Source organism: Erpetoichthys calabaricus, chromosome 5 (genome assembly GCF_900747795.2).
Source record: "Erpetoichthys calabaricus chromosome 5, fErpCal1.3, whole genome shotgun sequence".
Lineage (NCBI taxonomy): Eukaryota > Metazoa > Chordata > Cladistia > Polypteriformes > Polypteridae > Erpetoichthys > Erpetoichthys calabaricus.
In genome coordinates, this window is record NC_041398.2 from 250,496,364 (window position 1) to 250,598,666 (window position 102,303).

General features: G+C 42.5%; 3 protein-coding genes and 1 long non-coding RNA gene across 5 annotated transcripts; 2 read left to right on the top strand and 2 right to left on the bottom strand.

The window, feature by feature from the left end:
• Positions 1 to 17,807: 17,807 nt before the first annotated feature.
• LOC127527927 (protein piccolo-like) lies at positions 17,808 to 26,666 on the bottom strand. The gene is made up of 4 exons (XM_051928195.1): positions 26,548 to 26,666; positions 22,296 to 22,340; positions 19,631 to 19,675; positions 17,808 to 18,074 (listed from the first exon to the last, which is right to left on the bottom strand). The coding sequence occupies exons 1-4, from the start codon at positions 26,599 to 26,601 to the stop codon at positions 17,907 to 17,909; spliced, it is 312 nt and encodes a 103-aa protein (XP_051784155.1). The 5' UTR covers positions 26,602 to 26,666; the 3' UTR covers positions 17,808 to 17,906.
• A 4,481-nt stretch (positions 26,667 to 31,147) lies between these two features.
• On the top strand, positions 31,148 to 53,512 carry LOC114652398 (uncharacterized). The gene is made up of 3 exons (XR_003716343.2): positions 31,148 to 31,217; positions 31,416 to 31,556; positions 52,908 to 53,512. It is a non-coding gene; the product is annotated as an uncharacterized LOC114652398 (long non-coding RNA).
• On the bottom strand, positions 43,793 to 58,147 carry LOC114652397 (YLP motif-containing protein 1-like). Its single transcript, XM_028802778.2, has 5 exons — positions 58,041 to 58,147; positions 57,814 to 57,882; positions 50,047 to 50,091; positions 47,176 to 47,220; positions 43,793 to 44,048 (listed from the first exon to the last, which is right to left on the bottom strand). Exons 2-5 carry the CDS (start codon positions 57,865 to 57,867, stop codon positions 43,878 to 43,880), a joined length of 315 nt encoding a protein of 104 aa, XP_028658611.2. The 5' UTR covers positions 57,868 to 57,882; positions 58,041 to 58,147; the 3' UTR covers positions 43,793 to 43,877.
• A 14,483-nt stretch (positions 58,148 to 72,630) lies between these two features.
• Positions 72,631 to 96,830, top strand: LOC114652399 (muscle M-line assembly protein unc-89-like). 2 transcript variants are annotated; one of them, XM_028802779.2, is made up of 9 exons: positions 72,631 to 72,718; positions 74,139 to 74,206; positions 79,801 to 79,905; positions 81,088 to 81,234; positions 81,318 to 81,452; positions 82,899 to 83,003; positions 84,756 to 84,860; positions 88,022 to 88,138; positions 96,687 to 96,830. In XM_028802779.2, exons 2-9 carry the CDS (start codon positions 74,153 to 74,155, stop codon positions 96,717 to 96,719), a joined length of 801 nt encoding a protein of 266 aa, XP_028658612.2. In that variant the 5' UTR covers positions 72,631 to 72,718; positions 74,139 to 74,152; the 3' UTR covers positions 96,720 to 96,830. The 2 variants fall into 2 exon arrangements, with proteins under 2 accessions (XP_028658612.2, XP_028658614.2); XM_028802781.2 differs by lacking the exon at positions 84,756 to 84,860.
• Positions 96,831 to 102,303: the final 5,473 nt, after the last annotated feature.

The following is a 102,303-nucleotide window of genomic DNA, read 5'->3' on the forward strand; positions in this document are numbered from 1 at the left end:
CTGACATCCAAACGTCATGCAAAAACATAACATCCCCTCTGGGATTAATAAAGTAAATCAAATCAAACCCAAACATTCTGTCAGTAATAAATGGCACGGTGCCATACAACTCCATGCCAGTAGATGGCAGCATGCTGGTTCCATAGTTGCCTGTTTGGGTGTTTTCACTCCCTAATTAGGATATTTTTAGATCTGTTATGCATTAAAATAATGGCTTGGGCACGACTCTCCATTTTGGGCTAATTTTCTTGAAATTGTGCTTGATTTTGTAAAGGCGTATTTGCATTTTCCACACTTCTTTAGCCTATGAATGCGGCTTTTTCTCATGCCATCCTAGGGCAGTGAAGTGCCAAAGAAATCCCTTCATTTTAAGTTTAAAGCCTGTCCGTTTATTTCAGCCTATGGTCTTGCAGTCACAACTACTGCTAACTAAATAACGATAAAATTGGAAAATACAGTGAGAGTCAACTAAGTGGGCTGATAAAACACTTCATCAAAAAAAATGAAGCACAGATGGGCTTCCAAAACAGGATGCAGAGGTGGGATAACTGCAGGGCACAACACACCTCTGCGGTGGCTCACCTTGTGTTAACTCACGCTGTGTCGAAAGGTGGAAAAAACTGAATGATAACAATAGAAAAACAATTAAAAGTATTAAATGTTATGGAAAGACTTTAAAACAATTGATCGCTTCTGTTCTTTCAGACAATATGAAGGTTAAAGCCTGTGGCATACAGTAGCTGGTAAGTCATTCTTTCATATTTGACAGAAATATCCATATTACTAACCGAGAATGGTAAACCGGAAGGCACAGACGCAGGTACACGGCGATGGACCCAGGAGACATAGTGCACAGGCGCCTACAGCCTGCGTCTCATAAACCGCAAGCGACGTGTGATCCACCGCAAACGAAGGAGTTACAGCTCAAAAACGAAAGAGCTCAACTAACGTAAATAAGACATGAAGCAACAACGCGCCCATAACTAACGACTAGCAACACAGCCACACAGAAAAGAGGATTCTGCACTGCACCCCAGAGTCAAACGTAAGACACTACGGGGTCCGCAAAGGTCCACAAAAATAGTACGGAAGGCGCGAGAAACTACGAAAGGCGCAGGCGCCTACAACGCGCTTCTGAACTAAACGTCCACACTACACAGCATGGTCCGGGTAATAAGAATAAACAAACTCTCCGTATTAAACGTTCGGCATCCTCACACGTCCAAACCATATAGCATATGTGAATCACATTACAGTGATGCATTATTAAAAGTTCACTGATGACACTGCTATGGTGGGCTGCATCAGGAGTGGGCTGGAGGAGGAGTATAGGGACCTAATCAAGGACTTTGTTAAATGGTGCGACGCAAACCACCTACAACTAAACACCAGCAAAACCAAGGAGCTGGTGGTGGATTTTAGGAGGACCAGACCCATCATGGACCCCGTGATCATCAAAGGTGACTGTGTGCAGAGGGTGCAGACCTATAAATACCTGGGAGTGCAGCTGGATGATAAATTAGACTGGACTGCCAATACTGATGTGCTGTGCAAGAAAGGAGAGAGCCGGTTATACTACCTTAGAAGGCTGGCGTCCTTCAACATCTGCAATAAGATGCTGCAGATGTTCTATCAGACGGTTGTGGCAAGCGCCCTCTTCTACGCGGTGGTGTGCTAGGGAGGCAGCATTAAGAGGAAAGACGCCTCACGTCTGGACAAACTGGTGAGGAAGGCAGGCTCTATTGTAGGCACGGAGCTGGACAGTTTGACATCTGTGGCAGAGCGACGGGCGCTGAGCAGACTCCTGTCAATCATGGAGAATCCACTGAACAGGATCATCTCCAGACAGAGGAGCAGCTTCAGCGACAGACTGCTGTCACCGTCCTGCTCCACTGACAGACTGAGGAGATCGTTCCTCCACCACACTATGTAACTCTTCAATTCCACCCTTAGGGGTAAACGTTAACATTTAACATTATACATAGTTATTGCCTGTTTTTCACCTGCATTATTATCATTCTTTAATTTAATATTATTTATTGTATCAGTATGCTGCTGCTGGAGAATGTGAATTTCCCATTGGGATTAATAAAGTATCTATCTATTAACGGTACAACCACAGAAAACGCTCCGTATTAACAGTAAGTGCTATTATCCATATTACTAACGGTAGACTACGGATAACTAATGGAGTCACGGTCACGGCTCCAAAACGATCCAGCTTAACTAACCCTACAACGCGCATCTGAAACTGCGGAAGCAAAGCAGGCACGGGTTCAAAACGAAAGACCACAACTTATGGACATACAGAAGCGAGCCCGCCTGAATACAATTAATGAACGTAGGCACCTACAACGCGCCTCTCAAACAGCGGAGTCAATAGATAAACGGCAAAGAAAGGAACGATAAACAGCCGCTAAACAATTCCGCCAATTAGCTGACAACGCATTCTGTAATGAGTCCACTATTAGTCAACATTCATTAGGATTAATGAATATACGTCCTTTGTTCATCATCTACACCTTTACATTCCAATATATCTCATATATTCATCAATGTATTTCAGGTTACCCAACACCGGGGGTAGGCGAGCGAAGTGAGCAGGGGGCAGAGCCCCCTTGTTTTCAATAAACCATTGTCCTTTTTTAAAGTTCTGAGATATAAACGGCTCAAACAAATGAAAGGACCACTTTGTAATGACAGTCTAGAATCAAGTTAATGAGAACCTGCAGCCCCCCAGAATCAGAGTCCGACACCCCCTACAGTACTTAATAGTTTGTGAAAGGCACTATATGTTAAATACACTGCTCAAAAATGACAGGAACCCTTGGTGATGAGAGTGCAGCATCAAGTCAATGACACCTCCGGGCTTTGGATCTGCTCAGTTCAGTAGCAGAGGGGCTTGTTCATCACTTTCAGCTGTTCGGGGCAGCTGAGGGGCAACAATGAGACGACCCCCAAAACAGGAATGAATGAGTTAACAGGTAGAGGGAGGCCACTGACATTTTTCCCTCCTCATCTGTTGTGTCACTCGTTTTGCCTTTGGCTACGGTCAGTGTCACTACTGCTGTCATGAGGCCATACCTGGACCCTACAGAGCTGGCACAGGTAGTCCAACTTTTCCATCAGCACATGGCATTGCCAGAAGGTTTGCTGTGTCTCCCAGCACAGTCTCAAGGGCATGGAGGAGATTCTAGGAGACAGACGGGCAGTGACTCTAGGAGAGTCCCTCGTAGAAGGTCCTTAACCCATTAGTTGTATCCACCGGTATCTGCTCCTTTGGGCAACGAGGAACAGGATGAGCAGTGGCAGAGCCTACAAAATGAACTCCAGCAGGCAGGCAGGCAGGCAGGCCACTGGTGTGAATGGCTCTGACCAAACAATCAGAAACAGACTTCATGAGGGTGGCCTGAGGGCCTCACAATGTCCTCTAGTGGGCACCGTGGGGCTGGATTGGCATTTGCCATAGAATACCAGAATTGGCAGGTCCAACACTGGCAGGCACCCTGTGCTTTTCACAGACAAGAGGAAGTTCACCCTGAGCACATGTGACAGACGTCTGGAGAAGCCATGGAGAACGTTATGCTGCCTGTAACATCATTCAGCATGACCGGTTTGGTGGTGGGTCAGTGATGTTCAGTCTGGTGAGGCATATCCATGGGGATGTACAGTTTACTCTTAACAGTGTACAAAAAATATAAAACAACAAAGAAGGAAATTGAACAGGAGTGATTTACAATTACCTATTACGCTGTTGCTGCTGCAGCCATGAGACACTTCTTAAACATGCCAGTTCCCTACTTCATAGCCTTGTCCCCTCCCACACTCCTGCCTCACCCTTATATGCCACACCTCCCTCCCCTTCTAGTCTTCGCCTGAACCGTCTAGAAAGCCCCGCCTCCTCTCCCCGTGTCTCGCGTTCAGGGTACCACCCCTTTTCCTCTTTCCGCCCTCCCCGCTAGACTCGGCCTCTCCTCCGCTGTCAGGATGCAACAGCACCTCTCTGATGAAGAACATTAAGTTAAACATTTAATCCTCGCTGAAGAAAAAAAATCAGGTAGTGTAAGCAGGAGTTCATGTCAGGAAGTTTTAATAAAGTTTATTGATGGATTATTTAAGCATTTTAATTAAAGCGTCTTGATCTGTGACTCATAGATTGTGCACCTGAGCAGGTAGTGTAGAAGGAAAATTTTTTATATTAGCATAAAAATAGCAAATTAACATAAAGAGCCATAAAAAGTAATTAAAAGCTTCTAAAACATTAGATTAAGCATAAATTAGAATGTTAAGAAAATAAGATAGGTCAAGTAAATAGTTAACTAAAAAAATCAGTCATTTTGCATTATTTTTTAAGCTTACAGCAGAATTGCCAGTGCGGGAAAGAACAGATAAAGAAAAGAAGATTGAGAGCACCTGTGTCCAAGGATAGGAAGCTAAAAGAACGATACCACAGAGAAAGATGGCTCTGGAAGGCACAGAAAGAAACCAGCTGGATTGATGAATCAGCAGAAAGGCAACAAAAGGCTTTTGCTGTAAGTAAGGTCACTCTGATGCAATGTATGAAAAGAAATATTAGTAAAGTCAGGCATTAGCAATAAATATAGTAAAATATATTAGAAATTAACTTTAGCATAGAGATTAAGGCAAACCAAGCATGCCAAGCAGATGATTAAATAAAGGCACATGCCATAGTTCAATTTTAATTAAAGCTTAAGCTTCAGGCCACCATTATAAAAAAGGTTTGAAAGGCAAAGAAAAGGAAATGACGAGAGGAAAACCCATATATGGAATTAAGGCCTTGGCCCGTTAAAGAAAATAAGAAAAAACAAACTAGAAGTGAACAATAGACAAGTAGAAATACCGGGGGGTTAAGTGAGGAGATAATAAGGGTTCCCATGGGAACTCAAGGTATCGGACGGACAGAAGTAGAGGGGAGTCAGAGAAGATGAGCAAATGAGCTAATTTGAGTGAGGTCGGTGAAGATAGGAAATGACATAAGAAAAGCCCAAAGATGGTAAGAGGAAGCCATCTGCCCAGCCTTAGACCAATCAAAATAAGCAGAACAGAAACCAAGAGAAACACAATGGACAGTAAAGCCAGGTGCAAAATGAGCTAATTGAGCAAGGACAAAGTGATAAGACATGATATATAAGTTTTGGATTTTGAACTGTTTCGGCGCTCAGCTCAGTTTGACCGTATTGGGTTGAGTCCTTGTTATTATTTTGGTTATTTTATTGCAATAAATCTGTAACTCTGTTTGCCTATCCTGAGACTCCTAATAGTATTTATTTCAGGTAAAAAGCCTTCTGGTGACGATTTTTTGGCCACGACATTAGCTGCTTGTCTCTGCCTCGGATCGTTTGGAATTCCTTGAGCCTGTGATAGAAACACAGGAAAAATGAGAAATATAAAGCAACGTTGGGCAGATGGTAGAGAATATGTCAATAGGAGGGAAGCAGAGAAAAAGTATAACTTAATAAAAAGAGTGAATGCGTAAATCACATTGCAGATTGAAAGATAATCCCATTTGGAGTAGAAAAGAATTTATGGAATACTGTCTCGTGTCGATACGAATCTGATGGCTTCAGAGGACAAGAGGCTGCCACCGGCCCGTCCCTATGATAAGTGAATGGATAAAATGAAGATGTGAAAAAAAAATGAGCTGACAGTCTAAGAAGGGGGCAACCAGCCCCCCCAACCCCCCAAAGTTCCAGTACAGGACTGGATGAAGAAGAGGGGTTGAGGAAGAGAAAGGCTCCTGAAGCAAGCCGTGTCATTAAAGGTATTCTTACCACCCTGAACTGGCTTCATGAATCTGACTTTGACAGATAACCAAAATGGAAATGGACCACTGGCTCCAGACGCGCCCCCCAGAAGTGATAAAACGTAGCTATTTAGAAAACAGACGAGGTGTCGCCAGTGCCGTCTCTTCTGCATCGATGAGAGTCTCTGTTGACAATCCCCCCCTGGACACGATGCATGAATTTATCATCAAGTTTATCATTATATTGATGGGCTACACCCATGCAAAGGCTTTTCTTATGACTGTAAATTGTAAATTTGCTGACATCACTTTCTTTTGGAATTCTGTCCTAAATGCTTATACTGTTTCTCAGGTAAGATATTTCAAGAAAAGAAGACTTGAAGGTGACAGCGCAGTACTTACCGGAAAACAGAGGCTCAGGCCGAGGAGGCAGGTGAGCACAACAAGGACCTTCATGGTGCCTGAAATGAGGAGCACAAAACATCTGATCACACGTCAGCACACACACACCTCTGAGGACAGAAAGGGACTCCAATCTCTTTCATTTTCCTTGATGTAAAACATCTGTGCCTTTTGTAGCATTTTATAAGAGAAGCCCAACTCACTGCCGGTGTAACCGATGGTCCTTACCTGAGTCCCAGTAAATCAGCAGGTGCTCAGCTCTGTCAACTCAGCCTTAGGTGACTTCATTTAAGGGAGAGAGCAGCCAATCAGATGGCTGGGAGGCTGCAATAAAGTCACCTGTTAAAATGTTCACATTTCCTGGGATTATCGTTTTAACCACAATCGATTTCATCAGCCCGCTTCCCACTTGAGTGTTTAGCCAATCATTCGATTCAGACATGTTTAGATGGTGTGGGAATCGGCCCTCGACACAGACGGACACGAGGACACGCAAAGTCCAAAGCACACCCGTTTATTTTGCCTTCATCCTTCACAAGGCACACAAATCACCAACAAAAATGCTTTATTTTCTTTCTTTCTTTCTTTCTTTCTTTCTTTCTTTCTTTCTTTCTTTCTTTCTTTCTTTCTTTCTTTCTTTCTTTCTTTCTTTCTTTCTTTCTTTCTTTCTATCTTTTCTCCTGCCGCCTCCACTCTTCTCCCGCAAGCTTTGTCCTCTTCCACCTGACTCTGTTCCTCGAATGGAGTGATCTTCATTCTTCTGATGATCTTCTTGCAGCATTTCCAGGTGTGGTGGAAGTGCTGCCGTCCAGGACTCTGGGATGGTCCAGGCACCCCCTTGGTGGTGGTGGTGGTGGTGGCCACGGACCCCAACAGGGTTGAGCTTCCAAGCTCCAAATCCGCGGCCATGATGTAATTTTTTGCAACTCAATCCTGATAAAACAGTAATCTTATTAGTTGGTACCAAATCTGTCCTCTCTACCCTTTGTGGGCTAAAAATTGACATTTGGGTGTCATCTTTGATCATCTTCTTACTTTTCAATCACACATTAGCTCAATAGTACAGATCTTCACAACATTGCTCATCTGCATTCTGTCCTCAGTGTGAAGGATACTGAGACCCTCCTTCACGCTTTCATCATCACTACCCATCTGGAGTATTGCAATGCTTTGTTTTATGGCCTCCTGACTAAATATATCAATAGATTACAATATGTTTAGAATTTTGCTGCTCGTTTACTTACACACACTAAAACATCTGCTCACATCACTCCTGTCCTCTGTGATTTACATTGGCTACCAGTTTCTTCAAGAATCCAATATCAAATAATCCTTCTCACCTTTAAAGGCCTTCCTGGGTTAGCCCCTCATTATCTGTCGAAGCTGCTGCTTCCTTACACTCCTGCCCGTGCGTTACGATCAACGGATGCTAAGTTACTCACTGGACCTAAATACAGATTAGTAACTATAGGGGACAGAGCTTTCAGAGTGATAGCCCCTAAAATTAGGAATTCTCTCCCTCTCAGCCTTCACGAGGATAAATCGATTATTAATTTCAAACTCCTGTTGAAAACACATCTTGTCAATGAGTATTATTCATTTTCGTGTATGTAATTTCTATCCATCCATCCATTATCCAACCTGCTATATCCTAACTACAGGGTCAAGGGGGTCTGCTGGAGCCAATCCCAGCCAATACAGGGTGCAAGGCAGGAAACAAACCACAGGCAGGGTGCCAGCCCACCGCTGTGCCCACACACACACACACACCAAGCACACACTAGGGACAATGTAGAATCACCAGTGCATCTAACCTGCATGTCTTTGGACTGTGGGGGGAAACGCATGCAGACACGGGGAGAACATAGATAGATAGATAGATAGATAGATAGATAGATAGATAGATAGATAGATAGATAGATAGATAGATAGATAGATAGATAGATAGATAGATAGATAGATAGATAGATAGATAGATAGATAGATAGATAGATAGATATGTGAAAGGCACTATATGATAGATAGATAGATAGATAGATAGATAGATAGATAGATAGATAGATAGATAGATAGATAGATAGATAGATAGATAGATAGATAGATAGATAGATAGATAGATATATGTGAAAGGCACTATATGATAGATAGATAGATAGATAGATAGATAGATAGATAGATAGATAGATAGATAGATAGATAGATAGATAGATAGATAGATAGATAGATATGTGATAGGCACTATATAATAGATAGATAGATAGATAGATAGATAGATAGATAGATAGATAGATAGATAGATAGATAGATAGATAGATAGATAGATAGATAGATAGATATATGAAAGGCACTATATAATAGATAGATAGATAGATAGATAGATAGATAGATAGATAGATAGATAGATAGATAGATAGATAGATAGATAGATAGATAGATAGATAGATAGATAGATAGATAGTCAGTGGAGCAGGACAGTGACAGCAGTCTGTCGCTGAAGCTGCTCCTCTGTCTGGAGATAATCCTGTTCAGTGGATGCAGTGGATTCTCCATGATTGACAGGAGTCTGCTCAGCACCCGTCGCTCTGCCACAGATGTCAAACTGTCCAGCTCCATGCCAAGAATAGAGCTTGCCTTCCTCACCAGTTTGTCCAGGCGTGAGGCGTCCTTCTTCTTAATGCTGCCTCCCCAGCACACCACCGCGTAGGAGAGGGCGCTCACCACAACCGTCTGATAGAACATCTGCCGCATCTTATTGCAGATGTTGAAGGACGCCAGCCTTCTAATGAAGTATAGTCAGCTCTGTCCTCTCTTACACAGATCATCAGTATTGGCAGTCCAGTCCAGTTTATCGTCCAGCTGCACTCCCAGGTATTTATAGGTCTGCACCATCCGCACACAGTCACCTCTGATGATCACAGGGTCCATGAGGGGTCTGGGCCTCCTAAAATCCACCACCAGCTCCTTGGTTTTGCTGGTGTTCAGTTGTAGGTGGTTTGAGTTGCACCATTTAGCAAAGTCCTTGATTAGGTCCCTATTCTCCTCCTCCTCCCCACTCCTGATGCAGCCCATGATGTCGTCAGCGAACTTTTGCACGTGGCAGGACTCCGAGTTGTATTGGAAGTCTGATGTATGATGGCTGAACAGGACCGGAGAAAGTCCAGTCCCCTGTGGTGCTCCTGTGTTGCTGACCACAATGTCAGACCTGCAGTTCCCAAGACGCACATACTGAGGTCTGTCTTTAAGATAGTCCACGATCCATGCCACCAGGTATGAATCAACTCCCATCTCTGTCAGCTTGTCCCTAAGGAGCAGAAGTTGGATGGTGTTGAAGGCGCTAGAGAAGTCTAGAAACATAATTCTTACAGCGCCACTGCCTCTGTCCAGTGGGAGAGGGATCGGTGTAGCATGTAGATGATGGCATCCTCCGCTCCCACCTTCACCTGATATGCAACTGCCGAGGGTCGAGGGCGTGTTGAACCTGTGGCCTTAGGTGGTGAAGCAGCAGCCTCTCCATGATCTTCATCACATGTGATGTCAGAGCGACAGGCCGGAAGTCATTCAGCTCACCAGGATGTGATACCTTTGGGACTGGGGTGATGTAAGATGTTTTCCAAAGCCTCGGGACTCTCCCCTGTTCCAGGCTCAGGTTGAAGATGCGCTGTAGAGGACCTGCAAACATGCAAACTCCATGCAGAGAAGCGAACCCTGGTCTCCTAACTGCAAGGCAGCAGTGCTACCCACTGTGCCACCATGCAGCCTATGTAATTTCTACTGTCTTATTAATGTGTGTATTGAATTGTAAAGCATCCTTGAGTGTATGAAAGGCGCTACATAAATAAAACATATTATTATTATTAATCCAGGGGGTCTACCCTCTTACACCCCAGGGAAGATATTGCCCCTCTCCCGGTGTCCCAGTGGGGCAAGGTCCCCGGCCGTCTGCCACAATGGATAGCTGTGAAAGGCACTATATGTTAGAGGTGTAAACCCCTTTGTATTCCATCTGAAACCCAGAAGTCCCCCAGTCACCCATCAGAGAAGCATTGGTCACTGAGCTGGAGATGGGTGCCTCGAAGCCACACTGACTCGCTTGTGATGCCCATCCAGAGTGATTCTTACCACTGGAAATAAACCTCAGGTGCCCTCTGCGTGCAACTCACATGAAGAATTAAGAAAGTGAAAAATGGGGAGCTGCCAAAAAGCGGTGGCTTTGGAGAGATGACACAAGGTGAAGCAAGTTGGATCAAAGATGGAGAGGAGTTAGGAAATCAAGTGGGAGAGGAGAGGAGACCACCCCAACATGATGGGTGTGAATGGAAGATTAGCCAACATTTAATGAAGTGCCAGGCTCACCAGCTTATTATGAACAAGAAGAGAGGAGGCGAGATGAGGTGTGGACTGGTAAGCAGCGGAATTAAGCAACAGGGTGACTGAAAACAAAAACTTGAGCAAGAACTGAGGGAACACGTCAAGAAACAAACCGCCTGAGATCGGCTTAGCGTGGAAATGGCGATAGGACACGGCAGCAAGAGGACTGGTGGCTGTCTGTCATATAGTGCCTTTCACATCCATCTGTCTACACACTGAGCAAATTGTTAGCAACACCTGCTTATGCATACTGTGACCTAATCAGCCAATCAAGGGGCAGCAGCACAAAATCCTGCAGGTCAGGAGCTTCACTTCATGCTCACAAATGTCATCTCAGCTGTGGCAGGATTGCTGGTTCAAGTGTTTCTGGAACTTCCGATCTCCTGGGATTTTCACACGCGAGTTTATCAAGCGTTTATTCAGAAAAAAACAAAAAACACGTACCGCTAAACCCTGGGCCGCTGCACGACCAGAATACCACTAGAGAAAAGCAGTTTTGGTGTAACGTGACCAACACTCGGCCTTATTTTTGACCCCCTCACCACATGCCCCAGATCTCCATAAGACAATAAGCATTAAAGCGATGAAAGGAACAAAAAAAAAGAGATATTTACATATTGACAGAAAAAAACAGTTTAAGTAATTCTATCAAACAAACAAGTACAGAACAAAAATCAAAAAGCAACCTTCCACGGATTAGGGGGGCGAGACGTTTTCACCTGAGATAACCCCGTGTCCCAAATTGGTTCACTGTCCTTACAGTTCCCGAGGAAGGTGGAACGTTGGAAGCCTCACGGAGTGCGCCGGCAGCTGAGCAGATAACCAAAAATGTTGTGTCGTACCTGTCCTAAAAGGTCCATCGTCTTCAGATAGACGCGTCTCCCTTGTATCACCGAGTGAAATAAAACCTTCTTCCAGCAGGGGGAGTCTTGGTGCTGACTCATTGCTTCTCCTCTCTCTCTCTCTCCCCCCTTCTTTTCCGAGTCTTCAGCCCCAGCTGTCCTGTCCGCATTGTGTCCTCCCCTTAAAGACGTATTTCCCCATTTTTGGCGAACACTCGGTAATGAACACCCTAAGGAGATGCAAACTGACAACGGGACAATAGCACATGTGGCACCCGCTGCAAACATCCAGTGAGCGGCACTTCAGATGACATGAGAATGGCAGAGTAGAAGAAGGTATGGAATGGTACGGTTTGAGCTGAGATGACCACCAATCTGTACCACCGTGATGATCAGAATGCACAACATGAACCTCGAGGTTGATGGGCTACAACAGCAGGATACCACGTCGGGTTCCACTCCTGTCAGCCAAGAACAGATAGTGGAGGCGGCAGTGGGCACAGGATCACCAAAACTGGACATTTCAGTGCTGGAGATGTAAGGCTGGTCTGATGAATCTCAGCTTCTGCTGGTGTACACAGATGGTACACCACAAACAGTATGAATCCATGCACCCAACTGGCCTAGTGTCACTAGTCTATACTGGTGGTGGTATAATGGTGTGTGGAATGTCTTCTTGGCACACTTTGGGCCTGTTCATACCAATTAATAATTTCCTGAATTCCACAGGCCCAGCCTCCCTGAATATTGCTACTGACCACATGAAGGTCACCATTGACCCATCTTCTAATGGCTACTTCCAGCATGATACTTCTCCATGTGACGAAGAAAACTGGTCTCCTGAACATAGCAAGGAGTTCAGTGATGTTCAGTGGTCTTTCCAGTCACCTGATCGGAATCCAACAGAACACCTTTGGGAATGTGGTAGAAGAAGACATGTGCAGCTAACAAGTCAACACGGACCTGACTCTCAAAGGAATGTTTCTGACATTTTGTGGAACCCATCCCATGAAGAGTTAAGTCTGTTTGGAGAGGACAAGGTGCCCCTGCCAGTATTAGCAGAGTGGTCCTAAGAGCGGGCTCAGATGTACTGTATATACTGTACACTGTACCTGTCTGTTACATGAGCCCTTCCACATCTGTCTATCTAAACTGCTCAAAAACATGAAAGGCACACTTTGAAAACCCATCAGATCTCAATGGGGAAAAACTCCTGCTGGCTGTCTCTACTGCTATGGACTGATATGGTGATGTGTGAGGAACGAAAGGATGGAAATGAAGAGGATCAACTGACAGAGGAACACCCCGAAAATCAAAGGGAAAAAATGAGGTGACAGGCAGGCAGGCAAGTCTATTTTGCCAAAATTTCATTGCACCAACTCTAAATCGTACTCAGTAGTTTGTATGCCGCCCCCCCCAACCCATGCCTGACAACGTCCTGATGATACGACGGATGGTGTCCTGGGGGATCTCCTCCCAGATCTGGACCAGGGCATCACTGAGCTCCTGGACAGGCTGAGGCGTCGGATGGACCGAAACATAATGTCCCACCTAGAGGAGTTCTATTGGATTGAGGTCAGGCGAGTGAGTGTAGGGGGGGGCAGTCAATAGTATCAATTACTTCATCCTCTCACCACATGAGGCTGGGCATTGTGGTGCACCAGGACGAACCAGTGTAGGCTCTGACAATGGGTCCAAGGATTTCATCCCGATACCGAATGGCAGTCAAGGTGCTGTTGTCTAGCCTATGGAGGTCTGTGCGTCCCTCCATGGATATGCCTCCCCAGACCACCAAAGCGGTCATGCTGAACAATGTCAGAGGCAGCATAACGTTCTCCATGGCTTCTCCAGACCTTTTCACGTCTGTCACATGAGCTCAGGGTAAACCTGCTCACATCTGTGAAAAGCACAGGGCGCCAATTCTGGTATTCTATGGCAAATGCTAATCCAGCTCCACGGTGTCCACTAGAGGACATTGTCGGGCCCTCAGGCCACCCTCATGAAGTCTGTTTCTGATTGTTTGGTCAGAGACATTCACACCAGTGGCCTGCCTGCCTGCTGGAGGTCATTTTGTAGGCTCTGCCAGTGCTCATCCTGGTCCTTCTTGCCCAAAGGAGCAGACACCGGTGGGTCCTGCTGATGGGTTAAGGACCTTCTACGAGGGGCCCTGTCCAGCTCTCCTAGAGTCACTGCCCGTCTATCTCCTGGAATCTCCTCCATGCCCCTGAGACACAGCAAACATTCTGGCAATGCCACGTATTGATGGAGAAGTTGGACTACCTGTGCCACCTCTGTAGGGTCCAGGTATGGCTTCATGACACCAGTAGTGACACTGACCGTAGCGAAATGCAAAACGAGTGACACAGCAGATGAGGAGGGAAAAATGTCAGTGGCCCCCCTCCACCTGTTAACTCATTCAGTCCTGTTTTGAGGGTCTTCTCATTGTCGTCCCTCTAGTGCACCAAAGCAGCTGAAAGTGATGAACAAGCCCCTCTGCTACTGAACTGAGCAGATCAACAGCCCACAAGTGTCATTGACTTGATGTTAGACTCTCATCACAAAGGGTTCCTGTCATTTTTTGAGCAGTGTATTTAACATATAGTGCCTTTCACAAACTATTAAGTACTGTAGGGGTGTGTCAGACTTCTGGGGGGCTACAGGTTCTCATTTCAGCCCCTTTCTTCACTAACGCCGCTGTTTGAACTGACTTCTCTCGGTTTCGTTTGAGTTGACTTTCTTTTTAAGGCTCAGGACTCTTTTTTTGTTTTTCTTTCTTTCTTCATGAAACAGAAGCCCAATGGCGATGTGACACAAAGCACGCCGACCAATGGCCTCAAATTCCAGCCACTTTTTGACATGAATTATTTGGCTGATGCCTTCATTCTGGGGGACTTACAACATTTATGGTACAGCTGGTGACATTTCTTTTTTTTTGTTTTTTCCAATTCAAGCTCAGGCAGGTCAGGTGACTTGCTCAGGGTCACACTGTGGTGTCAGTAGTGGGATTTGACCCCACAGCCTCAGGGTTTGAAGTCCAAAGCCTTAGCCACTATGCCACGCTGCCTGCCTGTTTTATAAATTCAATGCCAATTCTTGGTGTTAGTGAAACACATTTTTAATTTCATAAACTACTGGTGTTTTTATTTTGGCCACACAGACATTTATATTTTTTTTTGTAGGGTACCACAGAGCAGATTTTGGAGGAGCAGTCAAAAGTGCTGAGCTGAACCGAGTCGTGCTGCTGTGGCAGAACCTGAAATGAGCAGTTGGTGCTCACAGACCTGCCAGGGTGTCTGGATAAAATACAAAAGTCTAAAATCACATCAGAGAAGGGGCTTATGTGGGGTTACTGCTGAGAAAGGAAACTATGGGGGCCATGACTTTTATAACACGGGTGTCAGGGGTCCTGATTTAAAATGGGTCTTTGTGCTCACTCAGTTCTTGTTCTCTGTTGGTGCATTTTGTCAAAATGTCTGATGCAGTCATTGTGTAAAATGGGGGAAAACAAAAAATTTTAAGATGGGGGCAAATATATTTCCAAAGCACTTCAGATAGATGGTTATGAAAGGCACTATATAATAGACAGACAGAGAACTAAGGAGTCCATCCACCGTTCCTGTGTTTTCAAATCATTACAATGCAGTTTGGGACTGATTTTAAAATCCTCACATTGGCATATAAAGTCCTTAATGGCTTAGCTGTCATGTCAAAGTGTACACGAGGACCACGAGGGTCATTCAGGCCTGCTAGCTCAGCTCATGGCCATTAGCTGCCAACTGGATTAACTGGAATTGAAAACTGATCGATGGAGAGAAGTGGAAACTCGTTAGACCGGAGTTGAGTCTCTCAGATTTGCTTGGAATGTTTTAATTACATCATTGACTCTTACTGGGGGTATAAGAAATAATCAGTCATCGAATACAAGGTTAGGCTGTCAGGCTGGCATTCATATGCTGCCCTTTCTTTACAATTCTGCCACCAAACACATTTAAAATATGACGGAGTGAGTGACACTCTGACCGCCACACATACCAGTGGCCAAAAGTGATTAATATTGAAATCCATCTGAAAAAAATGAGATGAGCAATGGGAACAAGAAAATGATAGATAGATAGATAGATAGATAGATAGATAGATAGATAGATAGATAGATAGATAGATAGATAGATAGATAGGCACTATATAACATAGATAGGTGAAAGGCACTATATTATAGATAGATAGATAGATAGATAGATAGATAGATAGATAGATAGATAGATAGATAATGCAAAAGGCACTATATAATAGATAGATAGGTGAAAGGCACTATATTATAGATAGATAGATAGATAGATAGATAGATAGATAGATAGATAGATAGATAGATAGATAGATAGATAGATAGATAGATAGATAGATAGATAGATAGATAGGCATTATATAACATAGATAGGTGAAAGGCACTATATGATAGATAGATAGATAGATAGATAGATAGATAGATAGATAGATAGATAGATAGATAGATAGATAGATAGATAGATAGATAGATAGATAGGCATTATATAACATAGATAGGTGAAAGGCACTATATGATAGATAGATAGATAGATAGATAGATAGATAGATAGATAGATAGATAGATAGATAGATAGATAGATAGATAGATAGATAGATAGATAGATAGATAGATCGTTTTTGATATTCCCAAATTCTCGCACACTACATCTCTGCTGCGGAACCTGCACTGGCTCCCTGTGGCTGCCCGCATCAGGTTCAAAACCCTAACACTTGCCTTTAAGGCCAAAACTGGAGCTGCACCACCTTACATATCAGCACTGGTCAAGCAGCGTGTCACTTCTCGCTGTCTCAGAACATCAAGCACTGCACGTCTCGAACCACCCTTACTTAAAAGAAGAGGACGACATGCATCAAGACTCTTTGCAGTGTTGGCTCCTCAGTGGTGGAACGAACTTCCTCTTGCTGTACGAACAGCGGAGACCCTCACTGTCTTCAAACGTCGTCTGAAGACACACTTCTTTCAACAGCACTTGGACTAAAGTCCCCATACTTTTTTTTCTACCCTTTTTTTCAAAAAAAAAAAAAAAAAAATTTTGTACTAACTTACTACTATTTTCTTCTAGCAGGGTTTTGTATACAACTTGGTCAGCGGTAACTTGTTTAATGACAGTAGATTTAATCCTAGCCTTAAAGACTGAAGAACAGTCGTAGACTACTAAGCACTGTTGTAAGTCGCTCTGGATAAGAGCGTCTGCTAAATGATGTAAATGTAAATGTAAATGTAGATAGATAGATAGATAATGTGAAAGGCACTATATTATAAATAGATAATGTGAAAGGCACTATATAATAGATGGATAGTGATAGATATGTAAATGGCACTATATAGTAAATTAAAAAGACAACATGGAAATGATAGGGAGAGGAGATGATTTTTCTTTCAGCTGGCACTTCTTCCTTGCCTCTCTTCCATAAAGACCCCTTCTTGCAGATTGTTTTGGTGTGAATGTCCTCGCCCATCACAGTCACTGGCTGGAGTGACCATTGGTGTCACATGGGCCTCTCTGAGAAGTGCCATTTTTGGAGGTTGGCCATGCTTGGCAGTGTGGCTGTAGTTTCTTGTTTTGTTCTGTTTCTGAGCCACTGGGTGCAGACCACCAACAACTCAGGGCAGTGGGTCAGGTGAGTGATGGCGCTAAGCAGAGGGAGCCTGAGAATGACAAAGGGGACAGAGAAGATCTTTCAAATCTCACCCTTTGCATTTTACCTTTTTAGAAAGTTGTCTGCAGGTTTTCAGTTGGCTTCTTTTTTGATTTGCCGTGATGGACCCTGATGTGTAGATCAGCCTGACCTTCTTACTCAGATATATTGTAGAGTTTAGAGTTTGAGACAATAAAATGTGAATAAAGCTTTGGGGACGGTGGGAGTGAATACTCTTTTCAAGACCCTGTAGTTAGTGGTCACTGGTGAGGCCTGCTGTGCTTATATAGTGCCTCTCCACTCCAGTCTCTGCAGTTGTGCTCAGGTCAGTTGCGGTGCCTCACGTGGGCCGAGGACGTCCTCGTCACACTGCTAGCCAATCAGAAATGAGTGAGATAAGAGCACCTGATGGGAGTTTGTGTTTTATTTTCAAGCACGTTGAGACTGCAGTTGACGTCCGTGGATGTGGAATTCTTACAGAGGAAGCAAGGACTCCCTCAGAGGTTGGTGTCTACTGCTGTTGAGTGTGTTCAGTACTCCCACTTTCTCCTGCAGATGTCATGCGTCCCCAAAGACACTGATCATGATAATCAATAACTGAACATAAAGTAATGGACAAAAGTGTCACTGAACAACAATGGAGGAGTCACCTCAGACCGGCCAGGTGTCTTTCCCAAGGACTTGGTGTGGCTCACTTGACTGGGCACACAGACACATGGACACACATCAACATGGCAATGTCATTTTATTGCGTGCAAAAAGAAACAAATCTACAAATCTATAAAAAGCATAAAGGCACAAAGAGCCTGCTAGTGTGGGAGAAACATCTATGCAGGCAGGAGCAGAGCCAGCAATTCCAGCAGGGACAGACTTGGAGAAACTGGTGCTGATGGCATGTAGGCAGGAGGAAGGTAAGGAGGAGCCATAGGAGGAGCCATTGGAGGAGCCATAGGAGGATACGGGTTTGGATAGAACATCGGCGGCATCCTGTATCTCTGCAAGACAAAAAGAAGAAGATCAGTGCCAGGGTCAGCTCAGACTCAGGATACAAAAGACGACATCAGAAGAGCTCCAGCCGTCTGGTCATAGAGAACATAAGAGCACACTTGAGAGGACCGGCCATCATGGCCATCACGGCGTATCAGCCTGACTTGAACAAAACATCTTATGAAGTAACCTGACCAAGGAAATAAAAGAGGAACCATCAACAGCTTCAGCTGGATGAGCAGCCTCAACATCAGGTAGCTGAGATGCGGGAGGACGTTTGTTGACAAGCCATTGGACGTCAGTATCCACTCTCTTTAAAGACCTCCTGGACATCTGAGGCCCCCCTGATTTCTCTGTCAGAAACGGACACCATGCCCACTACAGAGAATGGAACTGATGAAGAGACATCAGCCGTCAGTCTGCACTTTCCTTAATGGCAGCGATAAGGACCACCTGGATGCTCCAAGTCCTTTCGTCACTTTAGCTACAAGACGTGGACACGGTGCTACCTACAGAGCCTTTGCAGGTTGCCCTCTGCTTTCCATAATGGCATTGGTAAGGACCTCCTGGACTTGTGAGACCCCTGGACTGCTCTGAAAGTCAGAAACAGACTCAGTGCCCCCTTCAAAGAATTTAACTGATGAAGAGCCACTGGAGGTTGCCCTCTGCTCTCCTAAATCAGCAGTGATCAAAACCTCGTTGATCTGACTGGTCAATGTGGTCTTAGGTCCCCCTATGGAAAAAGAAGCTGAGGAAGAGACATCAAGCACTGCTCCTCACTCTTTCTTTTGAACGGTAGTGATGAAGACTCCTGGACACCTGAGGCCCCCCCTTCATTGCTCTGACTGTCAGAAGTGGGCACAGAGCCCTCTACAGAGAATGGGCATATGGGATGTTGCTTGCCACTCCACAGTACTCGTGTTATTTTAATATCAAAAGTCAAGTGGAGATGGATGGACATGCGTTAGGCTTGCAGAGTGGGTGAGATGAGGGGACTGGGTGGGCTCCATATGCATGTACTTCTTGGTTCATGGATGATATGTTTCAAGGCCTGTGGGGTAAAGCCCTGAGCCCCCCTCATAAATGCACAGCATCCAAGAGGAATGTTCAGCCAATTAGCCCACCTTCCCTGAGGTTGTCAGAAGTGCCGGTGCTCCATAATCTCAGTAATGGCCTCCCAACCCAACAAGAACTGCTGGTGTTCTATTAGTGCGTCTTGCTTTATGGAATTGCACCGCAAGTCGAGAGTTGTGTCCGTCTGTGACACCAGAGCCCAGCTGTTAAATTCTAACCATGCCAATGCCCGACCTTAACGTCCATCCTAAAGGTGTCTCCCAAAAAACTGCACTGACCACATGGCACTTTGTCACAGACTTCTGCACACCAGGAAATGTCAGAGCGCAACTGAGGTAACCAATCGTCATCTCAATGAGAGCGCACTGGAGACATCGATGAGCACTGGCCCACTCCAAGGTCAGGAGGAGACTCTTCAAGTGTGAGGATCAAGGGCCGTACATGCAGGTGCTGCCTTACTGTGTGTCCCCTTTGTCATGTTAAGACTTACCTCTCCACTTGAAGAGCGCGCTTCTCTATGGAGCTTCTTTAGCACCTGCACAAAGGAGAACAGAAAGTGAGAATGGATAATTGTGTGTGTGTGTACATTATATATATATATACTGTATTAGACATATAAAAATGGAAGATCTGTGTGTGTGTATGGAGCAGTCAGCCACAATCACTAGACAGAGCCTTAATGCACTTTTACATTTTCTCAACACTTGTATGCACCTCACTACGAAAGACCTGAATTCCTGCTGCATGCATTGACATCGTGCCAGGGACCTGCGGTCATTCATCATGAAAAATAAAAAAAATAATAATGATAACATAAAATTAATGTGTCCACTGGTCTATGCAGTAAATTTGTTTTCTGTATAATTCCAATAATTTTGATAGTCAAAAATCACCGAATTGGCGCATTTCCTGTTCAAATACAGCAGAGAAACGCGAGGTGCGGCAGCGACGAGACAACCGAACCTCGGACTGCGCTCTCCTTCCCACACTGACGGGGTTGATGCGCGTGCCTGTCGCTGTCTCTCTTTGTGTCGCCAATAGAAGGTTTGCAGATACCTTTATTATACACCCTGACTTTCCACAGTCTGGCTAATATCGTTAACGAATGTGTGTGACATATTTAGTCTCGCTGATTGGACATAAAACCGCAGTGAAAAGGCACAAGGCGAGGCAGACAGTACCGTGGCGTCCTGAAGGGGGCGCATGTGAGCCCAACAGGCGCTCGTTGCTGTTGTTCTTCTGCACAGAGGCGCCGATCAGTTACCGACATCAGAAAGTCAAGCGCACTGCAGCGGGCCGTTTATTTTAATTTTTTTGTTCCGACTGACTGCCAAAATGGAAGATTAAGACTTTTAAAAACTAAAGGAAAATATGGAGGACTTTTACAAGAAAGTGACGAAGATTATCGTGGAGGAGGATAAGCGCGTGGACTTCATTTACAAATAAACGTTAGGACCATAAATGGGTTTCAATTTTATAAAGAAAAAGGGATCATCCATCCATCCATCCATTTTCCAACCCGCTGAATCCGAACACAGGGTCACGGGGGTCTGCTGGAGCCAATCCCAGCCAACACAGGGCACAAGGCAGGAAACAATCCTGGGCAGGGTGCCAACCCACCGCAGGACACACACAAACACACCCACACACCAAGCACACACTAGGGCCAATTTAGAATCGCCAATCCACCTAACCTGCATGTCTTTGGACTGTGGGAGGAAACCGGAGCGCCCGGAGGAAACCCACGCAGACACGGGGAGAACATGCAAACTCCACGCAGGGAGGACCCGGGAATCGAACCCAGGTCCCCAGATCTCCCAACTGCGAGGCAGCAGCGCTACCCACTGCGCCACCGTGCCGCCCAAAAAGGGATCAAACTAAGAAAAAAAAATCCAATATTTAAAAACTAAATTTTGACCTTAAATATTCTTTTGTTTTACGTGTTATCCTTTTTGTTGAACAGTCTGTATTAAAATGGATTAAAGCATCAGAATTATAAGCCTTTAAAAACAACTACATACTGTATTTCAATTAACGTCAAAATTGAAAAACTTTTTTTTTGTACACCTTTCTATACTTTCATTTGTATTAAATGAGTGTGAATTGTAGAATCGCAACGGCAAACTGAGAACACGTGGAGGGTGAGGACTGAGCAAAGGCTCTCTCTCTCTCTCTCTCTCTCTCTCTCTCTCTCTCTCTCTCTCCCTCTCCGCTCTCTCTCTCTCTCTCTCTCTCTCTCTCCCTCTCCGCTCTCTCTCTCTCTCTCTCTCTCTCTCTCTCTCTCCCTCTCCGCTCTCTCTCTCTCTCTCTCTCTCTCTCTCTCTCCCTCTCCGCTCTCTCTCTCTCTCTCTCTCTCTCTCTCTCCCTCTCCGCTCTCTCTCTCTCTCTCTCTCTCTCTCTCTCCTCTCTCCCCGCTGTCTCTCTCACCGTTCTTTCTTAGTCAGATATGCGCCTTACCTGTCTGTGTGTGTAAAGAATGAGATATGAAAAATACATAACCAGTAATCAATGTGCCAATTGATTAGTGAATAAGCTCTCTCGGGTTCATATTGTAAAACTGACTCTGAAGAAGTCACCAGCCATGAACCTCACCGCACGTCACTCCCCTCTAGACACAATAAGCCCTCATTTGCAGGCCCGGCCTTAGGCATAGGCGAAGTAGGCGACCGCCTAGGGCCCTGGCGTCCGGGGGGCCCCGGATCGACGGCGGCCAGGCCCCCGGCCCGCCCCTCCCCTCGCATGTTTAAATCACGTGGGCCAGCAGGGTGATGACCTCGTAACATTACAAGAAAAAGTCTCCTTGGTCTAATTTTCACGCATTTCGCAGAGCTTCCAGGGGGGCTCCGCCCCCCTCAGGGGGCCCCTGGACACCCCTTTCGCCTAGGGCCCCATAATACCTAAGACCGGGCCTGCTCATTTGATTGGACCAAATTATGTCCATCCATTATCCAACCCGCTATATCCTAACTACAGGGTCACGGGGGTCTGCTGGAGCCAAACCCAGCCAACACAGGGTGCAAGGCAGGAAACAAACCCCGGGCAAGGCGCCAGCCCACCGCAGGTCCTGGAAATTCATTTCCGGTTTTATTTTCTAATTCTTTATCATTAAAAGCAGTTGTCAAACCTGCATAAATGAGGAAGAAATGGTGACTTACTTCTACACTTGAAGGTCTCGCTTCTCTATGCAACTTCTCTTGCACCTATAAAAAGGAGAACAAAGAATGATATAAAAGGACAAGTCTGTCTGTTTGGTTATATACTATTTGTTATGGGATTTGTAAATGTAGTGCTAATGATGGTGATGCACCATCTGTTGGAATGATAAAGGCAATGCATGTTATTCTTTCATGCTTTACAGAATACATTCCAGTAGATGGTGCACAGCAAACACTAATACTGTGGTTTATGTTAACTACTTGGATTTCAACCCATCTTATGCAGGCAGCACATACTAGTCCACCTTAACAAAATGCCTGCGTATCTGTGTGGCCATCTGGTTACTATATCTCTCTCATTCCAACAGACGGCACATCACAAACCTTAACACTGCTTTTATGAATCCCATACCAAAAGGCATATCATATTGACATATGCATTGCATTTGCCATTCTAACAGATGGCACATCACAAACATTTATAAAAATGCATTTTATGGCTACAAATGTTTGTTATGTGCCATCTGTTGGAATGACACAAAACATTTTACTTCATGCATTTCAAAATGCATTCCAACAGATGGTGCACTGCAAATAATAAAGCTGAGGTCTACCTAGATTATTTGGATTTTAGCCCATCTTAAATGGCTAGTCCACCCAAGTGGCTGTGTAATACTACACCTGTGTGTCAGTCTGGTTGCTGTTGCCTCTGCCATAGTCAACATTTGTTGTAATATAATGCATTGCATTTGTCATTCCAACAGATGGCACATCTCAAACCTTAGCACTGCTTTTAAAATCCCATACCAAAAGAGATAATGTTGACATATGCATTGCATTTGCCTTTCCAACAGATGGCACATCACAATTATGGCTAAAATGTTTGTGCCATCTGTTGCTATGACAATTGTAATGCATTTTATTAATTGCATTACAAAATACTGTACATTCCAGTAAATGACGCACTGCAAACGTAAAGTCTACATCGATTCCTTGGATTTTAACCCATTTTAGATAAGTAGCACAGTTCATTCACCTTAATAAAAGAACAAATGTCTGTGTATTTTTGCATCTGTGTGTCAGTCTGGTTGTTTTACTGTATATCTGCCTTTCCAACAGATGGCACATCACAAACATTTGTGGTAATAAAACTACTTGCATTTATCATTCCAACAGATGGTGCATTGCAAACACTAACACTGTATCTATCTATTGTGCACACACATATAACTTCACAGAAACTTGAGAATACATCACTTAGCAGATTTTGCTGTTAGCTCCATTTGTGAAAATCCCACTGTGTGCTGGACAAGTTCTGGATTAGTTACTTAGCAGAGAAATCATTTCTTGTGTTTTGTGATCGGTTTTGTTCTTCCTTATTTCTTGTTTGCTTACTAAACCTCTTTTTCGTTGTGAAAGGTGCTTTATAAAAATTGAGATGAGCTACCTTAAACATCTCCATTTCACAAACCAGTAAGAAAATGTTCACATGGTGTAGGAAACTGTTTTAAAAGTTGTGTTTTCCGATTTTCTGGCTGTTTCTTTAAAGTGTTTAGCCTTGGGCATAGTACACCACTGCTAGTCGGGGTGGTGGGAGGGGATGTCAGACTTGATGACTGCGTTTGCCAGAGGACGTCAGATTACACGACTAAGAATCGCAGTTCATTTCCGTATCACTTTTTCTTTATTTATTAGATGTTCTCCTAACAGTAAGCCCGTAATAATAAAACGTAACTGTAGCGGGGTACGTAAAAAACGTTTCCAATGGAACTTTGCAAAATCATGCAGTTGAAAACGGAGCCCAAATAGAACCGTGGAGCCGAAAAGCCTTAAAAAACCACAGAGCGAGAACAGAAGGCCTTGCTTGATCTGCTGCATGCTGCTTCTTGCTGGTGGTGGAGGCTCTGCAGCTAATTGTACTTCAAACTTTTTAAACGTAACACTTTTCATAGAAGTACCCGATCGAGGTTTAATTCACTGTTGTGGTCTCTAGCTCAAATTATTAGCTACACCGGACCTGACGGATAGCAGGTCATTGTAGTGCTTTGACGACAAATTAGAGCGTCGCGGAAATACAGAATCATTATAATGCGCAAATGAGCAACGGAAATACCGAGCACGCGTTTGTCCAATCTGTGCACGAAGAGTTACCGAACCGCAGCTAGGGAGTTTGTTTCCGGATTTATTGACTTATACAAACGTTTAGCTGCTTATGCTCTTGACTGTCACACTCGCTAACGTCATGTCACGATTTCAAAGAAAAGCAGAAGTGCGCTGCCGCGAGTGAGGAGCACGCAGGCGCAGTAGTCGCACACATAGCTGCTCTTCAGAAGCGGCGCGCGCATCTTCGGAGTAAAAGACAAAAAATGACAAAAGTAAAGATTAAAGCGGCCTCTTTCGATGTACATTTGAAACTGTAAACTAATCCGTTTTCGTTGTTTAAGATAGACATGTATGAAAATTCTTTAATGTGTTTCAAAGAGTTGTTTTGAAATCTTAGAACTTTGTACAGTGCGCCGTATTCAAGCCATGTCATCTAAAATGGAACTTGACCATATCTGACCGACTCGTTTCCATGAAGAGCAAATGTGCCAAATTGAAACAGAAATCGGTCCACTTGAAGCCGAGCTGTTTCATGTGGGCAATCGGATAGACAGGCAGACAGACAGACTGACTGAGTGACTGAGACTGGGGAGCGCGTGGCGGTAAAGCTCGGTAGTCCATCTGCGGTCGGTTTGTGGAAAGCTGTTAAGAAGGCTACAAGTGCGCGAGTTTAGATGTTTGGTTCAGAACTATGAAAATATCACAAATAAAACGACGTTAGATGCACCGCGACGGACAATGGACATGTCTTGATTATATTCAATCCTGTTTGACTGTACACTCGTAAACATAACGGCTTCTTATAACTGCGCCTTGTGGTTGCTCATATAAGTTTGTAAAAGTTGAGTAAAGACACTGGAGCTGTGCGGTTCCCTTGCTTTATTCTTTTCTTTTCTTTTTCTTGTGCACCCACTGTACTTTTTCTTCTCTTTTCTTTTCTTTCCAGACCCAACTAATCCATTGACCGTGTTCAAGGAAAAAGCAATCAGTTAAGAGATCACAAACAACTGAACTGAATTACAGGCAACAACAAAATAATTCGTATCTATAATTTAAATGTATTAAATCAAGCTAGTATCTATATAATCTAAATATATATCACTTGCACCCGTATAAAGCCATTGCTTGACAATGAAGTATGTCGTTCTGTGGCATTTTTTTAAAATATAAAATCGGCTCTTTTGGCTTTGATTTGTGGATAAAACAGAAATCTTTAATCCTAAGTAGGCGATGATACAACAGATCAAGAAAACGTGAACTTCACCTGAGTCATTATATGAAGTGAGAGTCATTTTAAAACCAGGAGCCCATTGATATTTCACAAGTCTCTAATGGAGCCTGATGTGGACCACAGTAGACTTGTGGATGGATCTTTTGGGAACCAACAATGGATCTCCTATGGCATCACAGTGAAGAGCCACTCTGAACCTTTACCATTGGAGGAAGCAATCTCATTGATCTCTTTTATTGTTTTAAATTCAATGTTTTCATACATCTATCTATCTATCTATCTATCTATCTATCTATCTATCTATCTATCTATCTATCTATCTATCTATCTATCTATCTATCTATCTATCTATCTATCTCTTATATAGAGCCTTTCACTTATCTATCTATCTATCTATCTATCTATCTATCTATCTATCTATCTATCTATCTATCTATCTATCTATCTATCTATCTATCTATCTCTTATATAGAGCCTTTCACTTATCTATCTATCTATCTATCTATCTATCTATCTATCTATCTATCTATCTATCTATCTATCTATCTATCTATCTATCTATCTATCTATCTATCTATCTATCTATCTATCTATCTATCTATCTATCTATTATATAGAGCCTTTCACTTATCTATCTATCTATCTATCTATCTATCTATCTATCTATCTATCTATCTATCTATCTATCTATCTATCTATCTATCTATCTATCTATCTATCTATCTATCTATCTATTTTTTTTTGAGTAGTAGTGGTAATTCAAACAGATTGTTAAAAAGCACAATGTGTGTAATGTAAAGCGTTTCTTTCTCTTTGCATTTCCCTAATTATTTAATACTTTAACTCATCATCACTTCTTCTCTTTGACTTTCTAAAAGACAAATAACCAAAGCACAAGACGGCATCTCAGGCACCTACCGGCAGGCAGAGGCTCACACCCAGGAGGCACATCATCACCACCACGGACTTCATTGTCGGCTGCAGTTTCTGTAAGACAATGACAGGCACAGGCAGTTACTCCCTGCAGGCAGCGAGGGGCGCTCTCTCAAAGACTTGCGCACACACAGCAGTTCCTTTTGTTATTTCTGTGCATAAAAATAACATCAGAAGGCCGCGCGACGTCTTCACAGGAGGTGACCTGACATACCTGCGTATACCCGAGAAGATGAGACACAAAGAAGCGGAAGTGTCACCGACCCCTCGACTCAATGAATCTGCCCATCCAAAGGAGCCCATTTAAAGACCGTCGAGTACGCGACCAGCCAATCATCTCGAGGGCTTCTTTCTTTATGAATCATATTGTTTTTTTTCTCATCGCTGAGGTTTCTGCCACCTTCAAAGGCGCCTTAATCCCCGTTGATGAGGTGCGCTCTCTGTCGGGGATTAAAAGTCGGACTTCGGGCAGATGCTGCCTTGTGGGTGATTTCCAGGAGAGGAGCTTTGCACAATCGATGTCAATACGAAGTTTTATGAAATTTGTATTTGCCTGTTGAAACATCGTTATGGTTAAAACCTATTGGCAAACCGGGGCTTTAGCTTGTGGTTGTTTATTAAATGAAGATCAGCACCTAATATGGAAACCTCTTATGTTTCCCAGATGGTAACCACACCGTTTTGCAATGTTGGATTTTGCACAAGTTGGCTTAGCGTTCAGCTCGGCAGTCTCACTGATACCCCATCCTGGTTTCAAATCCCTCATCCGAATGTCTGTCCGCGTGTCTCCGGTTATCCCCCTCATTATCGTCACCTTCACTGACGACTGCAAAGTGACACTAAACGGGCATGATCGAGACTGGGATCAGTGACACACTGGCGTCCTGTCCAGGTTTGGTTCTTGACGGGTGACCGTTGTTGCCTGGACAGGGACCAGCCTACCGGGTCGAGTCTGTTATTATTTATTATACGCTGGCAAGATAAGCAGTTAGAAGACATCTGCTGTCTAAAAGTTTGAGCACTGGGCATCGCGTTTGAATGACAGGCATGTGTTATTACACAAAGAGTGACAGTTAAACATTTGTGTAAAATCAATGACGAGCTGCTCGGTGTGTGTGTGTGTGTTATCTCACTGAAGCCTTCGCAGCGCGTCGTCCCTGTTTCTGTTCTCCGTGTCCATTCATTGTCTGGTTTGGTTAAAAAAAATGAACTTCCACTTGTCCATTGTGGATGTTTAGGGCTCTGGACATTTGGAGGCATTTGAGTAGTTACCCTGAATATTAGTGACGGTTTTTGGCTTTTTCTGAGCTTAAATTAAATACCTGCACGTTATTTGTAAAATCCATCCATCCATCCATCCATTTTCCAACCCGCTGAATCCGAACACAGGGTCACGGGGGTCTGCTGGAGCCAATCCCAGCCAACACAGGGCACAAGGCAGGGAACCAATCCCGGGCAGGGTGCCAACCCACCGCAGGACACACACAAACACACCCACACACACACTAGGGCCAATTGAGAATCGCCAATCCACCTGACCTGCATGTCTTTGGACTGTGGGAGGAAACCGGAGCGCCCGGAGGAAACCCACGCAGACACGGGGAGAACATGCAAACTCCACGCAGGGAGGACCCGGGAAGTGAACCCGGGTCCCCAGATCTCCCAACTGCGAGGCAGCAGCGCTACCCACTGCGCCACCGTGCCACCACTTATTTGTAAAATGCTTTATAATAATAATAATAATAATAATAATAATAATAATAATAATAATAATAATAATAATAATAATAATAATAATAATGATGATGATGATGGTAGCGCTGCTGCCTCGCAGTTGGGAGATCTGGGGACCTGGGTTCGCTTCCCGGGTCCTCCCTGCGTGGAGTTTGAATGTTCTCCCCGTGTCTGCGTGGGTTTCCTCCGGGTGCTCCGGTTTCCTCCCACAGTCCAAAGACATGCAGGTTATGAGCATTAGCGATCCTAAATTGTCCCTAGTGTGTGTGTGCCATGTGGTGGGCTGGCACCCTGCCCAGGGTTTGTTTTCTGCCTTGTGCCCTATGTTGGCTGGGATTGGCTCTAGCAGACCCCCGTGACCTTGTAGTTAGAATATAGCGCAGGGGTTCTCAAAGTCGGTCCTGGGGGCCCACGGTGGCTTCAGGTTTTTGTTCCAACCAGATTCAAATTCAGTGACAACACCAGACAAAACTGATCTCACTTAATTAGCTGTTTTTTTCTCGTCTCTTATTCTACATTAAGAAAGCACCACAGCATGATTCTTACATTAATAAGACATTTAGGAATATTTCAATTTTTGCTATAGATTTAAATGCTTCACTCCCTTTTGTTGATTTCATTATATTTTGCCCCTTCTCTGTGCAGTTTTCTTCCTTCATTGTATCTTAATAATGACAACCAGCAGAGCAGCAGACAGCCAGGTAAACAACAATGAATAATCAAAGGCTGCAACTACTTCAGCTTTAGACCCACTAAGTAGAAAATAATGAATTAATTAAACAATTAGAACACTTGGCAAAAACAGAATGAAAATCAAGATGAAAATATTGTTAAAAAGAAAACAAAATACATTATTCCAATATAACTGCTTGGTACATTTTAATATACCAAACTTAGTTTTCTAATTTCTACATTTTTCCCAAAACACAGAATCTGACAAATAACAGTTCACTTAATTAGCCCAGGAGTCCAATTAAAAATAGAAGCTGGTTGGAACAAAAACCTGCAGCCACACTGGGCCCTCAGGACCAACACTGAGAACCTCTGATATAGCGGGTTGGATAATGGGTGGATGGATGGATGGATGGATGGATGTAATAATAATAATTTCATCATCATCATCATGGGTTTTATTTACATAGTGTGTCTGTGAGGTGCAGTATTTGTTCTCTCTATGCAGTTTTTAGTCGGCCAACCTCACTGATTTGCGAGATGAAGGTCTAGGAGACATTTTTCTTTTTCTCATGGCATTCATTGAAGGTCTCAGACCATCGTGCACTTTTATGTCAGCACAGTCTCACTTCATTATAGGAGCCGAATGTGGGCACGAGGGTGGGAAGTGCATCCCCACGGGCGGGCTCTGTCAATCACTGTGGAGTTCGCGTGTTTTCTCCGTTTCCAAGTGAGCTTTCATTTCTTCTTCCCTCTCACATTTAAAGATTTTTACGGCGTAAATGGTCACGAAATGGTGGTGTGTGTAAAGATACGGTGAGTCCTGTCCGGTGTGTTTCTGCCTTATATGTGCTCCTACTAATCAGCGCCTGTTCTCCTCCAGGCAGCAGCCGCAAGTGGGCACCATCTACTCTAAAGCCGGGTCACTGCTGGCACCTGGCAGCCCCCTTTGGCACACTTTTGATGAATCCGCCAGATTTGCTTCCGGTAGAGCATATGTGGGCCAATATTGGGCCACTGCCATTGTTCTGCATTTTCATGCCTGATCTAATATTGGGCAATATTGACTCATGGTGAGTTATCTTATAAATAAATGCAATATTTATATTGGACAGGTGCTATTTTTTACGTCCGTTTATAGTTTCATGAGTTTTGCATATGAATTTCATTCCACTTTTCATTTTAAAATCGAAGCTGGTGTACTTAAGAGCCGGGTGTTCTCTTGAACCACGCAACCTATCGGAATGTGCTTCTGCGCACGCGCACTATACATTTATTCTAAAACAAGTCAATGAATACGTTTCTTAAAGAAATAAATTAAATTAAATGAAAACAGACCCTACTAAAATTATTATTTGTTGTTTAAGCCACTAGGAGCAAACGTTTCCCCATTTTAATTGCTGTTTTTTTTTGTTCAGCATTGTAAGCCGTGCGTGATTGGTATGTGGAACCTTAGAAAAAAACATTTTGGCTGATGGTAATACCATACAAATGTTATGTTCATTTAGACGTTTTCACTTTTAAACGTGTAAATATTTGCATGTGTAGCTTATTTCGACAAGGCAGTACAAATCGACAAATATCTAATTGACCACAGACATTTTATTTATCTATTTATTTTTTTGTGAGAAGTTTCGTTTCTTTGAAACATGTCAGAGAAAAAAGTTTCAGGCATGTTATATCGTGAACTTTACTTACTTTCTCCAAATCACACGCATAAGCACTTTACCTTATAAACGGCCAGTAGAATTTTCTCGAACTGTGTACTACTGGGGTGTTGTACCGTGTTAGCCATTACGTAGTGAGAAGTCAAGCAAAATGAGTGTTAAATTGTCAGAGGATTAAATGAAGAGACTCAGTGCCCAAAAGTTAAAGTTTAATCCAACAACTGGAAGCGAAAACAGGAAAACAATACAGTGGTCCTCCGAACTTTCTAGATTCCTTAACACTCTTTTTATATCCCTCTTCACTATCTCCACCTAGTGGCCAAAGTACAGAACATACCAATGAGCCCTTTAATTGACCAACTAGAGAGATTACAATATGCCGGCTTTCGCGGCAACTCAGGCCCCTTCTTCAGGCAACTACGTTATCTCGTTTCTTTGATTGACATTGTGGTCAGCCACTGAGAGACCAGCGAACGGTCTTCTGACATTCACGTTAGCCAATGAGCGACAACCTTGACTGAGGAGCCTTCGGCCCGCTCAAAAGGAGACTGAAGTTTGGAGTTGGCAGAAGGCGAGTCCGCGGTAAGTTACACTTTGTTTATTTAGCATATTGTGTGTTGGTTATTATCGCTCATGTTAAAATGTTTAAATTATGAACAGCGTAAAAAGTTAATTGCATGGCATGCAAGGGACTGGAACGTGCGTTAACTGCTACATGTTATATAAGCCAGTTTAAATTATTCAGCAAGCTTTTTTTTTGTACTTATAAAATATTTTCAGGCTTCAGATGGTAGAACTTGATGATGACGGTCATGTGGACTTCTGGCATTTAATCCATCAACGTAGGGGCATCACGGTGCTTTGATCGGGTGGTGGTGGCGCAGATCGGAAAACAGAAAAAGAACTGCAGAGAAAGTAGGGGTGAGTATGCATTATGGAGCCATGAATAAGACCTTCATCCACTACAAGATCTCACATCCCTGCCACAGCTTGAAAGTGAGCTAGCAGGTGGTATAGATACAAACAAAAAAAAAATCGGGAGTGCTCTCCTCGTGACTTTCTCGTATACTCAGATCATCCCAAGGAATTGGGAGAAACCTCATCATGCTGCTGGACAACATGGTCCTGTTGGCTCCACTGGGCTGTGAACTCCTCACATCCTGCGACGGCCAGAGACCAAGCAGCAAGGATCAGGATCAGCACCTCCAAAATGGAGGCCATGGCCTGCAGGAGTAGAGGGCTCTTTTCTCGAACTTCTCGTATACTCAGGTCTGGGGATGGATATTTGAGGAGTAAACCACAAGACAAGGATTAGTTTTTTTATATTACGTACATTAAAGAACCATCAACAACAAATCAAGTCAAATTAACAATTTATTAAACAATTATTATAAAAGTCAAGTTGAATAAATCTGACAGTGCAGATGGATGAATAAAAGGTAAAGTATCACTTCTGGTTAGTGGAAATTGCCGAAGAGTTAATAGAAATCGACGTTTTGTACCTAACACCTGTATACACAATTTGGTTGACATGAGTGAAAGCTGACTCAGGTTATCGTGTTTACACACAGACATAATTCCAAAAATGGTATTTTCATATTTTCGGGGAGATCTAAAACATTGGATGTTGAGATTTTGATGAATTTGATTGTAATTCTTTCCCTGTACTTTGTATACGAGAAAGTAAAGATGTAAGCCACAAAAGATCTGGAACAAACCTTAATGGCCTGACAAGACCAAGATTACCTTCAACCAAAAGTGATGCGGTGGAAAACGGGATGTGCTTCCGATCTGAAACATACAAAGTCAGCGGCCAATCCCTGTGGAGGACGCAAGTCATGATGGCAGCTGCTGAACGAACTCAGAAGTCTACAGGAACAGCCTGTCTGCCAATTTACAGAGAGGAACATCCCAAGGAATTGGGAGAAACCTCGTCATGCCTGAAAAGATATCAATAATCAGAAAACAGATTTTACTGAGTGATCCTGAAAATCATGGGGGCTTAGGAAGAACAGGACTCTTAGGCTTGGATGAGTGTGCAGAGCCCACCTCGCTGTATTGAGGGAGACAAAGAAAAACAAGCATGGAGTGTGAAAGTTAGGGGCAGTGAGACTTGAAGAGCCAATGAATAAGAATGGTAAGAGCAGGTCATAGGAGTGTGGCAGGCCAGAAAACGACAGAGACAGCATCTAAGATTAAGAACAATATCTACATGATTTGTGCACAGTACTGTATGTACAGGTGCTGGTCATAAAATTAGAATATCATGACAAAGTTGATTTATTTCAGTAATTCCATTCAAAAAGTGAAACTTGTATATTAGATTCATTCATTACACACAGACTGATGTATTTCAAATGTTTATTTCTTTTAATGTTGATGATTATAACTGACAACTAATGAAAGTCCCAAATTCAGTATCTCGGAAAATTAGAATATTGTGAAAAGATTCAATATTGAAGACACCTGGTGCCACACTCTAATCAGCTAATTAACTCAAAAGCCTTTAAATGGTCTCTTAGTCTCGTTCTGTAGGCTACACAATCATGGGGAACACTGCTGACTTGACAGTTGTTCAAAAGACGACCATTGACACCTCGCACAAGAAGGGCAACACACAAAAGGTCATTGCTAAAGAGGCTGGCTGTTCACAGAGCTCTGTGTCCAAGCACATTAATAGAGAGGCGAAGGGAAGGACAAGATGTGGTAGAAAAAAGTGGACAAGCAATAGGGATAACCGCACCCTGGAGAGGATTGGGAAACAAAAATGTGGGGGAGATTCACAAAGAGTGGACTGCAGCTGGAGTCAGTGCTTCAAGAACCACCGCGCACAGACGTATGCAAGACATGGGTGTCAGCTGTCGCATTCCTTGTGTCAAACCACTCTTGAACAAGAGACAGCGTCAGAAGCGTCTCGCCTTTGGACTGTTGCCGAGTGGTCCAAAGTTAAGTTCTCTGATGAGAGTATATTTTGCATTTCCTTTGGAAATCAAGGTCCCAGAGTCTGGAGGAAGAGAGGAGAGGCACAGAATCCACATTGCGTGAGGTCCAGTGTAAAGTTTCCACAGTCAGTGATGGTTTGGGGTGCCATGTCATCTGCTGTGTTGGTCCATTGTGTTTTCTGAGGTCCAAGGTCAACGCAGCCGTCTACCAGGAAGTTTTAGAGCACTTCATGCTTCCTGCTGCTGACGAACTTTATGGAGATGCAGATTTCATTTTCCAACAGGACCTGGCACCTGCACACAGTGCCAAAGCTACCAGTACCTGGTTTAAGGACCATGGTATCCCTGTTCTTGATTGGCCAGCAAACTCGCCTGACCTTAACCCCATAGAAAATCTATGGGGTATTGTGAAGAGGAAGATGCAATACGCCAGACCCAACAATTCAGAAGAGCTGAAGGCCACTATCAGAGCAACATGGGCTCTCATAACACCTGAGCAGTGCCACAGACTGATCGACTCCATGCCACGCCGCATTGCTGCAGTAATCCAGGCCAAAGGAGCCCCAACTAAATATTGAGTGCTGTACATGATCATACTTTTCATGTTCATACCTTTCAGTTGGCCAACATTTCTACAAATCCTTTTTTTGCATTGGTCTTAATTGATATTCTAATTTTCCAAGATACTGAATTTGGGACTTTCATTAGTTGTCAGTTATAATCCTCAATATTAAAAGAAATAAACATTTGAAATACATCAGTCTGTGTGTAATGAATGAATCTGATATACAAGTTTCACTTTTTGAATGGAATTACTGAAATAAATCAACTTTGTCATGATATTCTAATTTTATGACCAGCACCTGTATATATTTGTGGTGCTGCAGTATAAGGGTTATTTAGGTGTTTGGGGGTGAATGTGTAAGGGATTGTATTTTTTTGTTTATTTTATGTAATGTGATGATAGATATTGACTATAGTTTTTGTGGGCTATAAATGCATCGGCATTAAGGGGCTGTTCTGTGTAGAATAAAGGGTATACGGGAAATTTATTGGGGTGTGATATTGGCCTGTTCTTTTACCATCTGCCGTCACCTAGGACAGATTAGCGGTAGCAATCGTCTCATGTTAGCGCTCGGGACGAATTGTTACAACTTTGTTGACAAATGATGTTTTTAAAGCAGAAGTGATTGGTCAGCAACAATATGATGACCTTGTCAGTCTCTCAATCAGCGCCATTTTATTTTCAAAAACCGGGAGTGCTCTCCCCTCGACTTTCTTGTATACTCAGATATGGGGATGGATATTTGAGGAGTAAACCACAAAACAATGATTATATCTTTATATTATGTACACTAAAGAACCATCAATAACAAATCAAATCAAAGTAATAGTACTATATATTGAAGTTATTATAAAAGTAAAGTTGAATAAATCAGACTCTGCAGCTGCATGAATTAAAACAAAAAAATCGAGCATGTGTTCAGGTAAAGCACCACTTCCAGTTGATGGCTTTGGCCCAAAAGTTAATAGAGATCTCCAATTTTGATGTATCAACCACATGCCACAACCATCTGTCTAGTTGCGTTTTTGAGATATCATGTCTACACACACACACACACACACACAGATAATTCCAAAACACAGTATTTTTGGACTCGGGAGGTCTATAACGTCAAGATTCATCAAAATGTCAAAGTTGATTTTTTTCATGATTACTATACTTTGTATGCGAGAAACTAAAAACGATTTCTCCTGTGCGAAGTGGCAGGTGGATTACTATCAATAAAAAGCAGCCACCTGAGAAATAAAGTGAAAATTTACACACTCGTGATTTTTCTGTCCGTATGGTGAAGTTTTTGTTGACCAGCACATTCCAATTTCAGCCGTTTAATTTACATACAATACAATACAATTTATTCGTTGTATAGCCCAAAATCACACAAGAAGTGCCGCATTGGGCTTTAACAGGCCCTGCCTCTTGACAGCCCCCCAGCCTTGACTCTCTAAGAAGTGTGGAATAATAAAAAATTTAAAATCAATATATTAAATAATAGTTGAACAAAGAGTCTTGGACTGAGGACCTTTTGACCTATTTTTGTACTTAGATAAACAAATCTAAAATGCCTTGATGATTACTATCTGTGTGCATTTGGGTGGATAGAAAATATATTATTATGCAAACAAGCTGATGCTAAGAAAATGTATATGTATATATATTTGCAAGTATAAGAGTTCTTTGTGTTAACCATATGAATGCATTAAGATTGTTAAAAGAGGGAAACCATTAACTGTATAATCATTTTAACAATATAAGTATATTGCTAGTTTGTATTAATAGGCTATGGATTAATTGATTATTAATATCCATCCATCCATTTTCCAACCCGCTGAATCCTAACTACAGGGTCACGGGGGTCTGCTGGAGCCAATCCCAGCCAACACAGGGCACAAGGCAGGAACCAATCCCGGGCAGGGTGCCAACCCACCGCAGGACACACACAAACACACACACACACCAAGCACACACTAGGGCCAATTTAGAATCACCAATCCACCTAACCTGCATGTCTTTGGACTGTGGGAGGAAACCCACGCAGACTTACTTAAACTAATGAACTAAAGATTAATTGTTTATTAATAAGACATATAAAAATTAAGTGCGTACGCAAAGCTGAAAGAACAAACTTTCAACATTTCTGTCAAACTGCAGACTTTTAGTCTGTACTCAGGAAACCTGCTAATCTTTTTATTTGTGATTTTGTTTAATCAGCAGCAACAGGATATTTCGACTTCTGCTTAAGTTGGTTTGAACAAACTATGTTGTAACCCTTGGGCGTCTTACTGAACCCCCCCCCCCCAAATATATTTATTTTAGTAAATATTATTTTATTTTGGGGCGGCATAGTGGGTAGCGCTGCTGTCTCACAGTTTGGAGACCTGGGTTCCCTTCCCGGGTCCTCCCTGTGTCCTCCTGGTGCTCCCACAGTCCAAAGGCATGCAGGTCAGGTGCATTGGCCATTCTAAATTGTCCCAAGTGTGTGCTTGGTGTGTGTGTGTGGTGCTTGCGCCACCACCATCTACCCAAAGCTCCATGATGTTCCAACAATGATGGATGGATTAAAAGCCAGAAGTCTGTATGACCATCAGCATAAAGTGACTCCGTGAGAACCCGAACTACAAAGAGGACTATTTCATTTATGTTAGGTAGAATGCCCAGAGGGGACTGGGTGGTCTCGTGGCCTGGAACCCCTGCGGATTTTATTTTTTTCTCCAGCCTTCTGGAGTTTTTTTTTGTTTTTTCTGTCCACCCTGGCCATCGGACCTTACTCCTTTTCTATGTTAACTAATGTTATCTTATTTTAATTTTGTATTTTGTCTTTTATTTTTCTTTTCTTCATTATGTAAAGCACTTTGAGCTACTTTTTGTATGAAAATGTGCTATAGAAATAAATGTTGTTGTTGTTGTTGTGTGCCCTGCAGTGGGCTGGCGCCCTGCCCGGGGTTTGTTTCCTGCCTTGCGCCCTGTGTTGGCTGGGATTGGCTCCAGCAGACCCCCGTGACCCTGTAGTTAGGATATAGCAGGTTGGATGATTTTATTTCAGTTAGTCTTTCCAGCTACTTTAATAGTTTAGTTTAGTTTAAGTTTTTCATTTCAGTCTTGTTAATTATTGTATTTCATTTTACGAAAATGTTTTTTTAATAATAGTTTCAGTTTTGATTTTAGTTTTCATTAACTATAATAGCCTTGCTAAGAAGACAAGGAAAAACCTTATAGAGGAAAAAAAATGAAAGAAGTCTCAGCAAAGGCAATTGAGAGTGAGACCTCCTTTCCAGGTTAGGTTGGGCATGCAGTGGGTGTCAAAAAAAGAGGGTCAGTAAAACACAATACACAGAACAGAACACAAGTCATTCTCAATTCAGTCTAATAGTACAATAGAAATATTACAAGTACAGAGCGGAATGCAAGAGTAGATGATATCCCATAATAGGGTGACGATATAATAGCCTAAAGGAAGCACTTCAGGTCCAGCAAAACAGCAGACATTGCATATCCCTTCAGTGCCCCCTGGCACCACTTATGGAAGCCAACAGGGCTCTTCCATGGGACTACAGTTCCCAACATGCCCTGTAGTTTATCTCATAGCCCAGGGGCACTGCCACCTAGTGTTCAAACCCAAATTGGCTGTCTTCCCCTGTCCTTCCATTATACTGGCCTCTCGGCTGGGTATGCATCTTTGTACACTCCTTGCCGTGATGCCAGTCCCTGGGTGCCATCTCTTACATAGTGAAATGCTTAGTTGCTCAACTTCAGTGGCCGTGCCTATAAGAAGAATATAAGGATATTAACGATAATATGTAACTTTGCAAATATCAAAATCATTCTTGTCCTTCTTCTTTCAGCTTCTCCTGATAGGAATGGAATTTAAATGTGGGATATGCAATAAATAATAATAAGAAAAAAACCTTAATAATTTAGTGTAAGAGGGTGAGCAGTAGGGCCTGATGAAGGTGTAGACACTTTCCTCTTTCAGGATGTGAATGGACGGTCATCCGAAGCTCCTCGTCAGTCTCTCTGAACTGACCACAACAGAGGCCATTGTTGGCATGGCTGGTATCGTTGCTAATTCTCTTTGCCCTGGTCTGACGTGGCTTGCTGTAGATGTCCTCAGAAGTGTGGGGTGCTCACCCGACCACACCGCTCTCTGCAGAGTCTTGAGCTCCTTCTCCATGCTGCTCTCACACCAGGCAGTAATACTTCCAATGGTGGATGTGTAGAAGTTCAGAAGTCATTGGTTAGGACGGGTGGTTAGCACCTCTGCCTCCCCTGTCTGGGTTCACCCTGTGAAGTGGGCACAATCTTTTTAATTTGGGTCAGTTGGTGTCCAGTACTTTAGTTTGCCTCCCACATCCCAGAAATGCGCCTGTGACATTAACAGATGTAACACATTCAGGAAAAACAATTTAGAGAGAGAAGTGCTGCTTCGATTAGAAAGGCTGACATTAAACGAGTCGCCCTGCAGGACCAGATAACATTCAACATGGAGAGCTGAAGGAGGTTAGTGAGTACGTGGAGAAAGCCTGGATGAGTAGTTTTCAAAAGTCACAGCACACCTGGGAAACTCCTGACTGGAAATGAGCAAATATTGTCACGATAAACCCAAAGGGTGACAGGGCCGATGAAATGATTACAGATCAGAAGGCATAACGTGCAATAGGGTGATATTAATGAAAAAAGAAGACCAAGAATCACAGAGCAAGAACGGCCAAGGTTGGTGAGGTCCCTCACTTGGTGTCAATCGAGGGGACATCCTACACAGCCTCCAGTTAGTCCAAAATGTGGCTGCAAGAATTATTACAAGAACAAGAAAATACGAACACATAACTCCAGTTCTTAAATCCTTACACTCGCTCCCAGTTAAGTTTAGGGCAGATTTCAAAATCCTCCTTTTAACATCTAAAGCCTTAAATGGCCCAGGTCCGGCTTACTTGTCTGAACTTATCATGACTTACAAACCTGAGCGCACATTAAGATCTCAAGATGGTGGTCTACTTAGGATTCCAAGAATTAATAAAATAATGGTGGCAGGTTGAGCTTTTAGTTACAGGGCCCCCCTAAACTGTGGAGTAGTCTGCGTGCTACTATAATAATAAATCTTTGCATTTATATAGCGCTTTTCTCACTACTCCCCTCCTCGAACCACCACCTTATCGTGGTGGAAGGGTTTGCGTATCCCAATGATCCTAGGAGCTCTGTTGTCCGTAGCTTTATGCCCCTGGTAGGGCCACCCAAGGCAAACTGGTCCTAGGTGAGGGATGAGACAAAGTGCGGTTCAACAAAACCTCCATGATGAATACAAAATTTGGACAGCGTTTTCCCTCGCCCGGATGCGGGTCACCGGGGCCCCCCTCTGGAGCCAGGCCTGGAGGTGGGGCTCGATGGCGAGCGCCTGGTGGCCGGGCCTGCACCCATGGGGCTCGGCCGGGCACAGCCCGAAGAGGCAACGTGGGTCCCCCTTCCCATGGGCTTACCACCTATGGGAGGGGCCAAGGAGGTCGGGTGCAGTGTGAGTTGGGTGGTGGCCGAAGGCGGGGACCTTGGCGGTCCGATCCTCGGCTACAGAAGCTGGCTCTTGGGATGTGGAATGTCACCTCTCTGAAGGGGAAGGAGCCTGAGCTTGTGCGTGAGGTTGAGAGGTTCCGGCTAGATATAGTCGGGCTCACCTCGACGCACAGCTTGGACTCTGCAACCAATCTCCTTGAGAGGGGATGGACTCTCTACCACTCTGGATTTGCCCCCGGTGAGAGGCGCCAAGCGGGTGTGGGTATACTTATTGCCCCCCGACTTGGAGCCTGTACATTGGGGTTTACCCCGGTGGACGAGAGGGTAGCCTCCCTCCGCCTTCGGGTGGGGGTACGGGTCCTAAGTGTTGTTTGTGCGTATGCACCGAACAGCAGTTCGGAGTACCCACCCTTTTCGGAGTCCCTGGAGGGGGTGCTAGAGGGCACACCTTCTGGGGACTCCCTCGTTCTGCTGGGAGACTTCAATGCTCACGTGGGCAATGACAGTGAGACCTGGAAAGGCGTGATTGGGAGGAATGGCCCCCCCGATCTGAACCCGAGTGGTGTTTTGTTACTGGACTTCTGTGCTCGTCACGGATTGTCCATAACGAACACCATGTTCAAGCATAGGGGTGTTCATATGTGCACTTGGCACCAGGACACCCTAGGCCTCAGTTCGATGATCGACTTTGTGGTCGTGTCATCAGACTTGCGGCCACATGTCTTGGACACTCGGGTGAAGAGAGGGGCGGAGCTGTCAACTGATCACCACCTGGTGGTGAGTTGGCTTTGATGGTGGGGGAGGATGCCGGTCAGGCCTGGTAGGCCCAAACGTGTTGTGAGGGTCTGCTGGGAACGTCTGGCAGAGCCCCCTGTCAGAAGTAGCTTCAACTCCCACCTCCGGCAGAACTTTAACCATGTCCCGAGGGAGGTGGGGGACATTGAGTCCGAATGGGCCATGTTCCGTGCCTCTATTGTTGAGGCGGCTGACCGGAGCTGTGGCCGTAAGGTGGTCGGTGCCTGTCATGGCGGCAATCCCCGAACCCGCTGGTGTGAAGGATGCTGTCAAGCTGAAGAAGGAGTCCTACCGGTCCCTTTTGTCCTGTGGGACTCGAGGCAGCTGATAGGTACCGGCAGGCCAAGTGGAATGCGGCTTTGGTGGTTGCTGAGGCAAAAACTCGGGCGTGGGAGGAGTTTGGGGAGGCCATGAAGAACGACTTTCGGACGGCTTCGAGGAGATTCTGGTCCACCATCCGGCGTCTCAGGAAGGGGAAGCAGTGCAGTGTCAACACTGTATATGGTGGGGATGGTGCGCTGCTGACCTCGACTCGGGACGTTGTGGGTCGGTGGGGGGAATACTTCGAAGACCTCCTCAATCCCACTAACATGCCTTCCAATGAGGAAGCAGAGCCTGGGGACTCAGAGGTGGGCTCCCCCATCTCTGGGACTGAGGTCACCGAGGTGGTCAAAAAACTCCTTGGTGGCAGGGCCCCGGGGGTGGATGAGATATGCCCGGAGTTCCTCAAGGCTCTGGGTGTTGTAGGACTGTCTTGGTTGACATGTCTCTACAACATCGCATGGACATCAGGGACAGTGACTCTGGATTGGCAGATTGGGGTGGTGGTCCCCCTCTTTAAGAAGGGGGACCGGAGGGTGTGTTCCAACTACAGAGGGATCACACTCCTCAGCCTCCCTGGAAAAGTCTATTCAGGGGTCCTGGAGAGGAGGGTCCGTCGGATAGTCAAGCCTCGGATTCAGGAGGAACAGTGTGGTTTTCGTCCTGGTCGTGGAACAGTGGACCAGCTCTACACCCTTAGCAGAGTCCTGGAGGGTGCATGGGAGCCCAACCAGTCTACAAGTGTTTTGTGGACTTGGAAAAGGCGTTCGACTGTGTCCCTCGGTGGAATCCTGTGGGGGGTACTCCGAGAGTATGGGGTACTGGACCCCCTGATAAGGGCTGTTCGGTCCCTGTACAACCGGTGTCAGAGCTTGGTCCGCATTGCCGGCAGTAAGTCGAACCCGTTTCCAGTGAGAGTTGGACTCCGCCAGGGCTGCCCTTTGTCACCGATTCTGTTCATAACTTTTATGGACAGAATTTCTAGACGTAGCCAGGGTGTTGAGAGGGTCCGGCTTGGTGGACTCAGGATTGGGTCACTGCTTTTTGCAGATGATGTTGTCCTGTTTGCTTCATCAGGCCGTGATCTTCAGCTCTCTCTGGATCGGTTCGCAGCTGAGTGTGAAGTGGCTGGGATGGGAATCAGCACCTCCAAATCCGAGACCATGGTCCTCAGCCGGAAAAGGATGGAGTGCCCTCTCAGGGTTGGTAGCGAGATCCTGCCTCAACTGGAGGAGTTCAAGTATCTTGGGGTCTTGTTCACAAGTGAGGGAAGAATGGAGCGTGAGATCGACAGGCGGATCGGTGCGGCATCCGCAATAATGCGGGCGCTGCATCGGTCTGTCGTGGTGATAAAGGAGCTGAGCCACAAGGCAAAGCTCTCAATTTACCAGTCGATCTATGTTCCTACCCTCACCAATGGTCATGAGCTATGGGTAGTGACCGAAAGAACGAGATCGCGAATACAAGCGGCTGAAATGAGTTTCCTCCGCAGGGTGTCTGGGCTCTCCCTTAAAGATAGGGTGAGAAGCTCAGAGTAGAGCCGCTGCTCCTCCGCATCGAGAGGAGTCAGATGAGGTGGCTCGGGCATCTGATCAGGATGCCTCCTGGATGCCTCCCTGGTGAGGTGTTCCGGGCACGTCCAACCGGGAGGAGGCAGCGGGGAAGACCCAGGACATGCTGGAGGAACTATGTCTCCCGGCTGGCCTGGGAACGCCTCAGGATTCTCCCGGAAGAGCTAGAAGAAGTGGCCGGGGAGAGGGAAGTCTGGGCATCTCTGCTCAAGCTGCTGCCCCCGCAACCCGACCTCGGATAAGCGGAAGAGGATGGATGGATGGATGGATTTTCTCACTACTCAAAGCACTCATCAATTGCAGGTTAAGGGCCTTGCTCAAGGGCCCAACAGAGCAGAGTCCATATTGACATTTACGGGATTCGAACCGGCAACCTTTCCGAGTGCCAGTGCAGATCCCTAACCTCAGAGCCACCACTCCGCCCTTTACTATAAGAGATGCCCCTTCGGTCTCGGCTTTTAAATCCTGGCTGAAGACTCACAACTTCAGTTTAGCACACCCCGACTAGAGCTGCTGATAACTGTACAGACTACATCTCTGTTGTTAGTTATTAGCACTAAAACATCGGTAACATGAGAGTTAGGTGATGGTTAGTAACAAATTCTATTCTTTTTCTCTTCTCGGTACTCAAATGTGGCACTTGGTGCCCACCTGCCAAGTTGTTTTGCCTGCCTAAGGTAAAGTAATCCCTGATGGAGGATCACAGAAATCGTGGGGTAGAGGGGTCCTGAAATCGGATTGGCTGGCCCAGCACTGTTCAGCTGTGGAATGGCCAATAGGGGGAGGCAGCTTGATGGATGAGGTCTCCAGGACTCTAAACAAATCCAAATCATATTATGGGATATCATCTACTGTTGACTGCGGTGGGTTGGCACCCTGCCCGGGATTGGTTCCTGCCTTGTGCCCTGTGTTGGCTGGGATTGGCTCCAGCAGACCCCCGTGACCCTGTGTTCGGATTCAGCGGGTTGGAAAATGGATGGATGGATGGATGGATTTGTTCTGTTCTGTGTATTGTATTGTATTGTATTGACCCCCTTTTTCTTTTTGACACCCACTGCACGCCCAACCTAACTGGAAAGGGGTTTCTCTTTGAACTGCATTTTCCGAGGTTTCTTCCATTTTTTCCCATCAAGGTTTTCTTTGTCTTCTTAGAGAGTCGAGGCTGGGGGGCTGTCAAGAGGCAGGGCCCGTTAAAGCCCATTGCGGCACTTCTTGTGTGATTTTTGGGCTACACGAAAAATAAATTGTATTGTATTGTATCATGTTCTAGGGGCTAACGCCACGGTTTTGGGGGGAAGCCACTGTTAGCCATTCAGGAAAGGGTAAAGGTAAGGGCAGGTAGGGTGAGGCTGGAGTTGTGGAGATGTTATTTGGGCCCATGTCATATGTGAGACACTCACAAAGACACTCGTAATGTACTTCGTGTGGCTCATTTCATTAGGCAGCAACACACAGACACACATAGCAATGCAGCAATGTCACTTTATTTGAATCTACAAGTCTTCCAAAGCATCAAGATACAAAAGGCTAACTGGTGCAGGAGAAACGTCTACTGTAGGAGCAGAGCCAGCCGTTCCAGAAGGGAGAGGTTTGGAGAAACTGGTGCCGATGGTAGGACACCAGGAGGAACGACAGGAGGAAACACAGGAGGAATCATGTTAGGAACACCAGGAGGAACAGCAGGAGGATAGTATGGATAGTTCATTGGCCTCCTGTATTTCTGCAAGGCAAAAACAGAGAGATTACTGCAGGGTTCTCTTCAAAATGAGAACATGAAAGACAACATCAGGAGAGCTCATAGAAAACATAAGAGCAAGCTTGATAGGACCAGGCCGCTAAGCCCCTCATGGAGAATCAGTTCTTTAATGGTCTGATGTTTGAAGAGAAAAACAAACACATGGGGACCAACCTAAGGAAATAACATTCTGTCAGTCTGTCCTGCTACATGGACGTCTTCTACTTTGGCACAAATGGAGTTCTGACTTGCAGTGTGTGGTGCAATAATGAGACTGTTAAATGCTCAACCCCTGCCCACATCAGCTCAGCAAATTGATGACACTGGCACAAACTCCAGCAGCACGACAGCACCGGCGTGTTTTCGAAACCCACTGAAATGTGACAGAATTGTGATTGCTAGCGCCGCCTCTCGATAAGTCGGACATTTTGACAGAATACAGTCGAAATGGGCAAAATCAGGATGTGGCGGTTCAGGGTGTGGTGTGTGCAGAATTGGCTCAAACACAGGAATCCCGGAAGGTGATGGTGTGAAGAACCTCATCAGAATTGGCTGACGTTAAGAGTGGTGGCCAGCAGGGGGCAGTGTGGGGGCTTGCTGTTCTTTTCAATATATATAAATAATCTGGAGAGCAATATAAAGGACATGCTGGTCCAGTCTGCAGATGATACCAAGATAGGAGGATTGGCAGATAATCGAGAATCCTTTGAATCATCACAGAGGGACTTGGACAGCAGACAGGCGCGGGCAGATAAAATTTAATGTCAGTGGATGTAAAGTATGACACGTAGGAAGTCAAAAATGGGAGATTTGAATGCACAATGGGAGGGCTGAAAATTGAGAATCCACCTTGTGCTGGAATTCTATGAGGAAGCAACAAAAGGATACAAGGAGAGTGGATCAGATGAGCTTATTTATCTAAGCTTTCAGAAAAACATTTGATAAGGTGCCATGTGAGAGGGTGGGCATCAAACTAAAAGAAGTGTGGTGTTTAGGTGGGTGCAGAATTGGCTCAGACACAGGAAGCAGAGGGTGATGGCGTGAGGAACCTCATCAGGACTGGCTGATGTTAAGAGTGGTGACCAGCAGGGGGCAGTGCTGGGGCTGCTGCTATTTTTAATATCTATAAATGATTTAGATAGGAATATAAGGAGCAAGCTGGTAAAGTTTGCAGATGATACCAAGATAGGAGGATTAGCAGATAATTTGGAATCCATTATATCATCACAGAAGGACTTGGACAGCAGACAGGCTTGAGCAGATTTGTGTCAGATGAAATTAAATGTCAGTAAATGTAAAGAATTACACATAGGAAGTAAAAATGTGAGGTTTGAATACACAATGGGCGGTCGGAAAATTGAGAGTCCACCTTATGAGAAGGATCTAGGAGTTGTAGTGGACTCTAAGATATCGACTTCAAGACAGTGTTCAGAAGCCATGAAGAAGGCTCACAGAATGTCAGGTTATATAGCGCCTTGAGGTGTGGAGTACAAGTCCACAGGAGGTTCTGCTCAGCTTTATAACACACTGGTGAGGCCTCATCTGGAGTTCTGGGTGGAGTTTTGGTCTCCAGGCTACAAAAAGGACATAGCAGCACAAGAAAATGTCCAGAGAAGAGCAACTAGGCTGATTGAGGGCTACAGGGAATGAGTTATGAGGAAAGATTAAAGGAGCTGAGCCTTTAAAGGAGATGAAGAGGAGACCTGACTGAAGTATTTAAAATGATGAAGAGAACTAGTTCATTGGATTGAGACGCTGACTTTAAAATGAGTTCATCAAGAACACGGGGACAGAGCTAGAAACTTGTTAAGAGTGAACTTCACACAAACATTAGGAAGTTTTTCTACAGACAGTAGACACTTGGAATGAGCGACCAGTAGTGTGGTGGACCCTCAAAACTCGACTCGATGTTATTTTGGAAGAATTCAGTGGAAAGGACCAGCGGGCTTTGTTGGTCTGAGTGGTCTGCTCTCGTCTTGATTGTTCTAATGTTCCACATCAATGAGCACAGGCCCACTTCAGGTACTGCTGTAGACTATTCAAGTGTTTTGATCAATGGCTGTAAATTCTGTGGCTCGATTACTTTCCGTATTTCTATTTTCTTGTATACGAAGTACAAGGAAAGTATTGGAATCGTTCAAAAATTCGATGTTGAGATTTTGATGAATCTCGATGTTTTAGACCTCCCTGAGTCTGAAAATACCATTTTTGGAATTCTGTCTGTCTGTGTGTGTAAACACGATAACTTGACTGCACTTTCACTTTGGTACAAAACTTTGGGGTTGTTTCCGCTAACTGATTTATTCAACTTCCATCCATCCATCATCCAACCTGCTATATCCTAACTACAGTGTCATGGGGGTCTGCTGGAGCCAATCCCAGCCAACACCGGGCGCAAGGCAGGAAACAAACCCCAGGCAGGGTGCCAGCCCACCACAGGTCACACGCACACAAACACTAGGGACAATTTAGAATCGCCAATCCATCTAACCTGCATGTCTCTGGACACGGGGAGAACATGCAAACTCCACGCAGGGAGGACCCGGGAAGCGAACCCCAGGTCTTCTAACTGTGAGGCAGCAGCACTACACACTGTGCCACCATGCCGCCTGATTTATTCAACTTGACTTTTATAATAATTGTTTAATAAATTATGAATTTGATTTGATTTGTTGTTGATGGTTCTTTAATGTACATAATATAAAGATATCATCCTTGTCTTGTGGTTTAGAATACAATACAATACAGTTTATTTTTGTATAGCCCAAAATCACACAAGAAGTGGGTCTTTAACAGGCCCTTCCTCTTGACTTCCCCCCAGCCTTGACTCTCTAAGAAGACAAGAAAATAATTCCCAAAAAACCTAGTAGGGAAAAATGGAAGAAACCTCGGGAAAGGCAGTTCAAAGAGAAACCCCTTTCCAGGTAGGTTTACTCCTCAAATATCCATCCCCATATCTGAGTATACGAGAAGGTCGAGGGGAGAGCACTCCTGTTTTTTTTTATCTTTAGGAGCCTCCATAAAGGTCACGTGAAAAGACAGTTTCCCCTCCGGGATTAATACCGCATACCAGATCCCAAAAAATAAATGAGGAGGAAATGTTAAGACTTACTTCTCTACTAGAAGATCGCGCTTCTCTGTTCAACTTCTGTTCCACCTGCAATAAGGAGACCAAAGAATTACAACACATATATGATGACATCCAACACCCAGCCAGCCTGCATTGTGGAGTTGGGGAGGGTGCTGAAACCTCTACTGGGAAAGTGTTGTGGTGTGAAATTTTGCATACAAGTTGATAAATATTTTGTATGTCTTTGTTTGTAGTTGGGGGACCTGGGTTCGCTTCCCGGGTCCTCCCTGCGTGGAGTTTGCATGTTCTCCCCGTGTCTGCGTGGGTTTCCTCCGGGCGCTCCGGTTTCCTCCCACAGTCCAAAGACACTTTCTAGGTGGATTGGCGATTCTAAATTGTCCTTGGTGTGTGTTTGTGTGTGTCCTGCAGTGGGTTGGCGCCCTGCCCAGGATTGGTTCCTGCCTTGTGCCCTGTGTTGGCTGGGATTGGCTCCAGCAGACCCCTGTGATCCTGTAGTTAGGATATAGCGGGTTGGATAATGGATGGATGGATAGATACACATGAGGTTAGAGATTATCTATCTATCTATCTATCTATCTATCTATCTATCTATCTATCTATCTATCTATCTATCTATCTATCTATCTATCTATCTATCTATCTATCTATCTATCTATCTATCTATCTATCACGGGACTTGCTTCCAGAGATTGTAAGTATGACGTGACTCGTCTGTCTCGCGGGATGTCTGTCTGTGTTTCTCTGTCTCTCATCTCGTTGCCATATTGTTTTTCTATAATAGAGAGCTAATTAATACACGACGAACCTGAGTATACAGAACTTCACTGAATAATCACATGAGGAGGTCATTTGTGTGCCAGACAAGGCCTCTCTTGGTCGTTTGGTCATGAACTGATCTTCATTTGTTTTGTTTTCGACCTCGTAATTCCTTATTTCTTGTTTGTTTAGTCAGTCACTTTTTTGTCAACGGCACTAAATAAGAGTTGAAATGATTTTTCTTGAGCGTCTCCTTACCTCAAACAATTCAGAACATCCTCAGTTTCCTTGTCATTTCACCAAAGAGTTGAGCCTTTGGCTCATCACACGACGTGCAGTCAAGATGGCGGTCAGGGATGTCATACTTGACGACTGCCTTTGCTGACCTCCTCGCTAGACTAAGAGTCACTGGACATTTGTGTATCGCATGTTTTCTTTTGTCCAGCACCTCCTGACTCACCGGTACGAGAACATCACCACATATGATTTGACTCAATCATGATGTTTTGTTATGCAAGACATTTCTGAATTCTCTCCCCTCTAGACCTGAAAATCCTTCATTTTTAGGACATTTTTGTACCGTATGTTGTGCAGGAAATCACACCCTTATAATAAAGAGCAACCCACTCGGTGTCTTCAGCATAAATGATGATAAGGACTTGAGGTTATGCCGGCCACATCAATAGACCCCCTAATGGAATGCGAGGGGTCAAAGTTACTCCTTTCTTCACAAAATGGAGGCATGCGGAGTGACGTTTTAATTTGGGTCGCTTTGTGTCCAGCACTCTAGTTTTCCTCCCACATCCCAGAAATGCTCCTGTGACATCCACAGATTTAACACATTCAGGAAAAAACGATCGAGAGAGAGAAGTGCTGCTTCGATTAAAAAGGCTGACATTAAACGAGTCGCCCTGCAGGACCAGATAACGCTCAACATGGGGAGCTGCAGGAGGTTAGTGAGTACGTGGAGAAAGCCTGGATGTGTCCTTTTCAAAAATCACAGCACACCTGGGAAACGCCAGACTGGAAAGGAGCATATGTTGTCACATTGTCCCCATAGGGTGACAGGGTTGGTCAAGGGATAACAGACAAGTAAGCTTAACATGCAGTAAAGGGAAATTAATGGTGGGAATGGTCAAGGAGAAGATGAAGAAACGCAGAGCAAGATCTGTGTAGGTTGGTGAGACCCCTCACTCGGTGTCACTCGAGGGCCAGTGGACCAGGGACATCTCTCTATAGTTTGGGGAGGGTGGAGATGACACCATTAGCCATTTAGGAAAAGGTGAAATAAGACCACACGATGGCAGGTAGCATTTCACTTTAATGGCACATTGAGGCTGAAGTTCTGGAGAGGTTACCACGGCGACGGACTCACCAACACACCCAGACACACATCAATGCACCAACGTCACTTCACTGAAGAAATCAAAGGGGGTCTGTAATTATAGGCACGTGGACTGTCGTCTTATTGTCGTCTTTTTGAGGTTGGTCATATCTGTGATATTTCATTCTTTACCGGTGGTCCTAGCCCTTTAAGACCCTCTACCAGTGGGGTACATCATGACAGATTTCAAAGGTAAGCATGTCGGGTATCGTTTTAGATTATTTCAAGGCCATTGATTACAAATATGAGGTTATTTTTGATTTGTGATACTTCACTAGCCCTCCACGGACTTCAACCAGAGGGTGACCAGTGACAAACTTCTGTTACAATCGAGAATATTTAGACTTTAAACACTGAAAGTGAAGCATACATATTTCAAATATCTGACGCAGTTCTCCTCGTTTTATTACCTCGTTCTCCCTCGAGAAATAAATCTTTACATTTCTTATGAACACCACGAATTAGGGTGGATTACGCTAATTCAGACTTTTCAGAGAGTTACAAAAATGCCTCTTTATTGTACAGACAAGAGAAAAATGTGGCTAACCCTAATTTGTATGGTCAGGCTGACCCATGCATGGTCTCGAGCAGGTAACAAATTTTCAACGGATACACAGCCTTCCTCTATGGAGACCACTCTAGGGTTTTGATCAGGGGCCGCAAATTCACTTGCTGTTTTATTTTCAATGCTTTACCTGTAGAAAGGGTTATCAAACCTACATAATTGAGGAAGGAGAAAGATTAAGACTTACCTCACTACTAGAAGTTCCTCCTTCTCCATGCCACCTCTCTTGCACCTAAAATAAGAAGAACAAAAAATGAAGTCCACCTTAATGAAAAGACAAGTGTCTGTGTATCTGTGTGCCTGTCCGGTTGCTATGTGTCTGTTATATGTCATTCAGTATGGGATTTGTAAAAGTAGTGGTAATGTTTGTGATGCACCATCTGTTGGAATTAAAATCGCAATGCATTTTACTACTACATCCATCCATCCATCCATCCATTTTCCAACCCGCTGAATCCGAACACAGGATCATGGGGGTCTGGTGGAGCCAATCCCAGCCAACACAGGGCGCAAGGCAGGAACCAATCCTGGGCAGGGTGCCAACCCACCACAGTTTACTACTACATGCATTACAAAATACATTTCAATAGATGGTGCACTGCAAACTTTGATTTCAACCCGTCTTAAATAGTCAATATGTCTGTGTGTGTGTGTGTGTGTGTGTGTGTATAAAATCAGACACATTGGCATAGGATGTGCTTTGCAGGAAAGGGTTTGGGTAAAAATATGGGGAAGACTTTGAATGTAACACCTGCTTTAACCTGATTTTTGTTTACCAAAGACTGAAGGATGACTTATCCAAGGGTCTCCGACATCACTGCTGCTCATCATCCCACCTCAAGGGACCATGTGAATTCAGATAAACTGATGGACAAGACATTTGAGACAGAAAAACAGCTGAGGCTGCCGAGGAGGATGATCGCCCCTCAATAGGACACCCTGGCCAGTCCTCCCTCTTGTCCCTTATTGAGCCTACAGTCACCCTTCTGTGGAGTGACGATTCCTTAAAATACACAAGTCATCGATGTAAATGGCTGTCACCTCAGACTCCAGGCCACAGGGTCCATGTTTTATTGTAGGAATTGACCTTTTGTATAGAGAAGCTGAACACCAGGGTGACATGCTCAAGGTCCCTTGCCCATGCCACCATGAGGTTTGTTGACTGGCACAATAACCTCTAGTGGGTAAGCATGTGGGTTTGGATGAAACCCTGGAGCCAGGGATTAATGAGGAGGTCTGAAGATTCTGTACATACTGCCCGGAGTGTCAACTACAGCAAATATCTTGGACTCACTCGACACCTTGAGTTCCCTTGCTTGTCATCAATGTTCTAATCAAACACATAGGCATAGACATTATTGGACCCCTTGGACTATCCATTGAGGGAATAAATATATCCTGGTAATTGTGGATTACTTCTTACACTGGAGCCATTCCATCTCATCTGGCTAATGCAAGTTAGTTTGGGGTCCCAAAAGTAAGCCTTACAGATCAGGGCACCCATTTCATGTCAAAGACGTTTAAAAAACTCATTAAACATATCCAAACATCTGCTTGTCACCAGCAGATTGATGGTCTGGTTGAAAGGTTCAGTCAGACGCTTAAACAGATGTTAAAGAAAATGGTCAGAGTAGTCGGACGGGATTGGGGTCGGCTTCTTCCGCACGTTCTTTTGGTCTATGGAGAGGTGCCCCAGGTCTTCACAGGCTTTTCCCGATTTGTTAATATATATATATATATATATATATATATATATATATAAAATAGCAGAAATATTAAGAATATATAGCACAATTGTGAGTCCAGAGCCATCTAGAAGCTGCACAGATGACCCCCATGAAGCCCTATAATCGCAGATCCACTCTTATGAATTCTAGTCAGGGGACCACGTCATGATTTTGGTTCCCTCCTTTCAATCAAAATTCTTATCACACTGGCAGGGTCCCTGTGAGGTCAAAGAGCAGAAAGGATTTGTGGATTATTGGGTGAAGCTGTCACTTTCATGTAAATCTTCTCAAGCCCTTGATAGACCGACTGAAAACATGTCCCACCGAGCCTAATACCCTTGCCCTCTTTGTCGAGTCTCTAAAGTATGGGGACATCTTAACACCTGACCAATGAGCTCAGTTTCAGTGAATACTTGAGCTTGAGATTGATGATATTGATACCAAGCCAGAGTGGGCCATCGTGATTTTGCAGACCCAGCAGTGATTGCGCCCCTATTAGTTACCCGAAGCTAAACATAAAGGGGCCAAGCAGTTAGTCCAGGCAATGCTAGAACAAGGCATTATTGAAGAGAATAACAGCCCCTGGTGAAGCCCTATCATCCTGGTACCCAAGTTTGATGGAACTGAAATGATGTCCACCAGTTAAACCTGGTTTCTAGGTTTTTGATGCTTTCCCCATGCCCAGTGTCAAGAATTTGTTTGAGAAGCTTAGGAAATACACGTTTCCTCACAACTTCAGACATGACCACGTGGTATTGGCAGACTCCTCTAACCCCGGAAGTCAAAGAAAAAATTACGCTTACATCTTTTAGTGGCCAATAGCAACGTTGTGTCCTTCCATTTGGTCAGCACAGGGCATCAGCGACTTTTCAGCATCTGGTGGACTGACTGTTACAGCCTAACCAGACGTGTAGTGCTGCCTACCTGGACGATGTCATTGTCTTTTTCAGCACATGGGAGGGACATCTACAGCAGGCCTTGGTCGTGTTCCACACTTTCTAAAAAAGTGGGACTTAATCTTAAAAAATGTTTCTGATCAACAGAACATCGTTTTTGGACTGTTTGGTGAGGCAGGGCCAAGTCAGACCTCAGTGGTCAAAATGGAAAGTTATATAGAGTAGCCTCAACCTAAAATGAAGCATTTTGGGATTAGCCAGCTACTACCATCCATTTGTGACTACTGATTCTGAAAAAGCTGCCCTATTAATGGACATAACAAAGACGTTTGCCTCACTACTGAGGTCTGCAATCCTACTGCAGAAGTTGCATCCACTGACCATAAGCAGGCCCTCATGACCTTCCCTCTCCCTTTATTCTCCAGATGGACACCTCAGAAGTGAGCCTAGGAGCCATGGTGGGTCAGAACATCAATGATGGTGAACATCCCATTCAATATCTGAGCTGAGAACGGGAAACAGGGTGTGCTGCGGTGGAACGGAAAACCGTGGTGATTAAATGGGCAGTCATGAATCTTCACTCTTCAGGAGTTCAACCTCATTATGGATTATACACCTCACCAATGGATGGCTACTCACAAAGAGAGTAATCCCGGGGTCTCCTTTTCGCCAACATGGATGTCTTATCCATGGCCTCTTGGCCAGGTCCCCTCCACCATCTATCTGTGAGCTTAGGCGGGAGACCCCATGTTGAACACTGGAGACTTTTATGTTTGCTTTAGAGAGGAGGAAGTCTTACCTGAGGGACTGAGGCGTCACTTCCATTGATCTCACCACTGCCTGCATATAAGACACCTGACCCAAAAGGAAGTTTGTGTGACCTCGAGGTCAAGGAGAACAGACGTCTGCTGAGAGCCACCCTGAGAGCCACATACGTCACAATAGTGAAACCTGACAGCTGTGTTTTTTGCTAAATTCTTTCTCTTTTTGTTTTGAACATTAAACAGGTCATTATGGGGCACCAACTCTTTTTCTTTGTTTCAGAGTCATATTTAGTATTGATAGATAGATGGAAAGATAGATAGGTGAAGTGAAAGGTGCTATATGATAGATAGATAGATATATAGATAGATAGATAGATAGATGCTATATGATAGATAGATGTGAAAGGCACTATATGATAGATAGATAGATAGATAGAAGTGAAAGATGCTATATGATAGATAGATAGGTAAATGTGAAAGACACTATATGATAGATAGATAGAAGTGAAAGATGCTATATGATAGATAGATAGATAGAAGTGAAAGATGCTATATGATAGATAGATAGATAGGTAAATGTGAAAGACACTATATGATAGATAGATAGATAGATAGATGTGAAAGATGCTATATGATAGATAGATGTGAAAGGCACTATATGATAGATAGATAGATAGATAGATAGATAGATAGATAGATAGATAGATAGATAGATAGATAGATAGATAGATAGATAGATGTGAAAGGCACTATATGATAGATAGATAGAAGTGAAAGGCACTATATGATAGATAGATAGATAGATAGATAGGTAAATGTGAAAGACAATATATGATAGATAGATAGATAGAAGTGAAAGATGCTATATGATAGATAGATAGAAGTGAAAGATGCTATATGATAGATAGGTAAATGTGAAAGACACTATATGATAGATAGATAGAAGTGAAAGATGCTATATGATAGATAGATAGATAGATAGATAGGTAAATGTGAAAGACACTATATGATAGATAGATAGATAGATAGAAGTGAAAGGTGCTATATGAGAGATAGATAGATAGATAGAAGTGAAAGGCGCTATATGATAGATAGATAGATGTGAAAGATGCTATATGATAGATAGATAGGTAATTGTGAAAGGCACTATATGATAGATAGAAGTGAAAGATGCTCTATGATAGATAGATAGATAGATAGATGGATAGATAGAAGTGAAAGGTGCTATATGATAGATAGATAGATAGAAGTGAAAGGTGCTATATGGTAGATATGAAAGGCACTATATGATAGATAGATAGATTGATAGATAGATGTGAAAGGCACTATATGATAGATAGATAGAAGTGAAAGGCGCTATATGACAGATAGATAGATAGATAGATAGATAGAAGTGAAAGATGCTATATGATAGATAGATAGAAGTGAAAGGTGCTATATGGTAGATAGATATGAAAGGCACTATATGATAGATAGATAGATAGATAGAAGTGAAAGGCACTATAAGATAGATAGATAGAAGTGAAAGATGCTATATGATAGATAGATAGATAGATAGGTAAATGTGAAAGGCACTATATGATAGATAGAAGTGAAAGATGCTCTATGATAGATAGATAGATAGATAGATAGATAGAAGTGAAAGGTGCTATATGATAGATAGATAGATAGAAGTGAAAGGTGCTATATGATAGATAGATAGATAGAAGTGAAAGGCGCTATATGATAGATAGATAGATAGAAGTGAAAGGCACTATATGATTGATAGATAGATAGAAGTGAAAGGCACTATATGATTGAAAGATAGATAGAAGTGAAAGATGCTATATGATAGATAGATAGATAGAAGTGAAAGATGCTATATGATAGATAGATAGATAGATAGATAGATAGATAGATAGATAGATAGGTAAATGTGAAAGGCACTATATGATAGATAGAAGTGAAAGATGCTCTATGATAGATAGATAGATAGATAGATAGATAGATAGATAGATGGATAGATAGAAGTGAAAGGTGCTATATGATAGATAGATAGATAGAAGTGAAAGGTGCTATATGGTAGATATGAAAGGCACTATATGATAGATAGATAGATTGATAGATAGATGTGAAAGGCACTATATGATAGATAGATAGAAGTGAAAGGCGCTATATGACAGATAGATAGATAGATAGAAGTGAAAGATGCTATATGATAGATAGATAGAAGTGAAAGGTGCTATATGGTAGATAGATAGATAGATAGATAGAAGTGAAAGGCACTATAAGATAGATAGATAGAAGTGAAAGATGCTATATGATAGATAGATAGATAGATAGATAGGTAAATGTGAAAGGCACTATATGATAGATAGAAGTGAAAGATGCTCTATGATAGATAGATAGATAGATAGATAGATAGATAGATAGATAGATAGAAGTGAAAGGTGCTATATGATAGATAGATAGAAGTGAAAGGTGCTATATGATAGATAGATAGATAGAAGTGAAAGGCGCTATATGATAGATAGATAGATAGATAGATAGATAGATAGAAGTGAAAGGCACTATATGATTGATAGATAGATAGAAGTGAAAGATGCTATATGATAGATAGATAGATAGAAGTGAAAGATGCTATATGATAGATAGATAGATAGATAGGTAAATGTGAAAGGCACTATATGATAGATAGATAGAAGTGAAAGGTGCTATATGATAGATAGATAGATAGATGTGAAAGGCGCTATATGATAGATAGATAGATAGATAGATAGATAGATAGATGTGAAAGATGCTATATGATAGATAGATAGAAGTGAAAGATGCTATATGATAGATAGATAGGTAAATGTGAAAGGCACTATATGATAGATAGAAGTGAAAGATGCTCTATGATAGATAGATAGATAGAAGTGAAAGGCGCTATATGACAGATAGATAGATAGATAGATAGAAGTGAAAGGTGCTATATGATAGATAGATAGATATATAGAAGTGAAAGGTGCTATATGGTAGATAGATAGATATGAAAGGCACTATATGATAGATAGATAGATGTGAAAGGCACTTTATGATAGATAGATAGATAGAAGTGAAAGGCACTATATGATTGATAGATAGATAGATAGAAGTGAAAGATGCTATATGATAGATAGATAGATAATAATTAATTAATAATAATTTTTTGCATTTATATAGCGCTTTTCTCACTACTCAAAGCGCTCAGCAATTGCAGGTTAAGGGCCTTGCTTAAGGGCCCAACAGAGCAGAGTCCCTAATGGCATTGACGGGATTCGAACCGGCAACCTTCCGATTGCCAGTGCAGATCTCTAGCCTCAGAGCCACCACTCCAAGTGAAAGGCGCTATATGACAGATAGATAGATAGATAGAAGTGAAAGATGCTATATGATAGATAGAAGTGAAAGGTGCTATATGGTAGATAGATAGATATGAAAGGCACTATATGATAGATAGATAGATAGATAGATAGATAGAAGTGAAAGATGCTATATTATAGATAGATAGATAGATAGGTAAATGTGAAAGGCACTATATGATAGATAGAAGTGAAAGATGCTATATGATAGATAGATAGAAGTGAAAGGTGCTATATGGTAGATAGATATGAAAGGCACTATATGATAGATAGATAGATAGATAGATAGATAGATAGATAGATAGATAGATAGAAGTGAAAGGCACTATATGATAGATAGATAGATAGATAGAAGTGAAAGGCACTATATGATAGATAGATAGGTAAATGTGAAAGGCACTATATGATAGATAGAAGTGAAAGATGCTCTATGATAGATAGATAGATAGAAGTGAAAGGTGCTATATGATAGATAGATAGATAGATAGAAGTGAAAGGTGCTATATGATAGAAGTGAAAAGTGCTATATGATAGATAGATAGAATTGAAAGGCGCTATATGATAGATAGAAGTGAAAGGTGCTATATGATAGATAGATAGATAGATAGAAGTGAAAGGTGCTATATGACATAGATAGATAGATAGAAGTGAAAGGCGCTATATGACAGATAGATAGATAGAAGTGAAAGGCGCTATATGACAGATAGATAGAAGTGAAAGATGCCATATGATAGAAGTGAGAGGTGCTATATGATAGATAGATAGAAGTGAAAGGCGCTATATGACAGATAGATAGATAGAAGTGAAAGATGCTATATGATAGAAGTGAAAAGTGTTATATGATAGATAGATAGATAGAAGTGAAAGGCGCTATATGATAAAAAACGGAGCACTCAGAGGAAACCCACACAGACACGGGGTGAACATGCAAACTCCACGCAAGGATGACCTGGGAAGCGACTCCAGGTCTCCTAACTGTGAGGCAGCTGCGCCACCATGCTGCCCTTTATATTATTATTATTATTATTATTGCTATTCCAAACAGATTGATAAAAAGCACAGGGGTATCAAACATAAGCACTTAAAGCGTTTCTTTCTCTTTGCATTTCCTTCATTATTTCATAACTTAACTCATCATCACTTCTTCTCTTTGACTTTCTAAAAGACGAGTAACCAAAGCCCAAGATGGCCACTCAGACACATACCGGCAGGCAGAGGCTCACTCCCAGGATGCACATCAGCACCACCACGGACTTCATTGTCAGCTGCAGTTTCTGTAAGACAATGACAGGCACATGCAGTTACTCCCTCCAGACCACGAGGGGCGCTCTTGCAGGCTCTGCACACACACAGCAGTTCCTTCCCTAACATTCATCCGTTCTTTCTGACACGGCGACTGCACAAAGTCACAACGGGATGAGTGCTTACATACCTGCGTAAACCCAGAAGATGAGACACCGAAAAGCTGAAGTGTCACTGACCCCTCGACTCTGTGAAGCTTCCCATCCAAAGGAGTCCATTTAAAGTCAAGACAGAAAGCGGCGAGCCAATCATCTCGTGTTTTCCTTTCAATTATGAAACATCTTGTTTATCGCATTGCTGCCACCTTCAATGGCACCTTTAATCCCTGGTGATTATGGTGAGATGTGCACGCCATTGAAGATTAAATGGCAAACTTTGTGCAGATGGCACTGTGTGGGTGAATTCCAGGAGAAGAGCTTTGCACAATCAATAACAATTCAAACTTTTATGAAATTTGCATTTACCTGTTGAAACATCTTCATGGTAAAAACTTATTGGCAAACCAGACTTTAGCTTGTAGCTGTTTATTAAAAAACTGAAGATCAGCGCCCATTTAGAAATCGATTTCACCTCCCAGATCGTAACCACACCGTTTAGCAATGATGGATTTTGTGCATGTTGGCTCATTTCTTTCTGTGTCAGTCACACAAACTCACCATCCTGGTTTCAAAGACCTCCAGTTGTTTGTCTGTGAGGTCTTTGCACATTTCCCTCATGTCTCCATATGTGCTCCCAGCATTGCACCATGCCAGGCCCTCACTTCTTCATCTCCCACTTCCACTCCTCGGCCTTATGCAGGAGCCCCCTATGAGTATCAGATCACCCCAAATACCCCAGGAAATATTAGGCTGGAATGACCCTATTAAGCCCCCCTGAGCATCGGCCCTACACTCCTCTCCTCCTGACTGCCTGCCGTCTCCGTAATCTTTTCTCCTTTTACCCCACCCAGCCACAGGGGATGCACAAGCCAGTGTGTTTCTTCTCGCCAGTCCCAAGCCCAGATAAATGGGGAGGGTTACATCAGGAAGTGCATCCGGTGTAAAATTTTGCCAAATCAATATGCGGACAACAATACAAATTTCCATACCGGATCAGTCGAGCCTCGGGTCAACAACGACCCCCACCAGTACTGTTAGCCAACAGGGTGCTGGCGGAAATTGGGCTATTGTTGGCCGAAGAAGAGGGAGGAGACGTGTCTGGAGACAGGAGGAGAGGAGGAAGATAAAGAGAGTGGAACTGAGGGTAGGAACTTTGAATGTTGGCAGTATGACTGGTAAGGGGAGAGAGTTAGCAGATATGATGGAGAGAAGGAAGGTTGATAAATTGTGTGTGAAGAGACTAAATGGAAGGGGAGTAAGGCCAGGTGGATCAGAGGTGGGTTCAAATTGTTCTATCATGGGGTGGATAGGAGGAGAAATGGAGCAGGGGTTATTCTGAAGGAACAGCATGTCAAGAGTGTTCTGGAGGTGAAAAGAGTGTCAGACAGAGTGATGATGATGAAGCTGGAAATTGGAGGTGTGATGATGAAGGTTGTTAGTGCATATGCACCGCAAGTTGGGTGTGTGATGGACGAGAAAGAAGATTTTTGGAGTGAGTTGGATGAAGTGATGAACAGTGTACCCAAGGGACAGAAAGTGGTGATTGGAGTGGATTTCAATGGACATGTTGGTGAAGGGAACAGAGGAGATGAGGAGGTGATGGGTAGGTATGGTGTCAAGGAGAGGAATGAAGAAGGTCAGAGGATAGTGGATTTTGCCAAAAGGATGGACATGGCTGTGGTGAATGTGTATTTTAAGAAGAGGGAGGAACACTGGGTGACGTACAAGAGTGGAGGAAGATGTACACAGGTAGATGACATCCTATGCAGAAGAGTCGATCTGAAGGAGATTGAAGACTGCAAAGTGGTGGCAGGAGAAAGTGTAGTTAAGCAGCATAGGATGGTGGTCTGTAGGATGACGTTGGAGATCAAGAAGAGGAGCAGAGTGAGGGCAGAGCCAAGGATCAAATGGTGGAAGTTGAAAAAGCAAGACTGCAAGGTTGAGTTTAGGGAGGAGGTGAGACAGGCACTGGGTGGCAGTGAAGAATTACCAGACAGTTGGGAAACTACAGCAGATGTAGTAAGGGGGACAGCAAGAAGGGTGCTTGGCATGACATCTGGACAGAGGAAGGAGGAAAAGAAAACCTGGTGGTGGAATGAGGAAGTACAGGAGAGTATACAGAGGAAGAGGGTGGCAAAGAAGAAGTGGGACAGTCAGAGAGATGCAGAAAGTAGACAAGAGTACAAGGAGATAAGGCACAAGGTGAAGAGAGAGGTGGCGAAGGCTAAAGAAAAGGCGTATGATGAGTTGTATGAGAGGTTGGTCACTAAGGAGGGAGAAAAGGACCAGTGGGCTACAGAGAGGGACCAAGGTGGGAAAGACATGCAGCAGGTTAGGGTGATGAAGGATAAAGATGGAAACGTACTCACAAGTGAGGAGAGTGTGTTGGAGAAGATGGAAAGAGTACTTTGAGAGGCTGATGAATGAAGAGAATGAGAGAGAGAATAGGTTGGATGATGTGGAGATAGTGAATCAGGATGTGCAACGGATTAGCAAGGAGGAAGTAAGGACAGCGAGGAAGAGGATGAAAAATGGAAAAGCCGTTGGTCCAGATGATATACCTGTGGAAGCATGGAGGTGTTTAGGAGAGATGGCAGTGGAGTTTTTAACCAGATTGTTTAATGGAATCGTGGAAAGTGAGAGGATGATGAGGAGTGGAGAAGAAGTGTACTGGTGGGCCAATATTTAAGAATAAGGGGGATGTGCAGAACTGCAGTAACTACAGGGGGAAAAAATTGATGAGCCACATGAAGGTATAGCAAAGAGTAGTGGAAGATCAGTTAAGAAGTGAGGTGATGATTAGTGAGCAGCAGGATGGTATCATGTCAAGAAAAAGCACCACAGATGTAATGTTTGCTCTGAGGATGTTGATGGAGAAGTTTAGAGAGAAGGCCAGAAGGAGTTGCATTGCGTCTTTGTGGACCTGCAGAAAGAACATGACAGGGTGACTGAGAGGATATGTGGTATTGTATGAGGAAGTCAGGAGTGGCAGAGAAGTACGAAAGAGATGTACAGGATATGGACGAGGGAAGTGTGACTGTAGTGAGGTCTGCGGTAGGAGTGACGGAGGTGGGATTACATCAGGGATCGGCTCTGAGCCCTTTCTTATTTGTAATGGTGATGGACAGGCTGACAGACGAGATTAGACAGGAGTCACCGTGGACTGTGATGTTTGCTGATGACATTGTGATCTGCAGGTTGAGGAGACCCTGGAGAGGTGGAGATATGAGAGGAGAGGAATGAAGGTCAGTAGGACCACCAAGACAGAATACGTGTGTGTGAATGAGAGGGAGGTCAGTGGAATGGTGAGGATGAGGGAGTAGAGTTGGAGAAGGTGGAGGAGTTTAAATACTTGGGATCAACAGTACAGAGTAATGGGGATTGTGGAAGAGAAGTGAAGAGGAGAGTGCAGGCAGGGTGGAGTGGGTGGAGAAGAGTGTCAGGAGTGATGTGTGACAGACGGGTATCCGCAAGAGTGAAAGGGAAGGTCAACAGCATGGTAGTGAGACCAGCTGTGTTATATGTGCTGGAGACGGTGGCACAGGAGACAGAGCTGGAGGTGGCAGAGCTAAAGATGTTAAGAGTGGGATTGGGTGTGACGATTGGGTGATTGGGTGGGTCAGCTCAGGTGGGATGGTTGAGAGACAAAGTCAGAGAGGTGAGATTGCGTTGGTTTGAACATGTGCAGAGGAGAGATGCTGGGTATATTGGGAGAAGGTGCTAAGGATAGAACTGCTAGGCAAGAGGAGAAGAGGAAGGTCTAAGAGAAGGTCTATGGATGTGGTGAGAAAGGACATGCAGGTGATGGGTGTGACAGAGCAGGATGACGAGGACAGGAAGATATGGAATTAGATGATCCGCTGTGGCGACCCCTAACGGGAGGAGCCGAAAGAAGAAGAAGATCCTCCCATTCTCTTTCTCTCCTTTCCTTTTCTTTGTTGTTCTTCTCGCTCTGTCATCAATCCCCTTTCCTCTGCCATGTAGGCTGCTTTGTACGTCCTGATTGAGAGCAGATGTGACCCTCTGCCCACTCTGAGGTGTGAATGAGGAACCTGACTAATCCGCTCAAATTTACATGCCAAGTGCCGCAATCAACCCCTGAGTGGTCCAATCCTTCTATGATCAGGATGTCCTGGCCAGTTAAGGGCCCCAGTGGCCCGTCACAATATATATATACTGTATATAAAGAAGATCTATCTCTCTAATCCTGGCAACTACACTATCTATCTATCTATCTATCTATCTATCTATTGAGGAATAATAAAAAAATTTGAATCAATATATTAAATAATAGTTGAACAAAGAATCTTGGACTGAGGACATTTTGACCTATTTTTGTACTTAGATATACAAATCTAAAATGCCTTGATGATTACTATCTGTGTGCATTTGGGTGGATGGAAAATATATTATTATGCAAACCAGCTGATGCTAAGAAAATGTATATGTATATATATTTGCAAGTATAAGAGTTCTTTGTGTTAACCATATGAATGCATTAAGATTGTTAAAAGAGGGAAACCATTAACTGTATAATCATTTTAACAATATAAGTATATTACTAGTTTGTATTAATAGGCTATGGATTAATTGATTATTAATATGACTTACTTAAATTAATGAACTAAAGATTAATTGTTTATTATTAACAATTACATATAAAAATTAAGTGTGTATGCAAAGCTGAAAGAACAAACTTTCAACATTTTTATCAAACTGCTGACTTATAGTCTGTACTCAGGAAAACTGCTAATCTTTTTTATTTTCGAAACGTCTGTAATTTTTGTTTAATCAACAGTAATAGGTTCTTTCACTTCTTCTTCAATCGTTTTGAACAAATGTGTTGTAATATTACTAAATTCCCCCAAAGAATTGTGTAACCTTGTCTTATGACAGACTGCCTCTGTAAGATGTAAATCTTTGTTATAATATAAAGCTCACCCCCCCAAGATGGGGCTATTGCTGGTAACTGTCAGTGACACAAAGCTGACAGGGGCTACAGTGGTCTCTCTGCTCACCAAGAATTAAGAAATTGCTTTCTTACTTTATATCTGCTGTCTGCCTGCTGTTTGCCTTGAACCTTCATCCACACTATCTATCTATTGTTAATATAGTATCTATCTATCTATCTATCTATCTATCTATCTATCTATCTATCTATCTATCTATCTATCTATCTATCTATCTATCTATCTATCTATCTATCTATCTATCTATCTATCTATCTATCTATTATATAGTGCCTTTCACATCTATCTATCTATCTATCTATCTATCTATCTATCTATCTATCTATCTATCTATCTATCTATCTATCTATCTATCTATTATATAGTGCCTTTCATATCTATCTATCTATATAGAAGAGTTGGGGCACCTGTAGGAAGACGGGGCTCCCGTTGATAAGGACTTCTGGCAGGAGGTTCCAGGCAGTAAAACACCAGAAGTCATGTCATAGATGTTGAAGCTGTCAGTCCTCCTGTCTGCAGAAGTAGAAAAAGATAAGGTGTAAGACAACAGCGCCCTCTTGTGTTCTGGTGGGAAACAACTTTGCCCCAATGATCACACATGTGACTATACAGTACCTGCCAAATAATACAAAGAGTATGTGACATGTATTTCACCCTAATTGTGGCTCATCAGGTGTATGCACCTTTGCTATCTATCTATCTATCTATCTATCTATCTATCTATCTATCTATCTATCTATCTATCTATCTATCTATCTGTGTTTCCATTTACAGTGTATACCCCCCTGCCCCAGAGACACACAAGAACCTCTGGCTTGTACAATGAAGAGCTGCTGCTGCTGCTGCTGCTGCTGTCAATGGCAGGCCTGTACCTGCAGGTGGCGCTAAGATGGCGAGAGCAGCCCTGATTGTACCTCAGATTCACTTTGACAGGCCTCAGCACCTGAATAACTGGCAGCCTGTTGTCTCTTCAGAAGCACCAGGCCAGCAGATCCCAAGTTGCCTGGTTGAAGACGCCAGTGATCAGAATGGAGTAAATCATCAGCAGCTAAAATGACAAATTAAGGAAACGTTACGGGACTTGACCATCGGGGCACTGAAGGAATGGCTGCTGAAAGTGGGGCTTTGCAGTCCTTTGTGAATAATCAATTAAACGTCAGGCACTCCAAGCAGAACGCTTCAGCTGTATTTCAAAACCAATTCAGTGATGTCTTAATAAAAACTCTCACCTTTAAACAAACAAGCTAACATGAGCCGTCCCGAGCCTGACAAGACTTTTGACTGCTGCTGTAGTTGCTTCTGCCTGTACTTTATTTCAAAACGGCAGCAAAACTTTTCTGTGAACGAGGAAACCCGTGCCAGTGTGCAATTAGAGCCGAATTAGTGATTTGCCTGAAGGCTTAGGAGATTAAATTGAGGATTACTTCTGTGGAATCAGTGGAATGAAAATGGAAAAAAACAAAAAACAACAAAAAAAAATCTACAAAGTTCATAGCTTGGCCTTTTTAGAGCTGGATTAAGACGTGAGAGGCCCTGGGCAGACTTTGGTGCCCCCATATATTTCTAATTCAAAATAGAGAAAAGCCAAGCAAAATGACACCTTTTATTGGCTAACTAGAAAGATTACAATATGCAAGCTTTCGAGGCAACTCAGGCCCCTTCTTCAGGCAAGATGTAATTCTAATTCAAAATATAAACAATAATAAACTGGATAATAAAACTGTATTTCTCAAAATGAAACAAAACTTACAGTAAGATGGGAAATAAGGTTTATTTTGTAGTGTTGCACCATAGGGTCCACGGTAGAGCTGGCAATGGAAAACTTCTGTGCTGCCCCCATGCCATCCCGTGATGCCCTAAGCACAGGGGCGGACTGGTGAGCCGCGGACTCTGGTCTGGTCACGGGCCGGCCGTTTCATGAAATAAATTTAATGTACTGGTTACTGTTTGATATCAAAATTAATTTTGTAAACTACTAAACATTGTCTGTCCGATACTGCGATTTCTAAACGTAATGATTAAGTCATCAAGTTGTTTTAGTTGTCAGCACACAACGTTGCAGAGAAACATTTGGTGAAAACTGCCTTTTGCCGATTTCTGTCTTGATTCCGCTACATTTCGGTGAGCATATACACTACAGTACTTCCATTTATTTTGTCTCATATCTAGTATTTAAATTATTTGTTACTAATAAGTACAGTATTTAGATTATGTATTATGCATTTTATTGTTCTTTGGTCGTCGGCGTGAGCCATAATTAGTGTTTTTCAGCAGCGATTATTAGTATGATGAAATAAAGTTATAAAGCACCGGATAGGAATTTTTCATGTTAGGACGAAACATTTAGTTTATCATCGTTAAGTTGATGGAACATTTCAATCGTGTGAGGTTTTCATTCTAACCTCGGTTATCATGTATTTCATTGTAAATGAGCAGCTACTAGAGTACAGGCATTAGACATGTATAACGTGTAAGCCGTGTTACTACATTTTTATTTTTCATTAAATTTTATTTCTAAGCATGTCGTCAAATTGTAAGTTGTGTCTAAACAGCAGGGTGCAGATGAAGTTTGCCAACAGTTTAGCAAGTAGCGAGCCGCGTACTCATCACAATGAATAAGGGGCCGAGTGGGTCGACCTCGTCACCTCACTTGGATTAAGTTCCCCTTGGCCGGTCTTGAGACTCAGTCCGCTCCTGCCTACGCACCTGCTCATTTGGCAGCTGTGCTGCTGACGGCATTTTAAGAGAAAGTTCGGCTGTTTTATGTGTTAAAGGAGCTTCACTCGAATACCGAGGCTCTGCCGGACATGAAAAGGTTTATGGCGGCGTCCTGTCCTGACGTGTAGTCGTTTTCAGAAAGAAAGAAAGAAAGAAAGAAAGAAAGAAAGAAAGAAAGAAAGAAAGAAAGAAAGAAAGAAAGAAAGGGGTCTATTTGGTGATACAAGTCGAAATGTCGGCTGTAATCTCGTAGATTATTTCATCATTAAAGTGGAACGTCGTAAACTCCATCTTAAAATCGAGGATTCATTTCTCCAGTTTCCCAGTCCCCATCATAACTGAAGTATCCCGCTCCGCTCTGCGCCTCACATTCGAAGTGTCCGCCGGCCCAGTCGCTCATCGCTACGGGCTTCTTAAACGGCCGGCAGAGGAGCCGCGGGCAGCGATGGCCACACAGAAGGCATTAATTAAACTCATCATTTAGAATGTTAAGATTTATACTTGAAATCATTTTCATGATGAAATGCATTAAATCAAGAATATCAGATTTTACGGATAAATTAACTTTATTTAGCAGTGGGGTGTTGTACCGCATTGGACATTATGGATGTAATGAGAAGTCAAGCAAAAAGACTCCAAACAGATCACAATGTGCCAGCTTGCCAGGCCCCTTCTTAAATAATGTATACTGTTAATAATTAGACACGTGGGGGGCACTGGCGCTGCTGCCTCGCAGTAAGGGGGTCACCTCCCGGGTGTCTCCTGCCTGGACTTTATATCTTTTCCAGATGGGTTTTCTTCCAAAGACCTGCAGGTTAGAGGATTTGGTGACCCGCTACTCGTGCACAAGTGTGTGTGTGTGTTTGTATTCACCCCGTCCAGTGATTGTTCCTGTCTTGTGCCCGATGCTTGCTGGGACGGGTGTGACTCTGGATAGATGGATGAAATAATTGCAAGTGTATAACCAAGAGTTTTTCAATGTTATTTAAAAGTTTTGAAGAATCGGTGTTCTATCATTTATAGCTAGTCATACTTTCACGAAGTAACAGATATCAATTTTAAGATGGAGTTCACGACTTTAGTGACAAATTAAATGAAAGTTGAAATTTCGACTTTAATCACAAATTGACCCTTTTATATTCACTTTGTCCCCTTTTCTCTGTCCCAATTGCTCGGCTGTGACGACTTCCGCTGTTCAATAAACCTTTCAACGTTTTTCTCTTCCATCACGTGAGCCTCTCGGCCAGGTGACCGCCCACCTCCCGCACCTGTCAATCAAGCGTCTTGTCCGGCCGAACTTTAACCAGTGGGCCCTACAAAGCGCTCTGAACCTCCAGGAGTTTAGAATTTCTTGGATCTGGGTTCTTTATTTCTCTGTATATTTGTCAATCAAGCTAAACAAACAAACAAACAAACCGGGCTGTCGACTGTGCAGCTCTTACCGGATTACAGTACTGCTATTTCACATGATGGTGCGCTTCAAAGAAAACAGGGGGGCGCGCGCGTGCATTTTGTCAGATGTCATTTTCTGGACCTGCTTGACAAAAAAGATGCAGCAGTGATGGAGCTTCGGAGCAGTGGAGGCGGCGCCGGGCTGCGGTCGTGCGGGACGTGATGGAGACGACGTGGGCGCGCTGGTCTGACTGGACGTTTGTGCGCCCCCCTCATTCGAACGTACTTTAAAAACGTGCAGGATACATGAAATTATTATAATGTGCAATGAGAAGTGCAGACCCGTCGGCGGACACGTCTTACACAAACTACTATTAGTAGCAGTAGTAGTAATAATATTATGCACTGCACTGGCAATCGGAAGGTTGCTGGTTCGAATCCCGTAAATGCCAAATAGGGACTCTGCTCTGTTGGGCCCTTAACCTGCAATTGCTGAGTGCTTTGAGTAGTGAGAAAAGCGCTATAGAAATACAAAGAATTATTATTAATACTACTAATAATAATATATTATTACCAGTACTACTACTATTTCTACTACTACTACTAATAATAATAATAAGTAGTAATAATAATAATAATAATAATATATTATTATTAATATATTACTACTACAACTACTACTACTATTATTAATAATAATAAGTAGTAATAATAATATTTTATTGTTAATATATTACTAATACTACTACTAATAATAATAAGTAGAAGTAGCAATAATAATAATAATTAGTAGTAGTACTAGTAATAATATTATCATTAATAATAATACTCTTATTACTATCACTACTACCAATAATAATAATAAGTAGCAATAATAATAATATATTAGTAGTAAGTAGTATTATGATGATGATGATGATGATGATGATTATTCTTCTTCTTGTTATTATGATTGTCTTTCCTTCAAGTCCTCTTCCATTCACTCCTGAGGCCAAGTCCATCCCTTGAGCTCAGGGTTACTGCCAGGCGGCTCTGGTGGTTCCCTTGATGGATGAAGTCCTCCTCCTTCACTACTACATCAGGTGTGTTAGTCTTGAGTTCTTTATCACTTTGTGTTGATGTATCCCATAATAAAGTCGCCTCATCGTTTTTAGTCACCACTGACGGCTCATGTTTGTAACGTGTGCCTTTGACTTGGACCTCACGGTGTTTGCGTGTTGCCCAATGGAGGTCGGCTGCTGTTTGTATTCCGTGTTGAGACTGGAGGGTCTGTGGTGCTCCTCCTACACGTCAGGTTGGTGCCGTCTTTGGAGATCTTATTCCACTTGGTCCTGAGCAGCAGTGATGTGCCTTTCTGTTTCTGACTTCAGGCCTGCAGTTTGTAGCCACTGGTTTGTGTGGGCCTGGTCCGCGTCTTTGTCATTTATTCATCTCCAATTCTGTCCATGTAAAGGTTCTTCTTCCCATTTGCTCTTTAGTTGTGGAGCAAAAGTAATACAAAAGAGAGAAAGAGAGAAAGAGAGAGAGAGAGAATGAGAGAGAGCGGAGAGAGACCCCCTGAAAGATCTCATTTGGGTTATTAATGTTAAGGGTCCCTCATTGTGGTCGAGTTGCCGGGTTGTCTTCCACTTTGTCATATTGGCTCTCATGATCGGTTGTTATCCCGCTGTGAGGGTCCGAGTCCGAGGCTTTCTTAACCCGAGCTGCTCTGCAGTTCTTTATGCCCACACTGATCTCCTCCATTATTCCTTCGTTTACCAGCCATAGCTCCCTATCCTGTGGCCTTCTTGTCCCACTGGTAGCACATTATTGCCCAGCTGATGCCCAGCGATGCTAACGGCAAACGTTTTTTGGTTCCCAGATGCACCGTCCACATCATGGTTCCTTTTATTTAAATTCATGACAAGTTCCATAAATGAAAATCAATTCTTAGTGGGTCCATATATCAGGCTATGTTCAGGTTTTCTTGATCTGTTCGTATCCTGCTGGTCGCCCCGGCAGACGTTAAACATTTCTGTTTGGTCCCCATTTTAGGACCTTTTTTTTTGTAAAGCCATTTCCTTTGCTGAGACCCCCTCCCCAGAATAATGCGGCCCCTGGCCCAACAAGGGTGGAACCACATGACCCCCGTAAAGTGTTTTTAAGAGTTTAAGGCCACTTTTTGGATTATCTCGTCTCGTTGCCCAATGGTGTCAAAATGCCGAGGGCAGGGCGACTGGTATTACGCCACACACGCCTTTCAACATTCCGGTTGTGCAACTGGAGGCGATGGAGAAATGCTGGAGGGGCAGAACATCAGTCTTCTCAGCCTCTGACCTGAGCCTCACGCAACGGGCAGAGTGAGGCACCCAGAGGGGCACAGAGTCTTCAACGGCTTAGCAGGAAACATAATGGGGTGGCACGTCGGTCTGCTATCTCTGGGCTCACATCCTGGCCTGGGCAGTACCTGTGGGAAGTTAATCCTAATTCTTTATATTTGTATTGCACTTTCCTCACTGCTCAAAGGGCTCTCCACACAGGGAGGACCCGGGATGTGAACCCACAATCTCCTTAATGCCAGGCAACACCGCTACCACTGCGCCAACTGCACTGGGGGCACAATCCTCTCCAAGCTGCTTTAGTTTTTGTATACTACTCTAATTTTCCTCCCACATCACAAAGATGTCTTTCTTTCTTTCTTTCTTTCTTTCTTTCTTTCTTTCTTTCTTTCTTTCTTTCTTTCTTTCTGTAAGAACCATTTGCTAGTTATTAACGTTCTATTAAATGCTTGCCTAAATACTAGTTCATAGCCTATGGGAGGTTCTTATAACCCCCACAAGTTGAATCGAGTTGGTAATATTTAACTACTTTTTGCCCCTTGGACTATAGAATGGTCTCAGCTGGTGACCTGCCTCGCCATATTGAAGGCATGTGGGCACACGGTGTTAAACTGTGCCTTACGTGTTCAATAGTAGGAAAGGTAACACGTGCAGCGCCGTATGTTAGAGCGCACTGAAGATGAAGATAAAGCATCTCTTCATATAGAGATGACTGAAGTTTAACAAGAAAACCTAAGTTTAGAGAAGAGACATTTTGTTCACATTTTATTTTTGCCTTTTATTCTATGTGTGTAACAACCTTTTTCTTTATTCTTGTGTGGACGGTTTGCTTTGAATTTTCACTAAATCTTTTAAAACAAACTTTTGGACTGAGACATTTCTTTCGGCACGCATTTTACCCGTGCTTGATCCTGCCTTATGCATCTGCAGCTACACTTTCTTTCTTTCTTTCTTTCTTTCTTTCTTTCTTTCTTTCTTTCTTTCTTTCTTTCTTTCTTTCTTTCTTTCTTTCTTTCTTTCTTTCCAATACAATACAATTTATTTATTTATTATTTATTTATGTATTTTTATGTAGCCCAAAATCACACATGTGGTGGGTGCACCAGCGCGCTATTAGCATACACACCCATCCTCCTCCTCCTCCTCCTCCTCTATTAATTAAATTGTCTTTTCGCTTGACCTTTGGAGCTCAGAGCACACAGCAATTTTCAGATGAATGTCTTTGCTCAAGGGAGCCCAACAGAGTACAATACAATACAATTTATTTTTGTGTAGCCCAAAATCACCCAAGGAGTGCCGCAATGGGCTTTAACTATCTATCTATCTATCTATCTATCTAACAGACCCCGCCTTTTGACAGCCCCCCAGCCTTGACTCTCCAAGAAGACAAAAAAACCCTAGTGGGGTGGGCGTCAAATATATATATATATATAAATATAACACAATCCACAGAACAGGACACAAGTAATCCTCAATACAATATAATAGTAAGATAAAAATATTACAAGTGCAGAGCAGAAGTTAACAGCAGATGATATCCCATAATAGGATCTGGATTTGTTGAGAGTCCTGGAGACCTCAGCCATCAAGCTGCTGCAACCCCCCCAAGATTGGCTATTCCACAGATGAGTCGGCACTGGGCCAGCCAATCCAATGAAAGGACACCCCTACCCCACGATTCAGTGATTATGAATGTGGGATGGGGGGGGGGGGGGCATTGGGGGTGTGTGATTTATGAATACAATTGAGAATGTCTAAACTTTAAACATTTCAATTGATTTCAATATTTGACACAACGCTATGCTTGTTTATTATGTACTTCTCCCTCATGAAGTTAATCAGGACATTTCTTAGCTTACACTAATTCAGACTTTCTTATTTGCTTAAGTGCCTTGAGCATGGGAAAGGCGCTATATAAATAAAATGTATTATTATTATTATTATTAATATCTGGTGTCTCACTGGCTTTCAATTCAGAAACGCCACTCGTTAGATGAGCAGATTAGAAAAACGGAGAACTCAGGAGCGCCTAAGATGACAAAAGGACAAGGCTGCCATCTAGTGTTGGAGTACCGGGACTGGCGCTCTGTATACACGTGCTGTACGACACTTTCAGCCTAATCGAGGGAACGTGACTCTGGGGACACAGGACAAGGGTTCAAAATTAATCAGCACAAGTGAAGACCCCAGAGAAAAGGGCAAACTACAGTAGTCACAGTTGCAGGGCTGAAGAAAGGCTCACCACGGATGTCATTTTATGTTAAAGTGCACTGAGGACTTCGCAAAACTCAACTTCAAAGTGTGAGGGGCACGTGATGGGCACGATAAGAACCACAGCTTTAGGTCTTATTAGCCCCTGAGTGCACTATTCAGATTTCTGGTGACCGAGTTACCCCAACATTAATCTCAGGTTGGCAGGGGAATCGACTGTCTGCTCTTTCCAGGTCCAGGATCTCTTCTTTGGCTTCTTTACTAAAAATGTTAAGGTGTGCACAGGGATGGTGGGATTAAAATTATCCATGACAATAGCATCACTGGATTAACCCATCATGGTACCCGGGCTGTGGCATTACTGTACCCCACCACATCCTCCACCACCATCATTTGATTGACAAACCCAAAAGTGGAGCAAAACTGGCTAGAAAGATAGAGCTGAAAGGCACTATATAATAGATAGATAGATAGATAGATAGATAGATAGATAGATAGATAGATAGATAGATAGATAGATGTGAAAGGCACTATATAATAGATAGATAGATATGAAAGGCACTATATAATAGATAGATAGATAGATAGATAGATAGATAGATAGATAGATAGATAGATAGATAGATAGATAGATAGATAGATAGATAGATAGATAGATAGATGTGAAAGGCACTATATGATAGATAGATAGAAACATGAATGGTGCTATAAGATAGATAAATAAATTTTCTCTGCTCAGCCCTAACAGCTGGTACGGCTCAGGGTGAGGTGGCATGAGATGTCATGATGGCGGGTCACAGACACAGTATTGATCCCCACTTTTTTAAGGCTGATGATGTCACCTCAGTGTCACACAGGAGATGTCAAACGTGAAGCTCATTTGAACAAGTTGTCCCTCCCTCCCGCAGTAATTCTCTTTTTTAATCCCTGCCATCAACAACAAGGGCCATTGCAACAGCCACCCACAGAGTGTGTTGCACAACAGCAGCTTAATGGCACCTTGAAGCCCACGACCATTCGGCTCATAAATAGGACGCTGGAGTCAACTTGTTGGTGTCACTTTCTTAGGTTCACAGCGGCAGAAGAGACGTCTGGTAGAAGGTAAGTCTTGGGGATGGAAGCTGTGTTTGTACTGTGACTGCAGGAATCTGACTTGTTAATATTTTAAACAGGCCACCTTTTTATTACGTTTTGCTTTAGCTTTGTATGACGTGATGATCTCTGAGTGTTTGTCTTGTTGTTTGCCTCTCGTATTGCTGATGCTGCCAGATTCATTGAGTTAACTCTCTTTAAGCCCCACTAAGCCCTCATCCACCATCGGGGGGCCTGTCGTGTACCCAGGCGTTGGTCCATCACCAAACAGTCAGGTGCTTAGCTACAGATTCCCCTTCAATCAGGTGTTTCACACTCTGGCTGAGACATTTTAGATTAGCATTTTAAGAAAATGGGCAAAATTAAAGTGTGAAATACAGCAAGGGAGTCAAAATCCAAAATGAAGTGGTGTGAGAGGACAATGGGGGTCAAGATAACTCAGTCAAGGAAAGGAGACCCTGAAGCAGAGCGCATGCTCAGAGAAATAGTAGAAGCCAGGAGCTTCTCTGGACGTACAACAAATGAAAGCACTGCCACCTGACTCCAGCAGAGGGCGCTGCTGTTCAGAAATGCAATAAGCAGTAAACTTGTCTCAGTAATTGAAGGTATTGGTAAAATGTTTACAGCAAATTTAACTTAACTGTCAGTTTCTTATCCAGAACAAGATTTTGTTTTGGGATACATGGCATTTTTTTTCTGTCTGATGCTGCCCACCTGTTTTTGGGTTGGACCATCCAGTGTTCTTGGTGTACCTTTGAACATTTGAAGCCTAAAGTTTTTGCTGAACACTTGGAAAGTGCAGTTTAGTGTAGAAAAGTGAGACGGACTACATGAGGGCACAAGAAACATTGATTATCAACACAAGATGGGCACTACAAGAAGTGACCTCTGAAAAGGATCTATCTATCTATCTATCTATCTATCTATCTATCTATCTATCTATCTATCTATCTATCTATCTATCTATCTATCTATCTATCTATCTATCTATCTATCTATCTATCTATCTATCTATCTATCTATGTATTAATAAAGATGAGGTGATGTTCCTCCTGGTGCCTGAGTGTGGTGACTTGCTGCCCGTTGCTCAGCTCAGGTGAGTTTCCATTTCGCTGGACTCTCTACACATAGCAGTAATGATCCCCCCAATCCTATAAATGTTGTGTACCCCCGAGTAATGGCCGGTGGCTGGCTTTCTTTCTTGTGCTCTTTGCTGCCAAGACCCCCAGGGCTTCTCCTGATGGTCCTGCTCTTGACATTGAAGACCCTAGATGCCGATCTCCTCTGTTTGTTTGATTTAGTTTTTTATATTTGAACCTTAATCTTTAATTCGCCATGTGGCCCTCACTCTCTGCTCCTGTCCTATCTGAAGATGTCCCACATGTGATGTGCTCGCCATAACCTAAGCTTCTCTTCTCTCTTATCACAGTGCCTGTTGCCGTCATGAAGACCCTCATATTCATTGGCTGCCTGCTCTCTGTGGTGTTGGCCCACCCTGTAAGTTCACTTTATGTTGGGGGTCTCCATTTTGATTATGCATTTCCTTCGTTTAATTTGCAAAATGTCATGTGATGGTGTTCTTTGTGAAAGGCGCTATATAAAATGAAGCTCTTCACAACTTTGGCTTTCACTTGGCCAGGCTGACATCAGGCTGTCCAGATTATGAAGGGTCAGAGCTGTGGGTCCTATTTAGCATAGAAGGGGACCACCTAAGTGAAGGCACAGGGACAAGGCCTAATGGGGGCCGGGTGTCAGGACAAGGTGGTCCAAGTCAGAGCAGCAGCTGATCAAAGACACTATCGCTTGTGGTGATTTGCAGGCCAGAAAAAGGAGCGGCTGGTGTGAAATTCAAGGGTCCGCCAGGTGGCAGTGCCCCTCCTTGTGTTGTGCATGTGTCACTAGATTATCACTCAGAGTTTCTGCTCCCCTGCATCTCATGTCTTTAAATGAAGAGGCACCAGCGCACCGTGCTGAGCTATGAGGGGACCACCCACTCTTAAATGACCAAGTGGGGGCTTCTAACTGCAGTTACGAGGGTCTCGTATTACGCTTGCTTGCTTGCTTTTCAGCTTCTCATTGCAGAGGAGTACAGGGAGACAAGTTGGCATAGACAAAGGTTGGGCAGCCATCCAGCCACCCAATTATCAGTGGGTAAGGGGCACAAGTCTTGTCAGTGCATTGAGGGCAAATGGGCAAGAATTTGCATTGTGTACATTATGAAAAACTGGAAAACAATAATAATGATGAAGACTAAATTGAATCTGATGATAAACATTTTAATATTTATGTTCTCTTAGTGGGCGGCACGGTGGCGCAGTGGGTAGCGCTGCTGCCTCGCAGTTGGGACACCTGGGGACCTGGGTTCGATTCCCGGGTCCTCCCTGCGTGGAGTTTGCATGTTCTCCCCGTGTCTGCGTGGGTTTCCTCCGGGCGCTCCGGTTTCCTCCCACAGTCCAAAGATATGCAGGTTAGGTGGATTGGTGATTCTAAATTGGCCCTAGGGTGTGCTTGGTGTGTGGTTGTGTTTGTGTGTGTCCTGCGGTGGGTTGGCACCCTGCCCGGGATTGGTTCCCTGCCTTGTGCCCTGTGTTGGCTGGGATTGGCTCCAGCAGACCCCCGTGACCCTGTGTTCGGATTCAGCGGGTTGGAAAATGGATGGATGGATGTTCTCTTAGTGAGGGGAGGTTACGATTTGTTTAACGTCTGCACAATGTCGCCATCTGCTGGACATGGAGGGCAGTGCACCTCTTGGCTCTATGGGCAGATGCCACTGGCTGCACCAGCTGTATCTGTCGGCAGGTTTCTTGATGCTTCTCCCCACAATTATTTGGTGCTAACCCTTGGACAATCACTAGCACCCCCTGTTGGTGGTCACATTAAGCCCACCGAGGTATCCTTCTGTCTTGCATGGCTTCATTTCTGTGCCAGAGGTGATCATTACTGGAGCCTCAATCAGAGTTGACGTTTCAGACCTGATGATGAGCTCTTCCTCCTGCCAGGGACCTTAGAACATTCTGGAAAGCCTCCAGGTGCCCCACCTGACTCCAAGTTCGCTCAGAGCTGATCGTGCGTCTCTTTGTCTTTGTGATGTGTTAAGCAAACTGCGTCTGTTGCCACATTTACTCTGCTTGTTGTTGGCCCACCCGTCAGCGCCTGCTCCAGCTTGTCTCTCTCCTCGGATTGCAGATTTAATTGTAGGGATTTTATTTTAGATGAGACGGAGGCTGTAAACAAAGTGTGTGACATCCTGGTGTCGAAATCACCGTCTGTGCCCACCAATTCAACATGTCACAGCAGCAGGTCACGCTGGCTCCTCAATGTCAGCGGGCAGTGGAGGGGTCTGTCACCTGTCCTGAAGACCACAGCACTAAAAGACACGAATGATCAGCGGCTCAAAGTGTTTCAGCAGGTTGTAATATAGCGCCTTGGCTCACAGTGTCTGCCTTCATCTGGAGCCCACTAAGAAATCTGAAGGGCATTCAGCTCGTCTGCCAGGCCACACCTGTGAACATTCATTTGCTTTGCGTCCCTTTGGCCCACTTGGTGCCCTGGGCACTGCCCTCCTGGTTCTTCCCTGTCAGTTCAGGGTCCGCTACTCCTTGAAACTCAGATCCTTTCAGATGTGCCCTCCATGAATCAGATGGCATCTCACCAGCTGAACCTCTTTGTACCAACTCAAATGAGAACAAGTCAGATTTAATGAGAGGACACAATGTGGTCAAGTGGCACTAAGGTGTGTTAACCGGGACATCGACACCACAAGCCACATGATTACATCTGATGGGTGCTGACATTTTGGGAGGTCTTGTTTTGTGGTTGCTATGCCAGGCTGATGTGATCTGTCACTCGTGCGTTGGCGCTGCCTGTCTCCTATCATCCGAGTCTCCGGATAGCCGTTAATAGCTCTCGTAGTGTTTAGTTGTGATTTAACAGCTTTTCATTTTTATTACCCAGCATTCCCTTCAATCACATTTTTGACTTTTGTTTTTAAACTTGGCCTGTTCTTTGTCAAACGATTTCCAGTTGCTCCATCCCTTCTCGTCCCTTTTCCAGTTTGCTTTTTCTATCCAGGCAGTTCATGAAGGGGTGAGGGTTGCCAGGGCGCTGGTTCTGTTATAAAAGTTCTGTACAATTCTACTTAAATCACTATGCTGGCTGTAATCGATAAACTGTAATAAACTGACTTTGATAACCTTTATTAATTTTACATGCCAGCCACCGTTAAACACATCCCACTGTCCCAGTGTGGTGCTGAGGTGGCACTCGGGTTCCAGTCCAGGTGGCTTGTCATGTGGTGGGTGCAGCAGCATGCTATCAGCATATGAGCCCAACCTCCTCCTCCTCTTCCTCCTACTCTATTAATTAAATTGTCTTTTCACATGACCTTCGGAGGCCACAGCAAACAGTAATTTTGAGATGAATGGCTTTGCTCAAAGAAGCCCAATAGAGTACAATACAATACAATACAATACAATACAATACAATACAATACAATGCAATGCAATGCAATACAATACAATACAATACAATACAATACAATACAATACAATAAATACAATACAATACAATACAATACAATACAATACAATACAATACAATAAATACAATACAATGCAATGCAATGTAATGTAATATAATGCAATACAATACTATACAATACTATACAATACAATGTAATACATCCATCCATTTTCCAACCCGCTGAATCCGAACACAGGGTCACGGGGGTCTGCTGGAGCCAATCCCAGCCAACACAGGAACCAATCCCAGGCAGGGTGCCAACCCACCGCAGGACACACACAAACACACCAAGCACACACTAGGGCCAGTTTAGAATCACCAATCCACCATGTCTTTAGACTGTGGGAGGAAACCCACGCAGACACGGGGAGAACATGCAAACTCGCACGCAGGGAGGACCCGGGAAGCGAACCCAGGTCCACAGGTCTCCCAACTGCGAGGCAGCGGCGCTACCCACTGCGCCACTGTGCCGCCCAAATGCAATGCAATGCAATGCAATACCATACAATACAATACAATTCAATGTAATACAATACAATACAATACAATGCATTACAATGCAATACAATGCAATGCAATGCAATGCAATACAATACAGTTCATTTTTGTGTTGCCCAAAATCACACAAGGACTGGGCTTTAACAGACCCTCCTGCCTCTTGACAGCCCCCCAAACTCGACTCTCCAAGAAGACGAGAAAACCCTTGTAGGGAAAAAAATGGAAGAAACCTCCAGAAAGGCAGTTCAAAGAGAGACCCCTTTTCAGGTAGAATGGGCATTCAGTGGGTGTCAAAAAAAAAATGGGGGTCAACACAACACACAGAACAGAACACAAGTCATCCTCAATACAATATAATAGTACAATAGAAATATTATAAGTACAGAGCAGAACTCAACAGTAGGTGATATCCCATAATATGATTTGGATTTGTTGAGAGTCCTGTCGACCTCAGCCATCAAGCTGCCTCCCCCTATTGGCCATTCTACAGGTGAGTCAGTGTTAGGCCAGTCAATCGGATGAAAGGACCCCTCTGCCCAATGATTCCTGTGATCCTCAGTCAGAGATGACATTACCTTTGGCAGGTGGGCAGTGGGCACCAAGTGGCACATTTGAGTACCAAAAAGAGAAACAGAACAGGTGAGGGTGAGTAACAAATTAGAACTATCATGTTACTTCTGTTTTAGTGCTAATGATAGTCTGCACAGTTACTCAGCAGCTCTAGTCAGGGTGTGCTAAACTGAAGTGGTGAGTCTTTGAAAGCTGAGGCTGAAGGGGCATCTCTTATACAATACAATTTATTTTTGTAAAGCCCAAAATCACACAAAAAGTGCCGCAATGGGCTTTAACAGGCCTCTTGACAGCCCCCCAGCCTCGACTCTCTAAGAAGACAAGCAAAACTCCCTTGTAGGGAAAAAAATGGAAGAAACCTCGGGAAAGGCAATGCAAAGAGAGACCCCTTAGGTAGGTTGGGCGTGCAGTGGGTATCAAAAAATTGGGTCAATACAACACAATACACCGAACAAATCCTCAATACAGTATAAAAATAAAAATTTTACAAATACAGAGTAGAATTTAACAGTAGATGACATCCCATAATAGGTCCTGGAGACCTCGGCCATCAAGCTGCCTCCCCCTATTGGCCATTCCACAGCTGAGTCAGCTCTGGGCCAGCCAATCCGATGACAGGACCCCTCTACCCCACAATTCCTGTGATCCTCCATCAGAGATGACTTTACTTTAGGCAGGCAGGTGGGCCGTGGGCACCAAGTGGCACATTTGAGTACCGAGAAGAGAAACAAGAAACTTATAGCAGCAGGCAGACCACTCCACATTTTAGGGGGTCCTGTAACTAAAAGCTCGACCTCCCCCTGTTATTTTATTAATCCTTGGAATCCTAAGCAGACCGGCATCTTGAGATCTTAATGTGCGCTCAGGTTTGTAACTCATAATAAGTTCAGAGAAGTAAACTGCACCTCCGCCATTTGAGGCTTTTTATGTTAAAAGGAGGATTTTGAAATCAGAGTCGGACCCCTGCCGGCTGTAACCTTCCAGATACCAACGCAGATCCTTTACGTCAGAGTCATCTCAAACCTTTCATTTATAAATCAATGAGATATTTACAGAGCGTCAAACAAACGAGCCTCTCCTCGGGTCCTACAGGCTCAGGCTGATGACACCCCCAGAGGTGTCCTGACTGAGGCTGACATCTGAGGTCTTAGAGCTTTTTGTTTTTTTCTGTTATGGAAGTCATTTTTGTGTACCGTTGTCAGGGTTGCATTCTGCGTTTCTAAGGGGAGTGGCCTGTGGGGTCGTGACCTCGCATTAAGCAGCAGATGAGACTAAAGGTCAGCCTGTTCCATTGCGCAGATAAAACCTTCTGGGACCTTTTGAATTTGTCTTCAGCTTACGTCCCCTTTTAATTGACTGTGATTTTTGAACCCCCCCCCCCCCCCCCCCATGTGGGCTTCGGCCGTTTCGCTTTTTCTTCATTTTCATTTGTTTCTTCTTCCATTTTAAGCTGAGTCAGGACACACAAGTTTGTTGACAATGTTTGTGCTTTGTTTCCGCAGGGCAACTCGAACAAAACGCCTCCAGAGAGACGCCCGGACAGGGAGCCGTGGAAAACGGAGAAATTCCCAAACGTCCATCGGCACGAGCCTGGATTTGGGAGAACGGTACTGTCAGCCCTCTTTGGTTTTCATCCCCTGACTGTTATGTGATGAGTCATCAGTGGTGGGCGGTGGGCGGCCGGGAGGAGGGGGCTTCTGGTGGGCTCCATCTATAGGGGGGTGGTCACTTGAGAAGTAAAGACGCTAATCAAACGCACACACAGTTTTTGTTGTTAATCTGCTGATGGGTGAGTTCACTGTCATGGATCCGCTCTTTTTCCTTCTCTTACCTTTTTATCTGTCCCTAACTGTTCATTGTTTAAGGCTGAACCTGTCTCTTCGAAATTACGCACCCATGTTGTAATCACATGAGCAGACGGGACACGATCGTGACGTCCTAACTGGTAACGACGCCGAAATCCAATTGCGCAGCCGTCACACTGTCACCATTCTTATAAGAGGCGAATGCTCATTGCGTGCCACTCCACTGCTCCATTATAGCTAATGGCAAGGGGTCCCAAATAACTCCCCTCTCCCCAGGGTTGCCAACACCCAGTTCCAAAATTTCTCATTTCCCTGCGCCACCCTGTATAAAAGACCCCCAGCTAGCCTCTGCTCCTTGCTCTGGCATTGCCCACATCACTAAGGTCCTAGAGTAGGCCTTTGAAAAAAATCCAATTTATCTTAATATTCTTCAGATTTGGCCCAAGGATTTTGACAAAACTCCAACCCCCCCAAAAAGGGCTCAAAGGGTGAATGTCAAGCCAAAGAGGCAGAGCTTTGTTTGAAATCGGGGTCCTCAGGAGCTGCGGTAGTTTGGACAGCAGACACTTGAAGCAACTCTGAAAGACCTCCGTTAGCCTCGGCGTCCCACCATGGTGCTGCTTTCAGCCTCCTGGTGCCACAGCACGTCAGTGAAGGAGACTCTGTGAGAAAGTTCTTCACGTTTAGACTTTGGAGTCCGGCTGGGTGGCGTTTCTGATGTTGTAATTGTTTGGCTTTCACATGGGACTTTCTCACTTCATATTTCTAGTCTTGAGTCCTTTTTTTTTTTTTTACTCCCAGATTAACATTTCTCGAGTTTTGCATCACTAAGCCTTAACATTTCCAGTCTTAGCCACTAGGGGGCAGCAGTGTGCTGACTAGAAATGTGTCTCCTTCTGGGCCTCAATGTGAATACGTAAGTCTGCTTGTCGTGGTCCGCGGGCACAGGGTGTGACGCTCACTCGGAGTCTGTTTATTAAACAGGAGAATTCTACCGCTTCAAGCAACAGGACGATGACCAACAGTTCATCTCATGAAAGACTGGAGGGCAGGTGGCCACCTCACAGGAAGCCATGGGATGTAAACAAGCCAGGGGAAGGCTGGCACAACAAGCCAGAACACACCAGAATGGTAAGAGAGCTGCTATTCAGTTGATATCCACAGCAAAAAGTTCTTTTTTTTTTACTTCTGCTATTATTCTTCTTTATTTGTAGAACAATTCTTCAACTTCAGCCAATGGGACTGGAAAGTTGACATCTGAAAAAGGAGGTCCGAAAGGGCCACACTTCGGTCAGAATCCAGGGGTCTTCAGAGAATGGGAAGAGAAGATGTCAGGGCCAAGTGGAATGGTATGGTGCCAGGTCTCATTGATGGGTTCAGGGCCACCATTTAGATGTTTGCCATTTTAATGTAAAATCACACAATTAGCTGTGTGACTCATCGAAATGGGATGAAATCCAGAAAAACAATGTAAACCTCAGTGTTAACGTTTGCAGCGCACCATGCAATGCGCATGTCTCTGTACTATGCCATTTGGAATAGGATTAGAAAAAGCAGTGTTAACGCTTGTGAGGCACCATCTGTTGGAATAACAAATGCAATGCTGTGATGTGCCATCTGTTGGAATGACATATGCAATGCACATGTCCCTCTTATATGCCATTTGATACAGGATTCATAAAAGCAGTGTTAGTGTTTATGATCTGTTGGGATGACAAATGCTATGCATTTCCATCCATCCATTTTCCAACCCGCTGAATCCAAACAGATGTTCACGGGGGTCTGCTGGAGCCAATGCTATGCATTTTCTTTCTACAAATGTTTTCTATGCGCCATCTGTTGGAATGAAAATGCATTGCATTTCATTACTAGAAATGTTTGTGATATGCCATCTGTTGGAATGACATGCACATGGCAGCTGGACAGCCACACATAAATAGACACACAGACATTTCTCCTTTTTTAAGATGGACTAGGAGCAGCACCTAGCACTGCATGTGTAAGTCATTTCAAGCTCTGGTCCGTTTGTCTGCTAGTGTGGCTTCAGTCTTTTCTGGTGTTTCACTTGCTCTGAGCCACTAGGTGGCACTCTCGTTCAAACTTAGTAAAACAGAAACAAAAAGCACAAATAAAGATGACTCCGGGGTTTAAAATTTTGGGTCAGGACGTAGTCTGTGGTCTTTTCTTGATCAGATGAGGGAGTGTGCACACACTGATTATGAATTTCATATGTTAGCCAACAATGTCATTGATGTTATCTTGTGACTGATGTCATTTTGATGATCTTCTATGGTGGCACTCATGTTGTTATTGGTGGTGATGGCTGTGTGTTGCCACCGTGTGATCAGCATTGGCATTATGTGTGATGTCATCATGTCACCACTATATAAAATGGTGCCTCACTGTTTGTTGCATCCTAACTTAGGATCTACAAAACACTTCATGACGGATCTTTACAATCTCAGTTTATAGTGGGAAAGGACATTAGACCAGCAGTGCAGGCTTTTTTGGCTTCAGCAGCTCAGTGTAGTTTGGTTGCTCTTGGTTTTCGTCCCCAGCCTGACTCTCTGCTCCTCTTTTGCATCTTCCATTAAAACCAACACTTCATATCCCAATCAAGTCACTCTAAAAATGGCCATTTGCCTTTTTCTCTTTGACAGTCATAACGCTGCCAGTTTTCATGGTAATAAGAAGAATGATTCTGGGGGAGCATTTTCTTTTTCACAGAGTGTTTAACATACACATCAATTAGTTAAATAAAGCAATTGCCCTCATCAAAACTTTTATTTTTTCAGAATACAACAAAGGCAGAAAACGGGACCAGGAATGAGAGACCAAAGCCGGAGCACCAGAGGCCTGAAGAGCCCAAGAATGAGAAGAAACAAGAGAAGAAGCCAATGGCAAGAGAGTCCAGTTGGATTTGTTTTAATGGCTGAGTTGTGGTAACAGACAATCTGGCATGTGTGGATAAGGCCCGACTTCGGCACTTTCTGATTGTGTAGGGATGATTAGAAAATCCACAGCTGGCATTGACGACGGCCATGACAGTCGACATCACCTCACGGCAGACACAGTCAAGGAATCACTAGGCGCCCAAAACAACTTCACAACTCTGACAAGCGAGAGGAGACCATTGAGTCCATTTGTCCATCCTTTGCTTAGCTTATAGCATTTTATGATGGGCCATTTGTTGGAATGACAAATGCAAGGCATTTTCTTACTACAAATGTTTGTGATGCACCATCTGTTGGATTGCATATGTTTCTCATATACTGTATGTAATTTGATATGGGATTCATAAAAGCAGTGTTAGTGTTTATGATCTGTTGGAATGACAAATGCAAGGCATTTTCTTACTACAAATGTTTGTGATGCGCCATCTGTTGGATTGCATATGTCTCTCTTATATGTAATTTGATATGGGATTCATAAAAGCAGTGTTAGCGTTTATGATCTGTTGGAATGACAAATGCAAGGCATTTTCTTACTACAAATGTTTGTGATGCGCCATCTGTTGGATTGCATATGTCTCTCTTATATGTAATTTGATATGGGATTCATAAAATCAGTGTTAGTGTTTATGATCTGTTGGAATGACAAATGCAAGGCATTTTCTTACAACAAATGTTTGTGATGCGCCATCTGTTGGATTGCATATGTCTCTCTTATATGTAATTTGATATGGGATTCATAAAAGCAGTGTTAGTGTTTATGATCTGTTGGAATGACAAATGCAAGGCATTTTCTTACTACGAATGTTTCCGATGCGCCATCTGTTGGAATGACAATGCATTGCATTTCATTACTAGAAATCGTTGTGATATGCCATCTTTTGGGATGACAGACACATAGCAACTGGACAGCCACACATACACAGACACACAGACACTTATCCTTTTATTAAGATGGACTAGCAGCAGCACCCATCACTGCACAGGTAAATCATTTCAAGCTCTGGTCCGTTTGTCTGCTAGTCTGGTTTCAATCTGTCCTGGTGTTTAACTTGCTCTGAGCCACCAAGGTCTAAATGTTGACAGGAGCTGCTCCAGCTGTGTGTATTTGTATACTGAGCACACACACACACACACAAATTCTGAGCTTCATATGTTAGACTTCACCTTGTCTACAATTTCACTGATGTTATATTGTGATTGATGTCATTTTTGATGGTCTTCTATAGTGGCACTCATGTTGTTGTTGGTGACGATTGCTTTATGTTGTTACCATGTGATCAACATTGGCATTATGTGTGATGTCATCACGTCACCACTATATAAAATGGTGGCTCAATATCTGATGCATCCACACTTTGGATCTGAAATACTTCACGATGAATCTTTGCAATCTCAGTTTATAGTTGGAAAGGACATTAGGCCAGCAGTGCAGGCTTCGGAAAATGTTTTGGGTTTGGCAGCTCAGTTTAGTTTGGTCTCTTGGTTTTCAATCCCAGCCTGACTCTCAGCTCCTCTGTTGTGTCTTCCATTTAAACCAACTCTTCATGCCTCGGTCAAATCTCACCAAAAATGATCATAACGCCACCAGTTCTCGTGGTGATTAGAAGAATGATGCACTTTCTTTTTCACAGTGTGTTTAATTTGGGTGTCGATTTGTTAAATAAAGCAGATGCCCTCATTAAAGTTTTTATTTTTCAGAATCCAACAAAGGCAGAACACGGGACCTTGAATGAGAGACCAAAGCTGGAGAACCAGAAGCCTGATGAGCCCAAGAATGAGAAGAAAAAGGAGAAGAAGCCAATGGCAAGAGAGTCCAGTTGAACTTATTTTAATGGCCGATAACTTTTAGGCTTATTTAAATGACCATCATGAGCTGTGGTAACAGACAGTCTGGCACACATGTGGATTAAGCCCAACATTAGCACTTTGGGGTTGCGTAGGGTGCTTAAAAAGTCAAGAGGAAGCATTGACGACAGCCATGACAGTCAACATCACGTCACGGCAAACAGAGTCAGGGAATCGCTCATTCAGCCATAACGGCATCAGAACTTTGACAGACAAGGGACCATTCAGTCCATTTGTCTTTCCATCTGTTAGCTGATAGCGTTTTGTGATGATGCGCCAAATGTTGGAATGAAAAATGCAATGCATTTTCTTTTTGCAAATGTTTGTGATGCGCCATCTGTTGGAATGTTTTACAAATGTTTGTGATGCGCCATCTGTTGGAATGTTTTACAAATGTTTGTGATGCGCCATCTGTTGGAATGAAAAATGCAATGCATTTTCTTTTTACAAATGTTTGTGATGTGCCATCTGTTGGAATGAAAAATGCAATGCATTTTCTTATTACAAATGTTTGTGATGCACCATCTCTTGAAATGAAAAATGCAATGCATTTTCTTTTTACAAATGTTTGTGATGCGCCATCTGTTGGAATGTTTTACAAATGTTTGTGGTGCGCCATCTGTTGGAATGAAAAATGCAATGCATTTTCTTTTTACAAATGTTTGTGATGCGCCATCTGTTGGAATGTTTTACAAATGTTTGTGATGCGCCATCTGTTGGAATGAAAAATGCAATGCATTTTCTTTTTACAAATGTTTGTGATGTGCCATCTGTTGGAATGAAAAATGCAATGCATTTTCTTTTTACAAATGTTTGTGATGCACCATCTCTTGGAATGAAAAATGCAATGCATTTTCTTTTTACAAATGCTTGTGGTGCGCCATCTGTTGGAATGAAAAATGCAATGCATTTTCTTTTTACAAATGTTTGTGATGCGCCATCTGTTGGAATGAAAAATGCAATGCATTTTCTTTTTACAAATGTTTGTGATGCGCCATCTGTTGGAATGAAAAATGCAATGCATTTTCTTTTTACAAATGTTTGTGATGCACCATCTGTTGGAATGAAAAATGCAATGCATTTTCTTTTTACAAATGTTTGTGATGTACCATCTCTTGGAATGAAAAATACAATGTATTTTCTTTTTACAAATGTTTGTGATGCGCCATCTGTTGGAATGAAAAATGCAATGCAATTGTTTTAATGGCTGAGTTGTGGTAACAGACAATCTGGCATGTGTGGATAAGGCCCGACTACAGCACTTTGTGATTGTGTAGGGATGATTAGAAAATCCAAAGCTGGCATTGACGACAGCCATGACAGTCGACATCACCTCACAGCAGACACAGTCAAGGAATCGCTAGGCGCCCAAAACAACTTCACAACTCTGACAAGCGAGAGGAGACCATTGAGTCCATTTGTCCATCCTTTGCTTAGCTTATTGCATTTTATGATGGGCCATTTGTTGGAATGACAAATGTAATGCCTCTCTTATATGCCATTTCATACGGGATTCATACAAGCAGTGTTAGTGTTTATGATCTGTTGAAATGACAAATGCAAGGCATTTTCTTACTACAAATGTTTGTGATGCGCCATCTGTTGGATTGCATATGTCTCTCTTATATGTAATTTGATATGGGATTCATAAAAGCAGTGTTAGTGTTTATGATCTGTTGGAATGAAAAATGCAAGGCATTTTCTTATTGCAAATGTTTGTGATGTGCCATTTTTTGGAACGACAGACACACAGCATCTTGCACTCTCTCTCATCCAGATCCTTCTTGATGGTTGTCAATGTTTCTGCTTCACCGCCATGTCGGTAGCTTGTTGCAGATTCCCCAGGCTCTGTGTACACAAGTGCTTCGTGTTATCAGTCCCCTTAACTTCCATTGGCGTCCTTTAGTTCATGAAGGATTCGTACAGTCAAACATGAACTTCTTTTGGACAACATCCAGTAGCAAATGATCAGCCACCTCCTTTCAGAAGTTTCCTTGCATTACGCTGTAGAATGTACCACAAAATGCATTGTGGTGGCAGGAGTGGGATTGTATGGCACCTTTCATGATGGCAGTCATCATAGCGTGATTTTTTTTTAAATACAAAAACTCATACAGTAGAATATTCAGATGCATGACCAATCAATTAGGTTGTGGAATGAGCCGGCAAAACTCATGGCATGGCGTCTTTAAAGGAGTCAGCCAACAAGAAGGGTTAATCAACAGCAAAGTGCAGTCAAAATGAGGACATCTGATGGAGAGGGGTGGAGCCTAAAAACATAATGGGTGGGTCTCGTGTATGAGTGACAGGCAATGTCCAAAGAATCGCTGGGGTGCCTATCTGGCCACCCCCTTTAATTGCGAACAAAAGACAAAGGACTTGGTATCAAGATAAGCAGGCGCTCGGTGGGGTAAATAAAGCAACCAGTAGAACTTTAATCTCGGATGGTGCCCACCCAAAGGGTGTGACTGACTGAGATGCCTCCTGCTGGGATCACCCACCTGTATATGGTTTGTACCAGAAGGGGCGGGGCATTTCAGAGCGATTAGGGCGGGGTCAATCTTCCTCTCGGAGCTGTGGAGAGAAGAGACGAGACTGTCACAAACAGTGCCCCCTATCACCATGGAGGGGTAGCGCACACCTGATCTGAAATGACAAGGTGATCCATGTGTGACAGGTAGACATGCAAATGACCTGACATCACAAAGTAAAACGTCACCACATCATTGTAGGTGTATACAGTAAAATTCTTACTTGCATGTGCCATTGTTAGACTTGGGCGTTTCTTAACTGATACATCAATTTTAACTCAACACATTAAAAGAGAAAGGAGCTGATGGACACCAAGGGTGAACTGACTGCACCTCCTCAGTATGGCAGGATATGAAAGAGCAAGAAGGGGCGGGGCTTCAGGCTTAGTCTGAACAGGAGTGGCGCCCCCTAAAGGGACTGGGAGAGACAGCAACACATATCTGTGATAAACAGGAAGGGGACATCTGACCCAGAATCTGCCAAATACTATTCAACAAAGTAGGAGGAGACGATCAGTTTCATGGCAATTATTGTGTCTCCCTCCTTGTCTGTGATGTCATTAATTAAAAACATGTCTGTTTTAACAGAGCAAGCCAGGAAAAGGTGGCGCGAATGAGAAGGAGAAGACGAATCAAAAGCCGCCAAATAAACCGCAGTTTGTGAACAAAGGAAAAGGGCCGGCAGTAGCCGGGAACACCAGACAGGTAAAAAGACTCATCCTCTATCTATCTGTTACTATCTGTCTTCTACGGAGCCTCTCACATCTCTATATAGCGCCTTTGACCCAAGGTGAGAGCAACATGTCTTCATGTTAAGTGACGCTGATGGGATCAAAAATTAACTACACAGTCGTCGTCAATGGGCACCTCAGTCACTTCTTCATTAATTGTGACCACAAGGGGGTGCCAGAGAGCCCCAAACCACAGCACACACCATATGAATAAAGTAAAAGATTTGATTCTACCCAATAATAAGCCACAATAATACAATAAAGCACAATAAACCAACAATTCTTCCTCCACCTCTGCTGAGTTTTGCCCGCTGCCACCCGACTCTGACTCACCAATGTGTGCCAGGGGGCTTCCCTTATGCCAGACCCAGGAATGCTTCCGGTGCCATTCTGTCTCCTCTAGTAAACACTTCTGGGCCATAGACATAGTAGGGTGGTCCTCTCTCACCAGAGCCCCCTACTGATCCCCTACAAGGCTGCACTCCCTGGCACCCCTGCAGGTGTCCCAACTGGGTTCTTGTACCACCACTCCCAAGTTCCTGCTTCCGCTGGTCCATCCCTGATTTTATACCAGCTGGGCACAGAGTTATCTTTACGCCCTGCCCGCTCCTCTTGGGCCTCCCGTCCAGGTAATAACCCACACACCTCTCTGGCCGGGATGCCCAACCTCCTCCTACACCTTCTATTATCTATGTGACGTGGATTCAGAAGGTGCTGAGACCCCGTCACTTCCTGCACACTTGACTGTGATGTAAATCTCATTTTAAAGGGATACATTTGCCATTTTGGCCCATCTATGTGCACTCAATAACCCATAATGACAAAGTGACAGCAGGTGACCAGAAAGGTTGGCGTCTTTATTAAAAATCCCAAACTGAAATCTCTCCTTCCTAGAAGATCTCAGACCCTTCACTGTTGCCCACCAAATTGTGCTCAGATCCATCCTGTTTGCTTTAATTCTTCTTGAGATGTTTGAAGAACTTGATTGGAGTTCACCTGTAGAGCAACTGAACTGACTGGACATCATGTGGACCTCTGCAGAGAAGGTCCCACCATTTGCACTGCATGTTGTCAAAAGGAAGAAGTTTGGAGCAACTGGCACTCATCCTAGAGATATCTGTCTGGAATAATCAGGCAAGAAGGACTTTGATCAGGGAAGTCAACAAGAACCCAGTGGACACTCTAACAGGTCTTCAGAGATCCTTTGCTGAGATGGGACAACCTGTCAAAAGGACAACTATCTGAAAGACATATGTGAAGGCTTCAGTGATATGACAGGTTAATGGACTCTTAGGGCACGAAGTGAATGATTCTCAGGTTTGGTGAGGCAAAAACAGAACTCTTTGGACAGAACGCTGCAAGGCACCTGCCTAATGCAATAGCTATGGTGGCAGCATCACACTCTGGGGACAGAGAGACTGGTCAGAATAGAGGAAAGGCTCAATGTGACCAAATACAAAGGGGTCCTTGAAGGAGACCTGCTCCATAGTCCACCTTGGACTTGAGTGACAGTTCAATAACCCAAAGCATAAAGCCAAGAAGACAGTGACAGAGTGGCATCAGGACGAGTCTCTGAGTGTCCTTGAGTGGCTCAGCCAAAGCCCAGACTTAAACCCCACAGAACATCTGTGGAGAGACCTGAAGATGGCCATTCACTGGCACATCCTGTCCAGTCTGATGGAGTTTGAGAGGATCTGCCAGGAGGAATGGGATAAACTGTCACTAAATCCAGGTGTGCCAAACTTGTAGAGACTTAGCCAAGGAGACTCACAGCTGGAACTGCTGCCATTGGAGCTTCTACAAAGCACGGAATGAAGGGTCTGAACACTCCAACTAAGGGGAGATTTCAGTTTGTGATTTTTATTAAATTTGCAAACTTTTCTGAAACTTCGTGTTCACTTTGTCATTAGGGGCAATTAGAGGGTACATTGATGGGCAAAAATGGCAAATTGATTCATTAAAAATGAAACTGACAACACAATAAAGTTTGTGGAAAATAAAGAAGTCAGAAAACTTCATGAATCCACTAAATATGTGCTTGAATTCATAAGGAGACTGTGGAAGATTGTGGGGTCGCTTCCCGGTTAGTCCCTGTGTGGATAGAGCATTGAGTACTGAGAAAAGTGCAATATAAATGTAATGAATTATTATTATTATCTATCTATCTATCTATCTATCTATCTATCTATCTATCTATCTATCTATCTATCTATCTATCTATCTATCTATCTATCTATCTATCTATCTATTATATAGTGTCTTTCATTTCTATCTATCTATCTATCTATCTATCTATCTATCTATCTATCTATCTATCTATCTATCTATCTATCTATCTATCTATCTATCTATCTATCTATCTATTATATAGTGTCTTTCATTTCTATCTATCTATCTATCTATCTATCTATCTATCTATCTATCTATCTATCTATCTATCTATCTATCTATCTATCTATCTACAGTGCCTTTCATTTCTATCTATTTATCAATTATATCATGCCTTTCACACTATCTATCTATCTATTAGATAGTGCCTTTCATATCTATCTATCTATCTATCTATCTATCTATCTATCTATCTATCTATCTATCTATCTATCTATCTATCTATCTATCTATCTATTATATAGTGTCTATCTATCTATCTATCTATCTATCTATCTATCTATCTATCTATCTATCTATCTATCTATCTATTATATAGTGTCTTTCATTTCTATCTATCTATCTATCTATCTATCTATCTATCTATCTATCTATCTATCTATCTATCTATCTATCTATCTATCTACAGTGCCTTTCATTTCTATTTATCAATTATATAGTGCCTTTCACACTAACTATCTATCTATCTATTATATAGTGTCTTTCATTTCTATCTATCTATCTATCTATCTATCTATCTATCTATCTATCTATCTATCTATCTATCTATCTATCTATCTATTATATAGTGCCTTTCATATCTATCTATCTATCTATCTATCTATCTATCTATCTATCTATCTATCTATCTATCTATCTATCTATCTATCTATCTATCTACAGTGCCTTTCATTTCTATTTATCAATTATATAGTGCCTTTCACACTATCTATCTATCTATCTATCTATCTATCTATCTATCTATCTATCTATCTATCTATCTATCTATCTATCTACAGTGCCTTTCATTTCTATCTATTTATCAATTATATCATGCCTTTCACACTATCTATCTATCTATTAGATAGTGCCTTTCATATCTATCTATCTATCTATCTATCTATCTATCTATCTATCTATCTATCTATCTATCTATCTATCTATTATATAGTGCCTTTCATATCTATCTATCTATCTATCTATCTATCTATCTATCTATCTATCTATCTATCTATCTATCTATCTACAGTGCCTTTCATTTCTATTTATCAATTATATAGTGCCTTTCACACTATCTATCTATCTATCTATCTATCTATCTATCTATCTATCTATCTATCTATCTATCTATCTATCTATCTATCTATCTATCTATCTATCTATCTACCTATTATATAGTGCCTTTCATATCTATCTATCTATCTATCTATCTATCTATCTATCTATCTATCTATCTATCTATCTATCTATCTATCTATCTATTATATAGTGTCTTTCATTTCTATCTATCTATCTATCTATCTATCTATCTATCTATCTATCTATCTATCTATCTATCTATCTATCTATTATATAGTGCTTTTCATATCTATCTATTAATTATATAATGCCTTTCACACTATCTATCTATCTATTATATAGTGCCTTTCATATCTATCTATCTATCTATCTATCTATCTATCTATCTATCTATCTATCTATCTATCTATCTATCTATCTATCTACAGTGCCTTTCATTTCTATTTATCAATTATATAGTGCCTTTCACACTATCTATCTATCTATCTATTATATAGTGTCTTTCATTTCTATCTATCTATCTATCTATCTATCTATCTATCTATCTATCTATCTATCTATCTATCTATCTATCTATCTATTATATAGTGCCTTTCATATCTATCTATCTATCTATCTATCTATCTATCTATCTATCTATCTATCTATCTATCTATCTATTTATCTATCTATCTATTATATAGTGTCTTTCATTTCTCTCTATCTATCTATCTATCTATCTATCTATCTATCTATCTATCTATCTATCTATCTATCTACAGTGCCTTTCATTTCTATCTATTTATCAATTATATCATGCCTTTCACACTATCTATCTATCTATTAGATAGTGCCTTTCATATCTATCTATCTATCTATCTATCTATCTATCTATCTATCTATCTATCTATCTATCTATCTATCTATCTATTATATAGTGTCTTTCATTTCTATCTATCTATCTATCTATCTATCTATCTATCTATCTATCTATCTATCTATCTATCTATCTATCTATCTATCTATCTATTATATAGTGCCTTTCATATCTATCTATCTATCTATCTATCTATCTATCTATCTATCTATCTATCTATCTATCTATCTATCTATCTATCTATCTATCTATTATATAGTGTCTTTCATTTCTATCTATCTATCTATCTATCTATCTATCTATCTATCTATCTATCTATCTATCTATCTATCTATCTATCTATCTACAGTGCCTTTCATTTCTATTTATCAATTATATAGTGCCTTTCACACTATCTATCTATCTATCTATCTATCTATCTATCTATCTATCTATCTATCTATCTATCTATCTATCTATCTATCTACAGTGCCTTTCATTTCTATTTATCAATTATATAGTGCCTTTCACACTATCTATCTATCTATCTATTATATAGTGTCTATCTATCTATCTATCTATCTATCTATCTATCTATCTATCTATCTATCTATCTATCTATTATATAGTGCCTTTCATATCTATCTATCTATCTATCTATCTATCTATCTATCTATCTATCTATCTATCTATCTATCTATCTATCTATTATATAGTGCCTTTCATATCTATCTATCTATCTATCTATCTATCTATCTATCTATCTATCTATCTATCTATCTATCTATCTACAGTGCCTTTCATTTCTATTTATCAATTATATAGTGCCTTTCACACTATCTATCTATCTATCTATTATATAGTGTCTTTCATTTCTATCTATCTATCTATCTATCTATCTATCTATCTATCTATCTATCTATCTATCTATCTATCTATCTATCTATCTATCTATCTATTATATAGTGTCTTTCATTTCTATCTATGTATCTATCTATCTATGTATCTATCTATCTATGTATCTATCTATCTATCTATCTATCTATTATATAGTGTCTTTCATTTCTCTCTATCTATCTATCTATCTATCTATCTATCTATCTATCTATCTATCTATCTATCTATCTATCTATCTATCTATCTACAGTGCCTTTCATTTCTATTTATCAATTATATAGTGCCTTTCACACTATCTATCTATCTATCTATCTATCTATTATATAGTGCCTTTCATATCTATCTATCTATCTATCTATCTATCTATCTATCTATCTATCTATCTATTATATAGTGTCTTTCATTTCTATCTATCTATCTATCTATCTATCTATCTATCTATCTATCTATCTATCTATCTATCTATCTATCTATCTATCTATTATATAGTGCTTTTCATATCTATCTATTAATTATATAATGCCTTTCACACTATCTATCTATCTATTATATAGTGCCTTTCATATCTATCTATCTATCTATCTATCTATCTATCTATCTATCTATCTATCTATCTATCTATCTATCTATCTATCTATCTATCTATCTATTATATAGTGTCTTTCATTTCTATCTATCTATCTATCTATCTATCTATCTATCTATCTATCTATCTATCTATCTATCTATCTATCTATCTATCTATCTATCTATCTATCTACAGTGCCTTTCATTTCTATTTATCAATTATATAGTGCCTTTCACATCTCTATCTATCTATCTATCTATCTATCTATCTATCTATCTATCTATCTATCTATCTATCTATCTATCTATCTATCTATTATATAGTGCCTTTCATATCTATCTATCTATCTATCTATCTATCTATCTATCTATCTATCTATCTATCTATCTATCTATCTATCTATCTATCTATCTATTATATTGTGTCTTTCATTTCTATCTATCTATCTATCTATCTATCTATCTATCTATCTATCTATCTATCTATCTATCTATCTATCTATCTATCTATTATATAGTGCTTTTCATATCTATCTATTAATTATATAATGCCTTTCACACTATCTATCTATCTATTATATAGTGCCTTTCATATCTATCTATCTATCTATCTATCTATCTATCTATCTATCTATCTATCTATCTATCTATCTATCTATCTATCTATTATATAGTGTCTTTCATTTCTCTCTATCTATCTATCTATCTATCTATCTATCTATCTATCTATCTATCTATCTATCTATCTATCTATCTATCTACAGTGCCTTTCATTTCTATTTATCAATTATATAGTGCCTTTCACACTATCTATCTATCTATCTATCTATTATATAGTGCCTTTCATATCTATCTATCTATCTATCTATCTATCTATCTATCTATCTATCTATCTATCTATCTATCTATCTATTATATAGTGTCTTTCATTTCTATCTATCTATCTATCTATCTATCTATCTATCTATCTATCTATCTATCTATCTATCTATTATATAGTGCTTTTCATATCTATCTATTAATTATATAATGCCTTTCACACTATCTATCTATCTATTATATAGTGCCTTTCATATCTATCTATCTATCTATCTAATCTATCTATCTATCTATCTATCTATCTATCTATCTATCTATCTATCTATCTATCTATCTATCTATCTATTATATAGTGTCTTTCATTTCTATCTATCTATCTATCTATCTATCTATCTATCTATCTATCTATCTATCTATCTATCTATCTATCTACAGTGCCTTTCATTTCTATTTATCAATTATATAGTGCCTTTCACATCTCTATCTATCTATCTATCTATCTATCTATCTATCTATCTATCTATCTATCTATCTATCTATTATATAGTGCCTTTCATATCTATCTATCTATCTATCTATCTATCTATCTATCTATCTATCTATCTATCTATCTATCTATCTATCTATCTATTATATTGTGTCTTTCATTTCTATCTATCTATCTATCTATCTATCTATCTATCTATCTATCTATCTATCTATCTATCTATCTATCTATCTATCTATTATATAGTGCTTTTCATATCTATCTATTAATTATATAATGCCTTTCACACTATCTATCTATCTATTATATAGTGCCTTTCATATCTATCTATCTATCTATCTATCTATCTATCTATCTATCTATCTATCTATCTATCTATCTATCTATCTACAGTGCCTTTCATTTCTATTTATCAATTATATAGTGCCTTTCACACTATCTATCTATCTATCTATTATATAGTGTCTTTCATTTCTATCTATCTATCTATCTATCTATCTATCTATCTATCTATCTATCTATCTATCTATCTATCTATCTATCTATCTATCTATCTATCTATCTATCTATCTATTATATAGTGTCTTTCATTTCTATCTATGTATCTATCTATCTATCTATCTATCTATCTATCTATCTATCTATCTATCTATCTATCTATCTATCTATCTATCTATCTATCTATTATATAGTGTCTTTCATTTCTCTCTATCTATCTATCTATCTATCTATCTATCTATCTATCTATCTATCTATCTATCTATCTATCTATCTATCTATCTATCTACAGTGCCTTTCATTTCTATTTATCAATTATATAGTGCCTTTCACACTATCTATCTATCTATCTATCTATTATATAGTGCTTTTCATATCTATCTATCTATCTATCTATCTATCTATCTATCTATCTATCTATCTATCTATCTATCTATCTATCTATCTATCTATCTATCTATTATATAGTGTCTTTCATTTCTATCTATCTATCTATCTGTCTATCTATCTATCTATCTATCTATCTATCTATCTATCTATCTATCTATCTATCTATCTATCTATTATATAGTGCTTTTCATATCTATCTATTAATTATATAATGCCTTTCACACTATCTATCTATCTATTATATAGTGCCTTTCATATCTATCTATCTATCTATCTATCTATCTATCTATCTATCTATCTATCTATCTATCTATCTATTATATAGTGTCTTTCATTTCTATCTATCTATCTATCTATCTATCTATCTATCTATCTATCTATCTATCTATCTATCTATCTATCTATCTATTATATAGTGCCTTTCATATCTATCTATCTATCTATAGCACCTTTCACATCTTTTTATTATATAGTGCCTTTCTATCTGTCCATCTTGTTAAGCCAATAATGTTGTGAGTTAAGATATTAAAGCACTTTGTGATGGCAGGACTCCTGATCATCCTTTCTGTTGTCTCTCCTTAGCCCGGGACTGTCACAGGCTCCTCTGTCGTTTAAGCGGACCCCCAGTGTGTACGTACATTTTTGTCTTTCAGTTGTGTGTGTCTGCCTGATGTCTTTTTATCCTTCTGATTGCAGCAGCAGTTTCTAGTATGGTAGTTTAAATGGCTGTCTCAGGTCTCTGTGTCCCTGTCCCTGTCCCTGTCCCTGTTGGTTTTTCTTCTGACTTGCACTCCACCCCCCCACCCCAGTTTCAAAGGCATTGCCATCAGGTGAGCCGGTGACTTGAACTGGTCCCAGTATGAGTGGGGGTGGGCTCAGTGGACTGGGTCGGTTCCAGCCTTGATCCCAGTGTTTCCACTCTGCGCTCCTCTGTCCTCTGAACTTATTGTTATTTTTAATTTTCTAATATCATGTGAGTTTTTTTAGTCAGTCATCTCCTTGTCGTATTCAAGTTCAGGTTTGTGAGACTCACTCAGGCTGATTGAATTCCTTCGTATTTTTCACTCTTTTTGTTTTTTGTGTTTTCTTTCTTTTAGACGACGATGCCTAGTGGAGCAATGATGCTTACGGCAGTCGACGATGAGTGACGTGTTTATTCTGAATTATATATCGATTGTTCAGCCGTGTATTCAATCACGATTATGTTAACCAAATGTGCTTAGCAGACAGCATGAGCTGATTTTCACTTATTTCAGCTAATCTTGTTATAAATAAACGTTGACATTGCATGACTCCTGTGTGTCCACTCACCTCTCTAAACTGTAAATCCTTTAATCTCTGTGACATAACGATGACGTTTTCTTGCCCCGATAAGAGAAGCACCGCTGGCTACGACTTCACAGCTTTGTGTCTGATGGCCGGTCCTCCTCTGTGTGGTGCCTGCGTGTTCTCCCTGTGCCCCTGTTGGCATTTCCTCCGGTCCATCCTTTTTCCTCCCACATTCCTAAAGGTGCATGTCAGGATATCTGTGTGTTTGGGTGGTCCCTGTCCATGGTGGTCTCCTGTCTTGTTCCCGGTGTGGCTGTCTGTTGTGTTGTTTATTCTCAACACAAATTCAAACATGTGTGCGGTGCCAGAAGTGGGGGGCAGAGAAAAAAATAAAAAAACTGCTAAGGATAAACGACACACTCCACTTCAAAGTAATACAAAAAAAAAATAAAACCAAATGTGACAGAATTGTGTCAAATGGGCACATTGAATTGTGTCATTGGCCTCACAGGGACAGTCGAGATGATTGTATTTTGAGACAACTGCACATGAATTTGTCCCAGATGTGGGCGTTGACAATTAGACAAATCCCTGAATGTGACATTTCTAAGCCAATCCAAAGCCTCATGAAGGCGGAGCTCAAAGTAGAGGGCGGGGAGCTAAAGAGCAAAGCACAAAGGCATCTGACCAATAGCAGGCCTGTGTGCACAAGACGGACAGAAAGACAGAAAACGCTTCCTGCATACACCGCAAGGGACATTTCAATGGGTTGTCATGTGTATGGAGGACACGTTACTGAGGGTCATCTTAATGTGTGGGCACCATGGGCACTGGCCTGGGGGCCTCCAGGAGACCTTGATGTTTCTGGTTTTGCTATCAAAAACAGGGTCGCAGTGCACTGATTTACCTTTGGGGGGGCTATGCTGCTGGTAAGATGGCCTTGAGTTACATTTGTTAAAAATGAACACAGAAGGCCACTAAGAGAAGAACACAACGAGCTGAATGAGCATTCTGGGATATCTCAATAGGAACAGCAAATGCCATTCACTTTTAAACTTCCAACTCCTCTTCCTCCTCCTCCTCTGCCTCATCTCGACTCCGACTCTCCGATTGAGGCAGAGAAGCCATTTTTTTTTTTTTTTTTTGCTGGATCTGGGAGTACTTCTGGTGCCGGACCACTGCACTCGGGCAGCACTGCTGGGTCAGAGCCACAAAACAAAGGAGTCCTCCTCCAATCAGCGCCCTCTGGTGGAACCCCAAGGAACCCAAAAGGGCAAACCGGAGCCATGCCAGAGGAACTCTGCCACCTACCCAATACTGGCACAAGTGTTACAGTCTGGCATTACTGGGCGGGCAGCAGCCCCCATCTCAGTCAGGATGCCGATCCATCATGGCGATGTCCAGGCCCGGCCATCTCGGCCATTTTCAGATATCTGCGACACACTCTGAGATACAGAATGTTCAATGAATTCCATGATATCTCAAATACATGTTTAGATATGGGAAAAAAAATTAGAATGAACCCCAACTTCTAGAAGAGTGCGGAGGAGACCACCAGCGGAGAGACCGGTATGCTTTTAAAATGGGGGACAGAGAGACTCAGGCCAACACCCTGACATTGAAATATTAACAGCACACCAAAAAAAATGACCAAATGCATTAAGCAAATATAAGAACTGTATCTTCATTATTTTACAAAAAGTAAGAAAAGGACCACCACGAACAAACCCCATGGTGGTATCTACAGTCCTGGAAAAGTCTTTACGGTGAGCGATGAAGGTCGATTTTAACGGACAGAGAGATATGGTGGACTACGCCCCTTCAGAACATGGACAGTCCTACCACCAGAGTCCAGAAGGTCTCTTCAAAAACAGAGCATCGGCGGACTGGACTGGAGGAGAAAAAGAACCCACCGCCGTCCCTAAATCTGGTGGCCACGCACGATCCTCCTCCGCTGCGAACGTCCCAGTTGAGATGAAGGGGTGCAGGTGCAGCTGAAGATGAAGTCGGTCACAAAATGAACAAATCAAAAAGTCTGCCTCATCCTGTTTGAGGTGTCCAGTGCCTACAAACCACAAACTACAAATCCCACAATCCTCTCTGCAGCCATGCAAACCTGTTTAAAGAGGCAGACCCCACATTTATATTGGTAAATGCAGGTTTCATTTCACTGCGGTGGGCTGGTGCCCTGCCCGGGGTTTGTTTCCCTGCCTTGAGCCCTGTGTTGGCTGGGATTGGCTCCAGCAGACCCCCTTGACCCTGTTAGGATATAGAGGGTTGGATAATGGATGGATGGATGGAGGTTTCATTTCATTTTCATTCATTAATTCATTTATTCATTATCGCCCTCAAAACTGCTGCAGTTACCCCAATCCTTAAAACACCTGAGCTGGATCCTTTCTTCTTCTCTCTCCAGTTAATGTCCCTTTTATCTATCTATCTATCTATCTATCTATCTATCTATCTATCTATCTATCTATCTATCTATCTATCTATCTATCTATCTATCTATCTATCTATCTACTGTATGATATAGTGCCTTTCATCTATCTATCTATCTATCTATCTATCTATCTATCTATCTATCTATCTATCTATCTATCTATCTATCTACTGTATTATATAGTGCCTTTCATCTATCTATCTATCTATCTATCTATCTACTGTATTATATAGTGCCTTTCATCTATCTATCTATCTATCTATCTATCTATCTATCTATCTATCTACTGTATTATACAGTGCCTTTCATCTATCTATCTATCTATCTATCTATCTATCTATCTATCTATCTATCTATCTATCTATCTACTGTATTATATAGTGCCTTTCATCTATCTATCTATCTATCTATCTACTGTATTATATAGTGCCTTTCATCTATCTATCTATCTATCTATCTATCTATCTACTGTATTATACAGTGCCTTTCATCTATCTATCTATCTATCTATCTATCTATCTATCTATCTATCTATCTATCTATCTATCTATCTATCTATCTATCTATCTACTGTATTATATAGTGCCTTTCATCTATCTATCTATCTATCTATCTATCTATCTATCTATCTATCTATCTATCTATCTATCTACTGTATTATATAGTGCCTTTCATCTATCTATCTATCTATCTATCTATCTATCTATCTATCTATCTATCTATCTATCTATCTATCTATCTACTGTATTATATAGTGCCTTTCATCTATCTATCTATCTATCTATCTATCTATCTATCTATCTATCTATCTATCTATCTATCTACTGTATTATATAGTGCCTTTCATCTATCTATCTATCTAAGAGCGCATTTTCAAACAAATGACGGAGCGCAAAGTGCTTTACAAGATGAAGAAAGAAAAATTTTTAACAAATAAAAATAAGATTAGGAAACACTAAATAACAAAGAATAACGTAAGGACCGCTGGCCGGGGGGACAGAAAACACACACAAAAAAAAAACCTGCAGGGGTTTCCGAGGCCACGGGACCACCGAGCCCCCACTGGGCATTCTATCAGACATCAGTGATCTCTGTCATTCCTCGTGGTTTTCAGGCTTCACGTGCAAGAATCTGATGATGGTGGTCTTGTGGAGGTCTCTGAGGTGCTGCCTTTAAGCCGACAATTGAGGGAATGCATAGGGGGGGGGGGGGGGGGGCGCAGATCACCACCACACCAAACCAAGAAAGAACAGCAGAGAAGAGTAGGGGTTAGTCGGGATTGCTGAGCCGTGATGATAATGCTAATTCAATGCACATCCAGAGTGTCAGGGTCACGCTAACCTGAAGCTCTCAGAGAGCCACGTGACAATGACGGGTTTTTAGCAGTTTCTTAAAGTGCTCCACCATATCAGCCTGGCGAATTTCTATCAGTTAACTCGCATTCCTGATTTGAGGTGCCTAACAGCAGAAGGTCACCTCACTACTTCTTTTAAGTTTATAGCTCTTGGAATTGTAAGCAGACCCTCATTTGAAGATCTAAGGGTCCGATTTGGAGTGTAAAGGTGACAGGCAGGATGGAGATATAAGAGGATGAATGAAGTGAAATACAGGAGCTCAGCGCCAATACGTACCTCAAGTCCTGGGACAGTCCTACCCGATGCTGGCCCATCAGGCCCTTTGCCCGAGTTCAACACACACAGAAGACAAAGAAATTCCTGAAATGAACTCGGGCTCAGCGGCCGGGGCAGCTTTCCCTCTTTCCATGTCTGGAGTCTCCCTCCGAACTGACGCTCTCCCTTCCCTTCTCTGTCCCGCCACGGCGTTTTCAGTATGGTCGGCTCCTCCCCTTACAGTTTATTGGGCCCTCCTAGTCAGGTGTTCCCTTCCACAGGAACCATTGGCCAGCACTACAAATCCAGCCATTCCACTATTAACAGGACTAGTGAAAGGAGACCCCCACGCATACGCACGACAGCCACTACTTGTGTCAGTGGGACATCTCAGTTTTTAATTTTTAATACATTTGCAGAAATTCCTGAAATCCTTCTGTCCTCTTCTGTAATGAGAAGATGCCCAGTGAGGACAACTGAGTCCACCCCTTCCAGTCAGGGGGCTATAAAGCTGAGATGCTCCCAGAAGTTGGCAAATCATTTTGGACTTTGGCCGGCTACAGCACGGAGCTGTCAAACAAAACCCGAACTTACTGAAAGTGTCTGAGAAGGCAGTGCCACCTTCAAGTTTGTATTCTGTTTTAGTGCCATTGTGTGCCAGCAGCACAATTAAAAGGGGCAACCCAGCTGGGACCCCTTTGGACTGGAGCTGGACCACAGGGTGTATGTGCTGGACTCTGGAGAGATTTTGAGCTGCCAGCTAATCACAATGCAGTGCTTGACATGGCCAAAAATGGAGAGAGTGCCCACTGTGAAAGGCACTATATAAATGATTGATCCAGTAGTGTAATTTTATTCACAACCATGCATTGGCACA

What these genes read in the sequence shown, in the direction of transcription:
- LOC114652399 (XM_028802779.2), top strand. Translation starts at nt 74,153, where the DNA reads ATGAAGACCCTCATATTCATTGGCTGCCTGCTCTCTGTGGTGTTGGCC. An exon ending in AGCCTGGATTTGGGAGAACG is followed by an intron (nt 79,906 to 81,087) that starts GTACTGTCAGCC and finishes TTTATTAAACAG; the next exon opens with GAGAATTCTACCGCTTCAAG. An exon ending in TAGCCGGGAACACCAGACAG is followed by an intron (nt 88,139 to 96,686) that starts GTAAAAAGACTC and finishes GTCTCTCCTTAG; the next exon opens with CCCGGGACTGTCACAGGCTC.
- LOC114652397 (XM_028802778.2), bottom strand. Translation starts at nt 57,867, where the DNA reads ATGAAGTCCGTGGTGGTGCTGATGTGCATCCTGGGAGTGAGCCTCTGC. An exon ending in GAGTGAGCCTCTGCCTGCCG is followed by an intron (nt 50,092 to 57,813) that starts GTATGTGTCTGA and finishes TTCTTATTTTAG; the next exon opens with GTGCAAGAGAGGTGGCATGG. An exon ending in CGCGATCTTCTAGTAGAGAA is followed by an intron (nt 44,049 to 47,175) that starts GTAAGTCTTAAC and finishes TTTGCCTTGCAG; the next exon opens with AAATACAGGAGGCCAATGAA.
- LOC127527927 (XM_051928195.1), bottom strand. Translation starts at nt 26,601, where the DNA reads ATGAAGTCCGTGGTGGTGATGATGTGCCTCCTGGGTGTGAGCCTCTGC. An exon ending in GTGTGAGCCTCTGCCTGCCG is followed by an intron (nt 22,341 to 26,547) that starts GTAGGTGCCTGA and finishes TCCTTTTTATAG; the next exon opens with GTGCAAGAGAAGTTGCATAG. An exon ending in CGAGACCTTCAAGTGTAGAA is followed by an intron (nt 19,676 to 22,295) that starts GTAAGTCACCAT and finishes TCCTTTGTGCAG; the next exon opens with GTGCTAAAGAAGCTCCATAG.